At 44.9% G+C, this 142,284-nt stretch overlaps 8 protein-coding genes across 20 annotated transcripts in view; 2 read left to right on the forward strand and 6 right to left on the reverse strand.

Moving 5' to 3' along the window:
* Positions 1-1,616, reverse strand: part of Znf354c (zinc finger protein 354C) — a 17,714-nt gene extending 16,098 nt beyond the window's left edge. Inside the window, exons 1-2 of the mRNA XM_036195927.1 lie at positions 1,480-1,616; positions 311-395 (exon numbers count right to left, since the gene is read on the reverse strand). Of these exons, the coding sequence (XP_036051820.1) occupies positions 311-391 (81 nt within the window). The 5' untranslated portion in view covers positions 392-395; positions 1,480-1,616. The remainder of the gene's footprint in view (positions 1-310; positions 396-1,479) is intronic.
* Positions 1,617-3,716: 2,100 nt separating this feature from the next.
* Positions 3,717-12,694, reverse strand: Znf879 (zinc finger protein 879). Of its 4 annotated transcripts, none has more exons than XM_036195929.1 (5): positions 12,560-12,694; positions 11,609-11,663; positions 9,497-9,623; positions 8,954-9,049; positions 3,717-5,873 (listed from the first exon to the last, which is right to left on the reverse strand). In XM_036195929.1, exons 2-5 carry the CDS (start codon positions 11,639-11,641, stop codon positions 4,441-4,443), a joined length of 1,689 nt encoding a protein of 562 aa, XP_036051822.1. In that variant the 5' UTR covers positions 11,642-11,663; positions 12,560-12,694; the 3' UTR covers positions 3,717-4,440. The 4 variants fall into 4 exon arrangements, with proteins under 4 accessions (XP_036051822.1, XP_036051823.1, XP_036051825.1 ...); XM_036195930.1 differs by having other exon boundaries at positions 12,514-12,694; XM_036195932.1 differs by lacking the exon at positions 12,560-12,694 and having other exon boundaries at positions 9,497-9,821; positions 11,609-11,666.
* A 7,482-nt stretch (positions 12,695-20,176) lies between these two features.
* On the forward strand, positions 20,177-33,745 carry Grm6 (glutamate metabotropic receptor 6). The gene is made up of 10 exons (XM_036197008.1): positions 20,177-20,662; positions 22,439-22,655; positions 23,223-23,358; positions 25,251-25,405; positions 26,589-26,729; positions 26,817-27,017; positions 28,072-28,217; positions 28,306-28,929; positions 31,325-31,636; positions 32,735-33,745. The coding sequence occupies exons 1-10, from the start codon at positions 20,177-20,179 to the stop codon at positions 32,930-32,932; spliced, it is 2,616 nt and encodes an 871-aa protein (XP_036052901.1). The 3' UTR covers positions 32,933-33,745.
* A 1,535-nt stretch (positions 33,746-35,280) lies between these two features.
* Positions 35,281-56,240, reverse strand: Znf454 (zinc finger protein 454). The gene is made up of 4 exons (XM_036197491.1): positions 54,948-56,240; positions 51,971-52,097; positions 51,513-51,602; positions 35,281-38,568 (listed from the first exon to the last, which is right to left on the reverse strand). Exons 1-4 carry the CDS (start codon positions 54,978-54,980, stop codon positions 37,247-37,249), a joined length of 1,572 nt encoding a protein of 523 aa, XP_036053384.1. The 5' UTR covers positions 54,981-56,240; the 3' UTR covers positions 35,281-37,246.
* Positions 56,241-60,851: 4,611 nt separating this feature from the next.
* On the reverse strand, positions 60,852-78,270 carry Zfp2 (ZFP2 zinc finger protein). Of its 10 annotated transcripts, none has more exons than XM_036196175.1 (8): positions 78,202-78,270; positions 74,464-74,609; positions 73,181-73,307; positions 72,843-72,932; positions 71,472-71,617; positions 69,633-69,704; positions 66,218-66,384; positions 60,852-63,082 (listed from the first exon to the last, which is right to left on the reverse strand). In XM_036196175.1, the coding sequence occupies exon 8, from the start codon at positions 63,003-63,005 to the stop codon at positions 61,620-61,622; it is 1,386 nt and encodes a 461-aa protein (XP_036052068.1). In that variant the 5' UTR covers positions 63,006-63,082; positions 66,218-66,384; positions 69,633-69,704; positions 71,472-71,617; positions 72,843-72,932; positions 73,181-73,307; positions 74,464-74,609; positions 78,202-78,270; the 3' UTR covers positions 60,852-61,619. The 10 variants fall into 10 exon arrangements, 9 of the variants coding, with proteins under 9 accessions (XP_036052068.1, XP_036052067.1, XP_036052066.1 ...); XM_036196174.1 differs by having other exon boundaries at positions 66,218-66,878; XM_036196173.1 differs by having other exon boundaries at positions 66,218-67,395.
* An 11,393-nt stretch (positions 78,271-89,663) lies between these two features.
* Znf354b (zinc finger protein 354B) lies at positions 89,664-102,357 on the reverse strand. Its single transcript, XM_036198357.1, has 5 exons — positions 102,206-102,357; positions 101,642-101,725; positions 99,691-99,817; positions 98,878-98,973; positions 89,664-92,044 (listed from the first exon to the last, which is right to left on the reverse strand). Exons 1-5 carry the CDS (start codon positions 102,230-102,232, stop codon positions 90,513-90,515), a joined length of 1,866 nt encoding a protein of 621 aa, XP_036054250.1. The 5' UTR covers positions 102,233-102,357; the 3' UTR covers positions 89,664-90,512.
* A 16,509-nt stretch (positions 102,358-118,866) lies between these two features.
* On the reverse strand, positions 118,867-121,339 carry Prop1 (PROP paired-like homeobox 1). Its single transcript, XM_036194841.1, has 3 exons — positions 121,231-121,339; positions 119,975-120,198; positions 118,867-119,202 (listed from the first exon to the last, which is right to left on the reverse strand). Exons 1-3 carry the CDS (start codon positions 121,337-121,339, stop codon positions 118,867-118,869), a joined length of 669 nt encoding a protein of 222 aa, XP_036050734.1.
* Positions 121,340-135,710: 14,371 nt separating this feature from the next.
* Positions 135,711-138,714, forward strand: LOC118588652 (olfactory receptor 1361-like). Its single transcript, XM_036195218.1, has 2 exons — positions 135,711-136,630; positions 138,642-138,714. Exons 1-2 carry the CDS (start codon positions 135,711-135,713, stop codon positions 138,712-138,714), a joined length of 993 nt encoding a protein of 330 aa, XP_036051111.1.
* The last annotated feature ends 3,570 nt before the right edge of the window (positions 138,715-142,284 follow it).

Raw genomic sequence — 142,284 nt, forward strand, 5'->3', positions numbered from 1 at the left:
TTTTTTTTTTAAGAAAAGCATCTGGGAGGTTTGGTGAGATGGTGGTTACAGGACAGTACCTGTTCTGGATCTGGCAGAACTCTTTGTCCCTAGGTCTACTCCTTTGATAGGTGTAGGGTGGGAGGCTTTTATATCTTTTCCTTGAAGGTCAGCTTCAAACTGGACTTTGCATACCTCTGTTAAATGTTAATTTTGCCAGCGAGAAGAGTAACGGGGGGGGGGGGGGGGGGGGGGGGGGGGGGGGTAAGGATGAAAACACATCCATGTCTCTGAGTCAGAAAGCAATTATGCAAAGACAAGCTTCACTTACTGCCCCCCGTGGAGCCAGCAAATCCACAGCCATTTCCTTTCTTAGTTTTCCTGCCAAAGGAGAGCGGAGTGCTGACCACATGTGCCTGGAAAGGAAAAAGGGTGTAGTGAGGAATTCGGGTACCAAGGGAAAGCTTAGCACAAGGAAGTTAAAACCACCCATACTGGGGGTCTGGAGAGGTGGTTCAGTGGTTAAGAGCACTTCCTGCTCTTGCAGAGGACCTGAGTTTGATTATCAGCACCCGTAACTCCAGTTCCAGGAGATCTAACTTCCTCTTCTGGCCGCCCCAGGTTTGGGTTCATGGACACATACACACATACAGACACAAACATAAGCATATAAACATAAATTAATTTTTAAAACCTAACCATAATGGTCATGAGATCTCAAGAAAGCTATCCCCGATAAACACCGCAAACCAAATAAGAACACCGACCAAACCAATCTGTCAAAACTCCATCCCCTCAGTATATAAGACACTTCTAATGTCTTACACTTGTCCCTCCACACCCACCTACAGGCCTATTAGCGCCTTGTACCAAAACTGTGGCAATGTCAAAAGGTTGGATATGCCTGATATAAAGTACAGAGGACCATGTGTCCAAGTTCTCTGCAAATGCAATGCCAGGCTACCTAAAGGACTTGAGTATTGACTGTTTGGGAATTCCTGGAACCATTCCGCTGTGCAGCAGAGGTGGGGCTGTGCTGTCGACGTGGCTAAGGTGGATAGCCGAGGGGTTCACAGACTGCCCAGAGTGACAAGACACTGCAAGACGCATAGATGGGAAGGGAATTCTGCTTCCAGCCCAAGTCTCTAGACAAGACTCAGCGAATGCTTCGGCCACACTATGCCTTGGTCTCTTACTCTGCACCGTGGGCACAATGAAGGGCCGCGGAGCCTATAACTTGGTATTAGATGCGCTAATTCATCAAGTTAGCCTAGACTGCTAGGTATCGGCTGTTGTTTTCATGACCTGCACCGCTAAGATGCAAGGGGAGATGCACAGGCCCCTGGCCCGGCAGTGTAGGCCCAGCCGCTCTCCGTGGCAGGCCGAGCCTGCGGGCGAGTCCCCGAGCCAGAGGCCGCAGAACAAGATGCCAGGCCGCGCCAGGCCGGCCGCGAAGCCCACCGCCCGCTACGCCCCGCCTGCCCCCTCCGCCCCACTCACGGACGCCGGCGCTCGCTCCAGCCGCCCTCAGCACGAGCGGTCTCGAGGATGTCTGCCCCAGATGTGCCCTCCTGGCACAGTCAGGATCACCTCGGCCCCGAGCCCCCCCAAAGCGCGGAGAGCTGCCCCGCCACCAGGAGAAACCTCAGAGAACTACTATTCCCGGCATGCCTCGGGACCGCTCTGACTACGTTTCCCAGAAGGCACCGGGGACAAGCGATTTCCGAAAGCTGAGTAGAGCCGTGGCGGTGTTTCCCCTGCGTTCAGGTTAATGTTGTCTAGGGCTGGCGGTGTGCACTACAAACCCGGCAGACTCCGCATTCCCGGCTAGGCTCTCTCACTCAGTCCTCAGACTTGTTCGCTAGGCGGGCGAAGTGATGTGACAAGACAAAACCAGAATTTAGTGTCTAAGAGTAACCCCACCCACCCCACCCCTAAGTACCAGGCTAGCGGTCCTTAGGAGTTGCCGGACAGCCAGGGCTACATAGGTTTCTGCACATAAATAGGAGCATCTGTGTAGCCTACACCACTAATCATGATAATTTAAATCATTTTAACGTGTTCAGCACAGAGAACAATGCGCATAGTATTGTTTCAGGGGTTTTGCTTGTTTTGTTTTGTGCCAAGGACCTTGATATTCAGTCAAGGATGGTTTCAGAAGCAGGAAGATTAAAAAATAAAAGTAATTGATTGAATACATATACTTAGCTTTTTATCTATCTATGTGTCTATTTATTTAAATCTAGCTAGCTGCTGAATTCTAAGATCAATTGCCATTTGGTTGGGAAAATAGGCATGGATCTTCAGAGAGCCTGCCCTTCCCTAGCCTCCAGTTTAAAAAAAAAAAAAAAAAGACATACATAATATTAACTCTCTCAAGTATCTTTCTGATTTGGAAACTCATTTGGAAGCACAACAAAACAAACAAACAAACAAAAAATAAAAACCAACAGTGATGTGTCTAAATACTCCTTCTCCCCAGTGGCTGAAGTGAGCCATAGGCTTTTCAGTGAAAATCCCAATTCCAGGAATGTGCTGCCTCTCTCAATTATTGGCCATAGAGGCCTCTATGACCTCATAACCCACAAACTTAATTGTCTATCTTTTTTTGTTTTTGTTTTTTTGTTTTTGTTTTTGTTTTTCATCCCAGGACTAAGTGGAAGTCCCTGAGGCTGGAGATACCACATCCTTTAGTTGCAGGACATGGATCTGGCTGGAAGATCCCCCACCCCCGCCCCCGCCCCATGCTAGCTCACTTTCATAATGTTGAAAAGGCTCTGTGCAGGCTGCTGGGGGAGAGTTGATGCCAACAGTTTTGTTCAGCTATGGACATAGTGTGCTGACTCCTTTAGTGTGCCAGGAAAGATAAGCTCATTGGTAAAACAGTGGTACAGCCATCATGAGTGCAGCCAGTATCTGCCTTTTCACTTAAACCTGCTCCATAGGAGAAGACTCATTTTCCAGGACAAAGCCTGTGGCTAGGGAGATCCCGGTCCCCCCTGGGAGGCTAGTGCTATTATTTTGTGTAATAGGTATTACACGCCTTAAAAACATTTGTGATTATGGACACAGATTACCACAGCTGTTAACACTGGTTGTAGGGGGAAAGCTTTATGTGTGTGTGCATACATGAGTAGAGGTGCCCATGGAAGCCAGAAGCCTTCGATCCCCTGGAGCTGAAGTTACATGAAGTTATGAATCGCCCAGAATAGGTACTGGAATCGAACCAGGGTCCTCTGCAAGAGTCGTACACTCTCCCAACCTGGGAGACCCCCTCCCCAGTGGGGGTTAGTTATTGTGTTGTCACAATTGGTCACGGTACTGAGACTAAGGGCTGCTGCTGGGGCATACCCACTCAATGCTCAGCCATACATGGAAGAAAATCGTCAGGCATCTGTGTTACTCCAAGACACAGGGACACTGCAGAAGAGGCAGAATGGAGGGAGGGCTAGTGTTACATGCTTTGAACTTACTTGAATGGAAACAGGAGAATGGAGGCTCACAGTACTCAGGAAGCTCAGGAAAGCTCACAGGCTTAAGAAGCTGACCCCAGGAGTTTAGATAAGCAGTACACAATTGGTACAGAGAGCACCAGGAAGCAGGAATAGCCCAGGGCTGGGAGTTGGGCTCTCTGTGGTTACACTGTGATAGGATCTCTCCTTTGCAACTAACTTGTGTGTGTGTGTGTGTGTGTGTGTGTGTGTGTGTGTGTAAATTAAATTTCAAAAGCATCTGTCTGAAGAGCCTTTACTTCACAATTTAATACAGCAAAGGTAATTACTTTCTGAGAAAAACAAATGGAGACACCATGCATTTTGTGACTTGAGGTGCGTTTAGGTCTGAATCAGAGGTGGTGAATGGTGGGAAGACAATGCATGGGACAATAACCCGCACAGCTCACAGAGCGGTGACTTAGAGAAAAGAAAAACGAACCAAAAGTTTTAATAAACAAGAACTTGTTTCCAGAGTATTAAAAAACAAACTTTAGTAGACAATGAGGTAGCTACAAGTTACCTATGTAGACTGCTTTTCTCATTCTTCCTAATCCAGCTACTCTGGATTAACACTGAAAGGCTTTGTCCAACATACATCCTTGGCTCATCTGAAGTCTGCTGATTCATGGCTCAGCTTTTACCTAAATCGCCAGGTCCCCAGTGAGGTTACAAAAGCTGGTGGCTGTTAAGTCTGAACCACTAGAAAATATTAATCTTTCAGTCCTACAGTCAACTCTATAGTCTGTAAAACTTAAGAACATGTGGAAAACATTTTATATTTTATGTAAGTTTTCCAAAGACAAGTTTATACTGCATCACAAATGTCTGATGTTTGCTGACGTCTAATTTGATGCTCACCCCAACTACTGCTCATCATTTTCTCTCCAGGATGAATTCTGTTACAGTCAGTACAGAATCAATGTCTTTGGGCAGATTTATCACATGCATTTTTCTTATATGGTTTTTCTCAATAATGAGTCTTCTGATGGTTGGCAAGAGATGAACTTTGACTGAATGATTTCCCACAGGCTTTGCATTTATAAGGCTTTTCTCCCGTATGAATTCTCATATGTGTCATGAGTGATGAACTCTGTCTGAAGGCTTTCTCACATACTTTACAGTTAAATGGTTTCTCTCCAGTGTGAATTCTCTGGTGCTGAATAAGGGCTGAGCTTTGGTTGAAGGCTTTTTCACAGTCATTGCATTTGTAAGGTTTCTCGCCAGTGTGGATTTTTCGATGAGTGTTGACTGCTGAGTGGGAACTGAAAGCTTTTCCACATTCCTTACAATGATAAGGCTTCTCGCCTGTGTGGATTCGGTGATGGATATTAAGTCGTGAGATCCAGGAAAAGGCCTTCCCACATTCATTGCACTTGTATGGCTTTTCTCCAGTGTGGATTCTTTGATGTTGGATGAGTGCTGAGCTCTGGCTGAAGGCTTTCCCACATTCCTTGCATGCATATGGTTTCTCTCCAGTGTGAATTCTCTGATGTATAATCAAGGCTGAGTGGTAACTGAACACTTTGCCACACATATCACAATGAAAAGGCTTCTCTCCAGTATGAATACGGTGGTGTCTGCTTAGCCGTGATATTGATGTAAAGGCTTTCCCACACTGGCTACATTCATATGGTTTCTCCCCAGTATGAATTCTGTGATGCTGAATAAGAGATGAGCATTGACTAAAGGCTCTCCCACACTCATTACACTTATATGGCTTTTCTCCAGTGTGGATCCGCTGGTGATTGTTAAGGGATGAGCTGCCTTTGAAGGTTTTGCCACATTCCTTACATTGATAGGGTCTTTCTCCAGTATGCATCCTCTGATGCCCAATGAGAGAGGTAGTGAAGCTGAAAGCCTTCCCACACTCACTACATATGTACGGCTTTTCTCCAGTATGGACTCTCAGGTGCTGGGTTAGGGACGAGCTTTGGCTGAAGGCTTTCCGGCATTCTTTACATTTGTAGAGCTTCTCGCCAGTATGGAGCCTCTGATGCTTGCTCAGAGAAGAACTGTGGAGAAAGACTTTTCCACAGTTGTTGCATTTGTAACACTTTTGCATTGTGTTGAATCCTAGTTGTTTCAATAGAACGGAGTCCTGCTGTGAGCGGGGCTTTCTTCCTCTGGAGACAACTCCAGGTTCTCTAGTAAATGGAGACTTCATACCGGGACTGCTCGAGAGCTCATTACCCTTAAAGCCTCTCTCCGGTATACAGTCTTTTCTAATGCAAAGCAGCATTTCGCTGCAAAGCTTGTTCTTCTTACCTCGTTGATCCTCTAACTGTTCCTCATTTAATGTTCTTCCCAATATGAAGTCAAAAAAATCATCAGCTCGGTGGTTTTTCAAGACTTCCTTATTATCTCCTTTGGAAACTATGGGTTCAAACAAGCTCTTCCATCCTAAATTGAACAAAATGTAAGTTACTCTTGCACTGGGAAGAGAGGAAAATGATAACGAAATCCATGAGCACAGCTAACAAAACCAAACTCAGAATCTTAGGAGAGGTGAGGAACAAGGCAAAGGCAAAGAAATAGGAGGGTGGACATGTCTGAAAGGAAGGGTCTGAAGAAGTGTGTGAGTGTGTGTGTGTCTGTGTGTGTGTGTGTGTGTGTGTGTGTGTGTGTGCGCGCGCGCGCATGCGGGGATGTGGGGGTGGCGTTGAGGCCATCAGATGGCAGCTCTTCCAATGGAGGGGTGCCAGTCTTCCAGTCTTGATTTAGCAACAAAGGCTGGGTCATCAGGTGTTTCTGAGCAGAGCTTATGTTACTTTTCAGTTTCATCACCCAGATCAGGTACCAGTATATTCAGGTAAATCTCAAAAGAAAGCTTTAGAGAGGAAGAGGATGGAGGGAAGGAGAGAGGGAAGAGGAGGGAGGGAAGAAGGGAAGGAAGAGGAGGTACTCTGCCTCAGGGGCTCTGGGAAACAGTTTTAGTCTCACAGTGCTACTCTGGCCCTTGTTGTAAGGAGTGTTCTCTCGATAGACAGTGCAAAGGCCAAGGCTCTGGGAACTACAGGCAAGGCAAGGGCCAATTCTCACAGGCTTCCGTTCAATAGCCAAGTAACCAAACTGCTAACAAAGTAACTAGGGCCTTATGGAAACTGTGTAAGAACAGACAAAACCAGAGCATTATGCAGTGGGGATAACTACACTGATACTTTAAGCTGAGTGATAAGAAGATGAAGTTGAAGATAAGAGATGACAGGATGGGTAAAGGTGCATGCTTGCCAAGCCTGACAACTTGAGTTTAATCCCTGGGACTCAAATGGTAGAAGGAACGCACAGATTCCTGAGAGCCATTCTCTGAGCTCCACTCTCAAACTGTGGCTTATCCCCCACCCCCTCGTGCACAATATAAATAAATCAATGTAAATAAAATCTAAAATCTAAGCAAGAGCCAGGATACTTAGGATACACTGTAAGAAGTAAAGCCGGCTGGTGGTGGCGCACGCCTGTAATCCCAGCACTCGGGAGGCAGAGCCAGGCGGATCTCTGCGAGTTCGAGGCCAGCCTGGTCTACAGAGTTAGTCCAGGACAGGCTCCAACACTACAGAGAAAACCTGTCTCAAAAAACAAAACAAAATAAAACAAAAAAAGAAGTGAAATCATTGACCCAAAAGAAATGAATATATTTTACAAAGGAGCTTTCATCTTCTTGATTATAGAAGAGGTCACTTCTACAGAACACGGGAGAAACAGAATCAGGCTGGGACTTGTTATCAGCAGTCATTGCTCAAAGACAGTAGAGTGGAGCCACGTGTGGACACTGTTGATAGGGAACAAGACATCAAATGCCAGAATTCTACCCCAAAGCCTATTGCCAAAGGAAAGAAGGAAGGACTCAGACACATACATATATTGTACACATAAACCCTGAAAAAATTATTCATGGAAAATAGCCTCATCAAAACAAAGGAAAATCTGAAGACAGTTCATGAATGGCAACCCAAGATGCAACTAACTCAGAATACCCAGCTACTGCCAGAGAGAAGTGAATTCTGGGTAAGTAGCAGGGTCCAAGAGAATCATCCTCTGGGGCTGGAAACAAAGACAAAATGCAAAGCAGAACAGACAGTGGGCACTTGTGATACAGCAATCAGAGTCAAGCTCGGCAAAGATACCAGGGACAAAGATCTGCTGTACATGGCTTATGGATTGTCACAGTGACAAACAGCCCAAAGAATATCTACAAAGCTGCTGAAATTCTGTAACTGCCACCATACTGGCACACCTAGTTCCTCTCATGTATTTGCACATGGACATATTCTTCTGTTGTTTTTCCTCAACAATGGATACTGAGTTACAGACAAAGTCAAAGCTAAAGTCCAAGATGGTACGGCGATACATTCTTATGAGAATTCAGAAAGTCTGGAACTTTTGTTGGACCTCACAGCCAGAGTTAATAACACACCTTGAGATCACTTAAGATTCAAGACTGCCTTCCTACTATGTACTTAGCCTGTTTATTTAACCTGCCTTTATCAGAGCAATGTAACAACCATCCCTACTTGCCTTGGATTTCTCATGTAACCAACTTTTACAACCTAAGCTAAGGGAGAATTGTAATCTAATTCCATACCCCTGGTCCAGAAAGCAATGCATGTGTGTATGCATGCATGCATGCATGAAGTGGTAATCACTTGTGGAAAGCAAAAACTATCTTGAAAAGCAACATTGTAAAATGAGTATCTCCATAAATGATGGAAGCAGCATTCAGATATTACTTGATAGCATTTTTTGTTATCTGGGTCAGTTAGAGTCAGAAAAGTTTCAACCCTTGTGAAACTTTGTTAAAGACTGCTGTAAAATCTCCCTCATTCTTTCTCCATATTCCAGTGACATTCAGTAAGTACACAGCAAAAGCTCTTCGTTGGGGACACACGCAGGCATGGGACAGACTCATAAGACAGCATTCAGGAAGGCACAGATTTAGATTCATGCAATAGAGAGATGGAAGACACAAGGAGAAAGAAGCAGAAAATTTAAATCTGGGCTTATTCTTGATGAACTATTCCAAGGGGAAGTGCTCTGATTTATTTTCCTTAATGTGACACCAACACATTCTGGATACTCTGACGTTATCACTGATGCACTGAAGTGAAAGGTGGGCGAGGGATGCACTACAGTCATGGAAGTCATGTTCAAGCCATGAAGTAGTACAGGTTATTAGTGCAGTAAGGGAAGGGTAGAAGAATGGAGACCCACAGACACTTACTGCACATCACACTGTAGCACATGCTGTCCAATGACAAGATGTATTTGACAAAGTGCAATCTGTACTTGGAGAACTCACCTCTCCCTCTGAACCTGATGGACGAGGTGACCAGAAACAGAGAAGGAAGACACATCCTTCCCAGCAACCTCCATGTGCTGGCACATCGGAGGAGGTCCCTGGCCACTGTCTTCTGAGCACAATTCCCTTATCGTGCCCAGGCAGGTAAGAAATGCCAAGTTCAAGTCCTGGTCCCTCTGCCACTTACCTAAGTACACACCTCGGAGCATTCCACTTCCCAACATCTGGAAGTCTTCTGCTTGCTCTAATTGCGAGATAACCTTTGGCTTGGAAAACAGAATACCTGAGGAGATGAATACATGAACAAGAAGACATGAGTGGCCATACTAACATAGAGGTCCAGGACAAGTAGACCCTGAGGTCGGGACTCAGTGCATAGGAAGAGAAATTTTGTTTAGAAAGCAGCCTAAAGCTGGGCTCCTAGAGGATGTCGAGAGACAGTCTGAGGATGTGAGTCAGGGCTCTGGCTCGGCACTTCTTTTGGTGGGATGGCTTGGGGGGACCCACAGCAACAGAGCTGGGTTTGGGGAGACAGGAAAGACACAAGAGAAGGTGCCCTTTATTTAACTCAGCCATATTCAGACGTCTCAGAATAGCCAAGGGGAAAAACAGCCATGTCCTGAGCCCATCCACAGGCCAAACCTAGTCAAACCCTTCACACATCCTACCACATAGAGGGTAGAGATCATGCATTTCCACGTCAGAATATGCACCCCAATAAGCCCCTTACCCAGTGAGGCCAGGCTGCTGTAGTTCTCCAGCATCACCTCCCGGTACAGGCTTCTCTGTGCAGAGTCCAGATGCAACCACTCATCCTGGCTGAAGAACACGGCCACATCCCTGAACGTCACAGGCTCCTGAAACAGCAAACCCTTTCCTGCTCATCCCAGACGATGCCCACAGACAGCATGAGTGAGAAGCAACTCTGTGAGGGTTTTGAGTGTTTCAAGCCAAGCAGGCATTTCCGGACAACAGCTTCATTAACCAGCATGTGTTCAGGACGTTCCTACAGTAAGTGACTCACTTGTGTCCTAAGAAAGTTCAAACACAGCACCCTACAAGAGAACACCTGACATCACAAAACAAGATCAGGAAGACAGAACAGAACTCGAGACTAAGAAATGTATTAGTCTTTGAAAGGAGATGGCATGGTGGTTTCCAGGTTTCTGATACTCTACAAAATTATGGGGCTGGGCATCCGTGTGCAACACCGGCGGCGCTTCTCGAGTGGAAATACAAGGAGCTCGCTTTTTCTTTGCCACGCCAGAGGCACATCTCCACAACCCCAAGCTGGCTGCAAAGTTTAGCATCTTTCCTGCTCTGAAAGGGCAGAAGTAAATTTAAATATGAGTGGTTTGAGTTTCCTCCCTGGAAATGAAGGAAGAGGCAGTCCCACTTCTGTTTCTTGGCGGCACTAGGAATCGACCCCAGAGCCGCCTCGAGCATGCTAGGCAAGTGCCCGTCTAGAAGCAACATCCCCATGCCACGCCTTTTCTTTCAGAATCTCTGTCCTTTTCAGAGGTATATGAGTGTGTGTGTGTGTGTGTGTGTGTGTGTGTGTGTGTGTGTGTATGCACCCAAGTGTGCTGAAACCAGAAGTCAACTTCAGGTGTCACACAGTATGCTATCCATCTAGTTTTTGAGATGGGGTCTCTCACTGGCCTAGCCTTTGTTGACTCATTAGGCCAGTGAACCCCAGTGAACCCCAGTGAACCCCAGGGATCCACCTGCCTCTCCAGAGCCGGGTTGACAAACAACATACCATTGCTCCTGGCTTTTTTTTTTTTTTTTACTTGAGTTCTATGCATTGCATCGAACTAACATCCTCAGACGTGTGTAGCAAATATATTACTAATTACGCCATCTTCCCAGAGAGTTTGTGAATCTTCTCACTGGCTAAGTCACTTGCCAGTCTCAACTCAGAAAAGCTTCCCCTAAGAGACTGGTAGCCATGCCTTTCTTTGAGTAGAATCATGGCAGATGCTAATATAATAAGCCTTTAGACTAAGAAGGCAAAAACTCCCTAGGTTCCTTACAAAATAACACAAGCTCAGCCAATCAAGCACCAAAGGAGTATGGCTTGCACCATCAGGAACTCTGCATGGGGACAAGTCTAAATAAACAAAGCTTGAACCTATGGGCTTCTGTGTTCTGCTTCTGCATTCATGCCTTGTAAGCTTTTCCTTCTGTACCTTTGGATGCAGCCCAGATGCACTTCTAGTCATCAGGCAGAAGTTAAATATGAGTCTGGAGGTAGGGGCTGGTGTGGGGACAAAAGATCTATTGTTTAAGCTTAGCTTTATGGCCAAAGGATACTGGAGCTGATAAGCATTGATAACACGTGTGAATGAGACCAGTCCTACCATCCGGTCACAAGACCTCAAGTTAACATATCCCGGGGAGGCAGGGGTGATACGCTTTCCACCAGTCAAAGGCGCTAAGTGGAGAAGATATTAAAAACTGTAGCTGACACCCTATGAGCTGATTCCATCTCTCAGCCTGTGCAAGTAAGTTCCTGCTCTAATGAAGCCTTGCTTGCTGAGGCTCTTTGTGTCTTGCTGACATCTTCTCCAAGAATATGCAAGAACCAGGGGACTATACAACAGCCTGATAGACTAATGTCTGCTCAGTAAGTAAGGGAAAGCAGTTAACTCCTGGTCGATGGCTAGGTAACTGATGAATGGAGACAGGAAGAACCTCCCTTCAGGAGTTACAGTCTCACCTTTCAGCAGCTTCTGTTCCTCCTTGGGTTCTGAAGCCCAGAGAGCTCAAGAAAGGATGAAATAGATTTGCCTCTTCTTCAGCCTGAAGGCAGCTCAAAAAAGAAGTGGCCTTTACTCACCTGAACGTGGGCTGGCAGCAACCTCGAGGTCATTTTTCTCCCTCTGTTGCTCCTCCTGAGAAGACACCGGAAGGAAGAGGCTGTGAGGTTCACTCATCATTCTGCCTGCTCTCCAGTCCTCCCTGGGCCAGACCAGGTTAGAAACTACCTGCTGGGCATCTGCACAGCCCAGCCTCCTCCAGCTAGATGGAACCTGGGCAAGACCACCAAAACCAGAAGTAGGCAACAAGCACACCTTGTTATTGGGCCTGTGACTTTTTCACTAGAGATTATGAATAAAGACAACGGAACCAAGCTATTGAGTTCTTTAGCAAGGTAGAAGGCACCATGGTGTGCAACTCATGAAGGTAAGAGAAGGCATAAATATTCCACCCATCTGCACTTGGACACTGCAAGTGAAAGAAGTGTCAGCAGAATGCATACCCTTTTCAGAATCCACCACCTAGAAATTAGTCCTCTCATCCTCGTGGGTGTTTGCCTCTGGTCAGAAAAATCACCAAAGTCTCTTAAAGTAACAAGAACACCCCACCCCACCCCCTGACAGACAGACAGACACACGTACACACACACACACACACACACACACACACACACACACACAGGAACAGCATCACTAGCTAGAACTGAATTAACATTTTGGAGAAAAGGGGCTGGAGGTGCAGCCCATGTAAGAGCGCATGATATTAAAAAGTCCTAGGTTCCATGCTCAGCATCCTTCCACTCCTTTCCAACAGCAAACGTTAGAGCAAGGGAACAGAAATTCGCCAAAGAAAGAATACAGACTGTGGGATTCACACTAAGACACTGTTCAACACCAAAGACAGACAGAAAGGAATAAACAAAGTTTCAGCTCAGGGATGGTAAGCCTGCAGGCGCTGTGCTCAAGGCCGCCCTGATGCGCAAACCTGAAGCCAGCCGCTTCCTTGACCGCTATTCCCGCCGCGGACCGACCTGGATTGAGGGCCAATGGCCTGCACCTGCCACCGGGGCCTCTGCGTGCTCCCGCCCGGCTGGCAGCTCCACCCTGCGGGCTCCCAGCTACGCCGGCTCAGCCTGCAAGCCTAGTAAGCCCAACATCCAGCAAGGGAACCCTACTGAGCTCAACTGCGCGTGCGCGCCAGCCATCTGTTTTCCAAAACAGACTACATTTCCCAGAAGGCACCCCGACACCCTTACTGTGCCGCAGAGGTACCTAAAGGCTGAAGGTCAGCCTCCACCTCCCAGGCTTTTATGCACTCTTTATTCATAATTACAATGATAATACTACTAAAAAGGGCAAAATGAATTGCATTAAAAATGTACAAGAATAAGGCCCTGGCTGCTTAGTTTCAGATGACAAGAGGAGGAAAAAAAAATCATTTTTTAAATAGTAAATTATGCTTTTTGTAGCCTACAAAAGGAGCAATACATACAATTCCTCATTGCTGGCTCATAGTTGAAGCAAATATTAAGCAAATAAACTGCTATATTAGTTATTACTGTCACTGGAAGCCCAGATTTTCAAGGAAAGCAAAAAGGTAGAATTAAAATGTATTAATTCATTTCTTGAGTTAGAAATTTTTAGCTCTTTGTACAAAACTTTGATCCTGTCTTCGTCCACTGTAAAGAATGACAATTCAACTGCATAGATATAAAGTATGTTCTCTAGATAGCAATTAACACAAAGAGTCAGTCCTTAAAGAAGTCCACAGCACGGGACCCGTAAGATAAGAAGAGCCCCTGGAAGGAAGAAAGTCAACTAAAGGCTGTATTAGTTTCCCAGGAATCAACATGAAGAACTTCTGCTGAACCAAGGTGGAAGGATTTCATCACCAGAAGACCGCAAAGGTTTGAAAGTCAGCAAATACTGTAAGACTCTGCTTACTTCTATTCCTGTCAAAGTATGCCAGAATGAATGGAGCTACCCAGATCCAAACAGACGCCAACCCACCAACAAAGCATACAACATACACACTAAAGCATACCACTTTAGCATAAGGATTATTTTGACTCCATGCTGGCTGCAGGACTTTCTGTAGGCTTTTAGTAGATAGTTTTGTCAAGCTAAAGAAGATCCCCAGATGGCTAAACTTTTAAATCATGAATGAACAGTAGATAGGACCAAATGCTTTTTTCTGCATCCATTTAGATAATCATGTTTTTGCCTTTAATCTGTTAATGTAGGGAATTACAGAAATACATTTCCTAAACCGTTAATCCACTAAAGCACATCTCTCGAACAAACAAGACTGCCTGTGACAGGTTTGTCTCTGTCAGTTTGTAAATGTTGGGCTGGGTCTTTCTGTCTCTCTGCTTGAGAGTTTGACCTGAATGTTTATTATTCTACCTATGTATTAGTTTCATGATGTGTGTTGTCATCTCCAACGTGTGAAATTTTGTGAACAGAGAAATTCCTTTGTAACACAGTTGAGCATTATGGGTTAGTTTGGTGTTCCGTAGAAGGCTTCACATGAATATTTTCTATTCTGAGTGAGAGGTTGTTGTTGGTTGTTTTTGCTCTTTGGGGGCCTGCCACTCAGCTCCCAAATAAACCATACATGGTTTATTACTTATAAATGCCTGGCCTTAGTTTGGCTTATGTCTAGCCAGCTTTTCTTAAATTACCCCATCTCTCTTTTGTGCTTTTTCTTTTTCTTACTTCTGTAATCTTACTTTCACTCTTACTCACTGGGTGACTGGGTGGCTGGGTGGCTGGGTGGCTGGGTGGCTGGGTGGCTGGGTGGCTGGGTGGCTGGGTGGCTAGCTCCTTCTTCTCACTCCTTGATCTCTCTTGCTTCCCCAGATTGCTCCTTCTCTTTTATTCTTTCTGCCTGCCAGCCCTGCCTATCCTCTCTCCTGCCTTGCTATTGGCTGGTCAGCTCTTTATTAGACCAATCGGGTGTTTCAGACAGTCAAAGTAACACTGCTTCACAGAGTTAAACAAATGCAACATGGACAAGTGCAACACACCTTTGCGTCACTAAAGCAAATGTTCTACAGCATAAACAAATGTAACACATCTTAAAATAATATTCCACAACAAGATGACCTCTGTGTGGTGAGTTAACAGAGACAGCAGTACAACCTGAGAAAGGAGAGCTGTGTTTGTTGTCCCTTTGCCTCCTCTCCCCTCAGCTCACTGTGTCTGCCTGTTCTCTGTTTTTATGGTGGGTGTTGTTGTTGTTGTTGTTCTTGTTCTTGTTTTGGCTTTTTGAGACAGGGTTTCTCTTTGTAGTTTTGGTTCCTGTCCTGGAACTCTCTCTCTGTAGCCCAGGCTGGCCTCAAACTCACAGATTCACCTGGCTCTGCCTCCCTAGTGCTGGGATTAAAGGCGTGCACCACCATTGCCCGGCCCCTGCCTGTTCTCTGAAAAATGCTGTGGCACTTTTCTTTTTTTTTTTTTTTTCCTGCAGTGCTGAGGAACCCAAGAAGACCTTGTGCATGTTAGGCAGGCACTCTACCACTGAGCTAGAGCCCCAGTCTGCTAGATTATTATTTTTTAATCAAGATCTTGTTTTTCATTAATGTCGTGCTTCCAGATCTGCTTGTGGCTTAGTGGTTTGTTTTAGTTTTATCCCCCTTATATTCAAAGATGTTTTTCTTCTGGAGTTTCACACATGAATTTTCAGCAAGAACACCTGTTCTTATGTCTTGATGTTGTTATTTTGACATTTGTTTTCATGTGTTCTCCAGCTGCTGTTCTTTCTACCTGCCAGATGTGAACATTGTTTTACTGTACTCTTCATTCAGGTTTCTGCCTATGCATTATCCACCATGGACACTTCCTATGTATGCAACTGGATGTCCACATGCAAATGGTTGAAGTTGGGTCAACTATATTATACTCAAGAATTCCCTCAACATGGATCAAATATCTCAATGTTAGAGCTAAAATTATAAATCACTAAAAAAATAAAACATAGGTGGTGTCTTGTCAGGGTTTCTGTTGCTGCGATAAAACACTGTGACCAAAAGCAGAGCCAGGTGAATCTGTGAGTTTGAGGCCAGCCTGGGCTACAGAGAGAGAGTTCCAAGCTCTCAGATCACATCCCATCAACAAGAGAAGTCAGAGCAGGAACTTGAGGCAGAAACTGATACAGAGGCCATGGAGGAAGTGACTTCCATGCCTGATCCTTTGTAGTAGCTCAAACTGCTTTCTTGAAGACCCCAGGATCACCTGCCATGGGGCAATACCTCCCATAGTGTACTGTGCCCTCCCACATCAAACATTAATCAAGAAAATACCCCACAGGCCAATCTGGTAGAGACATTTGCTTAATTGAGTTTCCTTCTTCCCAGAGGACTAGGAACTTGTGTCAAGTTGATTTAAAAAACAAAACAAAACAAAAACTAGCCAGGACAGGCATAAATCTTCATGACCTTGGAATTTCTTGTGAGATCTTAGATGTGATTCCAAAATACAAACAATAAAAGAAAACGAAAATCAGATCGCAACAAAATAAAAATTTGGTACATTTTGAAGAAAGTAAACAGACAAGCCACAGACTGGAACAAAAATCTTTGCAAGTCATATGTCCAACAAGTCCAAGACTTACAACTCAACCAGAAGACAGATACCCACACTTTAAAAAGGGTCCACAGATTTGAATAGCCATCTCGTTAAAGGAGATACACAAATAGGCAAATACACATCAAAGATGCCCAACACCGTTGGCCATGGGGAGAAAGCAAATGGAGAAGGTGAAGTTTAACTTCATGCACACAGGAAAGTGACCCTGGGAAAATCGAAGGTGACAAGTGCTGGGACCCGATGCCCGTGGCTGCAGTGGCCATGGACACCCTTGCTGAGAAAAGTGAAGCTTGTGCATGCCCGCTGGCTTTCTCTCTATTGGTTCTGCCCACATTCAAGGCGGTGTCTTTGGACTTAGCTGCTGTCACACAGGGCAGTCCTTCTGGAAGCGCTTTCATAGGCACACCAGCTGTGGGCTTCACTGTCCGTCTAAGTATCTGTCCAGCAGCTCAAGATGACCATCAAGAGTCAGTGTCTCCAGCCCCGATCTGCTGGAGTTCTTGGCCGATGAGAAGAGGAAGTGAGAGACAGCTGCACATGTGTACAACAAGGAGGCCATCGTCTACAAGTCTGGGGCAGCTCTCACAGGACCTGGCCTATGTGCCACCCTAGTTTCGGACTCAGCCTCCAGGACTGTAAGAAAACCGATTTCTGCCATTTGGCCACCAGTCTGTGCCATTTTGTAAGGCAGTGGTGGCACACACCTTTGGTCCCAGCACTTGGGAGATTCGTGCCTTTAATCCCAGCACAGTTGGGAGGTGGAGACAGGAATGTAAGGCAGGTAGGGACAGGATCTCGCCCCCTTTCTGCCCGAAGATTTGTAGAGGTAAGAAGACCCTAGTGGCTGCTGCTCGGCTTCTCTGATCTTTCAGATTATTACCCCGATATTTGACTCTTGGTTTTGATTGATAAGGCTAATTAGGATCATGCTTCATACACCCGTGATCAGTTGCACAGATGCAGACGCCATGCTTTTCAGCATTCTTATGCTGAAGACAGTGATGAATGCACCAACTCTCCTGACTACATGTTCTCTGAAAATGAGAAGGTGGACAGTTCACAGCACTCCTAGTCTAGAGATCAGAAGCTTTAACACCACGCATTCATTGAACCCTCATATGTGTGGTCTTAGGTCAGTTCTATAAGAAAGACCACCTGGATGTTAAATGTGTGGAGTAGTTGGTGCACACATGCTCAAACACATACATGCATGAATGCACATGTACACACACACACACACACACACACACACACACACACGCACGCGCGTGCACACACACAAATACTCTGCTTGGACAGTGTTTTGCAATGTCACCCACCACTCTGGCCTATCCCCACTAAGCTGGCTTCCACTCCAGAAGAGAGTGAGCCACTTGGTGTGGTAAGAGAACTCAAAGAATGGAGGCATCTTTCTGCTGCTTGCCCTCTCCACCAGCCATGCCCAGGCCTCTGCTGCCACCCTAATCCTCCCTGACTAATGGAGTGCAATTAGTTCTGGCTCAGGCCCCACTTTGACGAGTGCACTAATCCCGGAGGCTGGGGCTCAGCATCTGTCTCCAAGATGCTTTTGCTGTCCGGCTTCAGAGAGCTCAATCCTGTCCTCTGTTGGCAATGATGGGAAAGTATCTTTGAGCCAAACCCCTTCACCATGGTCCAACCATGAGATGAGACAGTCGAATACAAGCAGCTTCACAATGTGAGTCAGCTCCAGAGAGCTGGGAAGCTTTTAGAAATGACCTGGGGGTTCCTCAGCTATTGGTTCACAGTTCATGTGTCTCCACTAGTTTGGCTAGTTGTCTCTGTACTTTTTCCAATCATGGTCTTGATATCTCTTCCTCATATGATCCCTCCTCTCTTTCTCAATGATTGGACTCCTGGAGCTCCACCTGGGGCTCTGGATAAATGAGACAGTTGTTTAGCTTGAACTGTTTAGGGGGAGCCCCAGGCAATGAGACCTGGACCTGTCCTTAGAGCCTGAGCCAGCTTTTTTTTGGAACTTAGTGCCTATGCTGAGACACTTTGCTCAGCCTTGGTGTAGGGAGGAGAGGACTGGACCTGCCTCACCTGAATGTACTAGGCTCTGCTGACTCACCAGGGGAGACTTTGCACTGGAGGAGGTGGGAATGGGGGGTGGGTTGGGGGAGGGGAGGGTGGAGGGTGGGAGGAGGGAGGACAGGGGAATCTGTGGTTGATATGTAAAACGAATAGAAAATCTCTTAATAAAAAAAAAAAGAAAGAAAAAAGAAACGACGTGGGGAAAAACAGCTCAGGGCTCCTCACCCAGATGGGAGCTGTAGGATCAACCAGGCCTGCCCTTCCTCCCTCTAACACCAGTGGGTGCGCTGGTGATTTCCCACCACCCTGAATGCAAATCTAGTTGCTGACATAAGCCAGCTGCATGGTCTTAGGCTGTCAATCACTCCCCGAGGTGTCTATTTCCCAGTCTGCAGGATGGGAGAGTCTCTCTGCAGAGAGCTTCGGGATGTTTGGTGATGTTGAAGCTCAACTTTCCCTCACCCCTTACCAAACCTCATCTGGCACCTGTCCTTCAGATTCACTGGGCTGGCACACTCAGCCTCTGCTCCAGACATCTGTCACTTACAGGTTTGTCCCAAGGGTTGCCAGGAGAGAGCTGGGGAGGCTCTTAGGCAAGTGCATTCAAAAGAACTACTGGGTGCTGGTGAGATGGCTCAGCTGGTTAAAATGTTTTCTGCCAAGCCTCACAACCTGGGTACAATCCCCAGGACCCCCATAGTGGAAAGAGAGAACCAACCCTTATACACGTGTGCATGCACACATGTGCCCATGCGTGTGTGTGTGTGTGTGCTCACACAAATAAATACATCTAAAATATTAGTTTAAAAGGGAAAAAAATCTAGTGGTCAGAACAGAGGAGAAAGGCAGATGGGGAGACACGAGGAGAGTCAGAGGATGGAAGGGTGGTAGGCAGACAGTAGAAGGGATGTTTGGACAACCTAGTAGCTAGGTAGAGAAATCAAGAACACAGTGAGACAGAGAAAAGGACACTGTCAGCGTGTCTGCCACGCTCTTGTCAGGAGAGGGTGTTCTAGAGACACCTGTGTGTTCTTCCTTCCACTATCAGACCCTGAAGAATTCAAATTCCCCAGGAGTCTCACGCTGGGAGAAGACCCAGAAGCCTGGTGCAGCCCAAGAGGGAGCTTGCCTCGCAGGAAGAAATTTCACAGTTCTGCAACTTGTCAGACCACCTTGCAGGAGAGACTGGATCCCAAATGACCAGAACCACTTAGCTGTGTGTGTCTCTCTTTCTTTTTAAACCCAAGTCTCTGAAGACCAACTTGGGGGGTGGGGGCACTGGACCTCTCTGCTCCTCTTCTCTCTGGGGCCAGATACATTATGGAAGTCTCTTTTCTCCAATTTTCACTATTATCTGTCTCTTTAATTGGCATATTGAGGATGAGTGGCCAAGCTTATTGGTGTTGCCAGGATGCAGGCTTGTACCCTTGAAACACAGATAACCAATCTGGGTCAGGCACAATCTAAAGACAGTCTAGGGGAGAAACAGACCCAGGGAGCCAGAGACCCCGAGAGAGAGCCCTTCCTCCACTCGCAAGCTCTGGAGGGGATCTCTGCCCTCACCCTCATCCCTCCCGGGAATCCTTAAATCCTCTAGGCTAGAGCCCTGGTTTTACAGCAGTGGAAGGTTCCTCCTGCTGGCCAGAGGTTGGCTCAGGTGAGCACCGCTGGGGAAGGAGCCTAGAGTGAGTGCCCTGGGGTGGGTGCAGAGGAAGAGGTGCCCGGAACTGTGGGGTGGTGAAGGGACGGGGCGGGATCTGCCATAAAGACCTTTGGGGGGGGGACTCGGGCGACAATTTCAGGGAGGCTGAGAACAGCTCTGTGGAGGCCTAGGAGAGCCGGTGGAGTTGTCTGGGCGCGCTGGAGTCACCGAGTCACTAACTCTTCCAGCGCGCCCGGTGTCCGGCCAGATTCCCGAGGTGGCATCTGAGCACAGGGTAGCAGCTGAGTCCGCTGGTGCTCAGGACGTCCCGGTGTCTTCCGTTCCCGCAGCCCGCGAGCAGATGGCGCGGCTTCGGGTGCTGCTGCTGTCGCTGGCCTGGTGGCTGTCGCAGGCGGGCGTGGCGCGCGGTGCGGGCTCGGTACGCCTGGCGGGCGGCCTGACGCTGGGCGGCCTGTTCCCGGTGCACGCGCGGGGAGCGGCAGGGCGTGCGTGCGGGGCGCTGAAGAAGGAGCAGGGCGTGCACCGGCTGGAGGCGATGCTCTACGCGCTGGACCGCGTCAATGCCGACCCGGAGCTGCTGCCGGGCGTGCGGCTGGGCGCGCGGCTGCTTGACACCTGTTCGCGGGACACCTACGCGCTGGAGCAGGCGCTGAGCTTCGTGCAGGCGCTCATCCGAGGGCGCGGCGACGGCGACGAGGCCAGCGTTCGCTGCCCCGGGGGCGTCCCCCCGCTGCGCACCGCGCCCCCAGAGCGCGTGGTGGCCGTGGTGGGCGCCTCGGCTAGCTCCGTGTCCATCATGGTCGCCAACGTCCTGCGCCTGTTTGCGGTGAGGGTCCGCGTCTGCCACCCATGCACCTTCCCAGGTGGCTGATGCCTTTACTTCGGAGTCTGTTTTGAACGCTCCAGCTCATCTAGATTAAAAAGCTGCGGCCCACTGGGCATGTCTGTCTGCTCTGCCGCCTGGCTGGCCTAAGCTGGCATCTTTCGTGAAAGGTGTCCATTTTCCCCAGCAGTCTGTGACTCGAACCAGGCAGATTGGCTAAGTAAGGGCAGATTAGACCTCAGTCTCCAATTGCGCACTCATTCGTGTTCTGCTGATATCCTGTACAACCCTGCAAGGTGCTCCCAACCCTGAGCTCTCCTGGATGATAAAGAGATTGAGATTTCATGAGAACTGGGCTCTCTTCTTCAGGAGCCCTTGGAAGTGGCCCTGAGCTACCGTAGTGGGTACAGAATCTTGAGGGGTAAAGTGCCACTGCTCTTTTCTTTTTTTTAAATTTTTTATCTTTTGATCACCATTTAAATTCCGTTTTATTTATTTATTTATTTATTTATTTGGAGCTGAGGATCGAACCCAGGGCCTTGTGCTTGCTAGGCAAGCGCTCTACCACTGAGCTAAATCCCCAACCCTTAAATTCCATTTTAAAATGCCTGCCTTTAACCCCTTCTGGTGCAGGGGGCTGTTAAAGACTATCTGAGTTCCCTTGCCTTGCTATACTGCTTATCAGCAAAGCTCTGCATCTTCTTCGTCCTTAGGGGACACTGTGTTCTTTGCAGTCTGAAATGCAGCGATTGGGGGCCATAGGACCCAGGGACTTGGAGGCGGTGCTCTGGCATTAGAGTTTGGGGGCTTTCTATAATCGTCCTCCTGGGGATCGTGGGTGGGGTCTACTGCACCGGAAGAAGGCATCAATTCCACTGCAAATGGGCCTTTCTTTGTTCCCTTCTCTCTGGTTTTTGCTTTCCTGCTTTTTCTCTCCCTGACCCTCTCCACTTAAGCCTCACTCCTCCTTCTTCTCTTCCTCCCGCCTTCCTCCTTCTTCCCTTCTCCCTTTCCCACTCCCCTTTCCTGTACTGGCACCACACTCCCCTTCAAACAGCCCTATAACAGCCCCAGTCTCTCCTCCCGAGACTCCCTGCCAGACCTTGGGCTGCCTGCTGGTCCCTCTTTATCTCCTTCCCGGTCACATCTGCTTCCCTCCCAAGCCTCTCAGCCTTCTTCCTGTTTCCTCAGTTCTGTGCTCCATCTTTCCGCACCCCAGGTCCCACTTTCCAGTAACATGGTTCGGCCCCATGATCCCTGCTGCTAATCTCTCTAATGGTCATAGATGAAACGGAGTTTCAAACAAGCCTTCCCACTAGACTGTCTAGACTGACACTCCCCCACTCTCCAGCTCTGATTTGCTCTGACCCTAGCAGTGTCTGCCACTGGAAAGATGACCACTCCCTCTGGGAAACAAGGCCAGCAGAAGACCCTTTCCCCTAGACCAGGGCACATTTCCCTAAGCTCCAGTATCCTTGTTTGGCTCATGGCCTGTGCAACTGTCCCTGGTGACCCTGCTCCTAAGCCCTTCTAACCTCCCAGTCATCAGATCTATTCAAAAATATCCCACTAGCCCCACACTTCTAGACTGTGTATGGCCCCTCCAGCTGGCCTCCAACACTTCCCCTCCAACCTTCCAGGCCTCATCTGAGTCCCAGGTCCCTACTGTCCCCCAGGGCTATTCCCAACTTGTCTGTGACCTATGTCCTGAGTCCCCATTGCCACCCTGGTCTATGGAGCCTGCAGCCACAGCCTCATTGTGTGTCCTTCCTGCTTCAGATCCCCCAGATCAGCTATGCCTCCACAGCCCCAGAGCTCAGTGACTCCACACGCTATGACTTCTTCTCCCGAGTGGTGCCCCCCGACTCCTACCAGGCTCAGGCCATGGTAGATATTGTGCGGGCATTGGGATGGAACTACGTGTCTACACTGGCCTCGGAAGGCAACTATGGCGAGAGCGGGGTTGAAGCCTTTGTGCAGATCTCTCGGGAGGCTGGTGAGTGGGGAGTTGGCATGGAGGTCCCAGGCAATGGGCAGCTAACAAAGAGGAGAGCCAGGAAAGAGTGGATGGGATACAGACTGGGGTGGGGTGGGGGTGGGGTGGTGCCTGTGGCAAGCTAGAAGGGTGCTCCGGGAGGGTGAGGTCCCTTTAAGGCGGTGGTTCTCAACCTTTCTAATGCTGCTTTAATTTAGTTCTTCATGTTGTGGTGACCCCCCACACACACACACACACCATAAAACTATTTGTATTTCTACTTCATAACTGTAATTTTGCTACGATTATGAATCATAATGTAAACATCTGTGTTTTCTGATGGTCTTAGGTGACCCCTATGAAAGGGTTGTTCAACCCCACCCCCAAGAGGGATTGCCACATTCGTGTTGAGAATCACTGCTTTAAGGGATTCAGGTCATGTTTATGGTCTACTAGGTAGGGTCCAGGCAAGGTCTCTACCCTCCAAACTCCTCAACTAAGCCCTACACAGTCACAGAAGTGGCAGCCAGGTGGGTATGTGCAAGGGTAGGTGAGAGGAGAGTTGACTTTGGTATCCCTGACATCCAGGAGGTGTCTGTATTGCTCAATCAATAAAGATTCCCAGGGAGCCAAAGCCGGGAGAATTCCACAAAGTGATCCGGAGGCTCATGGAAACGCCTAACGCTCGGGGCATCATCATCTTTGCCAATGAGGATGACATCAGGTGGGACTGGTGGCACTGTCAGTCACCATGCCCTTTGGGGACTCTTCTCATGAGATCTTGTCCTTCCCCATTCCCAGCCATGAGCAACTCCCTTCCTCTCCCCAAGCTCTTCCCATTGCCATCTGAAGTCTTGTGTTCAGGGTATGAGTTGGGCCTGACTGGCTGGAGATGCCACAGGCCTAGCCTGGGAAACAGGAAAACGCTCGCTGTTTTTATTGTTCACTGTGGCAGAGGGAACTGGTGGGCAGAACCAAGAACAGAAAATGTACCATGAGGGGCACACTCCCAGTAAACCCAAAACCTACATTGTCCACAGCCAGCTAAGGCTCTTTTGCAGCCCAGGAAGTTGGGCCTGACTCTGGCAGAGGCATTGGTGAATGGAATGACTTCTGAGTTTCCCCAAAGGAGCTCTCTGCATTCATCCATTGTTCTTTACCATAACAAAATATCCAAGTCTGGGTAATTTATTAGGGAAAAATATACTTTTTTAACATACAATTTTGGAGGCAGCAGGAAACCAGCTCTGCCGAGGGCCCGGCTTGTATTACATTTTGACAAGTGTCATCATGGGAGGAGGTAATAGAAGGAGAAAGTGCGTGGAGAGACAGAATTTAGAAAGAAGAGGTGCCAGGGTCGCTATTTTGTAACTATTCACTTTCATAGAACCACCTCACCCTTCCAGAGGACAGGAGCATTGTCCTCAGTGACCCAATAACCTTGCACAAGGCACCACCTTTTTTCACACAGGGCCTCACTATGTATCCCTGAACTTGCTGTGTAGACCAAGCTGGCCTCCTGAGTGCTGGGATTAAAGGCATTCAGTGTCAGGGCTGGTTTATAGGCCGCACTTCTTAAAGCTCACATCACCTCCCAGCATTTACACTGAGGTCCAAGCTTCCTCCAGATAGAAACACTCAAACCAAATCCAAATCATAGCATCATCCGAGGGCCAGTGTAGAGTGGGTTGGAGTGGACAGAGGGCCAGGAAGATGGCCCAGCCACTCAAGTGCCTGCCACACAAGCATGAAGACCAGAGCTCAATCTCCAGCGGCACACTGCTTGTAATCCCAGGTTGGGGAGGCAGAGGTAGAAAGATCCCCTGGGGCTCCTTGGGCCAGCCAGCCTACCTGAATCAGCAAGCTCCAGGCCACTAAAGAGATCTTGTCTCAAAGAAAGAAAGAAAGAAAGAAAGAAAGAAAGAAAGAAAGAAAGAAAGAGAGAGAGAGAGAGAGAAAGAAAGAAAGAAAGAAAGAAGGAGGCAGGGAGGGAGGGAGGGAGGAAGGAAGGAAGGAAGGAAGGAAGGAAGGAAGGAAGGAAAGGAGGGAGGGAGGGAGGGAAGGAAGGAAGGGACAGAAGGAAGGAACGGAAGGAAGGAAGGAAGGAAGGGACAGAAGGAAGGAATGGAAGGAAGGAAGGAAGGAAGGAAGGGACAGAAGGAAGGAATGGAAGGAAGGAAGGAAAGGAAGGAAGGAAGGAAGGAAGGGATGGAAGGAAGGAAGGAAGGAAGGAAGGGACAGAAAGAAGGAACAGAAGGAAGGAAGGAAGGAAGGAAGGAAGGAAGGAAGGAAGGAATGGAAGGAAGGAAGGAACGGAAGGAAGGAAGGAAGGAAGAAAGAGTAATTGGACCTGAGAAATGACACCTAAAGTTGACCTCTGGCCACCACACACATGTTCACATGTATATACAATACACTATAACACACACACACACACACACACACACACACACACACACACACACACATACACACACACACTGGGCAGAGTCCTGATAGACAGGAATATGATGCTCATTGTGGAACAGGATGGAGGAATAGTGGATGGGAGGTGACCGAGACCAAATTGGAGAAAGATCCTAGGTTGTGACTCACCTCCAGCTCTGTTCCTACCAGGAGGGTCTTGGAGGCAACACGGCAGGCCAACCTGACTGGCCACTTCCTTTGGGTTGGCTCAGACAGCTGGGGATCCAAGATCTCCCCCATCTTGAACTTAGAGGAGGTGGCTGTGGGGGCCATCACCATCTTGCCCAAAAGGGCTTCAATCGATGGTAAGTCCCTCCCCCTACTCATCCTCCCAATTGTTTCCTCTTTGGGATGCGTGTTTAGGTTTGTATAATAGGTACCACTCTCTTCTAGGAGTCCCAGATGGATTCTGTGGTTATATCTGTGACCATATATGTAACAGTGTTCTGCTGCTGTTTTAAGATTCCATGCATATAATTTGGGTCTTACCAACGGTGATTTGAATGGGGAGAACTGGAGGGAGAGAAACCAAGGATGTGGAGCACTCTACCCTGCTGGTCAAAGTGATGAGGCAAGGCCTAGCTTGTCTGCCTCCCCATCAGCTCCCTTCCCACCTGTGAGGGCTCACTTTGTGAGAGGCGTGCCCATTTCTCTGAATACTGAATGGAAAATACAGCCCTGATGACATGCTTCAGGGACCCAGTAGAGGAGGAACTCCGTCTCCCACAGGCTTCCAGCTTTTGTGGAATATTCACCTTCACACCCTTTCTTTTAGCTAGAACGCTAAAGAAATATCAAGTGGAAAAAACCAGGGTGAGCAGAGTTTTAGCAATCAAGGCATTTCATCAGAAGAGATCTAGATGTGGGTGGTATCAGGGGTGGAGTAGTGAGCCAATGACATCCTCAAAGCCCTGGAGTCTGCTTGCCTTTCTTTTCAAAAGCTTTGTTTCTCTGGTGCCTCTGGCCTCAGGTTCACAAGGTGGATAGTGAAGTCCTATCCATTATGTAACCATAGCAACACCCTAATGGGGACAGAAAGGGCAGTGATAAATTCTTTAAGGATGCAGATTTTACCCTGGAGCTCTCATGAATAGTCACCTTTCCCCTCCCTATTTTCATGTGTGCGTGTGTAGGGGGGGAGGTGCATGATGCACACGTATGTGCGTACATGTGGGAACAGGATGCACATGTATGTGTGTGCATGTGAAGGTCTAAGGTTGATGTCAGGAATCATCCTCAGTTGTTTTTCCAACCTTATTCATTGAGGCAAGGCCTCTCAATCCAATCCAGAGATCACCAATATGGCTAGTCTTGCTAGCCAGCTTGCTCTGGGGATCCCCACCCCGCCCCCCACCCCACGTCTCCACCTTCAGAATGCAGAACTTGGCCACACAGTGCCACTCCTGGAAAGAAAGTGGGCCAGTGACAAAGGGACACGAGAGAAGCACATCTGGCTCAGAAGGTCTCCTCCACCCTCCCACCTCTTAGGATTTGACCAGTACTTCATGACCCGCTCCCTGGAGAACAACCGCCGAAACATCTGGTTTGCAGAGTTCTGGGAAGAGAATTTTAACTGTAAACTAACCAGCTCAGGTGGCCAGTCAGACGATTCCACCCGAAAATGCACAGGTGAGCACCACCCTGGGTGGGGAGGGTGATGGGGAGAGGTTTGGTGTCTAGGGGCCGGGCACACTTCCTCTGGGCCTCCTAGGACAGGTGAGGAACGCATCGGCCAAGACTCCACCTATGAGCAGGAGGGGAAGGTGCAGTTCGTGATCGATGCGGTGTATGCCATCGCCCACGCACTTCACAGCATGCACCAGGCGCTCTGCCCAGGCCACACGGGTCTGTGCCCAGCCATGGAGCCTACCGATGGCCGCACACTGCTGAACTACATTCGAGCGGTCCGCTTCAATGGTGAGTGAGTGCGTGCCTGGCCCCACAGGGTGGGGAAGCCAGTTTCCGTGGGTTGATCTGCAGCAGCTGGGACAAGTCAGAGTGAATAAAGAGGCAGAATGGAGGAGAAGATGCCAGAATGATTCCCAGAGGTTTGACCCAAGTGCAGGCCTCTGCTTTGTAACCCTCTGGGGGCTTCACCTTCAGAGCCAATTTGCAAAAGTCGATGTTGGGAAACTGTTGTTTGACCCATCCACCAAGCCCCATGAGTCACAAAGAACTCCCTGTCCAGTCCACAAAGCTTAGAAGACCCAGGCTCTGTGGTGGGCCTGGGGCCCAGTGTAGACCCCAGGAAGCACCCTGTTGTAGATGCACAGCCCACTCTGAGTCACAGGCTTCCAAATGTAGCCTAGCCAGGCTCTGAGCTGCTGGGGCAAAAGGCATGGGTCTGACATGTCCCCTGCACCATCAGAACCTGCCTAAAGCCCAGGCTCTAAGGAATGAACCTGAACAGACCCAAAGGGATTCCCCATATGCACGTGGCTTGCAGGAGTTGTGCTTATATTCAACTATCCTGCATAAAATTGTACCCTCTCCACCAGATATTTGGGATGCCTGCTGCTTTGGTTTTGTGAGAGTTATGTAAATGTGTGTATATGATTGGGTGCTTGTCTGTGGAGGAATATCTGGTGTTCTGCTCCATCATTCCCCACCTTATTCCTCCAAGGCAGGGTCTCTCACTAAAATTGCAGCTAGCAAGCAATCCTCCTGCCTCTGCTCCTGAGCGTTGGAAGTGGGTGCTAAGTTCTGAACTCAGGTGCGCATGCTTGAGCAGCAAGGGCTCTTACCCACTGAGCCATCTCCAGCTCCGAGAGGCATGTTTTGAACCATGTCCTCCTCATGGCTATGAGGCATCATATCCTGGTCTGAAACTACATTCACCGCTAATGAGCGATGCTGAGCATCCAGGAGCGTGTCAAGCTCTTCCTGTATCCTGGCTGGCCCTTGAGGCTTTCCAGAAAGGAGGCTTTGGGGGCTGGAAAAGCAACTGGAGATGACTGGCCTCTCCCTACAGGCAGCGCAGGAACCCCAGTGATGTTCAATGAGAATGGAGATGCCCCCGGGCGCTATGATATCTTCCAGTACCAGGCAACCAATGGCAGTGCCAGCAGTGGCGGGTATCAGGCTGTGGGCCAGTGGGCAGAGGCCCTTAGACTGGATGTAAGTGACCGGGACTAAGCTCTAGGTGGAGGTGAAGGGCTCTGAATCCTGGGGTAAAAGTCAGCAGTCTGTGTTCTCTCTGTCCCAGATGGAAGCCCTGCAGTGGTCAGGTGACCCCCATGAGATGCCCCCTTCTCAGTGCAGCCTCCCCTGTGGGCCTGGTGAACGGAAAAAGATGGTGAAGGGCGTCCCCTGCTGTTGGCACTGTGAAGCCTGCGATGGGTACCGCTTCCAGGTGGATGAGTTCACATGTGAGGCCTGTCCAGGGGACATGAGGCCCACACCCAACCACACTGGCTGCCGCCCCACACCTGTGGTGCGCCTGACCTGGTCTTCTCCATGGGCTGCTCTGCCCCTTCTCCTGGCCGTACTGGGCATCATGGCCACCACCACCATTATGGCCACTTTCATGCGCCACAACGACACTCCCATCGTCCGAGCCTCTGGCCGTGAGCTTAGCTATGTGCTGCTCACTGGCATCTTCCTGATCTATGCCATCACCTTCCTCATGGTCGCTGAGCCTTGTGCAGCTGTCTGTGCTGCCCGAAGACTCTTGCTTGGCTTGGGCACTACCCTCAGCTACTCAGCCCTGCTCACCAAGACCAACCGCATCTACCGCATCTTTGAGCAGGGGAAACGCTCTGTTACACCACCACCCTTCATCAGCCCCACGTCACAGCTAGTCATCACCTTCTGCCTCACCTCCCTGCAGGTGGGTCCCCAGATTCCTCAGTAACATGGTGAGTGCATGAGGGGTGCATACATCCTCCACCTTAAAACCCAGAGAATAAAAGACTGGGGTACAGGTCAATTGGGAGAGGGCTTTCTTAGCATGCAAAAGCCCTGGGTTTGATTCCCCAACACAGCATAAGCTCAGAATAGTGACACACACCTGTCATCCCAGTACTCAGGAGGTGGAAGTAGAAGGATTGGAAGTTCAAAGCCATCTTCATCTACATAGCAATTTTCAGGCCAGCTGTGGCAGCACACATCTTTAAATGAAGCGCTCTGGGAGACAGAGCTCTCTATGCTAGACATAGAGAGTTCTAGGCGAGGCTGGTCTATACTGTGAGACCCTGTCTTTAAAAAAAAAAGCCTTTGGAGAAGTGGAGAAGCTTCATAGAGTCAACTTTTTCCATTCGGGGTCCTGTGCTTAAAATTCTGAAGGATAGGCCAAGTGTGATGGTCCACGCCTTTAATCTCAGCACTTGGGAGGCAGAAGCAGGAGGATCTCTGTGAGACTGAGGCCAGCCAGGATGATACAGTGAGATTCTGTCCAAACAACCAGCAGAACATGGCACCCTGTTTTTCTTCAGGGTTGATCACAGCTCACATTTTAACAGCCACTTCCATTGCCAAATCCGTAGAGGAAACCGAGCATCCAACTGTTTAGCCACATTGTTATCTGCTGAAGTAAAATGAGCTCTCTCCCACAGCTTGACTCACGTGAAAACAGCAAGAATGTATCCCTGAGGCCGCAGTCACTGTGGAGTGTGGCATTCATTCTGCTACAGCCAGTATCTCACGATGCAGGGAACATTAAAAATTGGGGTTTAAAGTTCCCAGGGGTTTCTCCTGAGGTGCACTGGAAGACACTAGATCTTTGTCCAGATACCGTGCACAATCACCCTGAGGAAGTGCCCCAAGACTCTCCTCACCCTATGGATGGAGATGCTTACAAGATACTTGGTGTCCCCAACCCCCTCAAACACATATTTCCTGCCTCATGAATTTGGATTTCCCACACCTTCATCTTTTCTAGATGTTTCTACCGATATAGTAGCTACCTGCAGGCCTGGAACTCACTCTATAGACCAAGCTGACCTGGAACCCATAGAGATCCTCCTGCTTCTGCCTCCAAAGTGCTGGGATTAATACATGACCATCACACCCAGCCTCACTGCTCCTTCCATTTGCCTACACAAACTGGTGTAACTGGGCCCTTGGAGTCTCCTCTGCACTGTCAGTTTCTCTCCATTGCTCATTTTCTCTTACTTTATAGAAGCTTGTTACAATGTAGGATGCTGTTTCCATACCAGCCACGTGGGTTGAGCCATCAGTATGAGTATGTTGTGGTTGCTGGTCATCCTGTGTGCCATCAGCCTCAGGCTCTAGTTTCTTTTGAGTGGCATTTCTCCTACCCTAGGAGAAGTTTCCAATGTTGCCAGTCTGGATGGGATGGGTTTATTTCATTAGGGCCCCAGTTCCTGGAACTGCTGCCACAGGAGAAGAGTGTCCTTTCTGACAGAGGTAACTCTTCAGTTGAAACTCCTTTCTCAGAGGGCATGGCACTGGATAGCTTGCTGAATTTCAGCCCCACGCTGAACACACACATGGGTCATGCCCTCCAGGATCTCACTTTTATGCAGACATATTCATTCCCATTCCTCAGTGTCCTTTGGCTTAGGGTCTGTCTATTGTCACTAGGAAGCAGCTGAAAGTCCATTTTCTTCCTGTTGGGGCTTGAGCATTAGCCTCTGGCCTATGATGTGGCCACATTTTGCTTCGATGCACATTTACCCATAAGCTCATGGCATTCCGTTCATAGTTCTCTAGCTTTGGAGAGGAAGGGGGTCCCTGGAAACCAGCCGTGCCATGTTGCTAGCTGTGTGCAAGCTAGTACTATCACACCTATGGAGTAGCATGGGTGTGAGGTCAGAACATCCCTTTGGGGAGTGGGTCTCATTGGTGGCACAAGCATTAGCTGTTCCTCCAAGATGGCATCATGTCCTCATAACAGATTATGTGGGTTTCCAGTCTGCATATGGAGAAACTGAGGAGGAGGTTCTAGAACCTTAAAGGTGCTCAGGTCCATGGCATTGCTGTTAAAGTCTGGTGTGGAATGGTCAGGTTGATGCTTACCCGCCCAGCCCTGATGTGGCCCACATGTGCCTAGAGCACACCTGTCCTCTCCATCTCATGTTCCACAGGTAGGAACACACCCCTGGGTGATCCTTCTTCACGGTGAGCCTTTCAAGACTGAGCATCCAACTCAATAGGCCAAGGACATCACGGGGAATCTCACCTGTTAGAGACCTAGGTGAGGGACTGTAATGGACTCATCACTAGAAGACAGTATGTCCCTGACACTGTGTTGGTTCCTACAGGTGGTGGGAGTGATAGCATGGTTGGGGGCCCAGCCTCCACACAGCGTGATTGACTATGAGGAGCAGAGGACGGTGGACCCGGAGCAGGCCAGGGGTGTGCTCAAGTGTGACATGTCTGATCTGTCCCTCATTGGTTGCCTGGGCTACAGTCTCCTGCTCATGGTCACGTGCACAGTGTATGCCATCAAGGCCCGAGGTGTGCCTGAGACCTTCAATGAGGCCAAGCCCATCGGTTTCACCATGTACACCACCTGTATTATCTGGCTGGCTTTTGTTCCCATCTTCTTTGGCACCGCCCAGTCAGCTGAGAAGGTAACCAAGTCCCCCAGAAGGCCTTACCTGCCCCCCACCCCCACTGAAGGGCTCGATGGTCCAGGAGCTGGACCACGCATTCGGATGCCTCCTTCGAGTGACTGTGACTTGGCTGTACTTATACCTCGAACCTGTCCGTTCACTCTCCTCTTCCTCATCCACTCACCCATCCTTCTAGCACTCTTCCTCTTTTCTTCCTATAGTTGATGCTGCTTACCTCATTCATCTACTGCCCAATTGCTTGACTCTTCTCCAGTCACCTGCTCACGACCAGAGAGCATTTGTTTGTTCACCTGGGCAGTCGTGTGCTGTGTTATCCGCTCCCTTTTGAAAGCCTTGACTGTTCCCTCATTTCTGTATTTGGAAACATGTTCATTCATTTACTCATTAATACATTCTGGCTCTATAGGAGTGGGAGCCTTTTCCCAAGTGCCACCCTCTTTTTTTTTTTTTTTTTAATTTGAAAATTATTTTTATTTTGCGTATGCCTGCTTGTTTGTATGTATATCATACGCATGCAGGAGCCCTTGGAGGCCAGAAAAGGGTATAGGTCCCCTAGATTGGGGGTATGGGTGGTTGTTAGCCGTCTAGTGTTGTCCTGAACCCATATACTCCACAAGAGCAGCAAGTGCCCTTAACTGCTAAATTGTAAAGGGATTTTTAAGCGTGTATGATTCCCCCCCCTCTGTGTGTGTGTGTGTGTGTGTGTGTGTGTGTGTGTGTGTGTGTGTGTGTGTGTGTGTGTGTGTGTGTGTGTTGTGTGCCAATGCACACACATGTACCACAGTACAAATTGTGTAGATTGTAGGACAACTTTCCAGCTCGGGTTTACAGGCTTGATGGCAAATGCCTTCACCACTGAGCCACCTCTCAAGTCGACTCCCTCTTCCTTCTTAATAGCCCACTCCGTCTGTGTCACGCCACAGACTGTCTTCCTGCCTGCACCTGATCCACACTGTGCTAACCCTTCTGCTAACCTTTCCTTTGTTCCCGTTCCCGCTGCTCACCTGACTGAAGTAACTCACCTCCCCGTCTATAGGTGGCGGGCTTGAGAGCAAACAGGACTAAGCCCAGTCTTGTTCCCTCCTCCATGCTTAGATCTATATCCAAACGACCACACTGACTGTGTCCCTGAGCCTGAGTGCGTCGGTGTCCCTTGGCATGCTCTACGTGCCCAAAACCTACGTCATCCTCTTCCATCCGGAGCAGAACGTGCAGAAGCGGAAGCGCAGCCTCAAGACAACCTCCACGGTGGCAGCCCCGCCCAAGAGCGAGAACACAGAGGATGCCAAGTAGCAAGGTGGAGTGCGGGAGCCACAGGTTGCTTCCTGTCCTTTCTTTGCTTCTCCTGGCTTCGAAGTGGAAGCTGCGAAGGATCTACAGTGACTTTCAGAGGCTGGGAATGTGTGAAAACCATGTCCAGAACAGCTGGGCAGTCCTTCAAAAAGAGCTAGGCCCTGAGCCATGCAGGACTTATGCTTTCCTGGGCATGCCAACTCTTCATTCCGCCCTTCCTACCCACAATAGGAAATACTCGCTTCCAGGTTTCCACCTTAAGACAGAGACTAAACTGATGCCTTCTGGGCAGGCATTCACAGACCATGGTGAAGCCAGGGCTTGCCAGCTTGGGGTGAGATTTATCTTGATCCAACAGCATGACCTCGGGGCTGGCCAGGGTGACAGTATGTGAAAAACACAGCATGAGCTGAAAGGATTGCAATCACCACAAAAGGAAACCTTGGTGTGTGTGTGTGTGTGTGTGTGTGTGTGTGTGTGTGTGTGTGTGTGTTTAGGGAGGTATCATTTTCCTGGCACAGAGGGGCAGAGCCTGTGTGAGAGTCCTGGACGGCAGGGTGGGCCGATAGATAGAGTGGGGTGATACAGGGAACTGGGGCAGCATTCTGTGAGGTTGTTTCCTGTTCGGTGTTTTCCACAGGGTCATTCACAAAGTTTGGCAGCGTTCCTTTGCTGTGTATGTTCCTGTAAATTGCTCCAACCTGAAGAAATGCCAACACATTAGTGTGTGAGAGAGAATAAAGAACAGCTGGACTTTGTTCAGGGGGTTCCAGGAACAGTCTTGTTTCTGTGGTGAGGATTATTATGATTGTTTTTTTTTTTTCTTGAGACAAGGTCTCACTATATAGCTCTGGCTGTCCTGAAACTATGTAGACCAGGCTGGCCTTGAACTCACAGAGATCTGCCTGCCTCTGCTTCCCAACTGCTGGGATCAAAGGTGTGTGTAGCTATGCCTGGCTTAATTTTAAATGATAAGGTTGGCTCTAAAGGCTCTCTCGCACATGGTCTTGGAGTGCCCTCTAAAAGGTGGGCATGAGGCACATGGAGGAAGCTACTGGAGTACCATACATGGACTTTCGTTTTCTACTAATCTTTCTTTTACAGAGCTGGTGTTTAGTTAGGGAATTTTGTTTCCTGTTTTTAAATGTATTGAGTTAGCTGTTTTAACTTATCATGAATTCTCTAGTATTTAAGGTACAGGACTAAATTTTGAAAATGAGCTGCACTTCAGTGGTCGATGCTCCAAGGTACAGTGAGTTTTGACCTGGAGGTGCAGTACTTGAGCATTCTGAGACCACCCAGGCTTCTCTGCGGACTGTTTCTGCTGTATAGATCCCCGTACCCACCCCATGTGTTCCCAGTTCGTCCACAGTTCAAAGTGTGGCATCGCATTTACTGCTGAATGCTTGTTGAGGCTCCTGCTAAGGCTCCTGTCCTGTCTGAGTCCCCGGAAGTGTGAAATGTGTCGTCTTGAGGAACAAGAGTGTGACTGATCTCTTCCAGAGTCAGTCAAGGTCTGAATAAAGGGTTTCTTGTACTTCCTGTTTTGTGTTTCTCTGATGTGCAATGAGTTTTGACTTCTAGTTAAACGCTTCTCCACCTTTTTACTTTTTACATTCATGTGGTTTTCCTGAAACTCTGACTTAGAATGATTTCTAGTGTTTTCTACTGACCGCACTACATGGATTCCTCACCAGCTGAAGGTACCGACTAGAATCCTGGCCTCCTCTGCCAAATCCCACACTTCCTGTCCAGTTATCCTTGTCCTCTGGTGGGAATTCCTTAATACACAGTGAGTTCCACCTGCCTCCTATGGCTTTCTCATATGTATTCCATTGTTGGTTTTCTCCATATCACGGCCAATTTTGTACAGAGTGATAGAGCCTCTGTTATTGGGAACTTGTCATATTTAATAAACCCATGAGGTGTCCTTCCTTTCTGAATTCTTCAGTGTTCCAAGTTGTGACTTAGTTGTGAGGTTTTTGTCACATGTATGACATGCTTGCTTCTCGGAAACTTACCCCAATTTTCCATTGTACACATTGCTTTTCACTTTACTGAGTGAATGCTATTTAACAAATATAACATTCCCCAGAAGTTTGACTTCAGTTTTCTGTTGCTTCTTTAGTATTCAGTTCGCAGAGTTTCCTCTAAAATGTAATAAAATGTTCAATTGTATGTAAATTTCTTCCATCATCTAAAGAATGAACGATCTTCAAAAATATTAACTGTGGTACATGCTGGAGGCAGTAGAATCAGGAGTTCAAAGCCAGCCTCAGCCACCTTGGTTCAAGGCCAACCTGGGCTATATGAGACCCCCACTTCAAGAAACAAAGAAAATCAACAGCAAAAATGAAATACTCTTTATTATTCTGAATGCTTTGATTTCTAAATGTAAAAATTTCCCTAAATAGTTTTCATCTCTTGGGATTTAGAGGTGGGGGCTGCTTTGAGTGTTAGATGGACAGAAATGAATTGCTGATAGTTTTCATTAGTACCTTTGGCAATGAAGTACATATGTTTTCAGTCACTTAACATGAGAGGACTGCCCCACATAGGTGGGCTTTATTTGCTGAACTTGGCTTTGAGGTGCCCAAAGCTTCCAGGTTTATGCTACAACCTCGAGTCTGACATGATATAGAATTTCCTCTTCTTTAACTGTACCGCTTTAATGAACAAGACTGCCCAGCTTCAAAAATGGCACTTCCACAAACTAGGAACCAGGAACTGCCCTCCTGGAAGAGTTTATTGGCTCCTCTATCTTCATCGTGGAGTACATACCACCTTACAGTAGCACAGGTCCTTTGCTCCTTTTGGTGTGGGAGAGTGTCCCCAGGGCGTGCCTATAGGAAGATGCGTGGTGGTGAGGGGTCTCTACAACAAAAATATCGAGAGATCAAGGATGGGAAAGTCCTGCCTGTAGGGTTGGCCTGTCGCAGCCTTTCGGGCCTGGATCTGGCCCCGGCCAGAAAATGTCAGTGGTGCCACTGTTCATCTCAGGACCCATGCAATTGCTCGACATGTTATTCAACACTATCAGAACAATAGAGTCTTTAAGTGGTGGGATGCCCCAATGGAGGAAAAGAAATGAACTTTCAAACATATAGGCATATTGCTTTTATAGAACACAGAGTTAATACCTTCAGAAACCCAGACAAAAGCTGAACAAGGACCAATAATAAGGGAGTGGCAGATATACTCTAATTCAGTAGCTACAGAAGACTGACCAGGAACAAGTCACAGGTCAGAGCACCTGAACACTGGCCTTAGAGCCCTCATCTCTTGTCAGTTGTGTATGGGGAGATGACAAGTCACAAAAGTGGAAGTGGCTAGGAATAGCAACCACAACTAAATGGTAGGGCCTATCCCACCTGAAACTGATCAAGCCCCTGACTCCTGTGGACAGTGTATCTTTACTATGGTTTGGAATGGATAGAGGGTAATGGCTACCAGAGAAAAGCCCTTATTTAGATATTACCAGTGTCGTAGTTAGCTGAGGTCTTGTACAACTGCGTGATACGATACCTTTGATGACTCTTTACCTCCAGAAAGAGACCTTGAGTTCTGAAAGATTTGGGTGTGGAATCGAGTATCTTGGACATTACCGATTTTGCAGTTCAGATTTGCATTATGAGTGAGGTCCACAGTGATGACAACAAGGAACATGGTAATAATAGAGCTAAGTCAGACGAGGGTCCCACGATCCAAGTGAACCTTCCCAGGAGAACACATGTAATAAGCAAGTGGGCCGGTAAGCCAGGAGATTTGACAAAAGGTGGTTGAAACAGAATCAGAATCACGAGAAGCATGATTTAAATGATTCTTGACTCATGCATGGGTTACTGACAGCAACTTCTCTAAAGCAGGCGTCAGGGATGTGGGTGAGAGGAGACAAAGGGTTCTGTTAAAGATGGCAACTTTCTTATAGAAGAAAATCTAGAATAAATTCACCATTTTCTTACCTTCTTATTCATTTGCTTCTCTTAATTTTTATAACTTTATAATTATCTAAACAAATTGTGAATTTGATAAACTGAATGAAGTTTTATACTTTTAATGAAGTTTCATTTTGGTTCTAATACTCAGTAATTCAGGCCAATAAGAAAAGTACTACTATCAGTACAACTGAGACAATACTAAAGAGAAAGGTGTGTTTGCATCCTTAACAGTCTCATGGCATCGTGACACTTGGCTCCTTAGTAAATACAACCATCCTAAAAAAGACTTCATTGTGATTCTTTATGTTTTCTCTTATATTCAATAATTAATGACATCAATCCCACAGTATTTCCATATGAACAGCATTCATACATATCATTTTTCTCCAATATGATGCCTCTGATGCTGAATAAGGTTTGCAGTCTGGTTGAAGGCTTTCCCACATTTGTTACATTTATAAGGTTTCTCTCCTGTGTGAATCCTCTGATGCTGAGTGAGGTGTGTACTTCGTATGAAAGCTTTCCCACAGATTTTACATTTGTACGGTTTTTCTCTTGTATGAATTCTCTTATGTTGGGTAAGGGCTGAATGGTCACTGAAAGCTTTCTCACATATGTTACACATGTAAGGCTTTTCTCCAGTATGAATTCTCTGATGCTGTGCTAGGGCTGACTGGTCCCTGAAAGCTTTCTCACACAGGCCACATCTGTAAGGTTTTTCTCCAGTGTGAATTTTCCGATGTCTTGCAAAAGATGAATTGTCCCTGAATGCTTTGCCACATTCACTACATTTATATGGTTTCTCCCCAGTGTGAATTCTCTGGTGTTCAGTAAGGGAAGAGTTCACCCTGAAGGCTTTCCCACATTCACTGCATTCAAAGGGTTTCTCTCCAGTATGTATTCTCTGGTGCTGAAGAAAACTTGTGCTCTGATTGAAGGCTTTCCCACACTCATTACATTTATAGGGTTTCTCACCACTGTGAATGTTTTGGTGTTTGGTAAGATGTGCTCTGCAAACAAAAGCCTTGTCACAAATGTTACATTGGAAAGGTTTCTCTCCAGTATGTATTCTATGATGGTGGGAAAGATGTATATTCCGGATAAAGGCTTTCCCGCAGACGTTGCATTCAAAAGGCTTTTCTCCAGTATGGATTTTCTGGTGGTAGGTAAGTGAAGAGCTCACGGAGAAGGCCTTGCCACAGTCCTTACATTCATATGGTTTCTCACCAGTGTGGATTCTTTGGTGATGGATAAGGTGTGTACTCTGGTGAAAGGCTTTCCCACAATCTCTACATTCATAGCGCTTGTCTTTAACAGGCGTTTTCTGACTTGTGTTGAGTTTTTCAGTATGGATTTTCTGATGTTTCTTAAGGGTGGAACTCTTAGAGAAGGCTTTTCCACACTCACTGCATTCAAAAGCTTTTTTGCTTGCTTGTGATCGCTGACTTTGAATGGGTAATGAGCTCCCTGTACAGACCTTCTCAGAGGCCTCGACTTTCTGCCCACCAAGCGTTGATGGAGTGTACTGTTGGGTGAGGACCACTTGCCGCAACCTGACCTCCTGACCTGCCTGGTACTGCCAGTCTAACAGGTTAGCACATTCCCAGCGAGTCCCTCTGGTGACTCTCTCCTTCATTATCCATTGATCCGATTCTTTTTTAGGAATATCTGCCCTGAGAAATTTCATTGTAATTCCCCCTGAAAGACATTGAAAACAGAAGCGTCACTTTGACCCTGGTGAAACAGCTTGATGCAATGAAATGAACAGCCTGTTGACAATGCTAACAAAGAAACTGCAGCTGAAGACTTCAAGTGGTCATGTGGAGGGGAAGAACCAGAGGTGTGAACCCAGGAGTACGGTGGACGCTTATCTAATGCTATACCCGAGGCAGGAGTGTTTGGGAGCTTGATTTCAAAGGTCCTGCATCTGGGTTGGAATTCTGAGAACAGTATTCATTTTGTTTGTGGTTAAATAGATTTGATCTGACTTTTAAAGCTAAAAAATATCTAGTATAGGCCAAGCTTGATTCATGCTTGTAATCCCAACGTTTGAGAAGTTGAGGCAGGTGGACCACCACAAGTTTGAGGCTAATGTGGGCTAAAGAGTAAAATTTGGGGGATACCTGTGATTAGATTGGTGACTATCCCAGTTGTCATCAGAGAGCCTTCATCCAGTGACTAATGGAGGCAGATTCAGAAACCCATGGCCAAACATTGGACTAAGTTGGGGGAGTCCTGATGAGGAGAGGGAGGAGGGATGGTAGGAGCCGGGAGGGGGTGAGGGACATTGCAGGAAAACCCACAGAAAAGGGTAGCCTGACTCATGGGAACTCACAGAGTCTGAACCAACAACCAGGGAGCCTGCATGGGACTGACCTAGACCCTCTGCCCATATGAGACAGTTGTGTAACTTGGTCTATTTGTGGGACTCCTGGCAATGGCAGCAGGGCTGTCCCTGGTGCTTTGGCTGGCTCTTGGGAACCTGTTCCCCATGCTAGATCACCCCGCCCAACGTGAATAGGGGGAGGGGTTGGTCTTATGGCAGCTTGGTATGCCACGCTTTGCTGATGCCTTTTCCTGAAGATCCGGGTTTAATTCCTAGCACCCACATATGGCTAATGTATGTCTGTTACTCCAGCTCCAGGGCATCCAATGCCCTCTTCTGTACCAAGCACACATGTGGTACACAGACATACACACAAGAAAACATACACACACATAAATAATAAAATCTTTTTAAAGAGAGAGAGGATTCTGTCTCTAAAAATGAGAGAGAGACAAAGAGAGAGAGAGAGAGAGAGAGAGAGAGAGAGAGAGAGAGAGAGGTCATAACTTTGGGTGGGGAGAATCTAAAAGGGAGGAGAAAAACATGATCAAAATAGATAGTATGAAAAAATTTAATGAATCAAAGAAAGCACACAATAATACAAAAAAAGACAAGAATTTTAAGGTATGTTACTTTTGCTTATGTTACATTTGTTTAACTCTGTGAAGCTATGTAACTGTGTCTGTCTAAAATACCCAATGGTCTAATAAAGAACTAGCCAATAGCAAGGCAGGAGAAAGGATGGGCGGGGCTGGCAGGCAGAGAGGATATATAGAAGGAGAAAACTGGGAGAAGAGAGCTAGGAGCAAGGAGCCAGAGAAGGAGGACTCCAGGAGCCAGCCACCCAGCTACACAGCAAACCAAGGAGTAAGCATAAGATTTACATAAGTACAAGAAAAGGAAGAGCCTAGAGGCAAAAGGTAGACAGGATAATTTAAGGTAAAGAAAGCTGGCTAGAAACTAAGCCAAGCTAAGGCCGGACAATTGTAAGTAATAATAAGCCTCCGTGTGTGATTTATTTGGGAGTTGGGTGGCGGGCCCCCCAAAAAAGACCAAATACCAACTAACAACAAAAAAAATCTCTAATGTAGACCATACTGTGCTAAGATATAAGGGGCATGTGTGGCTATGTTCTCCAGTGATAGGGTCTTTATGACTCCAATGTTGCCAAAACAAAACTCTGAAGTTAGAGGTCAACACTCGGTGGGAAGAGACCCTCAAGACTGAAACCAATGTTTTTATATTTTCAAGACTTATTTGAGTATTCAGAAAATCAGAAGTTAACTTGCCCCCTACGCTGTGTGAAATGCTCAAGTATACTAATGAAATAAGGATGTTCAACTGTATATACAGAAGCAATGTCCCCAACCATTGTGACATCTACATAAGGAAAACACAGTGACACTAAAGTAAGCAGAGGAACCTAGGAACAAAGTCCCCTTGCTAGACAGCATCTAGTATTTCTAGGAATCGGAATCTGTGAATCTGGGGGAAGGAGCATAATGGCCACATACAAATGGGATTTTTAGTGGAAAAGTAGATACAGCCCCATGGATTATCTGACCAAATAATCCCTTGCTGTACATAACAATTCCACACCTAGTCAACAATCTTCTCACTTGGGCTCAGGGCTATCGTGATATTCTGCAGGCAAATTTGAGACTGTGTGCCATTTTCTGCCTTCTAACTTAAGTCTATGTAAAGCTTGGAAATATGCAATACTGAGGGCTGGATACTAAATACAGATGATGTAGGTTCACAGAGATCCTATCGGGAACAAGCTCTCTGTAGCATTTCCCTCTCCCACTCAGATAATCTTCCATCGAGAACCACAAAACAAACATAACTTTAAAAATGATCTAGAAAAGAAAAGCAAGCAGATGCATTTTAAGGCTTAAATCATGAGCTCAGAAGACACGCCCTTACTTTAAACAGACATGGTCAATGCTGAAGTCCATCTGGGGCATCACAAAAGAGTGACAGAGGGTCAAAGGATGTCTGGAAAGTGGCTCAAGAGGTCAAGTGATGGGACCCATACAGGGTAAAAACAGGTCTTGTCAATGCAAACCACGGAACCCAGAAGACAATGAAATAACATCACAAGTGTTAAAAGAACCTAACCGCCAAACTCAAAAGAGAAAACATTTCTAAAGAGTAAACACGAAATAGACATTAGCCTGCAAAGAAACGAGAGACAGTGTCCACAGCAGACCTCTGTTCAAAGGAAACCATGAGTGTCTCTGATGGATGAAAAAAAGCAAACATGTGGAAATACAGAAATGGAGGAAATAAGTAGTAGAAAAAGTAAATTTTGGACAATAAATACTGATTATATTATATAATGATTATACTGCCTTAAGACTTGTAGAATTAAAATATACAGGAAAAATTCATGACAGAATAACACAAAAGAGGCTACAAGGGAACATTTCAATACTGAGAGGTGCCAGCACTGTCGGGAACTCTTTTTTGAGACAGCACAGCATCTCAGGTATCCCAGACCAGCCTTGAACTCACTGTGTATTGGACAATGACCTTGAACGTCTAACCCTCTTACCCTCACCTCCCAAGTGCTGGGATTACAGGTGTGCGACAGGCACAAGGCCCGCTTTATGCAGTGCTGGGACTGAACCAGGGCTTGGTGCATGTTAGACAAGGACTCTACCCACTGAGCGACACCCCCAGTCCTGTGCAAGAATTAGAACAAGTAAAAAACGTTATTTTGGATAATTAAAAGCTGGTTGTAAACATCACACATACTACTAAAAGGCAAAAGACTGTAAATCAACCAGCTAATACAGGACCAAAGTGAAAATAAAAACTATCAGTCCAAGAGAAGGGAAGAAAGACAAACAGGATTTAAAGCAGGTGAAGCAACAGTGTGAACAGGGGCAGACATCCAAGTCCACACACAGAATAACCAATCTAAATAAACAGAGCCCAGCTACAGGGCATTAGGAAAGAAACAGGAAAACACAGACGCTGAAACAGAAAAGACAAAAGAATGGGAAGACTGAAAATGTAAAAGAAAGATGGCTGCTTATATTAGCATCAGACAAATCCCACAGCACTGGAGAAAGCAAAGGGGTGATACTCCAGGAGCGTAATGGGACCATTCCCCACCCGCTCTGTGTGCACACCTAGGACAGAACTCAAAATGTTCCAAGTCAAAACCAGAGCGACCAGGAAAGTGATACGTGTCTACATAACTGACACATCCAAGGGGGACATCATGACGACAATTAGAAATCCTTTGAAGTCAGTGATGCTGTCAGTACAGAACCAGCGGGAGCTCACAGGACAGCTAAAACTTCTGAACACAGGAAATACATTGATGTACCGACTATTAATATCAAGAGATTAGAAAAGGAGAAAATTCAATCCAACAAAGAAGGAAATAAACAAGCTGTCAAGAGATTTAAAAAGCAAGAATTTAAAAACCTGATCTGCCTTTAACAAGACAAGGGAAGACATTGAGAGAAGCCCATGTTACTAATGGCAATGTTTGGAAGTGTTCAGGTGAGGCACCTAAGTGTGTTTTCTTTGTGTTTCTCTGCTTAGAATGTATAGTACTTCAAGTGTTAAGGCAGCATCAGGACAGATACTACCTCAAAAAAACCAAAATTGAGCTGGGCAGTGGTGGTGCAGGCCTTTAATCCCAGTGCTTGGGAGGCAGAGACAGGTGAGTTTTGAATCTCTGTGAGTTTGAGGCCAGCCTGGTCTATAGAACTAGTTCCAGGACAGTCCAGGGTTATATAGTGGTCCCCTACTTCAAAAAAAAAAAAATCAAAATTGATTAAAATTTGGAAAAGAAGAAATAAAAATGTTATCATTTGACATGATTATGTTCATATAAGATGTAAAATAGGAATTAATTAGGGAATGTAAAAACTACAGTATATCACATGCCAGCAACAAATAATTAGAAAGTGAGACTCCTAAAAGGTGAATAATTACATCAAAAGCAATAACACTGTGAAGTAAATATGGCGTAACAAAAGAAGAACAGGACTGTATCCCTCAGACAATAACATCCTAGAGAAATTAACAAAAACCTAAAAACAGGAGGAATATACCATAGCCAAAGGAATGGAATACAATACTCTAAATTCCCCACCTAAACCACACATTCTGGGAAATTCTGTAGAAAACCTTAACAGGAATTTTGCAGAAACTGAATGGACAAGCCCAAAATTCTAGATGCAATAAACAGCAAAACTGGAAAACCCGTGCTGACAAGTGTAAGACTCATTACAACTCTAGAGTAACCAGAAGCATTAGAATAGCATGGGATTAAACAGTGAATTTTCTTTTTCTTTTCTTTTTTTTTTTTTTGAGCTGAGGATTGAAACCAGAGCTTTGTGCTTGCTAGGCAAGTGCTCTACCACTGAGCTAAATCTCCAACCCTGGGATTAAACAGTGAAACATGATGGCTCATAAATGGACTCATAGACCAGATGATAGGACCTGGAACTGACCTACGCATTAGCAGTCAGTGTATGCCTGACAAGGGGAAGGCATGGTACACTTGGGGGAAATGGTCCTTTTAGTAAGTGAGCCTGGCCGGCTGGATACCCAGAGAGGAAATCAAACTGTGGGCCTAAACATGAAAGATAATAAAGCTGCTAGAGGAAACAGATTGTCATTAGCTTAAGACACCTTCAATGGGGACACAAGGGGCCAGGGAGATGGCTAGGTGGGTAAAAGTGCTTGTTACTCCAGCCTCACTGCCAGAACTCAGGTCGAAGGCAGACATAGTGGTCTGCGTCTGTAGTCCCAGCACTTCTATGGGGAAGCGGGCCGTGGTAACAGGAGGGCTGCCCGGGACCTTGCAGGCCAGCTAGTCTGGAGCATGAATACAGCAGGCGAAATGAGAGAGACCCTGCCTCAAAAACAAGGTAAAGGAGAGGATCCAATCCTGAAATGCTGTCCTCGGACCTCTTCCGCCACTGCCCCTCCACCATACATTTTTAAAAAGACACAAGCATTAGCCACAGGAAGAAAAAGAACTGGAATACATTAAACTACCTTAAAAGTTGAAAACCTGTGCTTATCAGATGGCATCACTGTCCAGAGAGGGAACCGAAACCCTCACTATACAATTCTCTAAATCAACAAGAGAAGGTCAGACAGCTAAACAGAAAGGGAGAGAAGTCTTATGGATCCTTTATACAAGAGGATGCTTAGGTGTTTAATACAAATAAAAGTATAATGAGGCTCAGCGTCAACTGAGACACTTCCGCACATCCTCCAGAAGGCTGACACACTCCAAGGGTGTAAAAGGATGTGGAGCAAACATTTGTGAAACTACTTCACTAGGTCTACTAAGGCTCAAAAGATGCATAAACACAGAACTTCTTGGGGACACACTGGACAAAAATGTGAACACAAACACACACTTTCTATACGCCGGAGAAATAATCCCAGCAGCCATCATTCCATAAGAGCTCCGAGGTAGAAGAAAACCAGATGTTGAGCAGACTCCCCATGCTATGTCCAGTTTATGCAGTAAATCATAATAGGGCCATGAGGGTAAGCCAACTGCTGCTGCACGTCATGTGACTTGAAAGATGGCAGACAAAGAGTGACGTCCTCCTGATCCCAGTTATGCAATTTAAGAAAGGACAAAATAAATGTGTTACCATTGGGTCAAAAGAAAGAGAAGGGACTGGGTGGGGGCAGTGGTTGACGGTAATTTTTCTTTATGTGAATGTTGATTATACAGATGTGTTCATGCTGTTAAAATTTATTGGATTATACAGTTAAAATATGTATATTTTTCTGTATTACATATTACTTCAAAATCAGTTTACTTAAAAAACATCTAGGATAGGACCAGGGAGATGGCTCAGTAGGTAAAGGTGATTTTAAATATCAAGAGTTATGTCTCAATACTATTCAAAGAAAGTTAAGATTCACCTTTACAAAAAAAAAAAAAAGTAGAGAATGGTAGCAGTTCTTGGAAAACAACTCAAGACAATTAGGAATAAAAAGCTCGATGTCATCTCACATGCAAAATTGAGAGATCCAACCAGGATGTTGGTCAAGAACACTTGTAGAGGTCAGAGGTTAATGCTGGGTGGCTTCCTCAATCACTCTCTACTTTTTTTTTTTTTTTTTTTTTTTTTGAGATGGGGTCTCCTGAACCTGGAGTTTGCTGTTTCACTAGACTGGCTGGGCAGTGGCCCTAGGAACCTCCCAGCTCTGCCCTCCAATGCTAGGGTTATGGATGTATGGTGTCATGTACAGCTTTCACCCAAGAGGTGGGGATCTGAAGTCAGGTCCTGGTGTTTGTGCAGCAAGCATTGACACCCTAAGCCATCCCCAAGTCTTAACCTCAATCATTTTTAGTTCCTAGTAGAATGAGCTTCTAGGAGACAGGGTTTGATTGGAGGAAGCATGTTACTGTACGTATTGTTCCTGACCCCCTCCTGTTTTGTCCCTTAGTTTCCAGGCCACCATGAAGAGGAGGCTTCCTCTACGGTGTTTCCATCTTATCACAGGGACCAAAAGCAATGGAGCCAGCTCACCATGGACTACGAACTCTGAAACTGAGCCGGAGTAAATTTTCATTCTGAGTCATTTCTCTCAGGTATTTTGCCACAGCAAGAAAATATGACGTGGAAAAGAAGTCCAGGAATGACCACTGCTATCACTGTTCCGGGGATTGCCATTTCATAATTGGTTACTACAGCTAGCACAGTGGGGACCCTGGCAGCAAAAGTAGCTACCACAGTTAGTTAATCTTTCATTCTATTGGGCATGACAAATTTAAATCAATAGCTATATACATTTCAATTGGCCTTGAAAGCTATAAATTTACAAACTCAAGTTCCACTTGCTCTCAGGACACCATCTTACAAAGTCTCCAATTTGCAGTAAAACTCATTAAGGAAGGGAATGGCTCAGTTGCCTTTAACCTACCGGCTATGGGTGGATTAAGACTTCTGTTGGTCTTTTCTGTATCGAACACACAGATTGCAAGCCCAGCGCCACTTAGAGATCTTTGGCAACAGTCAACTCTGCAGCTCTCACACAATTGAGCCTGTATGATAATGAGTATTCAAAGACAGGTAATTCCTGGGAAGTGCTCACCAACCTAAGACAGAACACCTGTGTGGCCTGGACAGGTGTCTCCATGACGGGAAAAGGTGACCTGCTGACATCCCATGCAACCTAAGTCAGAAGCTCATTTTTTAGTAAAAGGGGGTCCTGTAGGTCCCTGTCGTTCTCCCCCCCCCCTTTGGGTAACTGTTGCCTTGCTTACTGACCTTGACCTTGATATCTTCCCTATGCTAATTCCCTGTGAGATTCCCTGAATGCTTAAGGGAAGCTCCTGTCTGTGAATCCAGCATATTGGGTGTTAACTGCTTAGATGCAAGATTGTAAAACATCAGGAGCGGGGGTGCAGATTTAGCTCAATGGTAGAGCACTTGCCTAGCAAGCACAAGGCACAGGGTTTGATTCTCAGCTTAAAAAAAAAAAAAAAAAAAAAATCAGAAGCGAACTTCTGCCAACCGGGGTTCCCCCATTGTGCTGTAAGCCTGTATGTAAGACCTCTTCCCTCCTTCAATAAATGACGTTTGACATTCCAAAAAAAAAAAAAAAGAAGAGGGGGTCAAGAACATGAGGGGGAAATCCACAGACACAGCTGACCGATGCTAGTTGGAGCTCACTGAATCTAGACTGACAGCTCAGGAACCTACATGGGACCGAACTAGGCCTGCTGAATGTGGGTGACAGCTATGTGACTCAATCTGTTTGTGGGGTCCCTGGCAGCAGGACCAGGACTTATCCCAGATGCATGAACTGGCTTTTTGAAGCCCATTCCCTGCGGTGGAATACATTGCTCAGCCTTGATACAATGGAGAGGGAGTAGGCTCTCCTTCAACCTGGTATGCCAGACTTTGTTGACTACCATGGGAGGCCTTACCCACTCTGAGGAGTGGATGGGGGTAGAGTGGGAGGGAGGTGAGGAGGCGGGAGAAAGGGAGGGAGGGGGTTGGTATGTAAATTGGAAAAAAATATTTAATAAATAAACATATTTAATAATAATAATAAAAGAAGAAGAAGTCCAGGAAATACTGGCACAAACCAAAGCTAACGAGGCTGAAGAGAAGGCTCCATCCTGGGGACCTGAGTTCCCTTTCCAGTACCGGTGGTGGTGGTGGTGGTGGTGGTGGTGGTGGTGGTGGTGGTGAAGGAAGGATTCACAACTGCCTGTAACTCCAGCTACAGGGGAATCTGATGCCCTCTTTTGGTCTCTGAGAGCACTGCACTCACATGCATCCCCCACCCCCATAATAATAAAACAAAGTCAGACATGGTGGTAAACATCACCCTGAGTTCAAGGCCACTCTGCTCTGCAAAGCAGGTTCCAGGACAGCTATGAAAAAACCACCACCACCACCACCACCACCACAACCACCACCAGCAACACCAACAACATTTAAAACCAAGCTAGTGGTTTTCTAGTGTACCAGGGGGAAGATGTGGTGAGGAATCACACTGGACTTCAAAGATGAGGTTAGATCCCATTCTTAAACTGGGTGGTAGGATATGAGTATTGCATCTTTATCACTGTTTAAATTCCTTCGGGCTGTTCAAAAATTGTTATTTTTATAGTCCGTGTACAATATTCAAAATAAATGTATTTTAAGGCCCCAAAAGAAATTATAATGCTAAGTGCAAAAATGAAATTGCAACATGGAAGGCCAATATATCAGCTCTAAAAAATTTCCCAAAAAATGTAAGAGAAAACAGTGCAACGAAGACAGAGAATAAGAGGACATGATGCAACATTAAAGTGATAAATGGGGTGGGGATGGCAGCTCAATAGGTAAGAGCACTTGCTGCAGGCGCATGAGAACCTGAGTTTGGATCCCCAGCATCAGGTAAAGACCAGTGTGGCCACCAGTAGGTGCAACCCCAGCCCTGGAGAGGAGGGTGACAGAGACAGGAAAATCACTGGGGCTTGCTGGCCGCCAGTCTAGCTGAAAAATAGTGAGCTCCAGGTTCAGTGAGAGAGCCTGCCTCAAGGGAGACAGAGAACAATGCTCAACAACCTCTGGCTTCTGTCTATGTAGGTACCTGCACACACACACACACACACACACACACACACACACACACACACAGGCATATACAAATAAAGTAAATATATATATATATATATATATATATATAAATGAGACTCTGCATGGTTATAAATGAACACATAGATCAAAAACGAGAATTGAAAGCTAAAGGGTATGAGACACTGAGACATAACAGATAATTAATAAATGAGGAAGGAAGTATAAAAATGACTAGCAGCTATTTGAGATAAGGTCTAGTAGTTTCCCTTGGAATTCTGCACGATTAAAAGGGATGTGGAGAAGGGGAGAAAACGCCACAGCTTTGGAGCCAGGTGGGTCTATGCTAATCCCCACCTTCCCCCAAGAGCAGCATTCAATCAGTCCAAATCCGTTATCTCCACTGGGAGGGATCAGCTGCAGAGTGCACCCATCACTCTTGATTTGCAGGATATTAAAGATTAAATGTGTCAGTAAGCACAAAAGCCTACCCCAGAGCACCCTGTGCAGCACCCAAGTCTCAGCTCTCTCTGTCAGCTTGTGGCCCGAGGACAGAAAACATAAAAAGCAAAGCCATCAATCATGATAGTTTTCTTTCTGTGATTAAAAATAACTGTCTGAGTGCTGGCAAAGAGATATGGGCAAAGAGAAAAAGCCTTATTTCCTGCTGGTGGGAGTGTAAAGCACAGCCATATGGAGATCAGTATGGAGATGTCTAAAAAAATAAAATTAAAAATTCAGTTACCATATGACCCGGCTATCTCATGTTTAACAGATACCCACAGCACTCTACATCCACCACATCTCATCCATGTTTATTTGTGTTTAATTCACAATAGTCAGAAAACGGAACCAGCCTAGATGCCCATCCACAGGAAATGATGATGAAAATGTGGTCATATACGCAGGGAATTTTAGGGAACCATAAAGAAAAATGCAAGTTTCAGGAAAATGGAAGGAGAGGGAAAGTGTTATGTTATGTGAGGTAACTCAGACTCAGAAGGAAAAAATTACATGTTCTTGCTCATCGTATCCCAGCTTGTAATGTTTCTATGTGCTGTATGCGAGTGTGGGTATAGACTATGAAACAAGAAAGGAGCCCAGGAGATGGGGAAAGAGATGCTGAGAAGGGTGGGTAACAGGATGGCTACGACTTAAAAGTGGAAAGGTGAGTGTGTGTGGATGGGGGGTCAGAGGGGTGGCGGAAAGATGAGAATCAACAAAATGAACTTTGAAAATTCTATAATGAGACTTAATGCTGTGTATGCTAATTTAAAATAACTATCTATGCTAAGCCGAGAGTACTAGGCACCACAATGGAAGACTGTTAATACAGCTGAGCAGTCCTTGTCAGAAATGCCCGGGAAGAGAGCGTTTCACTGCTTTTGTTGCTGCTCTTTTCACTCTGGGAGGTCTGCACAAGCATAAGGAGAAATCCTGGGGACGGGATCCGAGATTAAACATGAAGCCCCCTTATGCTTATGTATACCTTACACACAAAGCCGAAGGTAATTTTATAGAATACTTTCAGTGTCTGAATTTTGACTGTGATCTGTCATCTGAGGTCAGGTGTGGTGGTTTGTCAGTACTCAAAAGGTTGGAGATTTTGGGCTGGCAAGACGGCTTAGTGAGTTAGTTAAGGCATTTGGTTGTCAAAGAACATTAAATCTATAGAATATTCTATAGGGTGAGTTAAAGATTTTATTTCCCTGTAACTGGGGATTGAACCAAGGACAGTTGGTTCTCAATCTTTCTAATGCTGTGACCCTTTAATACAGTTTCTCATGTTGTGGTGACCCCCAACCATAGATTATTTTTGTTGCTACTTTATAACTGTAATTTTGCTACTGTTATGAATCATAATGTGAAGATCTGTGTTAGGTTATAGTCTTAGGTGACCCCTGTGAAAGGTCATCCAACCCCCAAAGGGTGACCTATAGGTCGATAAACATTGACTGAAGACCTCATACATGCTCTATCACTGACCTCTATCAGTGGTAAATTAAATATTTTTAATAACTGCAATTTTGAGTTATGATAGCTAAATTCCATCAAGCATTGAGTCTTAAACATTTGAGGTGGGTAGATATCAACTATAAATATAAACCTCTGCCTATTTCACTGGATTACAGTGAAAAAATAGTAATAAGAGGTTTTAAAAGATACTTTGCAGGTCAAGTGTGGTGGCACACACCTTTAATCCCAGCACTCAGGAGGCAGAGACAGGTGGATCTCTGTGAGTTCAAGATTAGCCTGGTCTACATAGCAAGTCCCAAGACAGCTAGGGCTATGTAGAGACTCTGTCTAAAAAAAAAAAAAAAAAAAAAGGTTTTTTACAGCCTGTAACATACTACAGGAAAGCGTAATGTTACAGCATCTTAGGTAAAGCAGGGAGCTTTCTAGAATACTTCAAAGTAGCAGAAAGACATATCCCTATCTTGGAGTCACAACCCCCAGGGGACTCCTCAGAACAAGTGACAGCCACTGAGCTGTCATGCTCTCTCCATCTCAGGCAGCAAGTCTCACTTGCAACCACAACTGCACTAGGTGTGAGCAATTGAGCAATATACCCAAGTCTACACCAATCCTGGCCCTTCTGGCACCTGTAGACAAGCACACAGCCTGGTACAGGAGGGCAGGTCAATGCTGGTTGACTATACTTCCATGTGGTTAGAGGAAGAAGAGGGAGGTGAGGACGTGTGCAGAGCTTCACTAGAACAAGGGAAGCTTCAGTGAGCACAGACTCTCCAGAGCCCCAGGAGGCTCCTCACCAGAGGTGCGCAGGTGGCTCCTGTACACTGGAGTAAGAATGGTCACTCCAACACGGGGGGTGGGGGGGTTTGCTAAGTTTACAAATTTATTTCCATTTCTGTGTATGAATGTGTGTGCAGTGTGCCTAAGGAGGCCAGACGAGGATGTTGGATCCCCTGGAGCTGGAGTTACAGGCAACTGTGAGCTGCCCAATACGGGGCCTGGGAACTGAAGTCGGGTCCTCAGGAAGAGGGGCAAGCACTCTTAACTGCCGAGCCTCCTCTCCAGCCCCTGACTACTAATTAATGTGAAACAAAGAGAGCAAAGAAATGATGGAAGGAAGGGCTCCAACAAGGACAGACTTCCACAACGAATGCCAGTTTGGGTGTGTTTGCTGCGACAGTGTGGCGCAGGCCTGTCGCATTTGCTGAGACCTCATGCCTACCCCACCGACGGGGCTCCTCCCAATGTCCCACACGCATGATTCTTACCAAGAACAAAGCCTTCTGGAGCATCCTCTGGCATGCATTGGTCTGCCTTTTCCAGGTGAAAAAACACATCTGGTTTGCATCCCGAGAGTCCTGTTTTTGAAGGGGAAAAAATTGATCTTATCTCTTCATAATGGAGATAAAAGCCATTGTAAGGATGAGACTTGGTCCTCAGAACTTTCTGGAAATGGTGATCAGAAAGGAAGGGGAGCATGTTGGTGTGTGTGTGTGGTGGCTTGGGCTTGAAACAGACAGTCTGTTCTCATATCCCTCTCGATTGTGACATGTCTTCAGGTATGACTTCAGCAGAGCTCTGGGGACACCAAAGGGACAGACACATAGTAGGAATGAAGGTAGTATCATCAGCAGGCCCAATTCCAACCCAATCTGTTGTATGGCAGTTCTGGGGGCTCCTAACAAGTCCCCAGAGGTGAAGCTAAATGCTGTGGTGTCCAGCTTACCCAGCGAGACCAGGTTGCTATAGTTCTCTGACATCACATCCCTGTACAGGGCCCTCTGGGCAGAGCTCAGCCATCTCCACTCCTCCTGGGTGAAGAGCACAGCCACATCCTTGAAGGTCACCAAGTCCTGTAACAGAGAACCTTTCTTACTGACCAGGAGATACCACAGGAAAGCCCATGAAAGCTTCTGGACTGGCTGTTCCAGAAGCTCATGGGGACCATTAGCCTGCAGGAAGCTGGAGTCCAGAGACAAGTGAGGCATGTCTTCAGCATCTCCTAGGTTGAGCTTTGCGCTGAAGACATGTTTTGTCCCCCACTTTGACAGCAATTGTAGAGAAACAGTGAGACTGTGAACTTGTTTACTTGCCCACAACACCTCCCATCTTTCTCCACAGCCCTAATGTAGCTGGTGTACTGTCAGCATAACACAGACTTCCATGTTTGCGGTGAAGATGGTTTGGATAAACATACTGCACCAGCCATAATAGAAAAGCACAGTGCAGGCAGTGGCAAACCCTTAGTAAAGATAGCAAACGACACTGATACACCTGTTGTACTCTTTAAAAGCATTATTTTAGAGTCTACCTTTACTGCAGAACAGTATGACATGTTTCCCCAGCAGTAACCTCCCGTGTTTCATGTTTTCCACATCTCTGCATCACACTAGGAGGCCGATTGAATGGCGGACCCACACCATCCAGGTTGGGAGGAATACCCTGTGTCTGCATCAAGCTCACAGCTTCACGACGCACTTCTCAGAATGCACCTATGTCGTTGGGTGGCACAGAGCCATTGTTTTCAGTAAGACTTCCTTTTCTTCAACCTCTCCTCTACTCACCCCAACATGTGTGACTGCACACACACACACACACACACACACACACACACACACACACACCATGGAAATAATCATTCTGTGCTATGACACCATGTCTTCCCTGATTATAACTCATCTCTTCCTTGGAAATTCTGAACAAGGACAGAAAGAGTATCTCTCAGGAGCCTAAAATCGAGCATGGAAAACAGCACCACTCAAGTATGGTCTTCACAGGGAGCTAGTGTGCACTGAGGAAGAAGGGTCAAGGGGAAGCCAAAAAATGCCTGCTTTAACTTAAGATAGCTTAATTTTGTTACCTGTACCCAAAGCCTTGGCACACATTGAGGAGCCAAGAAACACTGGTGGCAGTGAACCCATGAATTGACCTATCAAGAACTGTTATTTATCTCAGGTTTCCAACACAGTTCACAGACCCGGCACATTTTATATCCCTAAGTTACGTCTGCCCAATGGCAGCCAAATCTTGGCAACCTATAAACAACATAAACAGGGTTTAACTGCTGTGTCTCAGATATGGTTCATTCCTCCAACATACATGCGCCTGGTGTCCAGTGCAAACGTGTTAGGAAGTGGGAAATCTGTAAGAGGTGGGGCTTATAGGGGAAGTGAGTGAGTTACTTGAGTTCCATTCTCTGGAGGGTGCAGTTCACATCTTGTGGGAACAGGAGGGATGGGGCATGTCTCTCTGGATTGCAGTGGCTATTATGAGCAGATTGTTAGAAAGTGAATTTAACACCTCTGGTAATCTTTCTTGTTTCCTCTCACCACACAACACTCTCCACACCCCTTTCTTTCCTGCCTTGTGGTACCATTTACTACATATAATGTAGCAGAGAGCCCTTGCTACACATGGCTGCCCAATCTTGAACTTCCAGCCTCTAAATAAAGCTCATTTGCTTACCAAAAAAAAAAAAAAAAAAAAAAAAAAAAAAAAAAAAAAAAAAAAAACCAGGGAAATGAGCAGTCAGCAAGTTGGAACTGTTGGTTGTTCACCCATCTTCTCACCTTCCACATGTTCCTGTCCTACACAGTTAAAGGCCTTAAAGTGAAGGAATTAGAACAGATTTTACCAAATGAACCTGGCTATAAAGAGGCTGGCACTACTCAGAATATTTTTCAGCTCTGAGCTGCTGTGGAACAATCCTTTTCTACACTATGAATATGTATTACTCTCATTGGTTGATGAAAAGCTGACAGGCCAGTAGCTGGGCAGGAAGTTAGGTAGGAAAGCCAAACTGAGAATGCTGGGAAAGAGGGTGGAGTCAGGAGAGAATCCAGTCAGCCAGCCGCCCAGGAAGCAAGACATGCTAGAAGACAGGTAAAGCCATGAGCCACATGGCAATACATAGATTAACAGAAATGGGTTGTAAGAGCTAGTTAGTAACAAGCCTGAGCTATTAGCTGAGTATTTGTAATTAATATAAGCCTCTGTGTGGTAATTTGGGAAGAGGTTACCAGGTATTTGGGAACAGGTAGTTGGGACAGGAAACGTCCACACGCACTGAGCTCTATGTAGAAGGCTCTCCATGTAACCCAGGCTGGTCCTGAACTTTCAGTCCTTCTTCCTGCAGCCTTCCAAGTGTTAGGATTACAGGTGTAACCCACCTTGCCCAGCTGTGTGTGTGTGTGTGTGTGTGTGTGTGTGTGTGTGTGTGTGTGTTGCTGGAGGTTGAACCTAGGGCCTTTTACATACCAGCAAAGTTCTCTACCACAAAGATATACTCCTAGCTTCTAGAAGTAGAGTTCTTTGAATATTTTTAGTGACATTAAATAGTCCTCTGAAACAAAAGATACATGGTATCTTGAAAAGAAAGAAAGAAACAAGAGAGTCTACAAAACTCTATCTTCACAGGAAAAAGTTCAAATTCCTTCTCTTGGCTCCTATGTCAGACCCTGTTTTTACCATCGTGGACTCCCATCTTACTGGCTAATACAAAGTGTAAGATTTTCATTTCATACTAAGCTAGACTCCTGCCCACTTGTGCCATTGATGTGACTTATGTAAAGCTCAAAAGCCCATGAGGATGAGATGTGGTGAGGTGGAAGGGGAGACTGGGGTCAGAGCAAACAACCTCATATTCTTCAAGTCAAGAACCCAGCAGCAGGGCGGGTGACTCACAACGTCCTTTCTCCACTCACCTGGACCAGGGCTGGGAGGTGGCTGACAGCCATTTCTTCTTCTCTGGTGAGCTCTCTGAGGGCCACCAAGCATAGAGGAGGCAGGTGAGGAACTTTGCAGCTGTGGGGTTCCCCAGGCTAGAAGCACCTGCACACCCGCGATGAAAGGGCTGGGTCAAAAGTCACAGGGTGTGAACCTGACCATCCATATCCTGGCATCTTCAGTGTGCCCAAAGCAGTAAGTTCTTTGGTTAGTTTGCTCCTAGTTCCCTAATGCTTTTGAGAGAGTCCATCCTTGTCTCATCTGTAAGGTGACTTGCTCACCATGCCATTTCCTCTTGGCATCTTTCCTTTGGTCAGATCCTCCACGTCTTCCCGTTCTGCGTCTTAACGTCTCTGACTTTCCCTTGCAGAAAGCTTGTCCCATCCCACAGTTCTCAAACCATTCTCTGTCCTTTTCCCTAAAGGTATGGTTGGGAATCTGAAGACATCTTTCCTCCTGGGACAGCTTGATTCTGATGAGAGGGAAGGAGGGGGAACGGGGAGCGGAGCTAAGCAAGCCAGATCTTCATCTCAGATGCCTTGCAGGCCAGCTGTTTTGTGGCCTCAGGATTCTCCTTTGGGTTCGGTTAAGTGACCCGGAGTCAAAGGCAGTGTATTTGTGTGGTGTGTGTGGGGTTGGGGTGGGGCGAGGATCATTCACACAAGTCACCCTTCACCGCTTTGTCAAGTGCAGGGGCTGCACTGCAGTTGCCCCGTTCTCAAGTTCTTCAGACAGGACTTGAAGCCCCACCGGGAATATACTCATCAATTGGATGCTGCCACCTCCCCGAGTCTGTCCTCAGACACACTAGAAAGAACCACCCTTCTCCACACAATCACGTTCGGACCCCTCAGTTCCACCACAAGACCATTCTGCCAGTTCTTTCTCTGTGTGGAGTCAAATCTCAGTGCATATGCTGCGAAGTTAAGGGCATGGGATCCATGTCCTCTAAAATGGTCCACAACCCAGCACGCCCTTCCCCCAGACCTGACCGTCGCTCTCCGGCTCCACTCTGGACGCTGCTGCTGGTCACCGCGGGGCTGCCCTTCGAGGCGCCTCCACCGCGGCGACAGAGCATAGCCACCACTTAACAGTCAGGCCACAAGGAGCCTGCAGCCTGAAGTGGAATCGCGCGTGCGCACTGCTCCTGGAGCCGGGGACCCTAATTCCCACAAATCACGGTGCTGCAACTCTAGGGTTTCGGGACTCCTTTTTTCCCCAGAGGGAGAGTGGGAGGCTAAAGTGATGATGTACGCCTGCGCAGAGTGGCTATTTTTTGGTTGAACTACAGTTCCCAGAAGCCTCTGCGGGGACACCGACTCCTCTTCCACTCAGAGAAGAGCAGAAACGCGATCCGGGTCTTGTAAAGAATGCTTGCTGCTGTCTCAGCGGTGTTGTTATTTCCGGGGTGCTCGACCCTGCAACTAAAGCCGGGAAGGTCCAGAAACTGTGTAAGAGGGCCGAGCTGCAGGGAAAGGGCTGGAAAGTGTCAGGATCGCGCTCTCGACAGGCACTTCGGTCCGTGAAGCGTAGGCAAGGCGCTCAATGCAGCCAGGGGGCGGTAGCAGGGCTACGTGGCTGTCACCCAGACGCGCGGGGATGAGAGGTGGGAGGAACAGGAGTGAAGTAGCGGAGCGACGACCCTGGAGGTCAACAAGTCTTTCTGGAACCGCAGGGTGGAGCCGGGCGAGGATGGGGTGATGTACCAGGGCCTCCCCCTAGAGATAGCTAGTTGCCTTTGAATAAGTGGTAAGTATTCAAGCAGCAACGTTCTTGTTGGCAAAATAGTAAAACAATTAAATTTGACATTTAAAATATGACCTGAGGATTGGCACTTCAGGCACTGCTGGCCACCCTTTAGGATGCAATATCAGTGACTCTATCCAGTGCTTTAAAGGTGTCGTTTTCTCACTTAGCGAGCATGTAGGTGCCAGGCACCGTGCAGAGGCTGGAGAAACAGAGTAACCCTGCACTGGAGGGCTGGTTTGACTAAGTCCATCAAACAGAAAATATTCATCAGGGAGTGACAGGACAGTAAAGGCGTGTTAGTGAGTTACAGAGAGAACAGGGGTGGGGGATAGTTGGAAGATTTGACTTCCCACAAAGAAGCTGGCTTGGTGTATTTGATGCTTAGCAAGACTAGCATCATCGCAAAAAAAAAAAAAAAAAAGGAAAACAAACAACTCAAGATGAGAGTGCCAGCGACTCTGAGGTCTTGAGAGCCGTGATAGGAACATAGGATTCATTTTGTGTGATAGGAACGCGCTGGGAGTTTGAAGTGACAGACAGTCTGTAGAGACTGGTCAGTTCTGGGGAGGACAGAGTCAGGGTGAGGGCTAGGGATGGTGGTGGCACAGGGACATGGCATCTGCTGACTTGATTTCTAGCACTGAACAAAGAGAATCAAAACTCACCCAAAACAACAACAAAATAAACAAATGAAAAGCCCAGACCATGGTGTGGTTGAGGGAGAGAAAGGACGCTAGATCTGGAAGCTTCTGCAACAGGCAGTGTGTGGCCTAGCCTCCCTCCACTACATACCTTCTGAAGAGACTGGCCAGCCCAAGCAGGGCAAGCATGGCTCTGGCAGGCCTTGCCCTTCCCCCACTCCCTCCTCCTTGTTAAAACTGTTAGATGACATTCCTAAAGCTAGCCTCCAAGATCTATTCCCTTATTTGGCCACTTCCTCCTCCTGGCGCTACCAAGGTCCAGCTATCAAAGTATTGCAGTCCAGCCATCAGAAGCCCCCTTTGGCTCACCTAGTTAATATACCCAATTAAAACTAAACACCTCATCCTAACACAGGGGTTCCCATTTTACCTTTATGAACCACCATTTGCCTATGGGCCATGTCTATCTCCTCTCTATCTAGATGCAGTTCTTTGTCCCCTTGGGACAAATACTCCTGTCCCCTTTCCCCTGTTCTCTTCCCCTTCTCCCTCCATCTCCTGTCTTTGTCTCTTATTCCCTGCCCTCTGTCCCCCTGGGGCAAACCAATCTCCTTTATGCTGAGAACTTGGTGTTTGGGGTCCTAAGCTGACGCTTTTCCTTTCACCTTCCTCTAAGACGTTTGCTTTGAGAGCCTAGTGGTTCTCCTAGATGTTTGTGGGTTCTGGATGGCCTTTGGCACTAACTGCATTGGGCACTTTCCTAAGCACTTGATTATCTAACACAACCCAAAGCACTTAGGTTTGCACCACTAACAAAGGAGGAAACAGGCACTAATGTATGAATGCCTTGAGCAAGGCCCCAGGAGGTGAAGTAGGTGGAAGAAGGAAGCCACTCTGCTGATGAAGGTACAAAGACAATCCAGGCCAGCTTGGAAGAGCCATGTCTAACAGAACTTATTAAAGTAGTGCAACTTCCATTATCTGACTTCTCATTTCCGCATGTATGTCTATGCACACGTGCCTGTAACCTCTAAATAGGGCTGGAATGTAGCGGAGTTGGTAGAGTGCTTGCATGAACACCTGTATTTGATACCCAGAGCTATGTAAACTGGGTGTGGTGGCAGTGCCCCTGTAATTCGCTCAGGAAGTAGAGGCAGGAGGGTCAGAAGTTAAAGGTCTTCCTTGGCAACACACTGAGTTCAAGGCCAGTCTGGATGAGACTGTCTCAGTGATTAAAACAACCCCAAACTGAACTGACACCTTTGACATAAAACCCACGAACCATCGTGCCCTAGCTAGGACTCCCTTACTAGCTACTGTTCCCAGCATTGACCTGGGCAACCCCCGTTTTCTCATCGACTTCTTTTCATTAGGATCCAGTTTAAGAATGAAAGGGGTTGAGAGAAACCAAAACTGTTTCCCTGTCTGCTCCCACTATGAATTATGGATATGCAAATGAATGTTTATATAGGACCAATCTGATTTCTTCAGGAGTGGCTACTTCTTCCTAGTTCTTAGCGGTTTGCAGAGCCTAATAGCAAGATCTTTGTTGTAGGGTGCAATATCTTCCGTTAGCTTTATTTCCGGTCACTTTGACTGCTACACACTCAAATCACCAACTCCTCAGAATTTCCTAGATGTGCTGGGTTCTTTGAGCCATCTTTTCCATTATTTCTGCTGCTTTGCATCTGCTGGCTCACTCCCTTGGGCATCCTGAGCTAGGAGCTACTTGGCAGCAGGGACCAGGAGTTCTCCACCCTGTAACTCTTGAAGCTGACCTATGTACCATGAGTAGGAAGTGTCACACTCATGTTGTTACTCCAGCCTGAAGCCTGGGGGACGTATTCAAGCAAGCCTGTGGTTTGTGGGAAGAGACTGAGCCATGCAAATTGGTATAAATATGCAAGTGACCTACCTTAACTATGTCCTAAAGATACAACTGTCAGGGTCCCTTCCTTTCTTCAAGAGCAAGATGAAGGTTCCTATAACAGCCAGATGTTGGAGATTATAGGGGGACTGAGACCATCACTATCCCACAAAACTGATGCACTTTATGTGTCTATAATTGTGAAATCCAATTTGTCCAAGTAGGAAATTCAAATCATTCTAGACTCCTCTTTCTTGTTCAAATACCCATATTTAAACAATTACCAATCTTTCTGGTTTTGTCTCATTATGATTTTTGATTATTCTCTCATCACACTGCCACATTCTTAACCTCTGGAGAATAAAAAAAAATGTTAACATTAATTTTGGTTTTCTGATTATATCTTGTAGTGGCAAAGGTCCTTGTGCATATAGATAAGCACTGAAGCCAGGAAAAGTTAAATATGCAGTTTATCTCTCCAAAGGGAGGAGATATTTGGCTGTTCTCCTGGGATGCTAGGGGGAAATGTAGTTTACAACCTAGTAATCCTTTGCAACTTGTTGAGCCTGGCTCCACCCATATTCCCCAGAACATGATGTTTGTTTATCCCAGACTTGCCCTGCCCCCCAAACCTTGAGCATTGTTTCTAGGCCATAAAACTCATCCTTATGAGTAATGTCATTTGTACTTCACAGTCCTTACTCCCACAGGCACTGTTTATCTCAGCCATTCTCCATACTCTTATCTTGAGCATTGTCAGCAGGACCCAACTTTATGGAAGAAGCCATATGTACTTTGTTAAGAGCTTCTGTGTAAGCATGTCTTGTCTTGAGCTTTGTACTCACAAGACTGAGTTAGTTGTTATCAGAAAATCCTTTTTTCAAACACTGTGCTGTGCTTAAATATGGCTAAAATAAATGAACTGGGGTCAGACTCTGGAAGTTTTGGCACAGTATTAGTTTCAAAGTTGGGATGAATGGAGTTTCATTCTTGTCTCTTCTTGGACTGTTTCTCTGCCACCAAAAAGCCTACAAGGATACCCTAAAATATCTAGCTCATATTTAGGACTCAATCTATGCACTTAATAAATCAACTACTATCATGATCTATAAACTATTCCTGTGGTGGTTCTGAGTTGCAAATGTTTTATTAATTTGCTGAATTCCTATGTCTATTAGCATCATAGTTAGGGTTTCTATTGTGGTGATGAAACATTATGACCAAAGCAACTTGGAGAGGAAAGAGTTTATTTGGCATATACTTCCATATCTCTGTTCATTTCTGAAGAAAGCTGGGACAGGAACTCAAACAGGGCAGGAACCTGGAGGCAGGAGGTGATGCAGAGGCCACGAAGGAGTGCTACTTGCTGACTTGCTCAGCCTGCTTTCTTATAGAACTAAGGACCATCAGCCTAGAGATGGTACCACCCACAATGGTTGGTGCTACCCCACCAATCATATAGGAAAATGCCCTATACAGCCCGATTTCATGGAGGCATTGAGATTCCTTCCTCTTAGATGACTGTAGCTTGTGTTAAGTTGACATAAAACTATCCAGCACAATTAGTATTCAATCCACATATCTTTAAATTTCCATGACAGTCAAGTAAGACACAAAGATATGCATTTGATTCCCAAGTATTTAAAGATTATATTTGTCTCATTGTCATCTAAATATAATCAGCTTATTTAACAACAGTTTAATGACTATCAGTTGAGAATTCAAAACAACATGCTATGGCATTAAAATATGCACAGTTTATCTTCCACCCAGTAGCAACTATCCTACATTTTAGAAGATAAAGGACCAGGGGAAGGGGAGAACTTGAAGGACAATAGGAGTTAGAGGTAGAGGATTTTAACCTAAAACATTCAAGAAAATCACAGTATGAAATAAAAGCATCTCCACAGCACATATAACCACAAAAGACTAAAAAATTCCCTGCATCTTTTGGACATTTTATCTAACCCCAAATCTTTCATTTAGCACATAAGGACACTGTGCTCTTATGAGAGTGGGTGACTTGTTTAAATACATGGGGATTAGTACCACATACCAGATTTTTTTTGGCTGTCTAGTTAAGTACTATCACATTTTCCATCCAGTGTGAAAACTCTGTGATGCCCAAATCAGAATTCCAAGTATGACACAATAGAGCTTATCTTCATCATTTACGTATTAGCTACTCAAATTTGATATAAAATTTTACCATCTGAATGAAAGTGTTCACTTTCATATGGTTAATCTGCTATGGTTTTATTATCTGGTATGTTATATTGTACTTCAACTAAAAGGTTCCCACATGAGTTATGGTTCTGAAGTATCTACATTAATATGACAAAGGGTTATTATTAATGAATTGATCAAGATGAAGGTGCTAGTGCAAACTTCTCTCATGTATGAGTCCTCTGATGTCTTGTAAGGTTTGTACTCCTACTGAAGGCTTTTCCACATTCATTACACTGATAGGGTTTCTCTCCTGTATGTATCCTCTGGTGCACTATAAGGGATGAATTCTTAATGAAAGCTTTCCCACATTGATCACATTCATAGGGTTTTTCACCAGTATGAATTCTTTGATGTTCAATAAGGTAGGCGCTTTGGCTAAAGGCCTTTCCACATTCAGTGCATTCATAAGGTTTCTCTCCAGTGTGTATAACCTGATGTACAGTTAAGGATGATCTCCCAGTGAAATGCTTTCCACATACCATACACTCATAAGGTTTCTCACCAGTGTGAATTCTCCGATGCTGAGTAAGAGAAGAATTCTTACTAAAAGCCTTTCCACACTGGTTACATTCAAAAGGTTTCACTCCAGAGTGAAGTCTCTGATGTTCTATAAGGTATGTGCTTTGACTAAATGATTTACCACATTTGTTACATTTGTAGGGTTTTTCTCCAGTGTGATTTCTCTGATGCAAAGTGAGAGTTGAGCTTTTACTGAAGGCTTTTCCACATTCACTGCATTCATAGGGTTTTTCTCCAGTATGACTTCTCTGGTGGACAATAAGATGCATGCTTTGACTGAAGGCTTTTCCACATTCATTACATTCATAGGGTTTTTCTCCGGTATGAGTTCTCTGGTGCACTGTAAGATTCATGCTCTGTGTAAAAGCTTTCCCACAATCCTTACATTTGTAGGGTTTCTCTCCAGTATGAATCCTTTCATGCTGAATAAGGGATGAATTCTTACGAAAAGCTTTTCCACACTCTTTGCACTGATAAGGTTTCTCTCCAGTATGAGTTCTTTGATGAACAGTAAGGTTCATACTCTGACTGAAGGCTTTCCCACACTCATTACATTTGTAGGGTTTTTCTCCTGTATGAGTCCTTTGATGTACGGTGAGGGAGGAGCGTTCAATGAAGTGCTTGTCACATACATTGCATTTGTAAGGCTTCTCCCCAGTGTGAATCCTCTGGTGCTTAAGCAGGGATGAACTCTGGCTGAAGGTTTTCCTGCACTCATCACATTCATATATTTTCTTTCCTACAAACGTTCTTGAAGCTTTCATTAACTTGGAATTTTGTTTGGAATCTTTTCCACATGAATTCCAATTATGGGGTCTTTTTGGCAAAGGAATGCTTTGTGGTGTATTAAGCATTGAAACCTCAACAGAACATTTTTCAGTTTTATTACCTCCACATACCCTCTTCTCATTAAAGGTTTCCTTTTGGGTCACTGCCACTTGGTCCAGATATCTTTCCTGTTGCCCCTCTAACCAGCAAGGGGGGTCCCAGACAGCCCCTAAAGCTGAATGCCAGAGATCTTCCCTTTCCATTATGACCCCATAGGGCAAATTTTCAATAGTGTTGGACTTTGGAGTTAACTCTTTGGTTTCAAGTCTTGTCTCCCAGCCTGAAAAAAAGTAAATAATTCAAATGCATATTGATTTCTGCGCAGAGTGACTAGAAACTACATAAAGGGAAATCAGAGAATAAGCGTAGAATGACTGTTAAGTGCAGTTAAGAGATTTTGAAACTATTTCTACAATTTTTTAGAGAAATCAGAAGGTGCAGAGCAGTGTACCAGTCCACAGAAACAGAAGAACTAAGACAATGGCAGATCCACTAGATAAGTTGAGAGGAAGGCTTAGCTCATTCAGGAGGGCTGGATCAACAGTGAATGGAGACCTAAAGGGAAAAAACTCAGAAGGGACTGCCTAGGGAAAGCAGATCACAATGATATGCTATATTATGATGAATAGTGTTAGTTTTCAATTTGACAGAATCCAGAGTCACCTGGGAAGGGAATCTCAATGAAGGTTTATCCAGATTGAGTTGAACTGTGGAGGATTATTTGGCTTACATGAAGTGATGTGAGAAGGCTAGTCTGGACCTTCTCTTGGGTAGGGGATCCTGTATAAGATAGGAATAGATAGCAAACTGACCACCACCATGCACACATTCATTGTTCTTGTCTTTGGACTATAGATGTAAAGTGACCAGCTCCCTCAGGCACCTGCCACTGTGACTTCTCTACCATGAATGGACTTTAATGTGGACTATGAGTTAAATAAACACTTGTCCCTTAAGTTACTTTTATCAGAGTGTTTTATCACAGCAACAGAAGAGAAATGAAGACAGAAATTGGTGCCCAGAAGTGGTGCCTTTAGTGTGTACATGTGACTGTATCGTTCTTATGTCTTTGGAGCCATTTGTGGCTAGAAGGCGGAGGAGTTTTGTACACTGGCTGAGAGTCACTGAATGCTGGAATCAGAGCTTATCTCATTCTGGTGGGAGCTAACAAGACAGGTGAACTTGGCTCTATCATGGACTGGGCTAGGGACCATTTGTGCTATATTTTGTTAAAGTATCTGGATTCATTCTGCACATGTCCTGAGAAGGTGGATACAGCTGTATTTGAAGACAATGGACTGACTGGTTTGGCAGGAGAAACTGAGGACAGGAGGGCGTTTAGGGTGTGTCTGAGAATGCAGCTGTACTTGTTAAAGAGATCAGCGCCACTGTTGAGATACCTCCTGCACTGCACTGGGATTATATGAGAAGCAAAAAGCACCCAAAAGAGGCTCCTTCATGTGAAGACTCAAATTCATTTAAAAGAACAAAATCTAGTTTGAAGTGGCTCCGGTTCCTCAATAACAACTTCCTAGCACATGCTTCTCCAGGACTAGCACACAGAAGGCAGGACAGCTCTGGTCCAAGGGGGTCATGCCTCTTCTTGAGCTGCAGCAGAGCTTAGCAGCATAATCCATATACTAGATTTGAAGGCATGAAAGATGCAAGATGGGGGGTGAGGGGCTATGGATTTTAGCTGAGGCCAGGAAGCATATGGCAAGGTCAGTCTCTGCATAGAGGCCTCAATAGACTATTGTGTGATACTGTGAAAATGAAGTCTCAGTCACAATAGAGACTATAAGCTATTGGAGATGCCAGGACTGTGGATATCTGCCAGTGCAAGCTGAAGGAATGAAGTAGAGCTGGCCTAGGAGAGTGTGGCAAAGCTGAAGGGTAGATACCTAAGCCACATAGAGCCCAGAATATTAAGACCTCAGATACGGAGCTGCAGGATTTTGGGTTTGCTTTGGTGTGATTATTTTATGCCCTATTTACTCTGTGCCATTATGTTGGAAGTATGTAACTTTTAAAAAAGTTGGTGCTCACAATGAAGAGACTGAACTTTTAAGGTAATGGAATTGTTAAATACAATGGGAACTTTTAAAGTTGGACTGAACACATTTTATAACATGGTAATGAGCCTATGGATACAAGGGGTAGAAGGTTATGGCTTTAAATTGATTTGTTTTGGTATCAAATTGGCAAGGGGTGGAATTGTAAGGGTTGATGTTGTTAACTTGACAGACTCTAGATTCCTCTGGGAAGAAAGCCTCAATGAAGGATTGTTATATTGTGTTGGCCCAAGGACATGCCCATGGAGGATTATTTTGATCACATTAATTTTTGTGGGAAGACCCACACTGACTGGATGGGATCATTCCCTGGACAGGAATCCTTTAAGAAGACGATAGGAGGCTGAGTACTAGCATGCATGCATTCATTCCTCTCTGCTTCTTCACCACGCATTTTTTTGTGATTAGCTGTCTCAATCTCCTACCAAAATGTCTTCTCTGCCATGATGGACTGTAACCTGGAACTGTAAGCTGAAATAACTTCTTTCTCCCCTACGATAATGTTAGAGCAGCCAGGAAAGAAACCAAGATACCTATCCATTCCTACCTGGCATTCCTACAAGTAGTTCCTTTCCTTTCATAAAATTACTTAGAACTCTACACCAAATTAATTTAAGGAAATATCACAGTGTAAAAAGACTGTTGCCCCTTGAGTCACACATGTGAGTTCAAACTGTGGATTTTAACACCACTTTAGTGATGTACTTGTTTCTTTGGATTTGAGCTTTCACAGATATAAAAGAGGATAAAATAATCTGACAAGGTGTAAGATCATAACTATATGTAAACTATCCCTGGGGAACACCATCATCTACAACATACAGAACAGAACACATTTGAAGCTCACCGCTTCTAAAGGAGGAAGATACTGTCTTAAAGGCTTTTTCCTTAACCTTTAAGCAGTGTTCTACTCACAGATGAAACAGGCCCAAATCACCTTACTCTTTCCTAAGGTGTCTTTCTATGAAGTTGAGAACTTGTAGAGTAGAGCAAGACGAAAAGAATCTGTTGAGCTGCCAGAGGGCACTGCACAGAAGGAAGGATTAGGAGCCTCTCAGGTTCTTAAGACTACTACTTATCCCCAACAAAATAGCCTGGAGGCAGTGAGGAGAGAGGACAGGAAACTGCAATCTGAGAATCAGCTTTAGGACTGCTGATCAAAGTCAACAGAGCAGAGATCAACAAGGGATACAGTAAACCAAAGGCTCTGAAGCAAGAAATATAAGTAACAGAGAGCTTCTCCCTTCCAAGATGACCTGCTTTAACAAAAAGAGAAATTATAAGTCAAGCTGGAATTACCACCAAAATACATGCCCCTAAGTAACTCTGGAGAGAATGTCTACCTAGTGGTATCAGCAAGCAACATATGAGCCAGCAGCTGTCTCTTGCCCCAGATCACTCTGGCCACATCCAGTTATCTAATTCACATTCTTTGAGAATACTGGAATTGCTGCTCAGAATCCAACGAAAAGTGCAGGGGAGAATCCATTAGCACAAATGGATGGCCACACTGTAAAGAAGAGCCAGGAAAGGGAATGGTGATAGTTAATCTTGATTGTCAACTTCACAACATAAGGCCACTCTTCATGGAAAGGACAACACTTTGTCCTTACTTGTAGTGCGAATCTAGTAGAGTCACTGTATCTAGGGTAAACATTAGAATGTAACAGTTGTTTCTCACTGTATCTAGGGTAAACATTAGAATGTAACAGTTGCTTCTCACTGTATCTAGGGTAAACATTAGAATGTAACAGTTGCTTCTCACTGTATCTAGGATAACAGTTAAATGTATCAGTGTTTGTTGAAGGTACCTAGATCTTGAAGAAACCATAGTAGAGAACAGTGACTATTTTCTATGACTTATAGAGTTCTTTTTCTGAGGAAGTTTTCCATCCGTTGCTGACTTTGGTCACAAGACTCTCCAGGCACACTTGGAGCATCTTGAATTATTGGTACTGCAAACATTACACAATCAGAACTATGGTTGCAGGCTGTGATGATTTCCTTCAGAGAACATAGAGAATAGATCAAAGGGGCTTTGGTGTGAGGAACTTGTTGTACCCCAAACACAACCTTTGAGTACATTCAATAATATGCTTCTGAACAGAGGTTCGAGGTTCAGCTTTGTTTTGAGGAACTTGTATCTCAAACACAACCTTTGTGTACACTCAATAAATATGCTTCTGAATGGAGGTTCAAGGTTCAGTTAATAGAAACTGTTCCTCTCTACTGCCAGAGAGCCTAAAATTACATTCCTTTGAATGTCCCACACAACACAGAATACCTAATACTGGAACAGAGAGCTTATTGTGATTATGGGTTTGCCTTTCCTGTGTGGAACGCTTCTGCCAAAGCTATCATCTGTAGACTGACAGAATGCTTTCTTCACTGTCATGTTATTCCATATAGCATTGCTTCTCACCAAGGAACTCACTTCACAGGCAGAGAAGTGCAACAGTGAGCCTATGCTCATGGAATCCACTGGTATTACCATGTCCTCCATCATCCGGAAGCAGCTGGCCTGATAGAAAGATGGAACAGCCTTTTGAAGATGCACTTATACTGCCAATTAGGTGGCAGCAGCCTGGATGGCTGGGACAGAGTTCTCCAGAAGATGGTATATGCTTTGAATCAGCATCCAATATACGGTATAGTTTCACCCACAGCCAGGATCCACAGGTCCAGGAATCAAGGGGCTGGAAATGGGAATAATTCCACTCTCTATCACCCCTAGTGACCTACTTGGAAAATGTTTGCCTCCTGTTCCCATTACCTTAAGTTCTGCTAGCCTAGAAGTTTTGGCTCCAGATTGAGCAGCACTTCTGCCAGGAGATACAACAAACATTCCATTGAGCTGGAAGCTCAGATTTCCCCCTGGCCACTTTGGGTTTCTGATCCACTTAAACCAACAGGCTAAGAAAGAGTAACAGTATTAGGAGGGTGACTAATCTAGATTACCAGGGAGAAATTGTATTGTTTCTCCACAATGGAAGTAAGTAAGATTATCTTTGGAGTGTAGGAGACCCTTTATGGTTCACTTGGTGCTCCCATGGTCTGTGGGTAAAGTCAATGGGAAACTACAACAGCATAATCCAGGCAGGGTGACACAGGACCCAGGTGCTCGGGAATGCAAGTGTGGGTCACTCCTCCAGGAAAAGACCAAGACCTGCTGAGGTGCTTGCTGGGGACAGAAGAAATACAGAACGGGTATAAAGGAAGGTAGTTATAAATACCAGCTAAGGTCATGTGACAGGAAAATACACTGCAATTGGCATGAGTGTTTCTGTGCTATTACATTAAGAATGAGTGTGTGTCTGGATGTAAAAATATAAAAACAAAGGAATGAGTCTGAGCACATACATATTAAGTGATATTTGTGTTCCTATTTCTCTATCAACTGAGATAATATTAGTGATTACTGTATTTAAGTTATGAGGCACTAAAAGACTAACCATTCCTCAGGGGACATTGCCATCTATCATATATTTACAGTTGTACGTGGGATAGTTATATCATGTTAGGTGGAATTATGACCTGGTTATTGTTTTCATTTGGAAACTGGTTATGACATAAGGAGATGTGATTGTATGTCAAGCTATAGGACGGACTTGTGATGGCTAATCTTGGTTGTCAAGTTGACTACATCTGTAATAACTAAAACACAGTTGGGCATGTCTGCAGGGGACTGACTTGATTGGACGCTTTGAGGTGGGAAGACTCACCCTAAATCTGGGCCATACTTGGTGGCAGCCCACATAAGAGGCCATGGAAGAAGGAGGGTTTGCTCTTACCTGCTCGCCCTCACCCTCACTCACAGCTCACCCACCCTCCTGCTCGCCCTCACCCTCACTCACAGCTCACCCACCCTCCTGCTCGCCCTCACCCTCACTCACAGCTCACCCACCCTCCTGCTCGCCCTCACCCTCACTCACAGCTCATCCACCCTCCTGCTGAAGTATTCTTCGCTGGCATTAGAACCTATTTCTTTGGGATTCCAATATAGACTGAAGAGCAGCTGGAGACATCCAGACTCATGGATTTAATAACTACTGAATTCTTGGCCTTTCCTTCAAGAGACAGTCATTGTTGGACTAGCTGGACCACAGCCCATAGACCACTCTAATAAATCTCCTTCTGTTCCTCTAGAGAACTGTGACGAATACAGAAATCGTCACAAAGCAGACTAGTAGTCAGTCCTGGGTAGAGGTAAGAAAGTAAGTGGGATGCTGGTTCTTGCATAGGTTCTGGTCCCTGGGTGTCTGCTCTCTTTATTCCTCACTAATTTTCATCATCACTAACTACACAGAAAATCAGGATAGCATAGTGGTTAGGTGATAACTCTGGAGCCAGATTATTTATCTGGCTCAAATTTGATTTCGAGCACTATTAGCTTTATGCAGGTTTCTTAACCTTTCTGTGTTCCAATCTACTCATCTGTTAGATGATATGTGTATTATTTATATAAGAAAAAAATAGTTACGCATTAATTTATTAAAGGTTTAACAGAATATGCATTGTGTCAAATAGTATATATGCTTTATAAATCCTTCTGTTTATATATATTATATTCCAAAAATCAGCTGAGAAAAGTAAAGCATTTTCTATTCTGCAAAATGCTAACAGTTTTAAACTCAAATTATTTTTACACTATATAAAACTTAATAAGGTTCAATATATTCTTTATTAAATTTAGATGCCTAACTTAAATGCAAATTCTCAGGACTTAATTCTTAAGAAAAAGAAAAACAAAAAGATTACCTATAAATTTTTAACAACTGGTCTAGAAGATCCTCCCAGGAACACAGGATGCCAAAAGACAACACGCCAGGCCTGCAAAGGTGAGGAAAGACCTGTGTGACTTACATGTCCAGAAAACCAAAGCACACCTCTGTACAGTCAGACATTTACTTGCTAACACAACACCACTTAACTGCTAACCTAACAGTGATACACAGGGAAATCTGGAAAGAGCATGCTCCACGCTGCACATCACTGCATTCCCTGGGCTCTACCCTGTTGGCCACAGTTTCTCCTCTAGAGGGGAACACAGATCCACTGCAGAGAAGAACATGGCAGAGATGCTCGTCTCTCCTTTCCTCCCTTCCATGCAGCCTTGATGAAATGCCAGGCTGTGCTTCCTTCTGCACTCTGCCACACACAGCACAGCCCAGCACACCCACTTGGCACTGAGCAGGCTCTTCCCTGGGATAGGGGCTTCCCAGTCAGTCAGTTTATAAAGTAAGAATGGAGAAAACTGCAGGTGTTTTATCCTTTCTTATCAACACTGCTGTATTCTTTCTGCTTTTCCTTTTTCCCTGAGCCAGCTCCCTCCTCATCCCTGGGCATGCATCTATAACCTGTGTGGGAGCATCTTTGGCCTTTGATTCTATCCCGACAATTCTCCAATTTCCACTGGTAAGAATTCCACAGATATGGTTACAATTCTCACACCTACATTTGTACCTGACTTTAAAAGTTCTACTTAATGTATTATCAATGTATTACTGAGCATTATGTAATACACAACAAATATTATCAAGCACTTGCTGGGTAGGCATAAAATGAAATGTAAGCTCAGTAATGACAGTTCAGTGAGCCTACAAGCCAGCAGGCAGACAGATGCCCAGGAAGAAAAGTAAAGAGAGTGTGCACTCCAATCATAAACAGATGAAGACGCTTTTGGATCCTTCCTGATGGAAAAGTCTGAGAGAAGATAAAGTAGTGGGGTAGGAAATCATTATCAAAAGCATGGGGCTGGGGATACAGCTTAGTGATAAAGCCCTTGCTTAGCATGTGAGAGGCAGGGGTTGATCTCTAGTACCACAGACAAACATTTCCATCCCATGTCTCAAGAAACCTTACTGCATGACAGTGGAGTGAGCAAAGAAGGACCTTGAACCAATGCACTCACTCTAGTGAGTGTGGAAATGCATAACTACATGTGTATACCAGCACACTCTGCAACTACCCCAGAGTGGAAATATTGACAAAGCAAGAGGAGCTACTGGGTTGCAAACGAAAAGGAGCAGGAGCTGTGGAGGCAGCTCAGTGGGGGGTGGGGGGGGGTGGGTGCCTGCTCTGCAAGCATGAGCACTCAGCGGGGTGGGTGCCTGCTCTGCAAGCATGAGCACTCAGCGGGGTGGGTGCCTGCTCTGCAAGCATGAGCACTCAGCGGGGTGGGTGCCTGCTCTGCAAGCATGAGCACTCAGTGGGGTGGGTGCCTGCTCTGCAAGCATGAGCACTGTTCCAACCCAGCACCCACAGAAAGCTGAGAGTGGGCACTGGTGCTCAACCTCCACCCCAGAGTTGTGGGAGCCCCGCACAGGACTCCTGTGGCTTGCTGACTGCTAGCCTACCTCTAGGTTCAGAGAGACCCTGTCTAGAAGGAATAAGGCAGAGCAGAATACCCGATGTCCTCTGGTCTCAAGTGAGCACACCAGCACACATATGTATACAACACACACCCCCACATACCCCCACCACACCACACCCCCACATGTATACACTACACACAAGTGAAAAGTGAATATACTACACATACACACACACACACACACACACACACAGAGGGTAACTTGTGTGCTTGACTCAGGGTACCTGGTTTCCTATTTCCTTGACAAACTGCACAGACAACAGATAACAGGAAGTCTTCAGGGGGTCCCCAGGGAGAGCCTAGGACATCCACAGGACTCAGACAACAGCCAGTCTCTCCTCAGCCTTCTTGGTGCTTTAATTTTGAAAGTCTAAATCCACAGAAATGAGAGAACAGTGAACACACCTGACCCTCACCCAGATTCTCTGGCTGCAGACACTCGTCCACATTTACTGTTTCTCTGTGTTATATCTACATACTGGCTTTGCTAGACCACTTCTTAGCTCACTGGTGTACCATGCACTCCTGAGCACCCCAGCATCTACTCCTGAGGACATTTTCCAATGGATCACACCATACTGACACTGACAAGACATCCCCATTCATGTAATAATACATCCTTTTGTTTTGAGACAGGGATGATGTCAGGTGTCTCTATTACTCTCCACCTTATTTTCTGAGACAGGGTCTCTCACTGAACCTGGAACTCACCAATTTGGCTAGAGTGCTGGTCAGCGAGCCCCAGGGCTCTTCCAGTCTCTGCCACTTTAGTGCTGGATTACAGGTGTGTAATCTATAGGCCTGGCTTCTACGTGGGCACTGAGGGTTGAACTCCGTTTCTCATGCTTACACAGCAAGCATGTCACCAACTGAGCCATCCCTAGGTCCCTGGCTCGCTCTTTAGCTTTAAAAAACTACATTTTAAAACAACAGGAGTGGACATATGGGAAAGCAAGATGTAAGAGGTGTTTTCTGCAGAGAACAGTCAGAGATACCATCTCCAAGGGAACGTTCAGCTGTGATGGGGACTGGCCAAGGCACTAAGCATTAAGAGATGCGTGGCAGGGAATGAATGGCTGGTGGACACAAAAGGCGCATTTTATAGCAATAAATGGAATATGATGTAAGATGGTAGAAATGCAAACAAAACTGCAGTCATTTCTCACTTTTCAAACCATGCAGACTGTTCAAAATGCCTATCAAGCAGGAAGAAAAGAAAGCTACCAAATGTTTACATAAACAAAAGGAAGGAAGCTAAGAATATAGGGTAGGCCTGGGAACAAAGGCAGTAAAAGGAGGTGTCTCAGTTGGTGACAGATTTAACTGAACACAGATGAAGAAAGAGGAAAAAAGCCATTGCTAATGTTTCCAAATGCTCAGTGGCTCCAGGCAATGCACAAATGCTCCAGGTATAGTAACTCAAGCCTCACGATGCATCCGTCCCCCCCTCCAAGACCAGGATATAAGGTTAACAGAGGAGGACAAGTCTCAACAGCACAGTGGCACTGTTCTCACAACGCACACAAGATCCCTTTCACACGTCTTCTTAGTAAGGCACTCATTTTACATTACGAGCCTTGCATCCTGACACTTACCTAGCGAGATGCAAGCTGGGAGTTCTCTTTTCCTCAGGCTCAGTCCTTGTTCCAGATCAGAGATCACATTTGATTTGGAAAGTTGATGTCCTGCTCGAGAGGAAACAGAGTTTGGGTCCTGAACTTAGTCAACATCCAATCCCAGCCCAGTTCTGATTTCCTCCATTTCCATGCTTTTCATTCTTTGCAGGCTTCTTACCTGTAAAGACGGGACACTAAGGGGTCCAACAATGCCCCGTGAGTCCTGGGGTTTCAAGTCAAACCCATGAATTTCATATGGCGGATGGCTGAAGGGGGAGGGCAAGAATCGGGTCTTGAGTTGCAAGGGGGGTTCTCACCCAGGCAGACCGGGTTCCTGGAGCTCTCCAGCATCAGTCTGCCACACAGCTTCCTCTGCACAGACTCTAGCCGCATCCACGCCTCCCAAGAGCAGTCCACAGATACGTCCTTGAATGTCACTGACTCCTGAAACCACAAAGTCCTCCTTAACAGGGGATTATGCCAATAAGGCCTTGAAAAGAGACCAAGCAGCACCGGGCAACACAGTACAGGCATGCCCTAAGCCTTCTCTCAGGTGGTTCCAGATCCTGTCAAGGTGGCAATCAACACTGGCCGTCTCAGGAAACGTGGACAGGAAAAGAAGGTACAGAGGAGCGGTTTGGCTCCTGAGCTGGTTTGACCCCAAAGGTTCAAGTGTTAGAAGCCTGGTCCCCCAGTGGCAATGTTTAAGAGGTTGGAGAGGGCTGGGGAGATGTAACAGTGGCTAAGAGTGAGCGATGCAAACCAGCAGACCTGAGTTCAGACCCCAAGGACTCACATAAAAGGCAGGATACCTGTAACCCTAACACTGGCAGGTACAGATGGTAGATCCTGGTAGTTTTCTGGGCAGCTAACACAGCTTCAATGATAAGCTTCTGCTTGAGCAAGAGACCTTGTCTAAACATAAAAATATCGTGAAGTGACAGAGGAAGACACCCGTGTCCTCATCTGGCCTTTGCAAATGTAATAAGCATGGACACGCGCGCGCACACACACACACACACACACACACACACACACACACAAACACAGTGGTGGGGCCTTTAAGGACTGGGGCCTGGTGGGAAGTTGCTGCTGGCCCTTCCTACATGTTCTCACCCTCTCACCTGCATCCCTGACACTGACACCACAACAATGTAGTCTTCACCATAGCTAAACAGAAGTCAATGCCATGAGACTTAACCATGCCACGTGTATGGCAGACGATCAGGTAATGGCTGTGACTTCTGTCTAGACCATGGGAGAGTGATGTGATGCATGACTGGTAAGACTCCAAACTGAAACTTGGACCTCCATTACAGTAAATCCTCTGGGGCGTCCTTCCCCAGACCCTGAGATGAGTGGACACTCCCTCCTCATCACAGCCGTACCTTTCCCTTTCCTACAAACACCAACCCATCTCTCCTGGGACTTTGGTGCCTTCTCTAGCCTTTGAGTACATCAAGACCTCCAGTGTCAGCTTAGAACAGAGATGAAGGACACTGAAAGGACCCCGATGCTCCAAAACGCCAATACATCTGTCCTTTGTAATGAAGGCCATTCACACGACGGGAGTAAAAGACGTCTGACAGAGATGTCTCACCTGAGCTCCCAAGGGCGGAGGCCCACCACCCATTGCCTTCCTCCTTCCTGGGGGGCCTTCCTAGAGAATGTGCAGTCTGTAGAGATAGGGCTGAGGGAGGGAAAGGAAGCCATGAGGAGACTCCTGTCACAACGAAAATAAAACACCTACAATAAATAAGAAGTGTGAGGCGTCAACATAAATACAATTAAATAGTTTATCTATAAACTTGGCTTTGTTAAGCTTACTTAGGTATATAAACAGAAATGAATGGGGAGGCATGCTGTATTCATGGGTAGGATGGCTCAGGATGCTAAGCTATTACTTCCTTGACCCAAATCTATACATTTAACACATTCCTAAACAGTTTATATACCTCAATCACAATATTAAAGTTAATTAAGAAAAATGATTAATCATGTTGTATAACATCTTTTTTTTTCTCTTAGATGTATTTATTTTCTGTGTATGAGTGTTCTGTGTGGCACATTCATGTCTGGTGTGGGAGGAGGCGGAAGAGGGTATCGGATCCCCTGCAACTGGAGTTCCAGATGGTTTTAAGCCACCATGTGGGTGCTGGGAACCAAACCTGATCCTCTGCAAGAACAGCAAGGGCTCTTAACTGCTGGGCCACCTCTCTAGCCTTAGAAAAACGTTTTAAAGGAGCCTAGTGAAGACCAACAGCAGATATTCTCACTTATATGCGGAAGCTGAGGAAGTGGATCTTAATGAAGCAGGAGTACCATAGTGGCTACCAGACACTGAGAAGCAGAGTCAGTCATCAGGCACAAGAATAAAGTTAAGCAAGAGAAGTATCTTTTAACCTTCTACAGCAGAAAGGTTAGCTATAATTAACTCATATTAGCTTATTTTTAAATTAGCAAGAAAGATTCAGTTCTTTGGTTGTGTGTGTGTGTGTGTGTGTGTGTGTGTGTGTGTGTAGGTGTCAGAGGGCTTTTGGTGTCCGGCTTTATTATTCTCTGCCCATTCCTTTGAGTCAGAGCCTCTGAACCTGGAGTCTGGCTGGTGGACAACAAGCTCCAGCAATCCTCCTGCCTCTGTGCCTCACCTCCCCAGAACTGAGGTTACACGTTCCTCTGAATTCAGGTCCTCATGTTTGCACTGAAGGCACTTCCACCCCCCAGCCATCTCTTCAGCCCCTTATCTTCCATTTTGGAGACATGGTCTCACACAACCCAGGCTGTCCATGAATTTGCTGTGTAATGGAAGACAGCTCCCAGGAGCTGGGATTACACTCTGCTGAAGAAAGCATCTTCAACACTCCTGACACAAAGAAATAACAAAGCTGTGAGCTTATAGATGATGCTGGTTACTCTCATTTGACCATACGCTGTATAATCAAATTATAACACTAGAACACACAAATGTGCACATTATTTCAATTTAAGGTTATAGTCTTGAAAGAGAACTTGCCCACTTGTTTTAATGGCATTAACTAGAACACAATTGTCTTAGTTAGGGTCACTATGGCTGTGAGGGAACACCATGACCAAAGCTTGGGGAGGAAAGGGTTTATTTGGCTTACACTTCCATTTCACTGTTCATTATTGAAGAAAGTTAAGACAGAAACTCAAACAGGGCAGGAACCTGGAGTCAGGAGGTGATGCTTATTGGCTTACTCATCATGGCTTGCTCAGTCAGCTTTTTTTAGAGACCCCCCAGGACAATCAGTCCAAGAATGGCACTACCCACATTGGGCTGGGCCCTCCAATATCAACTACTAATTAAGAAATGCTGTAAAGCCAGACCTTATGGAGGCATTTTCTTAACTGAGGCTCATTCTTTTCGAATAACTCCAACCTGTGTCAAGGTGACAGAAAAGCTCAATAGTATTACTGGAAAACCTCTGACATACTAAATATCTTGTCAACTCCTACTGTGCGAAGAGCAGCATGCCAAGTAATAGGAGTACAGCTGTCAATGCAACAGGCAAGGTCTCAGGTCTCCACCTTCATGGAGGTTACTGACCAATAGGGAACAGATCCTAGCAGTACAAGGAGTTCAGAAAACACACACACATACACACAGAGACACAGACACAGACACACACATATACACACAGAGACACACAAACACACACACACACACACACACACACACATACACACACATACACACAAATTCGGGGGCTGAGTTATTATAGCTCAGTTGGAGGCCCTGAGTTTGATCCCTACCACAGTAAAGGCGGGGGTGGGTGAGGTGGACTGAGGCTATGAGAAAGTTGATATCGCTGATCAATGATGAAATGATTAATTGTAACATGTAACAAGGGTTGCCATTTGGAAAAGAATAAAGTTGCAGAAATGGAATGAGAATTCTGTAAGGAACTATAAATGAACATCTCTGTGATGTGATGAAACAGAAGGTCTCTCTAATTACTGTAAACACAAAGGGGGTGGAGGAGGGGGGAGGCAGCCCTGGGGACGGCTCAGTGGATACAGCATTTACTGTGCAAGCATGAGAGACAAGGATGCAAGCAAGAACATGGGATGCCTGTGGGCTTGGAGGAAGATCAAGGATGAATCCCAGCATTGACTTCAGGTCTCCACATGTATTTGGACACATGTGCACCTGCACCCACACACACAAGTGAAAATGGAAAAAGAAAACACAGAGGGGAGGTTTATATGACTACAGGAATACATAACTTTTCTGTGTATTCATGAAACCTGTTTGTAGAACAGATGTAAAAGTTAAGAATAAAAGGAGATGGAGTTTAGCTGTGGGATATCTTTTGAGACAGGGCCTGGCTATGTAGCCGTGGCTGGCTCAGAACTCTCTATGTAGAGCTGGGTGGCCTCAAATTCATCTCTCTGCCTCTGCGGGATTAAAAGCATACACCACCACACCTGGCCTGCACCAAGGCTTAAGAAAATACTAATACTTCAAGTTGGTGTGTGTGTGGGGGGGGGGGGGGGCATAAGGCACTCTTACACTGTAACCATATGTATAAACTGCTACTTTCTGTAAAGAATAACGCAGGTGGTGTCCAGAGGTCTTATTGTAACATTGGCCTGGAAATTTCACTTGAAGATTTGTGGAAAGAGGCAATCCAAAGAAAGACATAAACAGATGGTCTGTACCATTTACACTATTAAAATCTTACAAAATGCATTTTGCCAACTCCATTTGTAAAGGTCAATGGAGGAAGGTCACTAACATTCCTATTTTTAGAAGTAAAATGTTTCTGTTTATACATATACCCCTATCTACACGGATTTCTGACAGATTTCGAATGATTTTGGTCGTGTATTTTCTAGCTGACCAATAGTGAACTTAAAGAGGAGAAATTCGGAGGGTAGGTTCTCTCTTAGCCAGGACCCACACTCTGGTGCTTCCTTTGCTCCCGCGGGCAGAGACTGGATCCCTAGCAGCGGTGTGCACAAAGGCCGGAGCCCCCGACTGCGGCCCCGCGTCCTCCTAGGCTTCCGAAAGCGGGTTCCCTACGCGTTCGCGGCGCCTACCGGGACAGGGCTGCCCGGCTAGGTCGAGCTCGCGAGCAACGCGGTGCGACTGACTCACTCGGGGGTACAGGAGCGCCCGAGCCGGGGTCTCGGTCAGGGTGCCTGCGGCCTGGCGCCCGCGTGAGCAGCGCACCTGCGACTCTGCGGTATTCGCGGAGGACCGCGCACCGCACTGCCCGGCCGGCCCCGCCCTCAGGTCGCAGCCCCGGGCTCCCAGTGGGAACGCCTCCGCCTTCCCTGCTCGCGGACCACCCGCCCGAGGCGCCGCACTCACCCCACTCACGGAAGAAACCACAAGCAGGCGGCACACGCAGCCGCGCCGGGCGCGCTGGACTACATTTCCCATAAGGCCATGGGGCCTCGACAAGGTGACCCTTTGCGCAGGCGCAGCAGCAGGGCAGCTGACTAGGGGGTGGATCCTCTGGTTTACATGCACATTTGGCCACCTTAAACCTGTTGCCTTAAAGAAACGGGTTCTAAAACCTTTTACTTCCCAAAAGTAAAAGGACCCTGGTCACCCTCCTTGCATAAGGGAGCATGAGAGGTAAGCTAGTAATGTAACGTTTTCGAGACTTCTGGAGCACCGTGAGCCGGAACTAGGGCACAGTGTTGTCAGATGCTCTTCCTTAGGGCTGCAGGATTGTCTCTGTAAAACCAACCACCTCGTGATGAAACTCGAGGATGCTCAGGTAATTTCGGTTGCATCCGCCGCTCTGGAACTTGGAGAAGCGTGTGGCATCTTAGGATAAAAAGATAGGTTAGAGACTGTAATCTTTGCTTCTTATCTAAAAAGTCTTTTTAATATTTTTCTTAAAAACCTGACATCATCATACTTGCATACAGTGCACTGTGGTCACATTCACCTCCTCGCTACCCTTATCCAATCACATGCTGCTTCGGTTGATCTTCGGTTGACCAAAGTGTAGAGTCCCTGCTCTACACTTTGCCATCCCTCCCCTTTTCTTTTCCTTCAGGAGGCAAATCTTTTGTTTCCTGTGATGAAGACTGTCCTGAACCAAATGTTGGAGAGGCCCCTGGAGGCCACTTTTTGATGTGGCTCAAAAAACCTGCTAAGTCTCTCAGCCTCTACATGTGAGTGAATTTCTTAAACCCCACCCCTTAAGTCTGTGACATGCTTTTAGCAGAATGCTCCTCCTTGATGCCCACCATGCTCTCTGCTTGTTGACTATACATCTCTAGCTGGCTTTTCTGTATTCAGAGCTGAGCTCTTGTTTAATGCAAGTGGCCGCCCCTATTGCCAACATACTGAATAAAAATCTCTGTATTACCATCAATAGTAGTGTCTGGCTCATTTTCCATAGTTTGGACTATTTAAACATGGGAAAATGAAAAAAATCACAACTGAGGGCTTGTGAGACGGCCCGGTAGTTAAGAGCCTTTACCGCTCTTGCAGAGGACCCGAGTTCTGTCCTTGGCACCCACATCAGGCTGTTCTAATCAGCTGTAACTCCATCTCCAGGGTATCTAATACTTCTGGCCTCTATGTACACCTGCATTCATATGCACATACGAAACATTGTGGGATATTCCTGTACGCTGTGTAAATTATGCTGTGATCGGTTTAATAAAGAAGCTGACTGGCCAATAGCTGGACAGGGTAAGGTTAGGCAGGAAATCCAGACTAAGGACACTGGGAAGAAGGGCAGAATCAGAGGAGCTGGGTAAGACACAGAAAGGAAACAGGAGGTGCAAGATGAAAGAGAGGTAATGCCACGTGGCAGAATGTAGATTACTATAAATGGGTTACTTTAAGTTGTGAGAGTTAGCTAGTAACAAGCCTGAGCTATTGACCAAACACTATATTTAATATTAAGTTTCCATTAAGTTCGCTGTTTGGGAACTGGTGGGTGGGAAAGAAAGATCTACCTACAATACTGATATACATAAACACATTTTTTAAAAAGTGACAGTTTACATTAAATGTTACAGTAACCCAGCAAAAAGCAATTGCAGGTAAAAATCTGTAACTAAGTCAGGCATATTGGTAAGCACCTGTAATTCCAGCACTGGGGAGGCAGAGGCAGGGGGACTGATAAAAGTTCAAGGTCTTCTGAGTGCTGGAATCACAGGCCTGCACTGCCAGGACTGTTGTACCACACTTGCTTTTAGGCTCTCCTCTCAGCAAGTGATAGGAAAACTGACTATAAAACATCACTACAAATGTAGAATCTTTGAAGAACAACTTTAACAAATTTGATAGATACATATAAAGAGGTCTACCCCCAAACTGGGGGGAAACAGTTTATAGATAGGATCTTTTGCTGGTTTCAAAGTAGCTACACATTTACCAGGATTGGTCTATAGATCATATTCTTTGATGAGGTAAATTAGACACTGGTGCAGCCATATCTGATGGGAACTCTGAAAGGCATAAAGCCAGCTCAGCTGCTTGACCAAGATCCAGCAAAGCTGAGTGGCATGATGGATGCTGGTCCACTTTTGTTTTTGTTTTTGTTTTTTAATCTCCATGTGTTGCACACTTGGGGTACTTTTAATATTTGTACAATTTAGGGATATGGATTTATGGAAAATTTCTTAGCTCATACAGAGCCACTATGCTATCATATGACCAAAATCAAAAGAATGCCGAGATTAGACATACAAATTTCATAAGGATATAAAATATAAACATTGCATTATGCCGAAAATTAAATCATAGCTGTAGCAGCTTTGGCCTGAGGACTTTCTTGGGCACTCTGACCATTAAGAGTTAATAATATACTGCTCAGGACATGGCAAACTGCCCAGGCTGGCATGGATATTTTCAGTCTAGCATCCTTGAAGCCATAGAACTACCAGTCTGAAAACAGGCTGTTATATGCCTCTAGATTCTTAAAAATTGAGCTATGGAGTTGGTACGAATAAGAATGATTATAAAAGATAGCTCTGTTTATCAATGATGACTGAATTTGAGGAAAAATTATTGTAAGAGAGAGCTCCGTTTGGTCATGATTTATCAATAATGACTAATCTTATGACTCCCCCCCCCCAGATGTGCAAAAGAAAAAGTTAAACATATATCCATCTGGAAACAAAAATGATACGATCTATTTTTGGAACAAGATGAATCTACCCTTGCTTACTGACTTCTGTATAAATAAAGAAGCACTCTGACTGCTAGTTAGTTAGGCTGCAAGATTCTTTCTACCACCATGGCCTGGCTCACTTCTTCCTTCACTGACTCCTTACCTCCTCTCTAGAACCTGTCAACTGCCAGGGCATGCCCATGGAAATGGAAAGGCACTTTTTTTTTTTTTTTTTTAAGACTAGAAAGTTTTTTAAGGGACTGTTTAGAGGAACATTTGGAACTAAAAGAGAACTATAGTAAAGACAGCAGACCCAGTAGAATGTAAATGTAACCCTAATAGTTATTGGTAGAGTCAAAGATACACTACAGATTGTATAATATAGTGCCTTGACATCTGAGAATACAGAAGCAGAAAGCTCATCCTGCTCTCTTCTCTGAGCATAGCATGAGATTCCATGTAAGAGGGGAATCCACCATACCCAGGAAAAGGAACACCTTTATCTCTGAAGACATAGGGTCAGAGAGAAGAGCTTCAATAAACAGATCTTGCTACATCTCCACACTCAGTGTATTACCATTAGATCATGCACTCTTTGTTCAGCTACATTTCTCCAGGAGGTAGAAAAAGAGAAATATGGAGGTCCCACAAGGTAATTCAAGAACACAATCTAAATGACCTAAGTACCTACCATAAGGCTTCACCTCTTAAAGATGCATAGCCCCTTCCAGCAATTTGGTGCTGGAAACTAAGCAATTAATAGCTCTGCCACTAACTTGTTGATACCTACTTCTTATCTCTACCCACTCATTCATAAAATTTTGCTGAACCTCATGAATGTTTTTTCTAAAACAACTATTTTAGTATTGTTTTTATACATCTATGAATCTTATTTGCTTTTTTTTTTTTTTTTTTTACTTTATCTGGCTTGCTTTGATACTGTTCAGTCACAGCCAGATGGACACCCCCCCATTATAGCCAACAGTATTTTATCCAACAATATACTAACATTGTTACTAACAATAAAAGGGAAATAGTATTACTTTATAGTTTTGTCCTAGTCTCAACCATATTGTTTCTAAATAACAATGCATGATAGATGTTTAAATTTTTGAGCTGATGCAACCTAAGAATGCTACAGCAAGTTCAGTTCAATAGTCCTTGTCTGTGATCCCAGCACTTAATAGACTGATACAGGAAGATTGTGCAGTGGAATTAGCCTATACAAAAAGTAGAATATTAATGACATTAGTCAATCTCTGGTATTGAAAAGGCCAAAGACAATGCAGCTTAGAACAGTATAGGGGCTAGAAAGACAAATTTTCCTTGACTCTTTATTCAGAACAATCATGGAAAGTTATATTTCAAAATCAAAACGATTTTTTTTTTTTTGCCAGAGCTGAGGACCAAACCCAGGGCCTTGTACTTGCTAGGCAAGCGCTCTACCACTGAGCTAAATCCCCAACCCCACAATTTTTTATTTTTATGGGAAATGATATTACTGAAATAATTTTATAGCCTAAGGAAGACTTATTATCCTAAGTTAAATCTTACAACTTAATTTTGAAAAGTATGTTACCTTTAGTAAGACTTTTACTATTGGTAATAGTTGGCAAAATGTTGTGGAATATTCCTTTTCACTGTATAAAGATATGTCACTGTGCTTGGTTTATTAAAAAGCTAAATGGCCAATAGCTAGGAAGGAGGTATAGCAAGGACTTCTGGACAGAGAGAGCTCTGGGAAGAATGCAGAGTTCCAGCCAGACAAAGAGGAACCAGCATGGGGAGTACAGAGTAAAGGTAACCAAGCCATATAAAAGAACACAGATGAGAAGATATGGGCTAATTTATGTTGCAAGAGCTAGTTAGTAACAAGCCTAAGCTATTGACCAAGATTTTATAATAATAAGTCTCCATGTTATTTTTTGGGAGCCAACAAAATGGTACAATATGGCACCCAACATGGGGCCACATATATCAATGAAACACCTGAAAAAGCTATAAAAATGTTGTAAACATACAAAAACAGAGCCAAATACAGATTCCTAGTCTCATGCTGGCTGTGGTACAGAGATACTTCTCCTGGAAGCTGCCTGCATGTTTGAACCACCAGTGTGCCATGAGCTAAGCCACATGGTGGTTTTATGTTTTGTTCATGCAGCCAGGCAGTGGTGGTGCATGTCTCTAATCTGAGCACTTGGGAGGTAGAGGCAAGTGGATCTCTGTGAGTTCAAGGCCATCCTCGTTTATAAAGAGAGTTCCAGGACAGCCAGAGCTGTTACACAGAGAAACCTTGTCTCAAAAAACAAAAACAAACAAACAAACAAATTTGCTCATGCAGAGAGAAAAGGTTACAGATATGCAGTAAAGCAAGTTCATATGGGGAAAAAAAAAAAAACCTCTAGACAGGTTACAGTATGTTAACAATGTGCATAGGCTTAAGAAAAAAAGAATGTAAATAGTCAGAAAATAGTTTAAAAATAATTAAGTCTTTGAAGAGAGAGTAAAGTAATAAAAAAAATAAGCCACCTAAGGATGGAAAATACACGGAGAGTCTGGATCCTATATGGTGTCTTGTTAGCTTTAAATTTTTTAATCCTAATGAGTAAAAAAACAATAGCTGCTGAGAGACAGTGGATTGTGGAAACTGCTAAATTAAACCAACCTATATATTTTACAAATATCTTAACTTCAAAATGGAATTCAGACAATGTGTTGTGTTGGAGGAGAGGTTATGTTTCCATAGGAAACAAAAGGCTGTGGATTCCTTCCAGATTAATAGAGACCATATTTGACTGGGGGAGATCTCCTGAGTATCTTGGCTACAGACATGAGGGAGGAAGCCAAAAAGGACTATAGGACAGGTGACATATAAGCTGATCCGTTGACATGGGAACAGCTCTGAGATGAGATGAGACATGATAAATCTCACTGGCTACAGAGTCCTCATGACTTATGATTACATGCCATTCTTTCATATGGCATGGATAGAGATTTTTATTAGTTTGATTAAACAGTTCAAATGGACTTATAAGGTTGACAAATGCCTTTTATCTGCTCAACCATAAAACAAAAAACTCTCTTTAACTGACTTGTGTTAATATAGATATGTATGTAATCTTTGAAAGCTTTTGAGTTTTTAGAACAAGGCAACCAAACATCAATGAAAAAGTGTGGTCCAGGTGATCCAACATCTCAGAGTGCCTCTGTTGCAGTCTTCTCAATGATCTGCATCCAGAACAGCTTCAAGCCTCACAGACTACTCCAGCTAGGATTTCAGATAAGCCTTGGACTTTATCATTACACAGACACTGGACAACAAATAATACTGCTAACTGTCCCAGAACTTGGCCATTATCCCAGTTTTCTCAGGGTCCCCTAGAGATGCTGTTGCCCTCAGACCAAGAAGAAATCTAGAGAATATGACACTCACATTTCTTTTTTTTTTAATATTTATTTATTATGTATACAGAGGAGGGTGCCAGATCTCACTACAGATGGTTGTGAGCCACCATGTGGTTGCTGGGAACTGAACTCAGGACCTCTGGAAGAGCAGTCGGTGCTCCCAACCTCTAAGCCATCTCTCCAGCCCGACACTCACATTTCTAAGAGGGGGGGTGGTTTTTGGTCATTCAATGGGTTATGGATATTTGATATCATTTAGGGTGGTTGGTTACAAGTTGTTACTGGTAATGGTCAGGAAAAAGCTAAACAAAAATTATATTTAGGGATCTTGTTATGAAAAGAAAAAGGGAAGATATAGAAGTGATAGGCTAAAAGCATAGATTATTGAATCTACTTTTAAGCTAAAAAAAGCAACTACTAGTCTTAAATATCTTACATTGGTATGAATTTTTTATATTGATACAAATTTAAGGTTATTTTGTTAGAACATACTGTACATATGTCTCTTCTCTTTAAGATATTATTACTATGCATCTCATTTAACAATGTAATGTAAATTTCTAGTCCTTGAAAGTTATTACAAACTATTTAGGAAAATAAAGAAATGCAGGTTACTAGTTAGTTACCTATAACAATCAAACTGTTGTCATGTTAGATATGTTTTCAAGGTCAAAATAGAGATATATTTTAGATAGACAGGTGGTCTTTAAACACTTCAGAGATCTACAGAATATGGCATTTAAGATGTTTTAATAAACGTAAGTCTTTTCATGACATGCTCCTGGCAGCACCAATCTACTTCAGATAAGATGGTGGGCCTTGAAGAATCTCCATGTGGAGTTTACTTTCTTTGTGGAAAAAGCTAGCCATTTGGATAAGAAACACCCCTTGCCTCAACTGCTGACAGTTTGCTGTCCAAACTGGATAAGCAGGACACAAAAGAAAGTGACTGCCAAACTTTGCCAAGATGGGGTAGGACAGTACTTCAAAAGTCCTGCTTCACAAAAAAATCTGTCAGATATTCTAGGCCTGTAGGCCAAAGATGGATGCTCCAACATTATAGAGGAACCTTGGGGTGACTGTCCAGGCAGCCAGATGTCTTTGCTGTTTCTTAGTTTTAGAAGTTGCTTGCTCTGCACTTCCTGTTTACTCAGGTAATATAATATCCTTCTTGGGTCTCTGATGGGGATTGAAGACTGGATAGTTATAGTTTTACAGTTTACCTTGTTACCAAATTCAGGAAAAAAATTCACAAAAATGTTTAAGTTTGAGAGACATGAAAAGTTAACTTGTGGGCTGGAGAGATGGCTCAGAGGTTAAGAGCACTGGCTGCTCTTCCAGAGGTCCTGAGTTCAATTCCCAGCAACCACATGATGGCTCACAACCATCTGTAATGAGATCTGGCACCCTCTTCTGTATACATAATAAATAAATAAATCTTAAAAAATATTAAAAATAAAATAAAATAAAAATAACTTAAATTGTTTATTTTAAAATGTTTTGAGATCTAAAAAAGAGTTTTGGGTTGGTAATACAAATTAGGATAAAATGTAAATTAAGTCAAAACTTTGGACTCACCAAGATAGGATAGACAATAGAGTATGTTCTCTGAATTTGCCAAGTGCAAATCACTGGACATTATAAATGTAATTTTACCTGATAATTGTTCTTATTTTTTATAGTTTTACTGTGTTAGAGTTTCTTTTTTATTTAGACAAAAGGGGGAAATATTGTGGAATATTCCTTTACACTGTGTAAAGATATGTCACTGTGAGTGGTTTATTAAAAAGCTAAAAGGCCAGGAGCAAGGCAGGAGATATATCAGGGCCTTCTGGACAGAGAGAGCAGGGGAAAGAAGAAAGCAGAGTTCCAGCCAGACAGAGAAGAACCAGCATGGGAAGTACAGAGTAAAGGTAACCAAGCCACATAAAAGAACATAGATTAAAAGATATGGGCTAATTTATGTTATAAGAACTAATTAGTAACAAGCCTAAGCTATTTGCCCAAGCATTTATAATTAATAGTAAGTCTCCACATCATTATTGGGGAGCTTGCAGTCCTGACAAAAAGATCTGACTACAGGAAAATATCTGGACAATTGTCTAGCTCTAATAGAACTAGTATTTTTATTGCTCATTAAGAACTTTTATTTCTAGACTCCCAAACTTCTACCTGTAAGAGGCAATTTTTCAAGCCAGAAATAAATCATCTTTGATCCATTTGCTTTCAGATGTGTGGGGGCCCACAGAGGTTTCCTAGTAAGGCCTTACTCAAGGTCAGAAAGTCTGAGCTTGCTTTGCCCAGCAGGGCTTCATAATGGGATGATTTGGCCAATGGTGTGGTTACCAGGTGTTTGGAAGGGTCTACATTTGGTTGTATGTTGTGCTTTGATCTTGAAAGGTAGAGATCTTTTGCCTCTCCCCACTGTAGTATGTAAAAAGTCCACTAGAATAAAACTTGAGGTAATTGAGTATTGACCCAGGATCTTCAGGAAGCTATCCTGTGTCTCTATCTTTCTTGTTATCTCTGTCTATATTTCTATCTAATACATCCTCATTCCTCTCTCCTCCCTGCCAAGAACCCTTGGACAGGTCTGAGCTGGAATCTAACACAGATATTCTTCCTAAAAGTCTTCAAATCAGCCATTTTATCTTTTATGACCATGTCTACATTCTTATAGCCTTAAACTATAGATACCGCTCAAGATCTCCAATGGCCTAACTTTCATCTTTGATTTCAAGCACTAATGTGGTGATATTTTGTGTACCCCAATAATATTTATCTGAAGATCAGAGAGCAGAACAAGGCACTAGATTAAACATAGAAGCCAGACAGTGGTGGCACACACCTATAATCCTAGTACTTGGGAGGCAGAGCTCTATCTAGATCTGAATTCAAAGCCACTCTGGACTACATAAGATTGACTCAGCCTAGGAGAGAAAAATAGAATCAGGCAGTGATGGTACACACCTTTAATACCAGTACTGGGAATCACACACATCTTTAATTCCAGGAAGTGATGGCTGGGCAGAGAAAGGTATATAAGGCGTGAGGAGACAGGAACTAAAGGCTTTTTCAGCAGAAGCATCCCTTTCAGCTAGAGGCTTTTTCAGCTGGATCCTTTTAGGTGAGGACTCAGAGGATTTGTGAAATTGGCAAGGAGAGATGTGGCAGTGGCTTTTTTCTTTGTCTCTCTGATCTTTCAGCATTTACCCCAACATCTGGTAATGGGTTTTTTATTATAAGACCATTTAGGAATTCATGTTACACACTAATTTCCTTGAGCAGGAGCCCTCTACACTAGGAAGGCTGTCTTCCACTGTTCCTATGGCTGCTAGATCCACACTTCCTTTGGTTTTGTTTTGTTTTGTTTTGTTTTGTTTTCTGGTAGTACTCTTTACTTTTACGTGTATGGGTATTTTGCCTACATGTGTGTATGTGTACCATGTGCATGCCTGATGCAGACCTGCAGAAGCCATGAAAGGGAGTCAGATCAGATGCCCTGGAACTGGAGTTACAGTTCTCCTTTCCTGTCCAGGTGTTGTTACTGTCCCATCTATTAAGCAGATACAGATGTTAAACATTTCTTGGGCTGGAGAAATGGCTCAGCAATTAAGAGCACTGGCTGCTTTTGCAGAAGACCTGGATTTGGTTCCCTGTAGTTGGACTTACTCTGGACCACCAGTTCCCAAATAATGACCCGGAGACTTCTTAATTATGAAAGCTTGGCCTTAGCTTAGGCTTATTCCCAGCTAGTTCTTACAACTTAACCTGTTCATATTAATCTATGTTCGCCATGTTACTCATTACCTCTCCTCCATACTGTATGTCTGACTCTCCCCACCCTCACCCCCAGTGTCTTGCTAGTGAATTTTACGCACCTCAGATTCCACCCAGAATTTGTTTCTCTCTGGAAGTCCCGCCTATCCTCTCTCACCTAGCTATTGGCTATTCAGCTCTTTATTAAACCAATCAGAAGGTGCTTTGTCAGAGACACATCTTCACAGTGTACAAAAAGATTATCCCACAACAGTTTCCAGCACCCAGATGGCAGCTCACAATTGTAACTCTAGTTCTAGGTTTTCAGATGTCCTCTTTTGATCACCTTGGAAACTGCACACATGGTACACTTACATATATTCGGGCAAAATACTCATATACATAAAATAAAAATAAGTATACTTTCTTTCTGCTCTAAGTTCTTAGAAGATAATCCTGGTTACTTCAGTTAGGCTTCTACTTACTAAGGAAGAAATCTGACTTACACACAAACACACAGTTATGATACAGCATGGCCAATAAGGATTTATTTCATACACCATCAAAATTAGGACAATTGCTGGGTGCAATTGTGCATGCCTGTAATCTAACATTTAGGAGGCTAAAACATGAAGATAGCTGCATAATTGATGTGTAGGCCAACCTGGGCTGTTATACCAAGACCCTGGTAGTGGTGGGAATCAGAAACAGTGTTATTCTTAAAACAATGAAGACAAAAACTACCATGTTTAGCCAATGCAGAAAGTGGACATAACAAAATGCTATTTCTTTTTTTAATGTTAAAACTCACAGCAATAGAGCTGTTCAGTCATTTTCAGAACAAGCATCCACAAACTGAAGCTAGTATATTAAATTGGAAAGTATTATTAATTATGTTCACTGTATGGTGCCATGTTGTACTATAAATAAGAAAAGTAAATAAAAGACACTGTGATGAGATGAGAAAAACTAAAATAATATATAGGTAGTGCCACACTGTAAGAAAAATAAGACAGTGGTTAGAAGAGAAAAAAATGGTATTTGTAGATAACATGATTGTGAATGCAAAGAATCTACAAATACACTATTAGAAATTCATATGCACACATAAATTAACTAGGTTACTTATATAAGACAAATATATAAAAATCAATTATGTCTATATATTAACACTAGAAAATATAATTTTGTCCTATGTATGTGTGTGGTGGGTATGTTGGGGGTTCATGTGTATGGTGTGCTGCTGTGGGATGTCTTTCTGTATACACTGTGAATGTTTTATTACCATTGGTTTATAAAGCTGCTTTGGACTATAGCAAGGCAGGATAGAGCCAGGTGGGAAATCCAAGCAGAGATACAGGGAGAAGAGGGTGGAGTTGAGAGGAAAGGCCAGCTAGCCATTGGAGGAGCAAGATGTAGTAGAACACTGGTAAAGCCACAAGACACGTGGCAAAACACAGATCAATAGAAATTGGTTCATTTAAGTTGTAAGAGCTAGTTAGTAATAAGCCTGAGCAATTGGACAGTTTATAATTAATATTAAGCCTCTGAGTGCTTATTTTAAAAGTGGCTGCAGGACGGGGTGGGACAGAAAGGCCTCCATTTACAGTGTTCATGTGGGAGTCGGTTCATATCAGATGTCTTCCTTAATAGTGCTCTCACAGATCATTTTGGCCAGTTTAGCTAGCCTGTTTGCTCCAACATAACTACAACAGGTATCTAATATTACCATTCAGGACATGGCTTAATAATTAATGATTCAAGGCAATGAAGGAAAATAATTCACAGCATAAAATTAGAATGTGTATATTAAGTATGGGAGGTTTGTAGGAAAGTTAGAAAATTAGAAGCACAAAAATTTGAGAGAACAATATTTTCTCTTTAATAAAAATCATGCAGTTTGACAACAGTGTAGGAAATGAAAAATTTCAGACATTGTGAGGTAGTTTTTTTTTTTTTTTAATTTGGTCCCTTGCTTCAAAAATGCATATATATAATTTAGTTATTTACTATTAAAATATTAGTTATAGTAAATATGCTAACAGCTGATATTCCTTTTGTTAATAACAAAAGCACAGCACTCCTGAACTCATACTTTTCTAGTGTTTATATATTGCATATATTATATATTATGCAGACAAAATAAAAGTGCTCATTTTACCTTAAAAAGAGCCAATGTTAATATCTGCAACTGTGAAGTTCTGATCTTAAAAAGCGACTGAAAGGTAGGAAATTTTTATTTATTATTATATAGCCAATGTTTATCCTTGTAATTTTAATCTCAGAGACCTAAATTGAAAGTTTCCTCATATTCACTATATTTATTAAGTCAATATGAAGTATATGTTCTCTGAGGAACTTTGGCTAATTGATTTTACTCATGCAAATCTGTGTTCAAAGAGTCCTCTTCAATATGAATTTTATAATGGCTGGTAAGGGAGGCTCTCTGACTGAAGAGCTTCCCACATGCACTACATTCATAGGGTTTCTCTCCAGTATGAATTCGCTGATGTGCAATAAGGGAGGAGCTTTGTCTAAAACTCTTCCCACAAGTGTTACATTTAAAGGGCTTCTCTCCTGTGTGAATCCTCTGATGTTGAATAAGAGCTGCACTTTGGCCAAATGACATCCCACATTCTATACATTGATAAGGTTTCTCTCCAGTATGAATTCTCTGATGGTTACTGAGAGATGAGTTACACCTGAATGTTTTCCCACACTCATTACACTTATAAGGTCTTTCTCCAGTATGCATTCTCTGATGTTGGATCAGAGCTGAACTTTGTCTGAAGGCTTTCCCACAAACTTTACATTTACATGGTTTCTCTCCAGTGTGAATTCTCTCATGAATAATAAGAGTTGAATGAGAACTTAAGGCTTTGCCACATTCATTACAATTATACAATTTCTCCCCAGTGTGAATTATTCGGTGTCTATTGAGTCTTGAAATAGAAGTGAAGCCTTTCCCACATTCATTACATCTGTAAGGCCTTTCTCCAGTGTGAATTCTTTCATGTTGAATAAGTGATGCGCTCTGACTGAAGGCTCTGCCACATTCACTGCATTTGAAAGGTTTCTCTCCAGTGTGGATTCTCTGATGGTAACGAAGGGATGAGCTAGACTTAAAGGTGTTGCCACATTCGTTACACAAGTAGGTCTTTTTTCTGTAATGAATTCTCTGACATCCTGAAAGAGAAGTGGATGCCTTCCTACCTGGGTTATATTTATGAGGATTTTCGCGGGCATGGATTTTTTGATGCAAAAAAAGGCCAGACCTCCTGCTGAAGGATTTTCCACATTCTTTGCATGTATAAGATTTCTCCAAAGTATGAGTTCTTAGGTGCTTACAAAGGGAAGCGCTATGGCTGAAGGCTTTCCCACATTCTTTACATATGTAGGGTTTCTCTCCAGTATGAGTTCTTTGATGTTGAATAAGAGCAGAACTTTGGCTGAAAGCTTTCAAACATTCTTTACATTGAAATAATCTCTCTCCAGTATGGTTTTTCAGATGTTTTCGAAGGGATGAGTTGTGCATGAAAGCTTTTTCACAAGTACTACATTTATAACGTTTTGGTTGATTAAGTGAATTTGAATTTTCCTTGAGGCTATTTCTTTGTGTTTTTTCTCTAGAAATCTTTTGCTTACCAACTGACTTCAGGCTGACGTTTGGAACAAATTCAAATTTTTTATGGCTTTTATCTACAGTAAGGATTTTCGTATGGGTGACTGAAATTATTTGTAAGCCTTCATTTTTGTCCTGCTTTTTAAAACTGTTGTCAGCTCTGCAGAATTTTCCTGAGGTGAAGTCCCAGGACTCATCTCTTTTGAGCTGTTTCCTCATTAATCCCTGAAATGATGAATCTTTAGTTTGAGTTGATTTTGTGGTTTGAAGACTGCTATTGCATCCTGGAAGAAAAAAAAAATTGCCAGTGATGGGTGTGATTAGCTAAATTTATAGGAAGAATATTAATGATACCTAAATAAATACTATATGCCTAAAGATACTAACAAGAAGGAAAAATGGAAAATAACACTTTATAAAATAGTCAATGAGAGCCAAACAATGGACTGAACAAAGCTCATTTAAGGAGGTGAGAGTTACAAGTAACCAAGAGAGGCATTAGAGTATGAATTGGGAAATGCAGTCTGGTATCTAAAGCCTATGATGGACTCATAAATTAGGGTATTTTTGGCATTCTTTTTAAAAAATATCTTACTTCCCCTTGCCTACATATCAGAATTCTTAGTGGCCTTCCAATTCAATGCAAATAACCCCTGTGTTGCATCTTTTCCTGACTGAGTCTAATAACCCACACCCTTCCTCTCCTTATAGCACTTATTACAAGACACAGCAATGACATTAAATGACAGGGATATGCTCTGAGAAATGTGGTCTTAAGTGAGGTCATCATTATGTAAGCATCACAGGAGATACTTAACACAAATCTAGATGGTATAGATCAGCCACTGGATGTGCTATGTGTGTGTCTTGACGCAATCAAGAGACATGGTAAACACGAGACATTTGGGACTGCTGCTAGTATGACACAGACTCCTTAACCTTTCTTCCCATAAGTACAAGTATATTTTAATACATTGCATTAAAATATAAAGCACAGTAGTCATGAACCGGAAGTAGAATCACTTACTGCTATTATCAAATATTATGTACTGTATATAATTCTAGTACTATACTTGTATACTATTAGCATTACAGGTTTGATTACATCAGCATTGTTACAAACACATGAATAATACATTCTGTTAAGTTTTATTTATTCATTATTGAGGCAGGGCCTCACTGTATAACTCTGGTTGGCCTGGAACTCAGTGTAGAGAGCAGGCTAACCTTGAACTCCTAGGGATCAACATGCTTCTGCCTCTTGAGTGCTAGGATTAAAGGACTACACCACTTTGACCAGCTTGCATTCTATTGTTTAAAAATTTTTAAATTACAGTTTCCTTTATATGTGTATTGCTCATATTTATGTATGTATACCATGTGTGCTAATTGCCTGCAACAGTCAGAAAAGGACACTGGAACCCCTGGAACTACAGTTATGGTGATTGTGAACCACCGTGTGAGTGCCCGGAAACAAACCCAGGTCCTCTGCCAGAGCAACACGTATTCTTAACTGCCTATCCATCTCTCCAGGCCCTCTATTAACTTTTAATGGCTACAATGTCACAAGGTAACAGTTCATTTTCAGCTCCACTGTACTCTTATGGGACCATTATTGTACATGCAGCTTGTCATTTACTAAAATATCACTATACAGTACACAAGTACATTATGTGTATTTTAAGGGGAAAGTATATATCTAACGATGCCAAGAAAGCCTTTAATAAAAATCTGTGTCACACAGATAATAAGCACAAACAAGATGTGAAGACTATCTCCACGACATGATAAAATTAAAATACTTTAGTCCTAAAGCTAATACCTTATTTAATAAAGAGACTATAGACAAGTATATCCATTTTCCCTACTATTCACCTTTGAGGAAATATTAATTGTTGTAATCAGACAAATAAATTAGAGGAGTTAAAAAAAAACTGCCTGTACTTGCTGATAGCATACCATCTTTTAAAACTCTTCTGTGAAGAAGCATAGATAGAATTGATGAGGAGTTCAAGAACTATGAAAAGCCTATACAAGTTGAATGAAAATGGAGTATACCTCTGCTACTCTTGGGTGTTAACTACCCAATGTTATATAATTATGCCAGTAAATGAAGCCAGGATATAGGTCAGAATTTCTTAGTAGCAGCTGACACCCTGGCCCAGATAATTCTGTTGTATGGGATTGTCCTCTACATTGCAGGAGATTAAGTAGTATCCTGGCCTCCACTTGCTGAGAGACAGTAAAAACTTTCCTCACATAACACCCCCACACAAACTGTAATGAGCAAGAATATGTCTTACTCCTCTGTGTCTCTCTTATCAGGAGGAACTCATCTTCCAAAGAGCTCACACCTGCTAAGAAAGCTTCAATTTTAAAATTGGTTTCTCAAAGTGACTTTAAAAAAGTGCACAGACAAGAGGACACAAATCTTAAAAAGCATATTTAAAAATATATACTTATTTAAAAATGCATTTCCTGAATAAAGACAAAAACATTCATTGAACAATAAAACTCATGTTTAAAGAGTAAATTCTAAAGCATGTAGATAGAGAGTACAATGCTGAGTGAGTAGGAAGCAATGTATCAGAGTTTCTTCCCAAAGCGGTAAGGAGTCACTTCATGCAAGACTCATCTTCAACATCATGTGAAGGCAGAGAATGCCCAATGTAAAGCGAATGTGAGGTTTATGAGAAAAAGTGGATGCCAGGGAATATGGCACATGTAATGGTATGAAGTGCCAGGATTCTAATTCCCTAACTAGACAACAAATGCACTTGCAAACTCTCTCCATTAGAACCATCTTGAAACCCTGGAGTCTATGCAGCTTCTACAGGAGGGCCCGGGTAGTAAACTAAAGTACATTCCATTCAGCAACCAGCTCCAAGGAGCTACCTACTGGCATTCCTACAGCAGCCCTAAGAAGCGAGGGGCAGGAAGGACCAGCTACTATCTATGGCAGGACTCCACCCATCTCCACCACTGGCATGGATACCCAACGATTTAAAGGCTAGTGCCCTTCCCCACCTTTACTTGCTCTTTCCTCACTTTCAGAGCCAGACACTCATGGATAAGAATACCCAAGAGACAACTGCCCTATGCATGAGAGTTGAGGGAGATTTAGAAAGTCACCTTGTGTGCTAAGGGGGAGACACAGGCTGAGAAAAGGGATGAGGTCTTCAGCTTATGCCTCAGTTGGATTAACTGTCACAGAGGTGCCTTGTAACAACTAAAAAGAATTCACCCATAACCCCAGCAGACCCTAGCAAAGAAGATTCAGATGCTTAAATTTTAATAAAAAAAAATGACAAGGCAGGGGACTGGAGAGATGGCTTAGTAACCACTGAGCACTGGCTGCTCTTCCAGACGTTCTGAGTTCAATATGGCAGCTCACAACTGTCTATGACTCCAGTTCCGGGGGATCTAACACCCTACTGTGACTTTTGTGAGCATTGTACCCATGGGGTGCACAGACATTTTTGCAGGCAGAAATCCATACACATAAAAATGAAAAAAGTATATGCACACACACATATATATTTTAAAAATCACAAGGCATAAGACAAACAGGAAAATAGGTCCCTTCAGAGGAAGATACAGCTTGAAGTGTAGCTCAGTGGTAGAGTACCTGCCTAGCAAGTGCAAGGCCTGAATCTCCAGCACTACAATAAAATTAAACAAAAATGAAAACAAAAGAACAAAATAAACAAAATATCTTTGCTTAAAGACAAGATGGAGGCATGGTACACAATGACTTTAAAACAACTGTTACAAAAAGTTTAAAGAGCTAAAGGAAAATATGGACAATGACATGAAAATGGTGAATATTAAATATGAACATTTAAAAATTTTTAAATTTAAAATTAAATGGTGAACATTTAAAAAAGACCAAAAACCCAGAAATTATAATCCTCCCAATGATTATCACCACCTCTCACAACAACCTCTCAACTCCCATCTTCTTTATCTTCCATGACCTGATGCTTTATCTCTCCAAAACCTCTGGAACAATCCCTCCTGGAACTAACTGGAAGCCTACCTTGGCCAGCCAGTTTCAGGCCTTAGGAAAACAGGAATGAATTACAGTCAACTGCCACACAGGGAGCTTGCAATGCAGAGGAAGGGACAGATCTTAAATGAAAATGTACTGACACGCAGTGACAATATACGGACAGAAAATGAGGAGATAAAGAGTATGGAGATGTTACCAGGCATGGTGACACACACCCTTCATGCCGGCTCTTGAGAAGTAGAAGCAGGAGGCAAAGGAGTTCAAAGCCAGTCAGGCTACACAAGACTCTATTGTCAAACAAAACAACCCCCCTCCAAAAAAAACAACAACAACCTCAAAACAACCAAAAAACAGAAAGTCTAGAAGGAGGGTTAGATTGGCTGAGTCTACTTATGAAGAAGCTCATCCAGGTGTGCAAGCCACGCAGCTCCATGACCATTTGAAGAAGGGTAAGAAGGAGCAAGAGGAGGACCCCTGAGGTGTGGGGTGTGTTAGGACCCTGAAAATGAAAACAGGAGACGGAGGAGAACAGAAAGCTGGCAGCTACTTTGGAAGCATTAGGAGGTGTGGGCTTGTTGAGGAGGTGTGTCACGGGCCAGCTGTGAGGCTGTAGAAGCCTCCCTCCACTCCCAGTGCTCTCCGCCTCCTGCTTGCTGTTTAAGAGGTGAGCTCTCAGCTGCTACTCCAATTGCCTGCCCCCTGCTACCTCCAGGCCACCATCATGGACTCTAGCCCTCTGAAACTGAAAACCCAAAATAAACTATTTCCTCTATAGTTGCCTTGGTAGTTTCCACAGAATGACTGTATTTCTCCAAACAAGGGTTTCAAAGGTAGACAACCATGGTCTCTACGTCAGAAACTGTCACTTTAGACAAAAGGAGAAGGACTTTCTTATTCAGGGTCTATCAGAACAGGGTATAGCCAGTCTTTCAGCTCTTCCCTAATCCTCACTGTCTGACCTGACCCAACTTCAGACCATCCCCAGTACCCCCACTCCAGGCTCCTAGCCCTCAAGCTCTCTTACTGGGGGCAAGGGGCTGGGCCCAGCTCCAGGCTGCTCATGACTCCTCAGCCCTGTGCAAGACTCTCCTGGCCTCTTCTACCTTTCTCCTGGGTCAACCCTGGCTCCCTTCTCCTGACCATCATGCGACACTTCCTAGACTAGACCCCACATGCTCAGGGAAGTCCTGGCTGCAGCGCTCCTGGCCTGAACTCTCACAGCACTTTGTGTCTTTGCTCCTTAGTCCTCACTAGACTTCCTGTGTCTAGTGGGACTGGCACCTATGTCCTGTGTGTGCTTGCTGTCTTCACTCTCATTGTCCCGACTGGACTGCACAGGAGCAGGACCAGGTCTCATCCTGGCTGATGCTGCCTTGCTTATATCCAGCTGATTTAGATAAAGGCCAGATGCTGGGGCCAAGCTGGGAGTCTTCATTCAACTCTCAGCTGCCAAAACATCCACCTCTTCCATTTCTCCCTCATCTCTGATTCCTCTTTCTTATGTACAGTGCAATGGCCTTCTTGGGACACTGCCCTCTGCAGTCAATTCAAGGCTACAAATACCACCTTCATGTGTCTGCGTGGGGCTCTAACCTCTCATGTGGGTCCCAACCACATCTGTCTTACCTTATACAACTACCTGTGGGTGAGCAACTATCCGAGTATTTCAACCGAAAACCACACAAAACTCCTACACTCTCACCCAGCAGACTCCACCTCACTTCCATGACTCCTGAAGCAGGCTTCTTCATCAAGGCCCCACTGGTTTCCTGAAGTGGGCCCACCTCTAGCTTTCCCTCACTTTGAATCTGTCCTCCTAATGCTTCCAAAACAACCAGTTTTATTGAACTGCAATCACACAAGGACTTCATGAACATTAACAGTCTCTGTGGAAAGACCAGACCTAAAGCCGCCTTTTACAGTTGCATTCCAAAAGTAACTACTGTTTCCAGTGACAGCGCGTCCTCACGTCTCCCTGCTTACACAGGTATCACTCATGCAAACAATACATTTTCTTTAAGTAAATGGTGCCACATCTTCACAGAGCTCTGTAACCTTTTCACTCCTCAGCATATCTTGGAGCTCTGTCCACATCAGTGTGTTCTTTCATCTTAAGTAGGGTGTTGCAAGCCAGAGTGAGGACACATCCGGGCTTCTTGAGTTACGTATTGATTCAGAGCATTCATTTCTGCACCAGACCTTGTTTTCCCCACGGAAATATCAGGGATCATAAACTCTCCTTAAACTTCTTAGATATTCCTATTATCCACAGGACAGTCCAAATCTCTTAAAACCATACCAAAAAGCAGTGAGGACTTCTAAGCTCATTTCCCTTTTCTCCGTTTCCTATACATACTCAGTGCACAGCCAGAAAGAATTACTTCCAACATACCCTCACATATACTGATTTCTTGTACATAAAATACAGCCACCTTGGAAAGAATAAGAGACCTTGTGATGCTCATTTGAAAAATGATGAGAGACAGGAGGGGAAGCTAGGACCTAGGAGCCTGGGATTTCCCTTTCCAGTAAGTCCTTGAGGATCGAGTACCTGAAGAAGTCTTCTGTTGAGAGAGAGACCGATCTAAGGCTTTCTCTGAGGCTCTGCTGTATGGAGAGGGAACATCATCCCTTACATAAAATCAGGAAGATGCTTGGCAGAGCCAGTAATGGCCTGGGGCCAAGGCTTTGGGGGAGCTTTGGCTTCAGACCTTGAATAGGCCATTCTTGACCCCAAAGAGCTATCATTGTTAGTCCCAAGGCTGCTGTGGGCCATCTGTGACATCCTTAGGATAGCCCATGTTCCCTCTGTGCAGTACTGCTTGATTAACATCCTGCTGACTCCGTCACATTGCATGAAAGCTTTCCACCGACTCTCCCATTCCCTGCCACAGATAGACTGTAAGATGCTGTCTTCTTAATAAACAGACACTCCTGACCCAGCGTTGTTCCTGTCTTCTTTATCTTCTCATCCTCGGCCCTCCCACTTAACAGCCCTGTCACCAAAGAACAACCTGCTGGTCTTAGGCAGTCTCCAGTCACCCAGGCTGCTTTCTACTCTTATTTTGCAGAGATTCTTGGGTCTCTCAGGCCCACCCAACTCACCAAGAGAGCAGCCACCCTGACTTCCTTTCTCTGCTTTCCAGGGTTCTTCTCCTTGCTGTAACACGGAGATCATCTTTGGTTTGGTGAATGGAAATCCTGATCACAAACAAAATGAACAATAAAAAGACTTAGTTTTGTTAACATGAACAAGCATTACATATTTGTGGGAAGTTCAGAGGATGGTGTGGAACACTTCAACAGGGTACTTAAGCTGTTCCCTGTCATCTGACGGGATGTGTTAAGCAGAGGCCAAGAGGCTCATGGGACATGACTGGAAGATCTAATTGTACATTATAGAAACACGGTAAACAGGCAGTTCTAGAAAAGGAACGCTGGGTGTACAGACAGAATAAAAACTTACAAGCAGGCATCTGTGAAAAAGATAGGGTGTCAAGTAGGCTGTTTAAACCAAGAAAGCAGTGTGTGATTCCTTTTCAAGGATAGAGTATACAGCATTTACCTGACTGCAAAAGAGAAGTGGGAAAGGCAAGAAATAGGTAGAAGAGGAGCGCTGAGGAAAGTCTCTGTTTACAGGCAACACAGAATAAATATAGTACGAGAATGCAGCTTCTGAGACACTGAAGGAATTTCTACTGTCAAACTACAGACAGTGGGGGACGGTATGAGCATCAACCCACTTGGTCTCCCTTCAACACCTGTAAGTGGAAAACAGTTTCAGTATTTATAGAGATCTGATTTGTACAGTCCTACAGCAAAACCCAGTGAGGGTGTTTCAATGGCCGCAGCTTTCATTCAGGGAAGGAGGTGCTAAGGTCTCGTTTCTGCATTTACGCCCACAGGGAACTCCCTTACCCAGTGAGGCCAGGTTGCTGTAGTTCTCCAGCATCACCTCACGGTACAGGCTTCTCTGAGAGTGATCCAGCTTCTTCCACTCATCCCGAGTAAACAGCACAGCCACATCCTCAAACGTCACCGACACCTGAGGAAAAGCCATTCCATCTCATCCAGGACCAGCCTCGTGTATCATGAGGGAGGTGACAGTGTGGAAAGTGGATAGGCCACCACGAAATGCTGCTGACGTCACTGAAGGTTCTAAAGGGGCCAGGTCATCCATTTAATGATCAATTCAACCAGTGACTAATACACAGAGCAGCACTGAGTAGGAGCCCGGCTTTGTGTACGGGGATTATGGCTGTTAGTGCACATCATGGTAATTAAAATCTTTCTGATAAAGATTCTTTTGAGCTTTTTATTTTGTTTTTGTTTTTGAGATAGGGTCTATATAGCTCTGGCTTTCCTGGAACTCATTCTGTAGACCAGGCTGGCCTCGAACTCACAGAGATCCACCTGGCTCTGCCTCCCGAGTGCTAGGATTAAAGGCATGCACCACCATTCTCAGCAAGATTCTTTACTCTTAATGTTCACATGTATGCAATGCCTATATAGGAAAAATAATTTACTGTGGAGAGAATACAAAAGATGATCTTTTCTTTTAAAGAATTTCTGATCTAATCAGCACACAGGAACATGCACACAATAATTTCAGCATTGCAAAAAAGGCTGCGTAGCTGGACTGGTTAGCCTGCACACCATCTACTTCAAGAGACAAGAATGTGAAGTCAGCAGCTGCCAACCCTAGTGGTCGGTCACAAGCTTTACCACTCATAGCAACACCACAACTGAAGATTTCCAGTGTGAACACAGAGCCTGTTCTGTTCTTTCCTTGGTCTGAAACTTCTGGACACTGAGGATTTTTGTTTTTACTGTAGTATTGACACATGGGGAGAAGATAAGGGAGATGTACGAGAGGGTTAACACACACAGGGATGAAAGTTCAGGACATGAACAAAACGACTCTCCTAGATGGAATGTAAAGGCTGCCCAGATCCCAGCCCCTTATGGGTCCAATGATAACCTGTATCGTTAATATAGCATTATCTGGTAACTAAGGCTGAGCCATCACCATGCCCCTGGCCTGACCTAAACACTTTCCATGAACTATATCATCTTTTGACTTATCCTAGAATAGGACAAGAGCTGTTATTTTTATTTTATTGGTGAGGGAACTGAGGCACAGAGTTAGACTTACTTTCTCAAGGCCCACATATGGAAACAGAAGGGATAGGTTACAATTCAGCTGACTTGAGTATCCCATTTCCTGAGCATTGTGCTCACTGACTTTCTGCCAAAGATCCCATGAACCCTCTTTGCGGCTTCTTGAATTGTCTCCCTGCTTTCAGAGTCAGGCTCCTGAAGCTGTATCCCCTGCAGTATGGCTTTCCTTTGTCCGTGTGGTGTCTCATCAGATGGGGTCTCTCTAAATTCCTGCACCTTACAATGGCAGGCCAAGATCAGTTTTCACAAGAATGATACAACTGAAACTGAGGATCCAAAGAGTGAAGGGAAAAACCATGGGCTGGAGAAGGCTGGGGGAGCATCGTAAGCATTTCCAAGGGCAAAAGAAATAGACGAGCAATCTTGGTGAGGGCTGAGAGAAACATGCATGAAGGAAAGAGGCATACCAGAAAGGACTTTCCCCAGGTGTGTCCCTAGTGATAACAGGGCACGTGCATGTCACTGTCAACGTAGTAAGTACACAGTAGACTGGGGTCTGCCAACAGCGAGGCTAGCTAACTGTGAGCATGGAGTGTGCCCCCAAACAACCCGTGAGGAAGGACCAGCTCCTCCATGGGCACCAAATCCTGGGGAAGGCTGTACTGGGTGCAGGACTTCAGTCAGGAAGGAAAAGCAAAACCATACAAAACCCATCTTCTACTAAGAACTGAGATGGCAGCGCGCTCACCTGAGACCTCCCTTCCCTTTGCTCTGGAGCCATGTTCTCTTTCTGGGCTTTTCTCAAGGATGGGTACAGTCTCCAGAAAGTGATCTGAGGAAAGAGAAAAGTAGGACTGCTTCACATCCCTCAGAAGCACCATCTCCGAATGCGTCCCGTCAGCATTAGCTGAGCCTGGCTCTCCTGCCTCCAGAGACAGAAGCAGGAGCTGGGGATGGACATCAGGGAAGACTCAGGCGACACTGGACTCCATCATAGAGGGGACTCACTGCGTCCCCACGTGCCATCACCCTACACTGTTCACCACAGCTCAGCGGGCACTGCCCGGACCCTTCAGATCAGGAAACTGAGGCCAGAGTGCGGCCACAGTGGGGGCGCCCCCGTTTCCACCTGCTCAGATCTGACACGGGTCCAGGACGGTGTTCCTCCATTCCACGTGCTCCCCACCCAAATGCGCAGTTGCTGTCAAGGGGTCAATCTCCAGATCCCCAGAGAAAACTCCAGTGGCTCAGGACGGCCCAGGCTGGGGCCGCCGTAGGCCTCCACGTCCTCCAACCTGGCCAAGCCGCTCACCTCCCTCTGGCTCCCGCTACACCTCATGAAGGCTCCGAGCCACCACGCGTGGAGACTCAGCCCGGGGAGCTCGGTCCCGAGCCACGAACAGAGCAACAGACGCCCTGCAGCCGGCTGAAGCTCACAGGGGAGGCGGGGCTGGCGGAGGTGGGGTGGGGGGCTCCGAGGATGGCGGACTCGCAGGCCTCTGGGAAATGTAGTCCACTCCGGGACCCAGGGATTCTGGGATTTGGAGTTGACTGGCTCTGCGGCTCTAGTGCGCAGCTACTGTGGAGGCACCCCGCAAAGGGCCCTGGGTTCACCAGTTACATGAAGTCTTAGTTGTGGAGAGCATTGTAATTGCATTTGTGTGAATAGTGGTGAGGCCAGCTGACACTGTCCGGAAAAGACCCACTTCTCCCGCAGGTACTTACAATTGTATTGCGTTTAACGCTTTAAAAATAAACCAGAGAGCATCATTTGGTTTGCAGTGCTTTTTAGTGGGAGAGAGAGTAGACACTAACCTGTGAAAAGAATTATATATTGCTTTAGACCCCGAGGGTGTTACAGGATTAAAAACAAAAGAAGGGCAGGCTAGCTGAAACCTGTAGTTCTAGCATTTACAATAAATACATAATAAAAATAATAAATAAATAATGGAAAAGGATAGAGGAAGACGCCTGAATTTGACCTCTGGTCTGAACACAATGTAACACACACACAGCACCACAACACACCACACCACACTACACCACACACACACACACACACACACACACACACACACACACACACACACACAAGGATATTGATATAAAAGGGCTTGTGGCAGCTTCACCTGGCTACCAAGGAAACTGGGACTTCTTGGCAAATCAGTGCCAATAAAACTGTTATATGTTGCAAGTTCATTGTTACTCAGTAAATTCTGACACAAATGTATTCCTCTCTTTTTCTGATGTAGTGCCGGTCAGGACAAAGATAAGGACCAAATACAGCCATGCTTTGCTTAATGACAGGCATGCATTTCTGAGAAATGTGTTCCTTTATCTAAACACTAGAACACACTGTGATTGTACATGCTATACTTTTGTATGATTAGAAACACAAAGCTGTCCCTACCACAAAAATACGAATAATGCACTACAGTTTTATAAAAGCTCCATAACTGGCCGGGTGGTGGTGGCGCATGCCTTTAATCCCAGCACTTGGGAGGCAGAGCCAGTCAGATCTCTGTGAGTTCGAGGCCAGCCTGGTCTACAGAGTGAGTTCCAGGACAGGCTCCAAAACTGCACAGAGAAACCCTGTATTGAAAAAACAGAACAAAAAGCTCCATAACTAAGGGGTGGAAAATATTCAGCTCCATTGTAATCTTATGAGACCACCATCACATATAGCAACAGAAGACAGGCTAGTACAATATATATCTTCATATGCACACACACACACACACACACACACACACACACACACACGCACTCACACACGCACTCACACACTCACCCCGTGTGAGTGAATGTTCTTAGCCCCCACTCTGCATCCCTACTGCTAACATGCTATTGTAGCATTAACCACACAGACAGGCATTTCCTAATTCTCCTGCAGCTGAACTGTCTTCCTGATGGGTCCCTTTCCCTGCTCAAGACTAAATCTTAGGATCTTTCTTCTCATTACTGACTCATGAGTTTTCTCTACCTCAACTATTATTTTAATTGCCTTCAATTTTCCAACAACCCCAACTTTTCTTCTGAGTTCCTGTAATCCTCTGAACTCATACCATCATCCAGTTTTAATAAGGGTTGAAAGAAGATCTTAAGTGGCTAGTCTCAGATTTGTTATACAGACAAGATTGGCCTTGAACTCTGTTTCTGCCTCTACCTCCCGGTTTTTAGCACTGTGAGTGTGAACCATTTGGCTTGCACAGAGGCTTTCTAAAGGTGGGTGTTTTCATAGGGTGTTCCACAGAGGCAGTCAAGCAGTGTCTCAGTGTCTCAGTGCCCTGAAGCATTGACATTTGGGGTTTATTGTGGTTAACTATACGACCTGACCTTGAGGCAATGATGGTCTTGCCCTGAGTCGGAAACAGTTCATCACGCCCACTCATCTTAAATTGGCATCTGTAATTCTCTACTAACAGGTTAACAATGGCAAATCTTGGACATGGAATGTATGCCATTCCTTCTGTAGCAACTAAGGCTGGGTGGGGACAATGCACAGGACATACTTGTCATTCTTGATCTGACAGATGGGCTAAGGTAGAGGCCCATGGGGCGGGGGAGTGGGATACCCCCTCAGCACGCTTCTGTAAGTAGGGCTGTTGGATTTGGGTCCAATATCCTTATCTATGTTGGTAGGGTGACTGAAGCTGGTAAAGTTGAGGACAGGAGCCTTCTGATAAAAGAAACAACTGATTATTTGTGTGAAGGAAAGGTTCCACTGAAATTTTATTCCACGTGATTACATGTAGAGCATTAGATGATATCTTGGAATTTAATCCAGGAGACGTGGGCCAATTTCTTTGTTACGTAATTGTTATATTTTAAAATGACGGGCTGTGGCCTTGACAGGTGGGAGCCAAGGGGCACAGTGGAAAGTCACTCACACCATACATACAGCGATCATGTAGAGGATTGTATTAAGGGAAGGGAAGAGGGGACACAGAGTGTGCCTCTGGAGATAAAAGGCTGAGGAGAGAGGAGGAATGAGAGAGGAAGAGAAGAGACAGAAAGGGGAAGGGAAGAGAGGAGGCGCATACTCAGCTTCTTGGGGGTGGGGAGAGGTGAGAAAGAAAGGAGAGAGAGGGAGGGGGGGGGGGAGGGAGAGGGGGAGAAGGGGAGAGAAAGGGGGACAGGAGAGGTAGCAGAGCCAACCTCTTAAAGCAGGCTTAGCACATTCACCAATGGGCTATGTAGGACATAGGATGACATTGTCAGGACCCTGAGGGATCCTGCTTACTGGCTAGGTCCCCAAGGGGCTGGCCAGGTAATGTCTAAATGCTAACAATAACCATTTGAAGTTGAATCTGTTGAATTTTGAAATAAACAAACCTGGTTACACGTAAGAGGAGGTAGAAACCTAAATCGCAAAGCAAAATAAAACACCGTGACCAAAGCAACTTACCAGAGGAAAGGGTTTATTTTGAGCTTACAGTTCCAGAGGGATAAAAGCCCATTACAGTTAGGGCAGGAAATTGAGACAAGAAGCCAGCAGGGTGGCTGCAGCAGAAGCCTAGGTGTTAAGATCCGCCCCTTGAAATCCCACCCCTTGGCGCCACCCTGAGTCCTGATGTAAAAGCCTCATTTTAAGGAAACACTGCCCCTTTCTCTCTCTCTTCTGCTTTTTCTCCCATGAGGTGTGCTTCCCCAACCCCCTCTCTCTTCCTCTCTCTCCTTTCTGTCTATCTTTCTCTCTATCTAATAAACTCTTTCCCTTTGGATGTAGCATCTGGGTTGTGAATCTGCCTAGCCCACCACTGCACCTGCCTGGGATGCCAGCAAGTTTTTCCCCACATATGGGCCCTGGCCAGGCAAGTCTTAGGTCCCCTACATTCAAATTCATAACACTAGGGCTACATCTTAAACCACAAATAGGAAGTGTAGACGGAGGTTTTTCTCTGTCCTACCCCCATCCCAAATAATCACTCAGAGGCTTAATATTACTTATAAATGTTTGGCTGATGGCTCAGGCTTATTATAAGCTAGGTTCTACATTTAACTTAACCCATATTTCTTATCTATGCTTTGCCTTGTGATCTGTGGCTTGTTACCTTGTCTTCACATGTCTTGCTCCCTAGGCGGCTGGCTGGCATGTCCCATATTCTGCCATTCTTCTCCCTGTCTCTCTGCTTGGATTTCCTGACTGGCTCTATCCTGCTTTGCCATAGGCCAGATGAGCTTTATTTATCAACCAATGAGAGCAACACATATTCATAGCACGCAGAAGGACATCCCACATCAAGGAAGCAGAGAGAGCAAACACAAAATGGTACTAGTCTTCTGAGACCTCAGCATGACATACTTCCCCCAGCAAAGCCACACTTCCTAAGCCTCAACAACTTAGGGACTAAGTATTCTAATTCCACCATATTCTACCCCCCACCAGCTCCATCCCCCATCATCTTGTGGCCATATCATAATGCAAAATGCATTTAGTCCAACTTCAGAAGTCCCTATAATCTTTCTAGTCTCAATATTATTTTAAAGTCCAAAGTCTTTTTTGAGACTCGAGACAGTCTCTTAACTGTGGCCCCCTGAAAAATCAAAAAGCAAATTATATACTTCCAACATACAATGGCGCAGAACATACTTTACTATACAAAAAGGAGGAATGAGAGCTTAGTGAGGAAACACTGGACCAAATCAAGACCCGAACCCAGAAGGGCAAACTCCAAATCCCGTATCTCCACGTCCGATGTCAAAGGGCTCAGATGGCTTCACCCCCCCAACTTTGCTGCCTGCCTCTCTCTTGGGCTGGTTCCACTCCTGGTGTGCAGTTCCGCTTGGCAAATATCCCATGGCTCTAGCATCTTCCACATCTTGTGAGTCTCTGACGGAATACAGGCTTCATTTCCACAGCTTCATACAATGGCCTCTTGGGAACTTCCTGCCACACACATGGCCTCAGCAGCTCTGTGAAGCCACCGATTTGTAAGATTCCACAACCCCATCGCCCGTGTGTCCTTCATGACTCCAAAGCTGTAATTACTGAATGACACTTCTTAGTGTGGCTGCCGGCTTGGAATGAGCCCTGGACCCCCTGAATCACACTTGGAGTAGCTTTTGTTTGTTGTTCCTCTTAAGGAGCAGAACGTCCCTTAGGTCTTTTCCTTTTACAAGCTGGAAGCTTAGCTGAATGGGATCTTGCCCTAAAGACACTCTTCCCTTTATTCCACTGCAGATCAGACCTCTCTTAAATCTTACTGTCTCTTTGAGCACACCCTTCGGCTGCAACATTAAAACATTCAGTTCCTGGTGCTCCTTTCCTCTTCAAACTGTACATATGGTGCTGGAGCTAAGAGTGCTACATCCTGCAGGCAACAGGAAGTTGACTCAGACCCTGGATGGTATACTGAGCATAGGAATCTTCAAAGCCTGCCCCCACAGTGGCACATTCCAACAAAGCTTATCTAACAGTGCCACTCACCGTGAGATTATGGGGGCCAATTACATTCAAACTACCACACCAATGCTGTTGGTTGCATGCCAGTCCTGGATGGGAAGCCCCTGTTGCTGAATACACTACAGGCTTTGGTTGCAGGACATGGAGAAAATCAGACTGAGGCTAAGTGGAAAGTTCCCTCCTTGCTGGATGGCTTTAGAAGACAATATGCTCTAGATTTAGCTCTAGAGGACATTGTGCAAGGCTCTCAGGGATAATGGTCATGGATAGTCCTGCTTAGCTGTGGACCATTCTTAATGCACTACCAATACACCAGGCAAAATTTACCTACTCATGAAATAGTGACATTGCCATCATTGGTGCACCTAATGGTTTTCTGTTTGGGTTAAGGGCCCACCCCCTAGAAGCACATTCAGTTCTGGTACTAAACCAGCGCAAACGCCCATGGCTAAGGATGTCATTAGACCCCACTGGGGAAGCAACAGCAATTGTTTGGTTAAGTGAATGGGATGTGCCTGTCAATTTACCTCCTAAATATTTGTGTTTATGCCCATAAATTATTACTGTTGTCAATTTCAGTCCTGAAGTGAAGCCTTTTGTAAGGGGTGGTAGACTGCAGAGACTCATAACCTAGTCAGGTTCCAAGTGATGGATGTGACATAGTGTCCCAATGCTCAGTCACAGATGGAGGAAAACAGGCAGACCTCTGGATACCTCCTTCAAGGCTTAGAGAGCTTCGTGGAAGAGTGGGAAGAAAGAATTTTAAGAGCAGCAGTAAAAGCTAGAATGTTGTGTTCCTCCTTCAGAGGGAAGAGGCAGTTTCATAAGATGCAGGAAGTTTCCTAAGATTCAGGAAGTTAATTATTTCTCTGGTCAGTCATCAGAGCCTTGTATTGAGTGAGTAGACACTGGTTTACACTTCTCTGGGAAAAGTCATACAATGGAGAATTTTTTTTATATAAGATCTTTATTGACAGATAATTCACATAGTATACAATTTTCCTGTTTGCACAATTTGATAGACTTTAGTCCAGCATCCTCATAGGCCCATGACATCATCACCACTTCCTGTTTTAGAACATCGCTGTCTTTTATTTATTTATTTTTTTGAATGCCGAATGCCGTTTACTGAAGGAAGGAGGAGGTCTTAAATATAGGCTTACAGCACAATGGGAGAACCCCAGAGGGCAGAAGTTCAGTACCGATGTTTTACAATCTTGCACCTAAGCTGTGGAGAATTTGATATGATAGGAATTGGGATGTCCTATCCCAAGCCTTCAGATCCCACTGTGAGGTCTGTTAGAGAGGCTAGGTCTCTATGACTCCTTCCTCAAGAATCTTTGTACATGTTGTCTGTTCCCAAGGCTGACTCAGATCTGCCACTGTCATATTTTCATGGCTCCTTGCCTGGTCTCCCAGCCCACAGTGAATTCCAGAGTTGCTCCCTCTACAGTGATTGGTTCCATCATAGCAATGATAACGTTGACATGATGTTTTATGTATCAATAACGTCTTATTGAATGCATTTTGTTGTTGTTGCTAAACTATAGGTGTTTGTTCTCCACTTGGCCTGTTGCACGGCCCTCATTAGACTTCTCAACAAATGTCAAAGTGAAGCACTTTTGGTGTTCACTGGTGCAGTGCTGCATAGTGACCACCAGAGGGCAGTGCTGTCATGCTCCTTTTTGTATGCCAGGGTCTTTTGATTCCTGCCAACTTCCATTAGTTGCTTGCTTGCTCCTGGACCAGAAAGGAGAACTCTTGAGCGTTAGCTGCAAGCACCCTGTCTAGTCAGGTTAGGAAACTGTATGCCTTCTTCACTCCATCTATCCATGGGCCACTCTTGGGCTGATAAGATTGATGTCTCTACATTGCTATTGCTTACTTGGCTCTGCCTCATTCACTGGCTCATGCTCATCTAGCTTTCTTATATAGTCCAAGATGTTGTGGTCAGTAATAGGCTGGGCCATCCCACATCAATCACCTATCAAGACCATCTCTCACAGATAAGGCCACAGGTGAGTCTGGTCTGGGCAATTCTTTGAGAATCCCTTGGATGGTTCTCGGCTGTGTCAAGTGGACAGCTGATATCTAGGATCCTGTCATATCCTTCTTCCACCGAGAGCCTCTTAGATCCTGCTGAGGGCCTCTCCCCACCCCCAAAACCTCTGAAACTAGCTAGAGCTTCCTGACGGCCTGTTAGATCCCTTGAAGGACTGGTGTGTAGCCTGTCATTGGACAACATAAGACCATTTGTCCTACTTTGGTTTCTTGTCACTGTGATAGAAACACTGACCAGAACAAACGTTTGGGAGGAAGGGTTTATTTCATTTTACAAAGTATCATCAATAATGGAGGCAGGCCAAGGCAGGAACTCAAAGCAGGAGAAGCCCCCCTCCCTCTGCTCTTATATCGCTCAAGACCACCTGCTTAGGAATGGTGCCACCCACAGTGGGCTGGGTTCTCCTACATCAGATTAACAATTAAGAAAATGCCTCACAGACATTGCCTCAGGCTAGTCTAGTCAAGGCTGTTTGCAGCTGAGATTCCCTTTTCCTAGGTGACCCTGTAGTGTCAAGTCAACTGCAGGTAACTGTGGCATCATCTTCCCATGTCTTACAGAGAGATGGAGGCCAATTTTCAACAAAATTTAAGAAAATCTGACCTTGTACATTATTCCCAAAAGACATAATTTCATTGGTTGGTTAGTGTCAAGGGGGAAACCTCTACTACCTGGTACTTGGCTCTCTAGGGCAAGGTCCACACGTCCATTATAAACCATATAGCAAGGCTGGGGGTGTAGCTCAGTTAGTAGCATGCACAGGGCCCTGGGTTCAATTCCCCAGCACTGCACAAACTGGGTGTGGTGGCACAAACCTGTAATTTCAGCACTTGGGAGAAGAGAGTAGGCTCATCCCCAGCTACTTTGAGTGTAGACATGAACCTCTCTCTCAGAAGGAAAAAAGGGGGCGGGCTGGGGAGATGGCTCAGTTGCTAAGAGCACTCTATGCCGCTCACAAGGACTAGTGTTTCCATCATAACACCTCCATAGGAAGCTGAGTACCCCTGCAAGGCTGAAACCCCAGCTCTGAGTGTGACAGAGATATGAGGATCGCTGTGACTTGCTTTGCCTTAAAGGAATAGGCAGAGAGTATGGGAGGAAGACACCCACCACCCTCTTCTAGCCTCTGCACCTATGCACATGTGAGTGCAACTGCATACACACATGCACACCCACGCCACAAATAAGTCTTTGAAAATAAATTGCATGGCAGAGGCATCCCCTGCCACTTGAATTAAGCACTGTGCACTGTGTATTTGCTGGTCTAAATGAACCTAAGAGACAGAGGTCCTCCACTCTGCTGGGGGAGTGGTATGCATTCTGAAACCACTCACTTCCTGAGGAAATAACTCACTGACTTTAGGCTAGAGAACCCTGATTCTAGGTTCATGCCTGGAAGGAAGGTTGGAGAGGAATGAAGTATTGAGCTTTACCATGGAAGCTCTCAGCAAAGTCCGTAAACCAGAGGACAGACGAGGTTGACTTCCTGTGAGCCTGGGTAGCTTCTCCCATAACACGGATGGGTGAGTGACTCTGTGTGCTGCCTTTCCTCTGGATCTCTGTGACGTGGGTGAAGAGAGCCCGGAAGAGTCTGAGGAGTGATGAAGAGTCTGCATCATCCCAAACGTAAGCCCACGGGAGGGGGATCTCATTCGGCAGGTTGCTCCTTCTACCTGGGAGCCTGAGAGAAGGAGGAAGAAATCAGAAAGCAAAAGGAAATGGAGGTCTGTGCTTTGGTTTTCTTATATTAATGGCCTTGCCCTGTGAGCTGCATCTGTGGGTTCTCCAATGGCGCCTCATTTCTGTTAACTGAAGATAAGTCTTTCCCAGGGCACCTAACCTTTGCTGCCTTTGCCTCCAAGCTGGGGGCTGCAGTTAGGAGAAGTCCCTTGGTTCACGTGTCCATGATGTTCCGGCCTGAGTTTGGGGATTGACCCAGGATCGAGGTGAGTTCGAGGCTCTTGTAGGTGATACTGGAAACAAAGTATGGGCCCATGCAGGCAGGGGACACAGCTCTTCTACTTCCTCTGGTCCTCTGGTTCCTTCCTGTCCTGACTAGCCCTGGTCCAAAGTGAGGGTGACAGAGAGCTGTCAGTCTGGGCTCACTGCCAAGCATCCACTGGACGGGTCTCTGTAACATGGGAGAGCAGTGTGAAGAACCTAAAGAGGAAAGAAGGAACTGGAAGCAGGAGCAGGGCTACAGCTAAAAGCCACAGAGAGGGGCTCCGAGCCTGATGCCTCCTCCCCAGGAGACTGAGAGGAAGGGAGAGGTGTGGAGGCACATTTCCAATCTGTCCTCCTCACTCCTGTTACACAAGAACAAGAATTCTTCCTCTTCAGTTCTGGAAGTTTCCATTAAGTCAAGCATCCTCAAACCACAGGGTCCTGTATTTTCTTCTCTCTTCCACAATTGAGCTTTGTGGATCATTTCTGTGTTTTATGGAGGATGACTGGTTATCCTCAGAATATTGATAAATGTCCAGGAAACACCACAGGATAAAGTGATAGGCACACAAGTTGGGTGGTGTCACAGAGGACACTTTGTTGTTGGAGGGACTGTTAGTACCACCGGGACTCTCAGGTGTCTCCTTCCAAAGCTGTGTGATCACCTTCATCATCAGCAGCAGCAGCATCCTCTTTGTCCAAAGCCCGTGAGCAAACATCCTTGAAGTCTGTGTACCCCTGTCCAGGAAGAGAACTCTGCTTTCTTCTGGAAATTAGCCTTGTGGTATCTGCAGTCCTCAAGAAAAGTTGATATCAAGAATAAAAAAAACCCTGTCCCTGTCGGGAGACTTAGGGGTGGGGAGCTAAAGCTGTCCTGTGGTCCTCCTCTGCCTTCGGACAGCACTTCTCAATGAAACCTTCCGACCCTTAGAGCTCTCTTCTGGGAAAAATCCCATTGGACTCTCTAGTCTGGTGGCAGCTACAGCTGTTATTTTTACTCGTTGCATTTAGGATTTTCAAAACAAATTATTCCTGAGGCGAGAGCGCGGGGAGCGAGGGGATCTCAGATGTACACTGCAAACTTCAGAAACTTGAGAAATTCCAGGCAAGGTCCGGCCGACCTAGGATGGCCCTAAAACCCTTGGCGAGTGTCCGAAGCGGAAGCTCTGGCCACACCCCTCCTCCGGCCCCCGGGCTGCAAGATGAAGCCACAGGAACCAAAAAGGTCCGCAGCAGCGCCTGTGCTCAGGGCGAACTATCCACCACTGGAATCCGTTAACTGACTCCCTTGAAAGCTCCAAGAACTGCATAGCCCTGTGCGTTTTTTTCTGCCCCGGAAGACCCAAGGAAGCTGGAGTCTAGCATCCCCCGCCCATTTTCCTTATCTGGCGCAGCAGTGGAAAGTGCAGCTAAGTCTTAACCTTTAGAGAGCTTGCTTAGCATGTGCAAGACTTCTGTCACAGAAAACTGGACTGGACAGTAAAGGGGGAGAAATAGATTTAATTCCAGGTATTTTACATTAGAAGAAAAGAGACTGGTGTGGACGGAGCTGAGCTCACTGGATGGAAGGGCTGGAATTTATAACGGAAGACCAAAATGAAAAGAATAGGACAGAAAACGACTAAGGGGAAACAGGAGGGGGAAGAGGGGATTCTGGCTAAAGGGAACATTGTTCTTGTCAAGGGGCATCAGCTGTCACTTGGAGGAGTAGAGGATAATTAGGAGGATCAGCTATGAAGAATGAGGATCCTGGCTAACGCCACCTTAGCTGTTTTTTTGCCAAAATTGGACACTTGCAGATACCTTTAACATCATTGTTCGGGGGCTGGAGACATGGCTCAGCGGTTAAGAGAGCTTGACGGTTCTTCCAGAGGTCCTGAGTTCAATTCCCAGCAACCACATGGTGGCTTACAAAATCATTGTCCGATGACTTCAGTCTCCGACTCACTCTCAACACATTCTGTGGGTCACTTTAGCGTATGCAAGGAAATCTTCCAATCTCCCCTGTTTTCACCCTGCTCTGTTCTAGGGGTGGCCAAGGTCTTGCAAAAATTCATAAAATAAAAGTAAGGTCTTAAAAAATCTAAAGCATTTTTAAATTTTGTGCCAAGCTGGGTACACTAAACTGATATAACATTTGTCCCTTCATTTATTTATTAAGATCAACCTGGACTTTCTCTTCATTTTTCCGGAAGGATGCTGTATTTCAAGGGAATGCAGGACTCTAGGCATTTGATGAAGCACATTTGCTCTGACTGCTGGGCTTGCCTACCTATTTCAGGACGACCCTGTGTTTCTAGGCACCCTCTGGGTTCCATGCCTGATCACATCTACCTTTTCACCCATTCAACAAATTTTACAACTAGTTCTTGTAACCAAAACAGCGAGTTTGTTTTGAAAATAGAGTGGTTATTTTTCTTCCAGGTTTATATTCATGTATGTGTGTGCACACTGCCTGCTAGTGTTGTAGGCTGATGTAAGCTGCAGAACCTGGGGACTGGGATCCAAACCTGGGTCCTCTGCAAGAGTGGCAAGTGTTCTTAGCCCAAGCCATCTCCCACCCCCTAGACTGTTTTCCCATAATTCTTTTTTAACTATTATTGTTAAATGTTTTAGTGGCATAAAAAACAATGTTTTATTTTGACATTTTCATCATAGATGTGATTGTCCTTAGCTCTCATTGGCTCCTCCCCCTACCCTATGGCTCCTCCCCCTACCCTATGGCCCCTCCCCCTACCCTATGGCTCCTCCCCTACCCTATGGCTCCTCCCCTACCCTATGGCTCCTCCCTTACCCTATGGCTCCTCCCCTACCCTATGGCTCCTCCCCTACCCTATGGCTCCTCCTCCTACCCTATAGCTCCTCCCCTACCCTATAGCTCCTCCCCTACCCTATGGCTCCTTCCCTACCCTATGGCTCCTCCCCTACCCTATGGCTCCTCCCCTACCCTATGGCTCCTCCCTTACCCTATGGCTCCTCCCATACCCTATTCACCCCATCATTCTGTCTCACCCTAGTTCCTTTCTTCTCTCCCAGCGGGGCAGAATTCTCAGAAGATACACAAGCTCATCAGTACTTGTAAGCATTCAACATCATTAGCCATCAAGGAAATTCTAGTTAAAACCCCATGGAGATTCTGCTCACTCCATAGTTCTCTTTGAGGGTCTGGTAGGTTCTGACACTGAGTCCCGGCCTCTTTATTAAGAGACTGTGGCAGCTTCCATCTCGTTGTTCATTATAGATCTGTTTATATTGTTTAGAGTCTCTTGATTTAATTTTGGCAGGCCATGTGTGTCTAGGAATTTACCCATCTCTTTTACATTTTCCAGATTTTTGGAATAGGTTTTCAAATACTCCCTAACGATTCAGCGGATTTTATTGGTGTGCATTGTAATAGCCTTTCTTTATCTCTAATCTCATTAATTTGGATCTTGTTTCTCTTTCTTTTGGTTAGTTTGTTTAAGGGTCTATGGTTTTTTAAATTATTTTTCCAATGAACTGATTGTTTCATTGATTTTTTGGAGTGTTCTTTTATTAGCCACTCAATTGATTTCTACCCTGATCTTTATTATTTCCTTCTATCTACTATTTTTGGTTTGACTTGCTCTTTTTTTTTTTTTTAAATGACTTTGAGATACATCATATTATTTATTTGAACTATATAGGACAATTGGTTCCAGTTTTATTCTAATATTTTACCTTTGTTGTTGAAACTGAAGCTACCCCAAGCTAAGCTTTTGGTAAAGGAGTCAGGGAGTATGCATTACAGTTTTTACCTTACTTCACCTTTCTTCTTCTCCTGCCTTACAACTTTAGTTGCACATAGCCCTCTGCAGTGATCCTACCATGGAACAGCCATCACATGGACACAAAAGTCCCTGCACAGGAGGGAATGCAGGGGAAATGCTTTGATGCAAAAATGTTCTTCATTATCTTTCTGGGTGATTTGATTTGGATTCCATGGAGTCTCTGAAGCCTTTAGTTTTGGGGCTACTGTACAGCTCTACAAGTGTAGTGATGCAAAAATTAACTCATATCAAGGTGTAAATAGTACCCTTGGGACTTCAACGGACTACTCCCCAATTTGCAAAGGCCATTGCTGCTTCAGGTTGCATAACCATGTCACTGCCCCTATTCATAGGTGTCTCTTCTTTGATTAGCCCAGAATTTACTTCAACATCTTAATCACGGCCACCTTAATCCTGAGATTAAGAAAAATCCCTTTGTTTATTTTCTATCTGAGAGAGTCATCATTTTACTTCTTACCAAAAATTATTCCTTGGCACTAAACCACAGGGGCATTTGTGCTGCTCAGATATTAGAACGAAACACCAAAACAACTCCACTTATTGTGTGTTTCAAGGATGGCTGAGGGCACACCTGTTAGCAATAAAAACAGGATGGACACAATCCACTGGAAAGTGTCTGTGAATTAGTAATCTTGAAAAGGCAACAGGAGTTAGCACCTATGGCCCTCACCTTATTTCTAGAAAGGGAAAGACAGAAGAGTGCATACTCACAGTTTTGGAGATCATAAATAAACTGTGGGTACAGTTACTTATGGTGATTGGTGTTGTTAATGGGCAAGATCATTAAGTCAAGCAACTATTATTTCCATATTCAAAACATTTTAGGACAAATTCATAGAACAGAGCACCTCTGTGTGCACCCCCTGGATCTCCTTCCTGGTACTGGAGCTTACTATTCCTGTGTGGTCTTATTATTTTCCTTTATGTATATGTACTATAACATACAATACCATGATCATTTTTAACTTTAAAATTGCATATTTTAAAGCTATATAACATGACAGATTGAAGTTTTTTTTTTTTAAACAAACTTCTCCCTAGGAAACTTTTATAATTTAGCTACACACACACATATATAAAATATATAAAATCCCCATTTGGGTTTCAAAGAGCAGATATATGTATCTGCATAATTTATAAAGCACTTTAAACTGGGTCTTTTGTAAAAAGCAAGAGAACTTTCTTGGCTAGATGTGCTGGTGAACGCTTATAACCCTAGCCCTGGGGGTTGGGGGGGTGAGACAGGAGGACTGAGGGTTCCAGGCCTGTCTGGGCTGCACAGCAAGTTCAAGGCCAGGCTGTGACAAATAATGAGACCGCAGCTCAACAAAGTAAGTCTAAACCAAACAACTTTGCTGAGAGACACAGAAGTCTGAAAGAAATGACACAACACACCTTGTGTTTGGTTATGAGACCTTTAAAAATTACCCAGGATTCTCACATTTCAGCTCTTGAACACTCTGGTTCTGGTACTGGAACACAGAAAGGACTTGGTGGCTGCAGCTGTCCCTATACACATGAGAATCTAGTGCACAAAAACGTACACTCTTACAAAGCAATAGGGCAAAGTTACACCATCAAATAAATGATACAGGAGTGACCCGCTAGCTGGTCCAGGGGAAGCATACACAGGACTATTTTACCGAGCATAGTAAATTTCAGAGGATTCAAAGCATCATGTTTTTCTCTAAATGATGAAGAAAACATTGGAGAAGCCAGTGAAGGCCACAAGTTCATCAGCTGGGTTCTTCTGTAAAGCCTGGAATACAGAAAATGAACCAAATGACTGTTTTCTAAATTCTACCAGGTCTACAAAATGGGCACAATTCTAGACATTTAAAACAAAAGTTAAGTCATTACAAATGATAGGTGCCTAGGGAGTTGGGGTTTAACTTTCTTAGGAAACTCATTGAAAATGCTGTTAGAAAACAAGTAAGGAACAGTCAAAAGCAGTTTCCACACGTGCAGGCAGCATCCTCAGGATTCTCAGGAGCCAGTGAAAGACATCTACATCAACCCACAGACACACTCAGGCTACAGAGAGAGGAAACAATGTAAATTTCCAATAAGCTCAAAACCTTTCTCTCTCACTAGAAATAAAGGAAACTTTAAGGATGAGTAAAGGTGACATCATTCTCAATTGCCAAAAATGGTAAAAAACAAAAACAAAAACCCACCAACGATGCACTGAACTAATATTTTTAATGGACTCATGACTAGTGGAGCCATCCCTCAGCATGTGTGGGATTGGTTCTAGGCCCTTCCTCAGAGACCCAGATCTAAGAATGCTCAAGTATTTGCATACTATTTGCATAATCTATGCAATCCCCTCATGTGCATTTCTATCACAGCCAACCTGCAGGCCAAGGGCCTCAAGAGTCAGCTATGAAAACCTCCCAATACATTTGTAGATACGTCATCTTACCAGTACTAAAAGGTTGGACATCCCTGTAGTTAGATTGCTAATACTGATAATAAAAATCTGTACAGACTCAGAACACATGTAACTATGTTGGAATTTTTGGATTTGTTTTTGAGACAAAGTCTCACTATGTGTCCCAGCATGGCATGTAACTCACTGTATAGTTCAGACTGCCCCTCCACTGGAGACCCTCCCAAATACTGAAGGATAAGCACCACCCACTCTCTCTGGCAGAGAATATTTTTGATTTGTAACTGGTTGAAGTGCCAGGAGCAGAACTTGTGCATCTAGAATCTAACTTCAAAATCTTTCCCCAAGTTTGTCAGGCATAATGAGATAATCGTCTAGATGTATGCTACAGGAGTTTTGACTGCAGGCATTTCTGATATATAAGCAAATGTACAAGCAGCATGACCATCCATCTGTGGAGGCCTGTTTTTTAAATGTCCTTCCATGATCCCACCAATAAGTGAGTTACAAATGAAACAAGTCTAAGCTACACAAAACAGACAAGGTATCGCCAACTAAGTTATATTGTATTTCTTTGGGGAGGGGCTAAGACCAAGGCACTTAAAAAAAAAAAATCCTTTCTTGGGAATGACCTCTTAAGAGCCTCAGATGGTTTGTCTGTGGACAGTGGACAAGCTTGCCTCAGGTCATGTGGTTTCTTTGTCACAAGCAAAGTATGTTTAAACCTGCAGCTGATTTTAAAGTTGGTTAAGGCAGATGCTGCCAGCTTCTGCAGACCAAGCTAGGCACAGCCTATGTGCTCTACATCAGGCATTCCTTGATGGTCAGATTAGCAAATGTGTTTTTGGAGACAAGAAAGACTAAGGGAGGGAAATGAAAAGAAGGAGGCTAAGTGACACACACACACACACACACACACACACACACACACACCACAGACAGGGCCACAAGCCGCATGCCTGCTGAAATGGAAAAGAAGTCAGGAGATGATTTCAGAGGGACTGGAGGAAATTCAGCCTTGTTCAGGTTCTCCCACTGCAATCTCAATGAATGAAGCTTTAAGTTCTCTTTTGATCATCCCTCACCAACAGCATCCACCGGCCCCATCAATACTGCTCTATTACCTCTGTTGGAGCTTTTTAGCTTGTATCTCCTACCAGTTAACCTCCTCAAAGTCTCTTAACCCCTTACCCTGTTGATAAGGTTGAGCACTGAGTTGATCAAGATCCCCCCCTTTTCCCATTTCCAATCTTGAAATGCCCCCCACTGCATTTCTAACTTTACCCTTAGGATGAAAAGAGAGCCCCCGATTTTCTTGCATCTCGTGAAGTTTATGGATAGAGGGTGACCTTGTCACCACTTAGTTCCAGGGTTTTGGTGTCTCAAGGCTGAGGGGAAACATGGGTGGGGGGGGGGGACAGGGCAGATGACCAGGGGTTGGGTGTAAGGTGGGGTACCAGTCCTCAGGCTGGGGAGGAAGAGTGAATGAAGCACCTGTGGAGGGTGGGGAGGAGAGAGTGTGGTTGTAGGGGTGAGGGAAGCAGGCCACTGGGGGAGGTGGTGTCGTGTAGGAGTAGGGATAAGCAGGGGACTCTGGCAAGAAGCCAGAGAAGGAGGCAGGAGATAGACGGGCTAGCGGCTGGAGCAGCGCCCTCTCTTGCTTCCGTTCCTTAGCTCTGCGGTTCTGGAACCAGACCTGAGGAGAGGGAAGAGAAGTCACATCAGCGCTCTTGTCCTGAATGGGTGGCACCATCTCAGACCGCCAAGGACAGGAAGTCAGTACCTGCTGTGTCACCAAAGAGAGGACAGCTCTTCCAGAGGCTTGCCTGAGTCAGGGCTGCTGCTGAAGCAGAATCCCCATTCCTACTCTCAATTTGTATCTAACTCTCTCAACTTTGCAACTTCCAACAAGAAAGATAGATCTGACACCACGGCCGTTCTCTTCCCCAGACAGTAGGAAAGTGTCCTTAGAGTGAGGCTGAGAGATGAAGATTGGCGGAGTATTCTTATTGTACGTGAGGTTGGGTTTATGAAAGGGTCTGCAGTTCAGGCTACCTAACCCTATGCTGGAGACTTCAGGAATATGAGGCTCGTGGAAATGTAAGACAGTGGCTAGAGGCAAGATTGCACACACGTGTGAAGTTAGGGTTGCCTGTTTGTTGGAGTTTTTGTCCACATGAAAGGCTGGGGAGTGGGTCTGGACTTCCTTTTGGTTTGTGTGGTGTTGGGGATCAGCATGCAGGCATTGTGTATGCTAGGCAAGAGCTCTCCTCCTGCACTATGCATCACCGACCCCACACCCAACACCCATCAACATTCATCTGAATGAGCTTAGAGCTGGGGTCAGGTGCACCTGAGGTCGTGCTGACTGGTGGATGGAACTTACATTCTATTGAATAGTTAAGTTCAGGTTAAAAGTCCCCTAAGCACCCAGGAAATGTTCTCTGAGTACCTTAGGGCATCATCACCTGGATTCTGGCTTCACTGAGGCCAGTGTCTTGGGCAAGCCCTTCTCGAACCCAGATGTCAGGATACTGGTTCCTCCCAAAGGCTGACTCCAGCTGTTCCAACTGTGCTGGGTTGAAGGTGGTACGGTGGCGGCGCCGGGAGTGGGGACGGCCCCTCTGTGGGCAAAGCTTAGGTCTCCCCAGCCCCGTACCAGAGAGTCTCCCAAAAGCCTCAGGGCTCGAGTCTGTGGAGGGAGGGAAATGGAGGGAGACCCATTACGAATGGGACCACCCAGCCATCCTTGGACCACTGGTGCCAGGCCCTGTGTTCTGTTCAGTTCCTGAGATGGTGCTTCCTTGTGGGATGTTTCCACAAGAGCTCTTTAAGATTTCAAAACCACCGCTTCTGCCTCCAGCCTCTGCCACTGCTCTGGTTAAGTGCCCCCTGTGTGTGCGTCACCTCTGGCCCACATGTGACCCACAGGGCGAACCTTGAGGGTCTTCTCTTTGCTGTCTACCAAGGACTTCTTTGCTTGCCACTCACAGTTTTCATTACCCATACACCCCCTTCATAGACCCCTCCTTCTCCTCACCCACCCCTGCTCAGGAGGATGAAGGGTACTCCCCTCCCCCTTACATGCAGACAACACATTCTCCCCTGCCGAGGTTGTACTTCTTGACGTGCCGCTTACCTCTGCCCTGGCCCTGCCACCAGCCTGTAGGAACTTGAGCTCGTGGGAAAGGCTTGCCTCTCCTGCCCAAAGGCTCCCTAAGCCCTCATATTAATTAGTCTAAGAGCCACTGGGGAAGAGAGAACAGGGAGGGAAGAGGAGACACCTGGGAAGATAGGCACTGAGGGAGGGAGGGGTCTGGAGCAGAGAGACCCATCCCAGGGGGAAACCAAGGGTGTGGCTCCCACTGTGCACCCAATGTCCTCAGACTGGCACTGAACTGCCCTCTCCGGAGGAGAACCCCGACCCTTCGGCTCCCTCCTTCCAAGAAGGAAGCACCTTGGGCAAGAACAGGGCTTTAGCTTTGCCTCTGCCCTAGGTGCCCGTTCCGTGGCTCCCTCAGGCAGGGGCCTCACTTCCCAACCTGTAAAATAGGAGACTTCTACTGTCTCACTTCCTAAGGTCCCCAAAGCCTTGACAAGCCCCAATTCTGCTTCCCATCTCAGCCTTCCGTGGGACAAACCATTGCCCCAAAGCCAATCAGGTTTTGAGACCCACATCTGCTGCTCCCTCAGGGACCCAAGCCAACCCTGGGTGTTCACTCACCTACTGTGGAGATCAGGGTCCCAGAGGTCACGTGTGGTTCAGGCAGCGGTCCACCACAGGCACGACCCTCCCTTTGTTTCTCCTGCTGTTTCCTTCTTTGAGTTTCCATGGCTAGCCACCCAAACCAAAGATAGGCTAGCCTGCTGTCCTCCAGCCTCTGTCTCCCTGTAGTCTTTCTCTCTGTCTGTCTGTCCTGTCTTGTCTTCTGACCTCTCTTCTCTGTTTATCTTCAGAGTCTCTCCCTTACCGTGTGTGTGTGTGTGTGTGTGTGTGTGTGTGTGTGTGTGTGTGTGTGTGTGTAGCTAGATACCTGTCTACTCACTGTTTTCCTAACCCCTCATCCTTCCTCCAGATTGACACCTCATCCTCTCTCTCTTGACTTTGCCCAGTTTTCTGCCTGTCTCTACTTCCCTTTCCCTGATGCTGTTCTGTTTTCTCTTCGACCTCCACTTTCTCACGCTACCTGTCTTTCTCCCTCAGTCTTGGAGAAGCAACCTCCTCCTGGCCCCATGGGCCTGTCCAATCATTTCTTGGTCACCAGAGCCCCCTGGCTTGGGGGAGGATCACAAGCCGGATGAAGGATGGTGCTCTGTCAGAGGGTCCAGGGGCTGAGGCCAAGAGCTCATATTCCCAGGGGACCAGATTCTTTTGTCCTGTTAAATCCGCCTTCTGGGAGCAGGCAGGGGACAGAGGAGAAGACATTCCCACCAAGGCACCCCTCCTCAGAACCTCCCTACAGGGAGGGGGAATGGAGAGAAGGATATTGGGGCCAGGAACAAGGCCTGACATCTCAGCATGTGAGTGATACTCAGAAGACCTGTTTCCAGGGAACTCTGGGGATGAAAAAGTCACAACTATGTCCTCTTGGATACCTTGATACCCAAGACAGTAGGACACTCTGAAGCCTGAGGACCTTCATGCTCTACAAGGTGATTCCTGGCATTGGCTCCCATACCTGCTGGCCTCTTCCTGACCCAAGCTCACCCCTGAATTCACTCAGCCATGAATGAGTGGCTTCACTCACAGCTAAGTCCCCACACATCAGAGTTCTCCAGTACTCTCTGATTTCCTCACTCAGCTTTCATCTCCTCAGTCATTCAGAGCCCTTGGGGCATCAGCATGACCTGTCGAAGTGACCTAGACCTTGAGGAAACCTTGATCCTCTAGGGCAACTCAGTTTCAGGTACATCCTGTCCAACTCAGACCTCAGATCTTACCTTGGAATAAATTCAGAATCCCAGAGACTTTCATTATGAATCTTCAAGGAAACCCTGACACTTGGACTCTCTGAGAGGTCAGGACAAGTTGATGCTTCAAGTACTGACTCTTGAGGTGATTTTGACTGTGGAAGTCTATCCTGGTACCTGTAAGATGTCCTCATCAAAAGATAAGGGCAACCTGACATCTTAGGGACACATTGAAACTGGGGGACTCTTTGCTATCCAGAACTTTCCATCTACACTATATGATTCCCACCACACTTCTCCATAAAGTCCTGGCTTCTCAGGGCACCTAACTTATGACACATGAGTCCCTTCAGAACTCACTGTCATTATAAGCCCCTCTGATTCCCAAGGTCAGACTAGCTCCTCAAACACATCTCTTAAAACCATCATGACTACTCAAAACAGGATAATCATCAAGGTCCTTTTTAAAGATTAATTAAGTTATTATCACTCTTGTTTATGTATGTGTGCACACACATGCACAGATGCAGTGGTATATGCATGGAGGTCAGAGGACAGTTTGTGGGGAGTAGACTCTCTTCTTCTAACAGATGAGTCTGAGGGATCACATTCAGACCTTCAAGTTCAGCAGCAAGTATCCTAAACCCACTGAGCCATCTCACGGGCCCCAGTCCTCAGGGTCTCATACTTACAATACGACCCAGAGAGCCTCAGCAGCAGCACACAGGAGCTTGTCAGGGTCAACATCTTGGGACCTTTCTGCTACATCAGAACCTGTGACCTAACAAGACCCACAGCAGAACTGAGGGGGCTCTGCTCCTGCAAAGTGCACTTTGTCCCTGTGGATCCCCCATGCCTGGTTTGAATCCTGCTACAGGTACCTTCCCCACCCACCTCAATCAGTGGAAGGAACTTCGTGGACTTTAGTGATGACTGGTCTCAGGGTTGAAAATACAAATCTTCACTCTCCTTGTCTCTCAAAGACTTTGTAGAGAAGGAGGCTAAATTTCCATTGCCATTAAAATTTTTTAAAATTACTTTGAAAAATGATACGGTCTTATGAAGACTCATTAGGAAGAAATCTAGCATATACCATGAGGCTAAAAGGAAGACTTAAAAAAAAAATCACAGTTGCCATCTCTAAGTGAAAGATATGCTTTATTTGTAGGGGCTGGGGAGATGGCTCAGCAGTTTAGAGCACTGGCTGCTCTTGCAGAGGACTCAGGTTTGATCCCAGGGACCTACATGGCAGTGCACAATCACCTATAACTCCAGTTTCAGGAGATATAATGCCTTCTTCTGGCCGATATGGGTACTAAAGACACCTGTGGTACACAGATATACATGCGGGCAAAACATTCATACACATAAACATTAAAATAAAACGAATCTCAAAAATTATGTTTTATAATGAAAAAAAAGTGTTTACAAGGGGATTGCTAATTTAGTCTTTCAGGTTTCCTTGGAAAACACACAGTGGAATGCAAAAAGCTTGTTCACTTTTTCTCTAGAAGCTTCTGGTTTTCTATGTCAGGGATAGATGAACTGGAACAGAGATTAAAACACAGAACTGGCTTTCTATTTTTAGTCATTACTTTCTCAGTATAAATTAGTAAATCGAACCTTAATCCTGAAGGCTTAGGGGTATTCAGAAGAAAGCCAAAGTAATTAGCAGAGTGTACAGAGCAAGGCTGCTGTGACGTTCTGTGACATTCAATTTCATCAGCTTTATAATGGACACAGGGCAGGGAGCCAGTTATGTTGTGGTGTGATATGGGCCTGAGAGGACAGTGAGGGTAAGTAAGACCCAGTGCAGGAACAGTGTCATGTGCAGCTTTGCCCTGGACAATGGGCAGAGCCAGCCATATGTCTAAGGCAGGGAAGTCAGGCCCCTTGTCTTGCTTAATGCTCAGCAGCTGGATTCCCAGCAGAAGTGAGGGTGGTAGGGGCTTGGCAGGGAGGCCTGGCAGGGGGGACTCAAGGACAGGCTGCTTAGAAGACCTAGGCTTCTCCAACCATGAAGAGGAGCTGGCTTTTTACCAGAGCTACGGGTTCCATCCCCTGGGAAAAATGCTTCCCCAGCAAGAGCCCTGCCTTTGCCAGGAGCCCCTTTGAATTCTGCAGAGAAGACTAAGACTAATTTGGGTCTAAATTTTGGAACCTTTCCTTAAATTCAGTATGGCCATTCCCGGATACCACAAGATGAAGTGATTGCCTCCTTCAGAGAACTCAATCCAAGAATACACTTTGGCAAACTGATATTCATGGTAGATCAAATCAGTTTTATAAATATGTACTTGACAAAAATAAACAAACACTGGATATTCTATGGAATCATAGATTTATGAAATAATAAACTCAGTTGGTAGAGTTCCTGTCTTGCATTCACGCAGCCCTGGGTTTCAGCCCCAGTACCATGTAAAACCAAGTGTGTCTTATACCCATCCTGGAGGGATGGAGGCAGGAAGGTCAGCAGTTCTAGGTCAGCCTTGTATCTATGTAGTGAGTTTGAGAACAGCTCAGACTATGTGAGATCATGTCTAAAACAGTAAAAGAAAAAAGCTTTGATCTCATGAAACAGAACTTGGTTCACCGTCTGCAAATTCATATGTCTCAAATGGAGACATAAATTTAGAAAAACAGGGTCGAATGTCCAAGACTGAACACCAAACTTTCCTTCTCATCCTGGAGTATCTCCACGTCCAGGGTTCCTAAGAACAAAGGATGGTTAGCGTGTGTACCTCTAATGAGGAGCTGTAGGGAGTCAGCCCTAGGGGCCCTCAAGTTGGCAACTGGAATTACATCGCCCCATCCTCGAGGATCTCATGGTTTCCAGGGAGGGAACGTCTATTTATTGGCTCTCCTTCTAACTCTGACCTGGGAAAACCCAATGTCTTACTAGTGTGTTCCCAGTGAGAAAAAGTTCCCTCAGTTCTCAGCCTCAGCTGTGAATTTTCAACATCCGGCTTAAGCAGGGAGTTGACAGAGATGAGAGGATTTGGTTTTTGTTTTTTTTTTTTTGTTTGGTTTTTTGATTTTGTTTTGGTTTTTTTTTTTTTTTTTTTTGAGCCGAGGATCGAACCCAGGGCCTTACACTCGCTAGGCAAGCACTCTACCACTGAGCTAAATCCCCAACTGATGAGAGGATTTGGCAGTGGCAGAAAACATGAGAAGTTCCGGTGCCACCATCTCCAAAGTGCACAGGTTCACCCAAGCACCTGGAGTGACATGGGGGAGCACAGCCCACCCAATCCCTCTACATCCAATCAAGTTCAGCAGGTGGGCGGGAGCAGCGGGGGCGGGGCAGGGGACAAGGTGGTCTCTGTTAGCCTGACCGACTGTGTCCCAGCATTCCCTGCTTCAGGATACACTGTTCACTGCATTCACTGCAGACCTGTGTGAGCTCGCTTCCAAAATGGGTGGAGAGAGAAAGCACTGGGAAAGGATTAAATAGCAGATGTGGGATACTAAAATGCTTGTCCAGAAGCTCGGAGCCAAGAGCCACCGTTCTTTCTACCCCGAAAGACAGACACTGTCGAACTCTAGCCATTCAGCCCTGTCTCCACCCTATGTCTACACACTGTGCTCTATGGCTGTATAACATCGTATCTCAAGCGAGGTGACTTAGATGCCATCCTGAGCCCCAAAGATGGACACCAGCCAGGCTGGGAAAAGCAGCCTTAGTTTTAATATTGAAGGACACAAACACTCCTTGATGCAGGCCTGCCAGACAGGTTCATGTTTAAAACCCGCAGAGATTGGTGCACGGAAGCAGCAGCCAATGTGTTCACAGGGATGTAAACCAAAAGTTCTTGCCCTGAAGGCTGCTTGGAATACTCACTCCCCAGAAGGACGCTGCAGGGGACAACAACACGTCAGAGGATGCCCAGAGTAAGAAGAACTCGATATAATATGGCCTTCTAACTAGGGTACCACAATTAGTTGGGATTGAAGCTGTAAAATGACTAACTGATCTGTCAACCAATTTCCAAAAAAACCAAAACCAAACAAACAAACAAACAAACATGCTGGCCAGATCCCATCACTATCAGCCACAGTATATTACATAAAACATCCAGTCAACTCAAAGATCCTGAAATTTCCACCTGTTCTTGACTTGGTGTGCAGGGCCGTGGGAAGCGAGGAGGGGTCTGGGGCCTTCTCCACTCCGCTCTTCTCCACTCCGCTCTGCAGCGTTGCTCTTTCTGAAACGGGGAAACGCGGAGGAGCCTGGCTGCCGTTTCTCCTGGGCTGTTAGGGAAAGCTGTCCGTCCTTTGTTGCTGCTTGCTCCCCATGATGCTCAAGGGACAATCTCACTGAGCATCTCAGTGGAGGCAGCCCCAGCCTTGCCTCGACCTGTTCTTTCTCTGAACCACTCAAATGCAGGGCAATGTCCTGTGGGTAGTCTCCTTTCTGCTTACCAACATTGCTTCTGCTTTGGGTGTTAGGGGAGAGGCCCCAAGTCAGCCACAGGACCTACACAGGACATGGGAAACTCACACACCTTTGTGATGGCTAACAGCAAGCAGCTGATGGCCTCTCTGGCTATCAGCCCCCAGTTTAATGTCTTCCATGCATAGAGAAAACACAGGTTGGCTAATAAAACCTCTAAACTCAGCAAACTTCTTTCAAGTCAGAAAACCATGGGATGTCCTGCTTACCATACAAACATCTTTGCACTGATGTTCTGGGAGCATTTCTCCTGTAGATTTGGGGATCAAGAAGTCCTCTGCACCCTGTGGGATGTGCCGAGCAGGCTTAGACTAACCTCAGAGTCAGCTCCCTTGTTTCCTAATCCTACAAACACGTGATTTGAGAATGGCGTGGGAGTAGTATCGATTTTGGTCCCAATGAAATGATCCCATCTAACATTTAAAGGGAGTGTCCAGTTGAATGGGTGTGTTTCTGTAGTCCTAGCAGTTCAGAGGCAGAGGCAGGAGACTGACGCAGCTTAGGTTACATAACAAGATGTTGTCTAAAAAGAAAGAGAGAGAGAGGGGGGGGGAGGAAGGAAGGAAGGAAGGAAGGAAGGAAGGAAGGAAGGAAGGAGAGAGGGGAATCAGGCAGGCAGGCCAGACGAAACTGTTTTAGTGTCCCTCTCTAGACATAGCATCTGGAATATTTATAGCAGATTTTCCTGCATTTGACCTTACCTACCATTCACAGATAATAGGAACCCACCCCTGTTGCTCCAATTTTAAATGGTCTCTTATAAAAACTAGAGCCAATGCTGAAAGATTAGAGAGACAAAGAAACAAGCTACTAGAGAAACTTCTCACCACTACCAAATCCTCAGGCTGAATGGAAGGCGAGATCCTATCTCCACAAATCCTCTGACTGCAGGCCTCTGAGTCCTCAGTTGAAAAGCTTCCAGTTCCTGTCTCCTCACGCCTTATATGCCTTTCTCTGCCCAGCCATATCACTTCCTTCCTAGTGCTGGATTAAAAGTGTCTGTGCTCCCCAATACTGGTAGCAAAGGCATGAGATCTCAAGTGCTGGGATTAAAGGTGTGTGCCACCACTGCCTGATTCTGTTTCTCTTCTAGACTGAATCAATCTCATATAGTCCAGGGTGGTTTTGAACTCACAGAGATCCATCTGGATCTCTGCCTCCTGAGTGGGATAGGATTAAGGGTGTGTGCCACCACTGCCTGGCCTCCATGTTTAATCTAGTGGCTGGCTCTGTCCTCTGATCCTCAGGCAAGCTTTATTGGGGTATACAGTATATCACCACGCACCCCACCCTGCCCTCCTTTGGCCACCATTTTCATGACAGGAAACAGCCTGTTATAAAAAAACCCCACTACATACATAGGCCACAAGGACAAAGGCTGCACAGGCATCACGCGAGCATCTCTTGATGCAGCAGCTGCCCCGACTCCTACATCCTGTGGTAATGTCCCAAGAGTGCCTTTGTGACATTCTGCAGGGCTGTCTCCATGCTCTTTAAACTGGTACAAATTGGTGAGGAACTGTCTAAGAGCATAGCAACTTTGCACTTGCTTTAGAATTTAACCCTCAAAATGCCAGGGCACCCCCAGTCTCCATATTAGTGTATCTTACAATCTAGCTCCTAAAAGTATTGCTTACACCATTCTCTGGCCCAGCCAATCAGTCCTTAAACACCTCTCCTGCCCTTCCCCCATCCCTTTGTTCTTATCAGAAAGCCCATCCCTCCCTTGAGCTACCATCCAAACACTGCAGCTACAGCCCTTTATTCAATGTTTTCTGGGTATAAGGGTTTGTTAATTTACCAGTATGCCTCAGCACCTTGCTTTCTACCAATTTCCCCTCTTCCTTCTAAATGTAGAACCAAGAACCACATTTGACTGAAGGGGAGGGGCAACACATGTCAGCCTGGAAAGAGGGATGTTAGTGAGACACTGGTAGTGAGTAGGCTTGTCCTGGCTGGAAATCAAACTGGGTAGTCACTGGTAGACAGCTCATCAAATAGGGAATGTTTGCAGTAGCAACATGGCCTAATCCAAGATGTTTTAAATGTGAAAAGATAGAACATTGGAAAGGGGGGGGGTGCCCAAGAAACAATTCAACTGCCTTTGAACCCCTAAAACAGGTGCCCCCCCCCCCCCCTGTTGTAGGAAATGCTTTCTCTGAAGGAAGGACTGGAGCCGTAAGTGACAAAGAAGGCAGCCCCCTACAGCCTTTAAACTCCACAGGAGGCAGCCCTCAGCCCCACCAGTAAGAGGGAAAGGCCCAGGAGTCCACTGGATCATTAACATACTTGAAAAATCTCACCCCAAACTTTCAATTAAAATTGACAATAAAAATTGCAAATGTTTGATAGACACAGGGGCAGACAAAACTATCCTAAGACAAGCTGAGGTCCCCCACATCGGACTCTCCTACCTGAACCACAACTAATGGAGGTCTCTCCCAAGCGTTTATTACCAAGACTTAATACAGATGAGAGGACCCAGATGAAACCCATGGGACCCCTAGTGGCCGATGTGACCACTAACTTACTAGGGAGAAATGTCCTAGAAGACTTAAATGTGGTCCCTGCTACTGGGAAAGAGAATGCCTCCAAATAAAAGATTACCAGAAATATTGAGATCAAAGAACCCCCAGTCCTAAGGGCCACTGTTGAACAACTCACTTCCTGCCTGTCCATTTCACTGCTCTGCGTCTCCTCCAGTACTCTTAATGTGAAGTGAGGATCATTATTTCTTACACTTTAACTTTTCCCATGCTCTTTCTTTTTTCCTTTTGGGACCGGCATTTAAAGTGACATTGGTTAAGTCGCTACCCGACTGGAGACAGCAATCAGAAGCCTCAAGGATTTCAAATAGCAAAGAACGGCAAGTTAGAAAAATGGTTTATAAAAGTAATACCTAGTCAGCTCTGCCACCCTCAAACAACTGAAATAAGAATGACTGTCGGGAATAATACAGTGTAAGTACATCCCCGAGACATTCAAAGGGGAATTAGAATTGTTTCTTAAAACAGAGCATCATGTAGCTCAGGCTGTCCTTGAATCTGATTTGGGATGACCTGGAGCTTCTGGTCCTTCTGTCTCTATCTCTCCACTGTTGGGGTCACAAGTGTCTTTTACCTGGTTTTTGTGGCTCTATGCCTCAGACCCAGGGCTCTGAATGCTAGGAAAGCACTTGAAAGTTAGCAGTGTCATTCCTGTCTCTACTGTGAAAAAGTTAGATGAAAAGAGCAATTTCCAGGGAAAAGGGAAACTATCAAAAAGTGCCCAACTAAATTAAAACAAATTACTCGCTCTATTAGTGGAATTTTAATTATAATTATATCTCTAAAGTCAAAACCCCAGACCTGAATGATTCTGTTGGCATTAATATTGCTGTTTCACAAACTGAGAAAATACAGTAGCACAAAACCTTCCTATACATATATGAGGCCAGTATAATCTTAATACTGAAAATTTAAATACTACAAGAAATCAAGCCACAGAATCACCAATATCATCAGCATTAATATAGACTAAAAAATAAAAAATAAAGAATGGAGCCTGTATCAGGGGCACCATTTAGGAATTGATGCAGGAAAAGAATGTAACAAGAGAAAAACTCATAATTATAGAAATCCCTAATACATTCCAAATCAAAGGCCTCCTCCACCAAACAAAGAGTCTTTACTGAACACATAGAGCGAGAGCTAGGAATACAGCTCAGTGGTACGGTGCTTGCCTGGCACACTCAAGGCTCTAGGTTCAATTTCCAGCACCACAAAAGAAAAGACAATAAACCATCTAAACAACAGCCACAAAGTACAGCACTAAATTTATCTAAGATGAAATATTGACTGTGCCTCAAGGGAAAGTGATGTCCACAGCTCCTCTTATAAAACGTTGGAGTAGAAATATTAGCCAGTGTAGAAAGGCAAGAAAAGATACACAGATGAAAAGAAAAAAAAATTAAAACCTCATCCTGTCTGTAGATAATGTGACTTTCTATAACATCTTTAAAGAAGATTTTTAATACTGCAGAGAAACAAACAAACATAAACTTTACCAAATATCTAATTCTGTAGTTAGGCAGGTGCCCTCCTTTAGTTTCTGTTGCTGTGAAAAACACCATTTTTGGAGCCCACCGAGGTTTCCTGGTGGCTTTACCCAGCAGGTCTGCATAAGAGGATGATTGGGTCATGGGCCTGGGTACCAGGTGTTTGAAAGGGTCTACACTTGCCTGTATCTAGCAAGGGGGAGGTCTTTTGCCTCGCCCCATGGCATTGTTATAAAAAGCCCTTTGGAATCAAGTTGTGGGCTGGGGGGTTTTGACCCAGGCCCTCCCGAGGCTGTCCTGTGTTTCTGTCTTTCCTCTCAGCGTCTAGATATCTCTTTCTATCTAAATGTTTCCCACTTCTCCCTGCTTGAGAGTTCCCTGGCCATCAAAGTGGGGGCTGGTCCCCCACACACCCTGACCAAAAGCAATTTGAGTATGAAAGAGTAAATTTCATCTTACAGCTTAGAGTCCATCATTAGGTAAGGCAGGAACTCATGGCAGGACCCTGGAACAGAAAAGGAAGCAGAGGCCACAGAGGACCGCCACCTGCTGGCTCGCTTGTTCAGTTTCACAGGTTCATCTGCCTAGGGTGGTGGTGTCAACAGGACCTGACTCTATGAGCAATTAGGAAATGTCATACAGGCATGCTCTCAGCTCCTTCTGATCTGGGCAGTTCTTCCGTTGAGATCTCCCCTTCCCAGGCGACTCTGGGTTATGTCAAATGACAGCCGAAGCTAACTATACCAGACCATGGGAGGACGTAAGTCAACATTCAATATTCATCATCTTGCTATACAAGCAACGGTGAACAACTGGAAATCCACAATTTCTTAAGTGATACATTAGAATAGTATAACATTATTTGAGCTGGTGTAGTGGTGCATGCCTTTAGTCTGCACTTGGGAAGTAGAAGCAAGAGGATCTCTTGAGTTCAGGAAAGTCTGGTCTACATAACAAATTTAGGCCAGCCAAGTCTAAACAGTGACACCCTGTCTCAAAAATAAAATAAAATAAAATTTAAAATATTAAATCTGAGATAACCCATGCAAAGTCTATATCAAGAAACAAAAAACCAAAAACAACTAATAAAAAGGAAACCTGAAAAGTGGAAAAGGAAGACTTGAAAACCCCTTATCTACAGGAAATCAGTGGTTCTTAAGACAACACAGATTTCCCATGAGCCAAATCACATTACACAGAAGAATTAATTTTTCAAGAGACAGACAAACTGATATTACCTTTGCTGTGGGAAATGAACTAATATTGCAAACTCGAAACAGAGCAGGGCTGGGGGATTCCTATCATTATATCTCATGGTTTACTAGAATGTCACAAAGGGTTAACAAAAGCATAGACATGTAGATCAATGGGACACATTTAATTCACCTGTATGCCCACTCACACATGACCTATGGATGTGAGGCAAAGTTGCCCAAGCAATTCAATGGAAGAATATACTTTTTCCACAAATAGTCATGATAATTAAGTAACCATATTAAAAACACTCAACACAGCTTAGCTTCACATTATATACAAAATTAACTCAAAGTGAAACAGATATAAGAAGAAAAGTTAAAATGATACATTTCTGGGAGAAAAAAAGATTAGGCAAAGGTTTTGTAGCAACAGCAACAAACTTATGACTCAAAACCACTTTTTAAATTAGCAGTCACACTTTAGTACAATTCAAAAGGTGTCTTCTTCAATTATTTGCTTAAGAAAATACAGGACTATGAGGGAGGAGGGAGGGTCTAATGGAAGTTCAGAGGGAAGAGCAAGAGATTGGCAGGGGAAGAAGGGTGAATGTCCTGCTTCCTTTCATGTGGATACAGATTTAAATATATGTGTATATGTTCATATATGTATATGTGTATGTAAGCACATATACGTATATATGTATACACACACATACATATATATATATGACCTGAAAGTAGATGAAGACTTGAAGGAGGGGAAATTAACAAGAAGTTAAGACTGGCCTGGGACATAGAGGATGAAAAGGGAGTGGACATGAGCAAAGTATGCTGATATATAGTCTATCATATGATAGACTATATATATATCAGATATATACATATATCAGAATGAAAGCAATTATTTCACTAAAACTAATAAGTTAATAAAACAAACAATTAAAAACATTCAAGGGAAAAAAAAACCCAACAGAAAGAGCCTCTGCAGGCCCAGTTTCCAAATGTGGGAAGGATATAAACAGTGAGTTCTTAGTACACACCCCTAATGAGGACTTCTGAGGACTCAGCCCAAGGGGCACTCTAACTTGGCAGCGATCTTTATGGAAAGCAGGATCTCAAGGGATGGAGGATCTGCTTATTAGTTTCCAACCATCCAAGCTTGACCAGAGGGAGCCACGTGTTTCTCCGGTGAGGAAAGGCCCCTTGGTTTTCAACCCTAACTGTGACTTTCTGTCCTTCAGGGTCAAGCACAGGATCAGCAGAGATGGGGACTCTGGGAAGGCCCTGACAGCAGCAGAGAAAGGCAGGTGAGAGGGGCCGGGGAAGCAGTGAGGGAGAGCACCTTCACCTCCAACAGCAGATGGATTCACATGGATTCAAACCTGTGAAATGATACTGAGAAAAACGAAGACAGACCCACCGAGTTCCTCGGCATCTGACCAGGCTCCAAGGAGAAAAAGCCCATTGTCCCTCATACATGCCAGCCCTTTTCTCACTCCCTGCTGAGAGCATAGCAAAAACACACCCAGGGCAAAAACAGAGAGGTACGATTTGCTAAACAGAGCACACAGCTACCAGCAAGCATGGCTAGAAGCCCAGAGCCCAGAGCCTCACTTTCCTATACCCCTGGATATCTCAGGCACACAAGGTAGCCTTATTCACCCTCTCATCTCCATGTTCGTGCCCATTGTTTGCCCCTTTTAAAAGCCTCTTTAGTGCCAATTATACAGCATAGTGTCCTAGAGTCAGGCCACTTAGACATCCTGCCCATCCCCACAGAGGGGTGTTAGCTTGGACCTAAACCTGGGGATTAAACAGACTTAATGGTCCAGGATTACAAACAATGACGCAGATATGCCGGGTGTCTCATATAGACACACACTAGGCCAGCTCATAAGAGATAATGAATGGATGAAATCAGAGTCAATGTACTGAAGTCACATAGAAGCATGTTCTCCCCACCAGGAGGCTGTGGAGGTGGTGGTGGTGGTGGTGGTGGTGGTGGTGGTGGTGGTGGTGCAGAATTCTATTACAGGGGATGCCCAAAGAACATACAATCATTGAGAGGAGTTAGGTACACGATGTGCTGTGGTGTGTGACTTCCTATGGAAGGCCAACTTGCTCAGGATTTAAACCATGAAATGATAATATATTATTCAGCAACAGCCTCCTACAGCCAATCCTTATATCAACAGAGATGCTGTACCAAGAGCATCCAGGCTAGTGTCAATCCCACATGATTTTCAACCACAAGAATCTCCCCTTGAAATCCTACCACCCCTCTCTATCTCTGATACCACTATGGGAGCTGTCCAGAAGACTGGAAGGTAATGTATACTGAACCAATACCCTCCTGTGTGTGTTGATGCCACCTATCACTCCCTCATGCCTCAAGTTCTTTTAAAAACATTCTCATAGTGTTTATTTGTGTGTAAGAGCATGTGTGCACATGCCATAGTGCACATGTGGAGGTCGGAGAACAACATGTAGGAGTTGGGTCTCTGTCCAACACATGGGTCCCGCTGATTGAACTCAGGTCACTGGGCTTGATGGTAGGCACTTTACCCACTGAGTTTTCCCTGGCCTTCATCCCTCATATTCTAAGGAGGGTTAGCCATGTTCCAGCTTTTTCTATTACTCCTCACCGTGTCTCAGGTCTGGGTATTAATCTCAGCTAGATGACGTCACATCTTAGCACTTTGGCTGAATTTCCCTGGTGTGACTCCCTCAGCAGTTGAATCATTACTTCCTGAGTGTCTGCACAAGCCAGTCCTCTCAAACTGTTCACTAGAGCACCCTCTGTCCCAGCAGGCGGACCGGATCACACACAGTCATCCCTCTCACTTCCCCTTCCCAGGTTTTCTGGTTTCTGAGTCCTGAAGTTTATTTTTAGATGCTCCACGTGAGTTGGCTCTTGTTCAGTCTGTGAATCTCTTTCTTCCAATAGAGAAACAATCCATTGCTTCAGGGATCTGCCCCGTCCGCCCCCGACCTGCAGGAGGGGGATGAAGGCCTCTCAGACAGCTCCACACGTCCCAGCAGCTGACGGATGACAGCTTAAGGACAGTGAGACTCCGAACAAAACTGTTCATCTGACTTCTTGACTCCACAAAGAGGAAATTAGAAAAGCCACGGATAAAACCTCCAGGGTTCCAGTGTGGCCCCAGATAGAGGATTTACCTCTGGGTGACATTTTAAATAATTGATAGTTATTTAAACCATAGCATAAAGAAAACAACACAGCCCCACAACACAACACTTCCACTGATTTGAGGCCGTCACTTTAATTGGCTCTGTGAATTTGGATAAATCACCTCATTGCCTCAAGCCTCAGTTGTTTCACCTATAAAATAATACCACAATTATTAGGCAAAGGGAAGTTTTGCACAGGAAAGAACCTATATACACAAACAGGAGAGAACAAGAACACAGTTATTGTAATCAAACCCTATTAAAATTAACTAGGCTCTTCTGTAAAATTGCTCAGTGAGACCACTCAGTTTTAGTAAATTCTTAACCAACAGTTAAGCTCTCCCAAATTTATGATGTTTTTGCTTAAGTGTTGACATCCAATCTTACCCCGAGATGGAACTTTCTCCCCCACAGATATGGACAGAAAGAACCAGACATCAGTCACAGAATTCCTCCTCCTGGGACTTGCTGGGCAGTCAGACCAAGAAGAGGTCGTCTTTGGGCTGTTCTTGGGAATGTACCTGATCACCATCTCTGGGAACCTTCTCATCATCCTGGCCATCAGCTGTGACCCTCATCTCCACACACCCATGTACTTCTTTTTAGCCAACCTCTCCACTGTTGACATTTGCTTTTCCTCAGTCACTGTCCCCAAAGCATTGGTGAATCACGTGTTGGGAAGTAAGTCCATCTCTTACACAGAGTGTATGACCCAGATCTATTTCTTCATCACATTCATCAACATGGATGGCTTCCTGCTGAGTGTGATGGCTTATGACCGCTATGTGGCCATTTGTCACCCACTCCACTACACCATGATGATGAGGCCCAGACTCTGTGTCCTCCTGGTGGCCATATCATGGGTCATCACAAACCTGCATGCTCTCTTGCACACTCTGCTCATGGTTCAACTCACGTTCTGTTCCCGTAATGCTGTACACCACTTCTTCTGTGACCCCTACCCTATCCTGAAACTCTCTTGTTCTGACACCTTTATCAATGACATCACAGCCTTCACTGTAGGTGGGCTGACTTCTATCACACCATTCACGTGTATCACTGTTTCATATGCTTATATCCTCTCCAATGTACTGAAGTTTCCATCCATTCAGGGAATAAGAAAAGCCCTGTCCACATGTGGTTCTCACCTCACTGTGGTCTGCCTCTTCTATGGGGCAATCCTGGGGGTCTATATGCACCCTTCATCTACATATTCGGTACAAGACACAGTGGCCACTGCCTTTTTCACAGTGGTGACACCCATGGTCAATCCTTTCATCTATAGCCTGAGGAATCATGATGTCAAAGGAGCCCTGAGAAAACTCATATTTAGGAGATTTCATTTCATCAAAATTCTACAGCTAGACAATTTTAGAAGAGAGAAAACTAATACTGGAGCAATTGAGGCAGTGTAAGTACAATCTTCATGACTGTATTTCTTACTAGGTCCTATGTTCATGTTGCTGTCTTTAAATATGACACTGATGAATGCTCATAGCTATAAAACTGTGAATTTATTGTCTACATTTAGAATGCATCCGGTGACCTTTATTTTAGAGATAAACATGAGAGAAGTTTTGGTGAGTCTGTTTGCTGACCTCATGTGACACCTCAGTGTGCCCTTCATGGTTGTGTCTGGCAGTATTAGAAAATGCTAGTGGACACAAGGACTTCAGGCGCATATACCATCTGAAGGTCACGTGCAATAATAAAGTTTTACAAATGATCTTTGCAGCATAATGTTGAATGAAATATATGATAATACTTATTGAATTATTGTAATATTCAATAAGTATTGTAATACAGATTATCTCTGCATCAAATTTTGTTTGTTTTGAGACACAGTCTCACTATGTAACCCTGGCTGCCCTGGAATTCGCTATGTAGATGAGGCTAGATTTGAACTCAAAGGGATCTGCCTGCCTCTGCCTCCTGAGTATTGGGACTTAAGGTGTGTGCTACCATACCTGGTTTATCTCTGCCCCATCTTACTTAAGGCTTGCACATACTTGTGATAGAATACTCCCATCTACAGCTCAAGGAAATTGAATCACAGCAAAATTAACCTGTCCAGGTCCATAGAATCACTAATGATCCTTAGAAGTATCCAAGACTTCATTGAAATAGAGAAATAAACTACCAAGTGCTGGGAAACATGAAGGGAATAGACAAACGTGCCCTATTTTGTTCCTGCCGCCAGCCTGGAGTGAAAGAATACATGGTAGTTGTTTCTGCAAGAGTCTCAACTGTTGAACAGTCTGCTATCAGGCATTGGTTCTGTCTTCACTTCTGATCCTTTGATGAGCTGTATAACAAGCCAGCCATGAAGGTAGAGGGCCAAGACTATGTCCTAGGAACACTCCCTGGGGCCATGAACAGATTCTGAGGCAGGCACTTGGATGATTGTGAAGGACAACATGCTTGGTTCCTGCTTTCAACCACCTCAATGGTTACTCAATAAATGAATACTTTTTTAAATGCTTGTGTGTGGTGTGCCAGCACAGAGTGTGACTTTAATGTGTAATCACAGTTTCTAGATTTCGTGGTGTTCATCCAGATGTAACTGGTCAGCACACTAGGGATCAGCATGGAGTTCTGACAAGGGCACTTGTATTTGGGGTTCTTCCAGACTCACTTAGCAATAGCTTCCACCATGAGGAGCTCCTTGTCTGCTGCCAGGAGTCCTGGGACGCACCCCTCCCTCCCCCTGCCAGACAATCACATGAAGAATTAATTCACCATTTAGCTCTTTAGTGGACACACAGAGCTCCCAGGAAGCCAGTTTGATGCCAGCCTTCCTTACATTTCCCCTCACATTCCCACATTCACACAACACAAAGCCAAGTGTGGAGGCCCATGCATGTGATCCTAACACATAGGACACTGAGGCAGGAGGATGCAAGCTCATTGCCAGCCCGAGCTCTGAGGCTCTAGTTTTACCTCTAGGGCTGGAAGGGAAGAAGCTGTAAATAATAAAATACCAGCCAAAAAATCTGTCAGGAACCACAAAGATTGGTACTAAACTTTCATGGAAATGGATGTTTATAATCTATTTTGATATAACAATACTATTCAATACATATAACATTTTTGTAACCAATTTAGTGAGTCTGCAAAAAGTTTGGTTGATTTAAATAGAAAAGTTCAGAATTAGACCCAGCTGCTATAAAAGTGGGTTGGAAATCTCTAAGGGTTGATATCTTGCCTCATACAGAAAGTAAAACAGACTTCCAATCACACTAACCAATTTAGAACTCCATATCCTGCTTCAACAATGACAAAAGCCAGCATCACTTCATGAGAAATGGCCATAGTTCTTTGGTAAGAGGATGGCAGGCATGAGCCACCCACCTTTCCCCATTGCTCAGCCCTACTGTGCTCATAGGGATAGTAGTCCACTTGCCCACTGGGGCTGGCTGATGTTACAGAGGCCATGGGGGAATGCTGTTCTACCAAAATTTGGGGCCCACTGCTTTGGCTGGTCTTGTGAATCCTTGAGGGAACACTGTAGGTAACTACTTTGTCTCCCACATAGGATGCAGAGACTCCCCTCTGTGAGTGGCATTCATTAGGAGGCTTAAGGCGACAGCAACGTTTCTCTGTTATTTCTTCCAATTTGTAACAAGGGCCTTGTCAGTCCACTAGAAGAACGCTTTTTTGTTTGTTTGTTTTGTTTTTAGTGCACTTTGCTGGTGTACTAACTAACTGCAGAGAAGGTGGAATAGTTCCTTCAGGGACTACACATAACTGGGGCTTCTGTGCACACATGCACACACACACATATGAATGCATGCACACACGGACATAAATGTTATACACCAAAGAGGTCTGATGGTCACCAATCAATAAACTAGCTTGGAAAATTAACAAATGGACAGGTCCACTCTAAAACAAGCAGAAATATCAATGACATCCTTAAGTCAGGAGGCTTAGCCTAATACCACTAACACAACATAGTACTCAGACTCAGATTTGTTTTTGAGATAGGGTCTCACTATGTATGTCAGGCTAGCCTGGAACTAACGGAGATCTTCTTGCCTCTGCCTCCCAAGTGCTTGGATTTAAAGGTGTGTCACACCATAACTGGAAGAAATAGATCTTTAATAAAAATTATATCCTAGGGGCTGGAGAGATGGCTTAGCAGTTAAGAGCACTAACTATTCTTCCAGAAGTCCTGAGTTCAATTCCCAGTGCCCACATAGCAGATCACAACTGTCTGAAACTCCAAGATCTAATACCCTCACACATGCAGGCAAAACATCAATGCACATAAAATAAAAATAAACTATTTTAAAAAGTATATCCTAATAAATCTCAAGTTAGCCTTATCACAAGTCAGTTGTTATAATTTCAAGAGAGCCACTAAGAAAGTAACTTAAAATAAACAGAGTAAGAGAGAAGAAGGAATCTAAACTGGCATGCTGCAACTGACTTCTAAAAATATGACATTGATGAAATATATTATGAGGAAAAAAACCTATAAAAGTTTATATTTATATCTTAATACCTAATGGCATGAGTAAATGATTTTTGATCAGTGACCACATTCAATGTAAGTGGACTAAGCTCTCATATTAAAAGGTAGAGGTCAGCCTAGTGGGTAAAAATATGATTCACTTGAGTATGTATGTGATATATGAGGGGATCTTTAAAAATGGAGGGAGATATAGAATAACTCTAAAGGGTTTATTATTGCCTTGAAAACAACTTTAAAAACAAGATAGAGTATCTAGTGAAACTCTATCAGGGATCTGAAGTGAAAACATGGAACATATATGCCATACAAACATCAAATTTATTAAAAAATGACATAATTATGTTAATGGAAGACTAAAATACACTTTGAGAATATTTCCTAGCATAAAAGGGACATTTCTGTTCATAAGAAAGACAGTGCAACCCAAAAATGTATGTGCATTCAAAATTAAAGTTTAACATTCATGTTAAATAAAAATTGGCAGAAATAAAACTCTCTCAGGAATTATACACATATTTAAAAGGGCAGTGACAGTGAAAAAGAACTGAGCACACTATTAATCTCTTCACTTGACATTACATTGTACTTTCAAGCAGACACAGATCATGTGACATTACCAGGCTCGGGCAAGGTAGATGGCTCAGTGGGAAAGATACTTGCTCTGCATGCTTGAGGACCTGGTTAGAATCTCCATAACTCACCACCCCACATAAAAAGCAAATAAGTCTGTGAATGCCTATAACCCCAGCATAGTAAGATGGTGGTAAGTGGATCCCAATGCCTTGCTGGCCAGCAAACCAAGTTGAAATGGCAAGCCTCTGGTTTAGTGAAAGACCTTGTTTCAAGGCAATAAACTAGAGATTTATAAAGGAAGGCACTAGACATTCTGCTGTGGTTTCCACATGTGCATATGCACAGGCACACACCTGGATACACATATGTGTATGGAACAGACACACATACACAGTTTACAGATTATGATTTTTGACCAAAACAAAAGTCAATCAAGAAGAAATACCAATAAAAAATCTAGAAAGTAATCCCAAATAGTAGAAATCAAGCAACACACTTCTAAATTATGCATGGGACAAGTGGTACTTTATAGCATTGCCAGGGATTCCCAAACAAACCCAAGTGAGCTGTTAGAGGCCTGAGAAGCACAGTTTCTCCTCACATACCACATGTCGATGGGACCTTATTATTCTCAGTCTCCAACCAATGAAATGACACTCTTGTTGTTTCTTGACATGTGACAGAATCATACTCCCAACAAAAATCTGTGTCCAACAATGACAACAAAGGAAAGAGCAGGAGCAGTAGAGAAGGGACCATTTGAATGGCGGGATGGGAGTGCCCCACCAGCCCTGGCAATACCCTTAAGACACAGTCTTCCCATCCTAACCTTCACAGAAAATGAGGAAAGAAATCTGAATCTCCCTGTGCTCAGAGATGAGATCTGTACTGAATTTTTGATGCTGTAATGAGACAAAAAGGCCAAAAGCAACTTGGAGAAGCAACAGTTTATTTTGTCTTCCAGTTCAGGAGGGAGAGTCCTTAACAGCCATGAAGGCATGGCACAGCAGCAGGAACAGGAGGTTGGCTGATCTCATGTTCATCCACACACAGGAAGCAGCAAAAAGAGAACAGGAAGTGGGATGAGGCTAGAAACCTTCAAAGCCTGCCCCCTGTGATGCACTTCCTTCATCAATGCTGTACCTCCTAAAGGTTACCACACAGCATCTCCAACTGGGGACTGTGGGTTCAAATCCAAGATCTTAAGGAGGCCATTTCTCATTCAAGCTACAGCATGATCGTTATCATCTACTTCTATGCACTTCTTTCTTGACCCTGACTTGTAAACAAGAGTGAGCCAGACATACAAAAGGAATGGCACAGGATTTCCCAAAGGATCCTGGGACCTGAAACAAACCTCTGAATGCTCAATGAGGAAGTCTGGGAATGCATAGCCTCTTTGAAACTAGCTTAGCTTTTTTTATAGTCAGTGTTCTCCTTCCTGAAACATAGAAGGTTGCCATGACACTGTGAAGCATTTATCTAATTGTTCTTTATCAATAAAAAATCAGGAGTCAGATATAGGGGTAAGAACCTGAATGATCAGAGAAGTGATGGAAAAGCCACCAGTGACCTCCTTAATCCAAAAGGGCTGAGATCCTCTCTCAGCCCCGCCTTACTATTTCTTGTCTCCTATCTGTTCTCAGTCCCCCCAAGACCTCTATGGTTAATTTTGGCTAGCTAGTGGCTAGCTCTGCCCAATAACTCAAAGCAAACTTTATTATTAGAATGTGATCAAAATATCACATAACAAAACTTTCTGTGATTAACCCTGCTTCTTGCATCTGGTGTAGATTCTCTCACTGGCATGGCATATAGATGGCAAGCTCTTCACCATTGCTGCCTTAATGGCTCATCATCAAAACTCATTTGTGGTGATATTTTATTTGTGCTCTAATAAAAAAAACTTATCTGGGGATCGGAGGACAGAGCCAGCCACT

The sequence above is a fragment of the Onychomys torridus genome, chromosome 8 (assembly GCF_903995425.1).
Source record: "Onychomys torridus chromosome 8, mOncTor1.1, whole genome shotgun sequence".
NCBI classification, from domain to species: Eukaryota; Metazoa; Chordata; class Mammalia; order Rodentia; family Cricetidae; genus Onychomys; species Onychomys torridus.

Bases quoted from the DNA above. Each gene is read 5' to 3' on its own strand.
- Znf354b (XM_036198357.1), bottom strand. From the start codon at position 102,232: ATGAGGTGTAGCGGGAGCCAGAGGGAG. The intron at 99,818-101,641 runs GTGAGCGCGCTG...GCTTTTCCTCAG, and splicing joins AAAGGGAAGGGAGGTCTCAG to GTGTCGGTGACGTTTGAGGA. The intron at 92,045-98,877 runs GTGAGTTGGGTG...TTTTTCTTCCAG, and splicing joins TCAGGGTGGCTGCTCTCTTG to GATGCAATAGCAGTCTTCAA.
- Znf454 (XM_036197491.1), bottom strand. From the start codon at position 54,980: ATGGCTGTCAGCCACCTCCCAGCCCTGGTCCAG. The intron at 52,098-54,947 runs GTGAGTGGAGAA...TCTCTGTTACAG, and splicing joins ACCTCCCAGCCCTGGTCCAG to GACTTGGTGACCTTCAAGGA. The intron at 38,569-51,512 runs GTAAGAATCATG...AATGTCTTTCAG, and splicing joins TCCAGAAGGCTTTGTTCTTG to GGGGAATTACAATGAAATTT.
- Znf879 (XM_036195929.1), bottom strand. From the start codon at position 11,641: ATGACCTCGAGGTTGCTGCCAGCCCACGTTCAG. The intron at 9,624-11,608 runs GTGAGTAAAGGC...TTGCTGTTTCAG, and splicing joins TGCTGCCAGCCCACGTTCAG to GAGCCTGTGACGTTCAGGGA. The intron at 9,050-9,496 runs GTAAGGGGCTTA...TCATCTCCTCAG, and splicing joins CAGCAGCCTGGCCTCACTGG to GTATTCTGTTTTCCAAGCCA.
- Prop1 (XM_036194841.1), bottom strand. From the start codon at position 121,339: ATGGAAACTCAAAGAAGGAAACAGCAGGAGAAACAAAGGGAGGGTCGT. The intron at 120,199-121,230 runs GTGAGTGAACAC...CTCCCTCCACAG, and splicing joins GACCCTGATCTCCACAGTAG to ACTCGAGCCCTGAGGCTTTT. The intron at 119,203-119,974 runs GTGATGATGCCC...CCCTCTCCTCAG, and splicing joins TCAGTGAAGCCAGAATCCAG to GTCTGGTTCCAGAACCGCAG.
- LOC118588652 (XM_036195218.1), top strand. From the start codon at position 135,711: ATGGACAGAAAGAACCAGACATCAGTCACAGAATTCCTCCTCCTGGGA. The intron at 136,631-138,641 runs ATTTCATTTCAT...GGCATGAGCCAC, and splicing joins AGAAAACTCATATTTAGGAG to CCACCTTTCCCCATTGCTCA.
- Zfp2 (XM_036196170.1), bottom strand. From the start codon at position 63,005: ATGGAAAGGGAAGATCTCTGGCATTCAGCTTTAGGGGCTGTCTGGGAC.
- Grm6 (XM_036197008.1), top strand. From the start codon at position 20,177: ATGGCGCGGCTTCGGGTGCTGCTGCTGTCGCTGGCCTGGTGGCTGTCG. The intron at 27,018-28,071 runs GTGAGTGAGTGC...CTCTCCCTACAG, and splicing joins TCGAGCGGTCCGCTTCAATG to GCAGCGCAGGAACCCCAGTG. The intron at 31,637-32,734 runs GTAACCAAGTCC...CTCCATGCTTAG, and splicing joins CCGCCCAGTCAGCTGAGAAG to ATCTATATCCAAACGACCAC.